Source organism: Sprattus sprattus (assembly GCF_963457725.1).
Source record: "Sprattus sprattus genome assembly, chromosome: 2".
NCBI classification, from domain to species: Eukaryota; Metazoa; Chordata; class Actinopteri; order Clupeiformes; family Clupeidae; genus Sprattus; species Sprattus sprattus.
Window position 1 is genome coordinate 62,142,767 of NC_137921.1, and position 144,179 is coordinate 62,286,945.

The window sequence follows — 144,179 nt, forward strand, 5'->3', positions numbered from 1 at the left end:
AAAATTAGGGTGGCCCTGCCTGTAACAACACACGCTCACTTCCAACAAAGGAGAGACGTGTGGACGGCGGAGGAGCTGGGGGACTCAGTGTCATGGTAATGCACCATCCATCACCAGGGGGTCCTGTGGCCTGGGAGACAGCTGGGGGGGGGGGGGGGGGGTGGGTGGGGGGGGTAGGGGGGCATGTGTATCTGGGGGAGGGAGGGGGAGGTTTAGGGTTTTAATGGCAGAACGAGCACAGTACCCATACCAATGTTTGTGTGTTTGTTTACTGACATGTGAAGGGAGACAGTGGGGAGGATATGGACTAGTTGTAAGATCAGTGCCACGTTGCAGACATGTTCTCCAGTCGACTGACAGACCGAGATCTGGAACAGAATTAGGAACTTCAAATGTTTATCAAAGGATCACCTTGATCTTTGAGTGAACGATTAATAATAAATGAATTATTCTGAAAAAGGATCAGGAAAGGAAAAAAACATTTGCTTCAGTATGCAATGGGCTACACATACAATCTTGGCCAAAGTGATTGTATTTGGGTATATGAAAGCCTGCGCAGTCCCAATGGCCCTGCTTGTCCTTGCCTTCTAAACCCTCCATTGTGAACTTCATTTCAACACCTCTTTTATCTGGCACTATTAGACCCGACGGAAAGCACAGCTCACAGAAAATGAACACAGTTTGTTATTGTACAAGTCAGAGCCACCTATGTACGCTCTACAGGAAAAAAAATGAGATACAAAAGAAAGAGAGGCAAGAAATAATACTTTTCCCACAGCATTTGACAATTTAAAAAACAGCAATGTGGAGGGAGAGGACACCAGATAAATGAAAATGTCCTGCTATACAAGGTTACGGAAGAGAACACAAATAAGGCAGGAGCTATTCACTATAAAACAACAATGAGGTGTATGGATATTAGTTGAATTTGGATTCAACACGCAACCCTGTGATGTGACATGGCTGGAATTTGGTGCTAGCTGCTATTAGTCCAGTCTCAGTTGTCACGTATTCATAGGGGCCCTCATGGACAGATGTGCTAAATCAGTTGGGCCTGTCTACTCACCATGTTTTCGCATGACTTAGCTGCCGACATGGGTAACTGAATGTGAATGTATGTTTGGCTGAGTCGACCCCTTCTCTCACACACACCGCTGTTGCTCTACCCCTACCCCTGCCCCCCCCCACCCCCCCCCCACCCCAACAAGCTCCTGGACAAACAGCTCCCCTTACACACCATGTGACCTTCCCCATCACAAAGGTAAGGAGAAAACCTCTTCCCACCACTGGTGTTGAGGGTGCACATCGGCCGGCACACTCACTGTGAGGGAATGATGGGGTTGTGCTGTGGAGTGGGGGGGGGGGGGAGGGGGTGTTAGGGTTAGGGTTAGGTGGGGGTGTGGAGTGGGTGGGGGTTATTATGGCACAGGATATCACTCCCCAGTGTTCCATTCCCACCCAGCCAATGACAGATAATGAGAGCTGCAGGGAAATGTGAAAAAAAATGACCGCCATCCTGTGACAGTGAAATCAGCTCAACAGAAAAGCAAGTGTGAGCGGCCAGCACACATACGCAGTGTTGGACCTCCTGGCCCCCTGCTACTCCCCGACCCGGTGGTGACTGAGGCAGCTGTCCTGTCTTTTTTGCCCTTCTCTGTCAGTCGTTAATTTCCCACAAAGGCCCCCAGTGACAGTTCCCTCATAGTAGCCATACTTGGACACAAGGTGCACAGCATATGCCGCAAGAATGAAATACAGAAGTTGGGGCGCACAATAACATGTCTTTGACAGCTCGCTCCAACAAGACAGTGTTTGACGACTAGACAGGGAATAAATTCAAAAACATTTTACTATTTCTATTGGGTTACGTCTACTGCATTTCCGTGTACACTGAACCTATCACGTCACAATTTGCTTATCTAAGAAGTTGCTTTTTTCAGAGTCGATCAACTGAATATATTTTCCTTTAGTTCCTTTCAGCGCAGGTAGCTTGACAGAGCTCTCATGTTAACTGGGAAGGTAACATTTCATATACAACCTACGCCAACAACATACATATCACTGAATAAATCCTTCAGGAGCACAAATACTATCATGCCACAGCAAAACCACACATCTGTAAAGACAGTATTTGATACGTTTTAGAGAAAATAATTCACATCAAAATAAAACAAGGCCATCCCCGAAACAGACCTTGATGATTAATACAGAGGCTAATCACTCTGACTTCTGCTATGATGCACACATTTTCTGAATAAGCAAAAGAGCTTTGGCCATTGTGCCCATTGGATTAATCACAGCCGGCCCTTTGGGATTCTGAATCTGTCTCTGAACTATTTAAATGAGATATGTTAATGAATAGTGTCTTTCATTACATGCAGTATGAGGCAACTATTCCACGCATGTCTACCTAGGCTTCTGTTTATGATCAGAGTGTGCCAAGCATTCAGACTAAATGAAAATATACACTAGAGAAACTATCCCAGGCATCTCCCATAACAAGCTGCAGAAACTCTCTAAAGCATTGCTGCTATGCTGCAGGGGAATCTTGAGAATCTTGAGCTTAAACCACTATGCCTTCCAGCCTTCAACAGGACCTGGGACGAGACGAAGGAGGCACAAGGGGGTGTGGGGAGAATTGGGTGGCAGAGCTTGGGGGTGCGTGTAAGGGTCGGGTGGGGTGGGGTGAGGTGGGGTGGGTGAAACGGTATTCATGGGGATTCAAACAGTCCGCTCTCACGATTATAACTTTTCCAGTGTTGTGCCGGCTGGCGCTTTCCACTTGACAAGTTGAGAGGTGATTTGCTGGTACCCTGCTGGCGTGCAACACCAGGCATTTCCTCACTTAATACCTATCTTCCACTGGTGTGGTCTTCTCGTCTTGGTGTCTGCCTCCACAGTTATGTTTAAGGTGGCCCATAGGTGATGGCCTGAGATCCCTAATGACAGAAAGCATGGGGGTGGTGTGTGTGTGTGTGTGTGTGTGTGTGTGTGTGTGTGTGTGTGTAGGAGCGTCTGCCTTCACAGATCTATGCTGATTGGCTGATTGGCCAATGTGTCTGTATTCCCTCTGAAACTTGTCAGAGGTAGCCATGCCTTGAGTGCTGAATAGTGTTGTGTGTGCATTCACAGGATCATATTCTGCATGACCGGAATTCTTGATTCTGGAATGACCGGAATTCTTGTGGCGTCTCAATAAACGTGGACACAGCTTGTAAAACAAGGAAATGCATATGGTGTGTATCCTCTCTGCTTTAAATGACTTGTATGTTAATGACATTGCTGCAGCATCAAGGTGTGACATTGGTCATTTTTGCCGTACTGAAGGATTTCTTAATTAAAACATAATCACAAGTCAGTCAGGCCTTTGAAGCCAGGATCATTACAGAATCTGTTGAAGTCTCCTGGAAATTCCCAATGGAAAAAATGTTGGAATGGAAGTGAAAACTCATTAGTTTACTATGACAGCGGCCTCTCCTTGTTCCCAATCAGTTATTCACTGATGATGACACCTCATAACTCTTGATGTGAACTCTGCTTTGACTTGATCAGGTTTCATCTCAGTACTTGGGAAAGACCTTTTATGTCAGTTGCAGGGTCCTGTGACTGGCATGGCCATCATCTTGCAGTATTTCAGGATGAGGTCAGAATCTTTTTTTTTTTGTTCAGGCGGTCTGCCAATTTCTCGACACCTGCCTTGAAAGTGACAGCTCTATGGGTACCCCCATGAATCAACAGTCATGTGGTCAGTCCTCAATGGTCCTGGACAGGCCCCAAGTTAGAAACAGCCCTGTAACCCTAGTAGGACAGCTGAAAAAGAAAACGAAGAAACGCGAAGGACCAAGTGCACAGACCATGGGGACATATGTTCATGCCTGTGTATATGTGTGTGAGGTGTGGGTATGTGAGGTGACTGTGAGTACTTTAGATAAAAGGTCAACAAAGGGTCTTGAGGTGGGTTATGAGATTGTGAGTATTTCATTAATGTCTTACGCAGTATGTGCCCAAACTTTGATGGTCCCACGATGATACTGTAGATATTTTAAAAAATACGGCTCAGTGTCAGTAATTGCCAGTGTGTGTTGTGCCATGAAAATTATATTAAAGTAAAAAATAATATCTAATATATATTCACAAGTATAGGCTATGAAAGTGATGCTGTTGTTGACATCAATAGTGATGGAACATTCTGGTTTCCTGGGCGCAGCAGACAGTGCTTTCTGATCCCTGCGCTGCAGTTGCTGAGGGACAGCCCAGGCATCCGTCAGTCAGAAGTCACACAGCTCTTTCATCCTGCTGCTTTCAAATGCATAATTATGCAGACCTAAACACAGCGTTTGAAAAACATTTCTCACATTTTAGCTTTGCTCCTTTTTTTTGGATAACTGGAGTGTTTGTTAACCAATGCGTCATTAGTAGAGTACCTCCCTAATTAAAACATCAAGACACATCTCCTAATTAAGAGTGATTTGATGTCCTTTCATTCTTCTTTCGGAAGAAAAGGTCTATTTTCCATCCCCCCTCTTTTTCCCCAACAACATTTTTTCGCCATCTCCAGAGACTTTAATTGAATACTCATATAATGCGATCACCTTTAGGTGACACAAGGGACACAAGAGGCAGACGCTGGGCTGAAAAGGAGTGCGCCAGCCCAGGGAAGCATTTAGAAAAAGGGTTCATTAAGCGCAGACAGATCAGGATGCGGCATACTTCTCATTCAAGATGAAACAGGTGCAAATCAAAAAATGATCGCATCTATGAGCTGTAGACTCCATTTTGTGTTTCTTAGGGCAACATGTAAGCCCCAGTGTTGATCCATCTCTGGGCGCTTCTTTGCCTAGAGACTGGGGTGTTACAATGGAAGGCCCTCGCTCTATGTCCAGAAGAAGGGCATTAAAAGTAAAAAAGCAGGTAATGACCAAAGGGACTGTTATAAAGGCAGGCAAAGCCTTTTATGGTGCATGTATGAAAACATTCAGAAGATTTGAAAAAAACTGAGGTCCTTACCTAATATCCTTTTAAAGAAGCATGTCATACACACACAAAGTGAAAAAGGTCATGCTTCATGGAAGTGAGGCAAGGCTATTACTACTGCTGGATAGGGCAGATCGGACCCAGCACAGCCACCACCACGTGAAGACAATACAAAGGGTTTGACGTCTCAGTTTTTTTCACTTGGTTTCCGGGAAACTTATTATAGAAGGTCAAGGTAAACGTATAAGTCAATACATTGATGGCTTTTGAGGTAAGATCACTGAAAAGCTGGTAGATGCAATGAAACAGTTATTTGTTTTGACACTGTTGAGTGTAATCTCAATCAACAACATAAAAAAAAATGAAGATTGTTCCATCAGAGTCTGAGGTCTCTGTTGTTCTGTTAGTTATGATGTCTCTCTCTAGTAAATGGATTTGAGCAGTCTTGCTTTCCACTTTAAAAATTAAATAAAAATGGAGAAAAATCATTGTACCTCAGGCAGCCACAGATCCGCCTCTTGTGTCATAGAACTTTTCTAACCATTCAAGGAGAGTGCACAAGTGAGTGGTGTTTTTTTTTTTTCTTCCCTTTTTGCAGTTATTCATTGAAGCTCAAAGAGGTTGTTCTTAAATGACAGGGGTACTAGTTCCCCCTCAGTGTGGATGCCACACAGACATGTGCATTGTTAGGCTAAGGACACATAGCAGCATTTCCAATGGATGAGTGTATGGTAAGTGCTGCAGACATGTGGAGTTTGGGGAGCCTCACTCCCGCAGATATAAATGCATTTCAAGTACCATGCCATGGTGATTCAGAAGGACACCATTAGAATGTGTTTTTCTAGTGAGCTATGTTGTAAGATTAAAGAAACTTCAGCAAATCTATTTGATTCTAATAAAAAAACCCACTTAAAAACATAAAGGTTCATCACATTTATAAGCTAAATATAATGTTTTATTTCATATTACTGGTAAAGATAAACGTCAATTATGATCTTGTAAAGTTTAATAGTGTGTGAAGATTAGCCACATATAAACTGAATACAAGTTCAGTCCTAGAGAGGCACATTTGACCACATCATCACAATGGATACAACAGGTCTTTTCCCTCATCTGCTCAACAAAGCCCCAATGCACCTGGCCATGTCTCCCGACATCACATGTCCTGCAGCCACTGAACCTCATCTGGGCTGCCATAGAGACCGGGAGGGGGCCTTACAAAAGCAGCACATTGAAATGGATCAGCCATGCTCAGGGTATGCAGCACAAAAAAGACATAAAGGAAAGCCACACGTTCATTTGCCTTTGCACACCGCCAAACCATGTGCAAGATGGAGATGACAGAAGAAGCACAGCGCTGGGATTGAAGTCTCTTATAGGGGTCATATTGATAAGATACATGAACAAGAATATGTGTACACAGTGAATGGTTATTAATGTTAATTACTGTTGATAATGTAAAGCAAAAAGATTTTACAGTGCAAAACATTTTGTTTTATTAATTTGTTTATTATTTTCACCTTGAAGAATAATGCGACTATAGTACAAGTACACACTGTGCGTTCACTACCATACTTATTGTAGGCTGGCAGAGAATGCCTTGCCATCGTATTTTTTTAGATAAAATAATAAAATAATGGTAAAAATTGAGATAAAATGACATTAGTTACATATATATATATAAATACATGAACGAAAATGAATGAATTTGAATGAACGAAATGGTGATTCCTAATGATCCTTGACCAGGAGATTGGGATTGGGACACTAAATCAAGGCCGACAGTAGACCTTCACGGAGAAAAGGGGGGGGGGGGGGGGGGGGGGAGAGGGAGTTTAAAACACTGTTCAGATTTAAAAGCTTATTGTTATAAAAGAAGAAAGGTCTGCTATAACCTTCCCCTTGTCCTTGACCTACAAATCTTTGATTTCAAATAAGGCATCTTTGTAATCTCTTCTCATCTGCATTCTGTGCAAGGAAGACTTATTCTTATTATCAGATTCTTATTATTAATCAGTCAAATTTAAGTCGTAATTTTTTATGTATTTAAATGAATTGCAAAAATAAATGGAAGGTAAATATATAATGTACTCATTAAGATATATATATATATAAATAACCAGCTCATTGTGTTCAGTTTAGGCAGGTTTTAATGTGGTTTCCATCAGACTGTAATAAAATATTATATCTAAATACATAAAACCATGTCTTAAATTTGAAGTTGTAGTTGTATAATTGACATGACATGCAGTTATCTTTGCATGTTTTTTGTTGTATATTATTTCTATCGTCATGTTAGAGTTAAACATAAAATTATTTTGATAGTGGACTGACCGCTGACAGAAACCTCCAAATGTATCCCAAATGTTCCCCTGAGCTGATAACACTCTCATAAGACTGCCATATTATAAACTATATACAGCCACGCTGTCACTGCAGGTTCACAGATCAGTCACACTCAACCGTAATTGCTGATGTCCCTGGAGTAAGAGTTTCCCCTCTTCTCTTGGCTGTTTAATTAAAACTGAGCAAATGAGTTAAACACAAAGCTTACCCAAGTAGAGTACTCCTTAAAGCTGTGTTCTACAACGATGAAAAAAAAAAAAACATATACAGTACATTGTCAGAATGCACATCTTTTCACTTAAGGCTATTCTCAAAAAAGACCCATGGCCTTGATGCTTTTCAAATCGGATGATAAAAGCATTTACACGTTTGCCCCCACCCTTAGACAAGGGGAGGCAAGCCAAGAGTAATGGTGCTATACTACTGAAGAGAGAGACACTGATTGACATCTGCAGTTCAGCCCAAACTAAAGACTTGTTTTCCCTGGATGTCATTCAAGCGCTCTTTGCTTTGAAACCTAGGAGAGAATGAGAGGATAAAAGCCGATTTAATCCAGAGAGATTTCCCACTATTATCTGGTTGTGCCTAAATTAAACAGTGTATTTTGAGTGTTAATTTGGATTCTCTCAGGGCCATAATAAGAATAGTTAATCAAGAGGAGCTGTTTAACTTCAAATGAACAAGCCATTAAACAATACAGCTGACAAAGAAAACAGAACTCAGATGTATTCTACATATTAGGACAAGCCTCCAAACGATTGATCAATTACATCTAATGGCAAAATGAATACTTCCATTTTTTAGCTCTTCAGTTTCATGGTTAACTTCTCAATTACCTCACCTGGACTTAATGCAGACTTGTGTATAGTTGTCATCCAATACACTGATATTTTGCTTTGTGTTCACTTTGTCTTTTTTTTCCAAGTTTCAGTTTTTTTAATTCTCCATGTCACACTCTCACAATCGGATCCCTCTGCTCAGTCCATAAAACCTCCCTGTGTTTGTGTGTGTGTGTGTGTGTGTGTGTGTGTGTGTGTGTGTGTGTGTGTGTGTGTGTGTGTGTGTGTGTGTGTGTGTGTGTGTGTGTGTGTGGTTGGGGATTTAAGCCTCATTCCCCTTGCTGCCAATGACTTCTGTGAGATTCTGTGCCAGACCAGAGAGTACAGCGAGATTACCCCAGACTTTTACCACCAACGAGAGAAATGCCTGCAATGTCTGCTACGGCCCTCAGCGAGCACCTACACCACCCCGCCACTTGCTTCAGGTTAGGGCGCACACCGATGTGGAATTCTTGGACTTCATGTTAGTCAAGACCTTTATACTGATAGACAGGGGCTTGCTACAGCACTGGTGGCATACTCACCACCAATAACTCAGACTGTGTTTACAGACTGCTCTCTGCCTTCTGGGGTTTGTACGCAGGTGATCGGATGTAAGAGTTGATTAAAGGAAGGATGAACAGTGAGTTGGTGTGCTTATGGTGCCCTGTAAGGGAGTATTCAGAGTTTCCAATCCATTTTTGGTCCACAGGCATGGCTGTATGTTATATGTCATTTTGAAACATAATGTATTAGGCTATAATTATTATTACTATATCATAGTATAGCATATCATTATTATAGGGCTGTAATATATTAATTTGTGTACATTGGTGGGACAGCTTCATGGGCCGTGCTTACATTGTTTTCTTAAGTTATCTCATTTCCTTGTGAGTTTTAGTTCAAGTAATCACACATTGTCTCACAAAATGAAACCCAACACTGACTTTATCCTTCAATTTGTTTTCATTTTGTATGAAACATTTTTCTATTATTATCAAACAGTATTTCCTCGATCCTTATTTTGCATTGAATGTCAGCCTCAAACATCTTTTTGAATCCAGCATTTATTAATATCCAATAAATGCAGGGTGATATTTGAAATGGGATGCAAGATGGCAATCTTTAGACACGAAACAAATATATCTTGGTGTAGTTCCGTGGAGACCTGTTCATCAGAGGTGAAGAGTTTGAATACAAACTCTAGTGATGTACTGCCATCTAGTGGACAAATCTGGTGAAGGCTGGGTCTCGGCAGGTGGCAGAATGCTTCTTTTTCATTTGTACCAAAGAAATGTTATTGACAGGTGCTCTAATAAAAAAAAATAATTTCCGACAAATAATCGTTTAAATATTGGATTGAGTGTAGGAGAACGAGACGTTTAGGTCTTAATCTGCCCAATACCTGATCAACACACCCCCACTGATACTGGGATTTACATCGCAGCGTTGCCAAAGGGGGCCTAGGGCTTCTCCTCACTACACAGACATCTCAAGTGGACAGGAAACATAAACACAGACAGCAGCATGGATATTGTGATAAATATCCAGGGCCTCGTATTACACACACACCTTCTGAGAGACCACTGACAACCTTTTATTGCTGATAATAATGTTTCCAATGTTTGGGCTCGTACAAAATATACACATATCACTGTGCTCTGAGTGTCAAGAATACTGAGTGCAGTTCTCATTTTTTCAACTCTCAGTTTAACATGAAGAATTATTAAAAATGCTCAACCTCACAAGATTTGTAATAAAAGGTTAAGGTTAATTTATGTAAAGTAGAAGCAATTCCAGACACTATGGTGCCCTTTTAATTAATATACCAGAAACAGCTTTGTCACATTAATTGAAATAAAACCACCAACAGCATAACAATGTGTGCATAGTATAGAATTCGTCATACATTTTTACTCAAGTGCAGTGGCACAAATGAAAAGATTAAGAGAGGACAGTACTGCAAGCCTGGGTATGAATTTAATATTTTTGTCATGTTAAAGAAGCATTATTCAACAATTGTACTTCAGGATTAGGGTTAGGATAAGCAGTTTTACCTTAAAATAACAGCTTGAAAAAAATTGGGGCGCTACAATGACTTTTAATATGGAGAATCACCACCATGCCATTGCCACACCAGAGTCCATATGCATATTACTGCTAAATGTAGGATTGCCTGAAGCGGCCCAGCTTTTTATTGTCTGCCGAACTAGTAAGTAGCTTATTTGCCGTCTTGCTTTGTCTTGTGTTGCATTGCTTGATGTTTGACTGTGTTAGGACAGTTGTTGACTAACTAGATTGTCATAATGTCAAAGTCAGCACATTTCAAGAGAATTCGTTAGTTTTAGCCGCTAGCATATCGTAAGAGATTAGCAATTGATTCGGAATGCTTCTCTAAGAGAAATAAAACCAATTATATGACAATTGTAAAGAAATGTATAAACCCACAAACATCTCGTGTATAAGTTATTTGCTTCCCATAAATGGAACACTGTGCAAGAGGACAGTTTTTGTCTGTGAACCAGTTTAAGAGCCTTCTAGAGGCGAAGGATGTGCCTCAGTGCTCTTGTTTGAACTAATTCTATGATTAAATTTTTTACTGTACGTTATTTTATACTTCATTTCTGAGTTGTTTAATGTGTTTTGTTTCTGTTTAGGCCTTAGTGTCATTCACTCTCATGCCCTGTACTCTGTACACTCAATCAGGGCATTGCTGTAAAAGAGCTCTGTGCTCATTCAACTTCCCTGAATAAACAATGAATAAAAAAAAAATGACCACAACTGAATGAATTAAGAGCAGACAGTATGTTTTTAATGTTAAGCACCTCTTAGACGCTCAGGTTGGATACCTACACCAAAACCTACATCCAGTACAAATATAATAGGCCTATAATTACATTTATTTAATTAAAATAGAATTAAATATATTTCCTCAAAATGTACTGAAATATATTTCCTCAAAATGTACTGAAATATATTTCCTCAAAATGTACTGAAATATATTTCATCAAAATATAATTAAATATATTTCTATAAAATATAATGAAATATAGCGGCAAGCAGCAATAAGGTGGCCAAGCAGCCCAGCAGACCAAAACTGCCACTGAATCTTGATGTTATTATGTCAAGGACGTGGCTGTTAGCACTCACAACAAGTTTCTTGTCAATTGACCAAAGACTGGCCGAGATATGAGCTCACGATAGGCTCTAACACAAAAATGTTTTTTCGAAAAACAGTCACCTGTAGCAAATTTGGAGAATATTTGGGTACATTTGTAGCCTGGTATAAGCAGATCAAAATTCACATTGTAGATAGGGTCTGGCCACGCTCCGTTGGGGATTAAATGTACACATTCATCTTGCTCCGGCTTCAATTCTTCGATGCATGCTCGCATTGTTACCACTGTCACTATCACTTCATCTAGCTCTAGCACTGCTGCTTCACTTCAACGTCATCGCACTTAGCCACCCCCACTGGTCGCTGATTGGTCTGCCCTTCAGAATTTCCGAGCGAATATTAATGTGGACAGGTTTCCAATCTATAATCTCAGCGAAAACTGACCTGAGAGAAATAGGCCGCAGAGCCAGGCTCATGATTTGCGGCCTGTGAATATTTTTTTTTACTTTTCAATCCAATCCAATATTGCGTCCCCATCAATTAGTTTGACATGACAAGTTGCCATGTCTTGGCCTTGCGACCTATAACAGTATCACGGGATACAATATTTTTTTTAAGGCAAACATAGCATTATAAATAGCCAAGACCCATACCTGCTAATTGCAACACCCCATGACATGACAGATATTGTTGTGTTTACTCACATCTAACAAATTTGGTTTTAATACATGAAAGTGTTGCTGAGCTATGACCTCACTTCCTGTTTGGTCGCTTCACCACTGATTCTGATTGGCAGTGAAGGATGAACGCTTTCGAAAATCAAAAATCCATAAAATAGCATTTGTGAGGCTTGGGGCCTGATTTACTAACAGGATTGCGCCCATTTCTGGCGTAAAATAGCGGTCGTAAACATAAAAATGTACTAAGGGGGCGCAGCGCATATTAACGCCTGTGGGTGTGAACAGGGCAGGGCCCGGAAACGTGGGTGGAAACCTGGGTGGAACGTGGGCATGGAGCGCAATTTAATGGGAGGAGAGAAGGTAAGTGCGCCTAATGATGTATTGCGTGGTGTTTACTAAAACTGCCTGTTGAGCGCACGTCGCAATTTGCGGGATAATTCTCCGCCTCCTAAAAGCACGTCTTAACCAGGAAGCGTATTTTCCATTGAGTCTGAAAACGTTGATATTGCACCAGTTATAAGAGCAAGGCGAAGATATATACAGAGACAGCGCACAGAAATATTTTTTTCAACTCGTGTAACACTTTTTTCAGTTAAGCGATCCACAAATCATTAGACGGTACAGGTTAATCAGCCACGCAATACTTCTGAACCAGATCAGAGACATCGAAGCCTCCAACCGGAGATCACATTCCATTCCATCAGTTGTTAAACTCAGGACAACATTACACATTTTGGCATCGGATCATTTCAAACAGTTATAGCATCAGCAGTTGTCATATCTCAGCCTTCACTCAGCCAAATATTCACCCAGGTACTCGACGCATTGCTACGGTGCGCTGGTCAATACATTTCCCCACTGCCATAGCTGAAATTAGAGACATCAAACAGGACTTTTTTTGAAATCGCAAACTTTCCGAACGTAATTGGAACCATTGCTTGCACCCACATGCAAACAGTCCCACCTTCAATCCACGAACACGTTAACCGAAACAGAAAGCACACATATTCAATGAATGTCCAGGTCATATGTGATGCCAACATGACCATTACCTACGTGGTAGTGGTCTGTCCATGACAGTTTTATCTTCCGGAATAGTGCCATCTATTGATGATTGAGCAACGGTGATTTTGGAGAGGCCTGACTACTTGGTAAATGTATTTGTTTCAGTGGGGATATATTGTAGTGAACCCATGTCCCAGAACGTATTAATCTCGCCATGTACACACCTATATTGTTATAATAGACAGTTTATGCATTAATGCCACCAATAGCATATTATTTATAATCGTGTTCTTTTAAACATCTCGCTGTAGGTGATGGCGGGCAAAACAACAATATAACCCATTGAATCAGGTTCAATGATTGAGCAAACGTGAACCAATATATCTATCTCCTCTCCGCTGAACCTTATTTTTTTCTTCCTCGTATCTCCATGGTGGGCAGTAACTTGCAGGCAATTTCTCTTGTCTTTTAACGGTGCGCTAAATAATGATTGCCCAGGATCTGGCATGATAAATATCACGGAAAATGCAGTGAAACACTGTGCGTTAATGTGCGCCTCGCAAAGGCGCAGATTAAGCTGCGTTCGCAAATAAATCTTAGTAAATCAGGCTCTTTAAAGGGCGGAGTGAGCACACAGTGCCCAGCGCAGATGTGGTTTGATAAATAGCACGGAAAATGCGCAAAAACACTGTGCGTTAATTTGCGAACGCAGATTAAGCAGCGCTCGCATATTAGTAAATCAGGCCCTTGGTCTGTAGCAAATAACAAAATATGTGGCTTGTGATTTTTTTTAAACTCTTTCATAAAATGCAATATATGGTGGACATCATATACGTTAAACTCTGCTTGATAAAACAAATTCAAGTGTGCCTCATTTTATAATTCAAAAATAATACATTCTTTTTTTTAAATCACACACATAACTCCCAGCAAAAATGAACTTCCAACTTCAAACTGTTGGTGATGCTGGAGCAGTCAAGGCACAAACATGAAACAGAAGAGAACCAAAGGATCGTCCCCAATCAGTGTGCCGAATTTACAAAGAAATTACCATACGGGTCTAGGGGCTGACGAATAAGGTGAGAAAAAAACAATGAAAGCCTCATCAAGATACAGGAAATACAAGCTGAGGCTGAAACAAATCTTAAACAAAGACGTAAAGGCATATTATTTTAGAATTCTTCAGAATGACAAAAATTTGTTTCTGAAAAATATCAGTTATAAATACATTTTTCTTAGTTCTGTGCCAAGACTGAACCAATTGAGGTACACTTGATGAGTTCATTTTAGAACCATTTCAAATCAAGAGAGATTGTATGTGTTTGTTGTATCTTTTACCAATAAAATATGTCTTTCATATTTGATATCTTCTGACAGAATGGCCATCATATCTCACCATATCAATAATAGTAGACTCTGGCTGTGGATCCATTAAGTGCCTGTGAGCCCAACAGAGCTGTTGATCTTTGGCCTGAGTGTGGTACATATGGAGCCTCTGTGGCCTAATGCAAAGTTCTGGTTAAACATTGGCCCAAAGTTTGCATTCGACCTTCTGTTGTTTTTACACTTAAGGCCTGGCAATTGTTGGAGGCATTATTGACTTTGTAATTAAACTATTTTAACGTCAGGATTTTGTAATCATTACATTTCAAGCCATCTGTTCCAGTCCAAGGGCTGAAATGGATTTTCCCCATGAGTAGATAAAGGATGGCATGATGTGGACTATTTTATCATTCAGTTTGTGCTGTTTGTACGTCTCACAGGACAAATGCTGAAATCCGCATGTCACCCACTGCAAGCAATTATCAAACCAAATGCATTCAAATGTTAGGTATTGCCTTGAAATTATATAATTTCTGCACACAAATGCCTTCTCCAATCTAATGGTACTGATTATGGTTTTATTAGCTTCCATCTGCTCAAAGACTAACAAACCTCAATTTAGACACAGGGAAGAATACAACGCCCCTTTCCTCCAATAGTCACAATGTATAAACAGCTTGCTAACGTGGTAGGAATAAACATCTCTTATTGGTTCTGGTTTTTGGTCAACACATTTATCTACCCATATCTTCACCCATTGTACAACAGAGAAATCAAATAATCTCTCTGTTGGCAGATAAAGCTCAACTTTGATATAGAGCTTCTTCAATGGTGCTTCCGGACTGTAATCTTTGGCTTGACCTCCATGGGACTGGGTTATCTATTAAAGACTTGTGTGGTCTGGGCTTCAGAGTGGACAGATAAGGAGGGTGAGCAGCTGATTGACCTCACCACAGATCTGTGTCCCTCACATTAAAACCATCATGTCTCTCTTTCTCTCCATTATAAACCACTGTGAGTCGGCTATGTCTCTCTTTCTCTTTATTAGAAACCATCATGTCTCTCTTTCTCTCCATTAGAAACCATCATGTCTCTCTTTCTCTTTATTAGAAACCACCATGTCTCTCTTTCTCTTTATTAGAAACCATCATGTCTCTCTTTCTCTCCATTAGAAACCACTGGGAGTCTGCCATGTCTCTCTTTCTCTCCATTAGAAACCATCATGTCTCTCTTTCTCTCCATTAGAAACCATCATGTCTCTCTTTCTCTCCATTAGAAACCATCATGTCTCTCTTTCTCTCCATTAGAAACCATCATGTCTCTCTTTCTCTCCATTAGAAACCGTCATGTCTCTCTTGCTCTTTATTAGAAACCACTGGGAGTCTGCCATGTCTCTCTTTCTTTCCATTTCAGTCTTTCCCACATCACATCGGTGCATTCTTCATTCATGATGCAGCACCTACTGGTAGCTACAAATCCACTTACACTACAAGAATGGATACAATTTTATATTTATTTAATTGGAACAATAACTTTACAACCTCGTATTTCAGAGTCGAAAAAACACATCCAGTCAAAAGCATTAAATAATATGACAAAAACAAGATTCTCAGCTTTACCAACCTATTTACATGATGCTACTGACACACCCCCCGAAATAATATAGTGATTAGATATCGAGCAGCCAGTTAATGTGCTACACTCCTCAAATATGCTTCCATTCTTGCATTTCAATGAAACTGTAACCTACAACAGTAGATAAGCTACTGTTTACACATTAACACCCAGTTGACTGCAGCCTCTCTGGAGAGCATGTGAGTCTCACCTGCAGTGACAGGGGGGTTTCAGTCGGGTGGTCTTGGAGGATCAATTATGCGGGGCCCCCCGTTGACCCCATGAACACGGTGTTGATGGGGGGAAGTGAGGACACCATTTCCCGTACCTCAGAAGAGCCCTGGTGTGGGAGCAATGCATCCTGGGAATGATAGTGGGAGGCCGATCCATACATGCAGGGAGTGGAGACAGAGGATGAGATGGGTGGGATGACAGATGAACCTTTGATGGAAGTGAGGGGGGAAAAGACAAAACAAAATATGGAATTGTTAAGTAATGACAGTGGATGCACAAGGAGCATCATGTTACTATAATTTCCTTTCAATTGTTCCGATCACTTAGCAAAGTATGTTCCAGCAACTTATGAAAAGATTGAGCGAATAAGATCAAAAATATATTATGGGGACCCTATACTGGATGTTTTTCCTCTATTGTTCGTGTAGTAAGTAACTAAGCTTTGACTAGCTATGAGACTTCATTTAAAGCATAGTCTGCTAATCTAAGGCAATACACTTTTGGCAAATTCAGTGAATTGCTCCTTATGATCCTCTAGCTGTTCATTCTATGTGTGCACTCGAACATTTGCGGAGTTCGTACACAGTCCAGGCGCTGTAAATGGGAAACAAACAAAGTGGCTCTGACCAAGCCACAAACAATTCCAGCTAATCAGTATGATGCTTCAAGAGCACGGAAGGGAGAGGTGTAATATGATTGGCTGTTGAGTTCAAACATCAACATCCCGTCGGCAGAATCGTGAGCTGTGCCTTTAATGTCATCTCAAATAGTCTTACCTCCAGAGGGTCGGCTGCCTAGTGAGGGCTGCTCGCTGTAATAGGAACCAGCAGGCTTTCTGATGGTGTCATCCAAGATGTTGAGAGGGTCATGAACGTCAGCATATGATGGGACGGAGCGTATGGTGCTGACACTGCTGATGACAGACACATGCTGATCGATCATGGAGCCCATCCTCTGAGCGTCAAGGTAACCGCTACCGCCATAGTACCCTGAAAGCGAAAGAGAAAGAGAGGATGTTGATGTTGGATGTTGAAAGAACATCTGGATTAAATCGTTTCTGTTAAACTTCTAATAAAACGGCAACTGGGTCTAAAACGACATTCCTCATCTAAGTAGCCTAGATGATAAACGTCCTGTAAGCTGTGCTTTACCTTCTAAAGGGGTTGCATTTTTTTTTTTTTTAAATAACAAAATATTTGAAACCTATAATGGTGCTAATGGACTGACAGACTCTGTAAGACTTAATATTCATGAGCCTCTCACCACTTGATCCTGTGCTTGTATAGGTGAGACCCTGGCACGCGCCTCCATTCAGGCCGCTGCCCACAAAGCTGTACCCTCCAGAATCTAACAGCTGTGCCCCTTGGGCCTCCACCCCTGTGTCTTGTGTTGCACTATAACCCACGGTCCCCTGTGGGTTATATGAAGACACCGCACAACTGGTGCTAAAACAGTCCTTAGTCACTGGCTGCTCGCCAAAGGGAGTGTATCGGCCACCGTCTGAACGAACCGAGTATGCTGCCATTTGGCTGTGGGCCGGGGGCCTGAACACCGGCTGGTAGGTGGAGGAGGGAGGGTAAAAGCCAGAGTTGGAGAGAGGCAGGCCTTGGTACATGGCGTCTGGGAAGGCCTGGCAGGGAATGTTGGGCTGGATGGGGCAGCTGCTCTGGGGCCGTGCTGCCATGGGGCCCTGGTTGATAACGCTGCCTCTGTTCACAAGGGCTGGGGAGATTGGGGGGGTCATGAGAGGACCACTGCTCTGAGAAAAGTCCAGCTGACCTGTGGAACAGAGGATATATGAGAAGAAAAAAAAACACTTTTTTATGCACTGCTTATTTTGCCTACAGAGTTAAGACCTCAAGCCATTTTAATGAAGGCAATTTGTAAGTATTCAGCTATGATATTTTGTGGAATTCTGATGATAGTGAAACCTGAGATTAAGTGCAAGGACCACAGTGGATCTTTAGTACCAGAGAGGGGAAATCCATCTGGGTCTGTGCCTTGGTACCCCACCACAATGGCTCCCAGGCCCTGCTGGCTTCCACTGAGAGACATGTATGGGTGTTCTGCATGGGTCTCGTTTTTAACAGATGAATCCCCAGGGAGAACACTAGATTTATTACGAGTGGCCAGGAAGCAGGAACTAGGAGATGCGGTGAAAGCTGCTTTGCTGGCATCTGAAATATTTTTGAAAGAGGAAGCTATTAATACATTCAGATCATATAACATAATGCTCTGGGCTCTGTTAAGCGCCTAGAGGCAATTGTATTGTTATGGCGCTATACAAATAAAATTGAATTGAATTGAATTGAATTGAATTGAATTGAATTGAATTGAATTGAATTGAATTGAATTGAATTGAATACAATACAGAACAATACAATACAATACAATACAAAACAATACAATACAATATAATTTACCTGCATTTTTCATGTATTTTTCTAAGAGGTTCTGAAGGTCTTGCTCCTTGTCATTATTGAATTGTGTCTCAATAGCCAAGAGAATATATTCATCTAAGAGCATTCGAATGAGGTGAAAAGACCCTGGAAAAAAGTCAGACAAAAGATACAAGACATTCAAAACAACATACCAGTGGTTTGATTCATCTTCAAATGCCAGTTAAATGTTTTACGGGTATGTTGTTATAATAGTAGTTATTGTATTTAACACATTGATGCCTTGTCTTTGGTGTGACCTCTGATAGGTCATGTGACAGGTCAAACTGGTCGGATGTGTCTAGCTTTGTGTGTGGTAGTCTTTGCCTGAGAATTCTCTGACTGTGAATCAGACAACACACATTGACCAGATAAACTGTGCTTATCTGGGAAAGGTCATACAATTCCATGACCATAAGTGTTTAGCGTACACCTGTTGACTAAGATAGCCAGTGTTTGTCTTTCTGTGTGGGGTCCTAAATGTGGATGTCATTGTCTACTATTGAGCCCCACAAGGTCTGGATAAGTGGGAAGTGATTTAAAAAAAAAAAAACCTAAGCTTTAAACAGAACACTTCAGAATCTTACCAAAACTTGTAGCATTATTCAGCGTGAGACTATGCATAATGCGAGCTCCAAAGAAGCTCCACTTGAGAAGAAAATCCTGTGCCCTCTTTTTTACTGACCGCCCATTTTGCTTGCTAGGCTGGAGAGGAAAGTCAATGTGCGTCAGAAAGACAGGTTTAGAACTGTGAAAAATGTTGTTTCAGAGATACTTGACGAGATACTTGATGACGAACCTTGATCACTTTTTGCTCAACCACAGTGTCCAGCCATTCAATGAAAGACTCAACTGTGGCATTTTTCTTCAGGAGGTCTTTCAAGTCTTGGAACACAGCAACAGAATCATCTGGAAAATGTGAAAAAATCTCGCAGCATGGATAAATGGTAACATGGACAAATGGCTCTCCAAGCCCATGTTGAAGAATTATTTATTATTATTTCATCTTTAACTGAAAAGTATTCTTATGTATGTAAGAATCCTCACATTCTGAGTATAGCTCAGAGTCTTTGTCACCAGTGAAAGTAAGAAAAGTCTGGGATCCGATGCTGTTCAAATCCACCTTGTCAATATCTGCAACCATGGAGTTAACCACGTTTTGGTCAAATAGTGCCGGTCTGGCAATCTGGTAGAAAACAAACAAAATGGCATTGATAAAAAAAGCACTTACAGCCAATGAGACATGCATATGGTCAGAAATGAGCTTAAATGTGTACCTGGGCAAGATGTAAGAATGACGTTTGCCGCTTTAAAGAGGACACAAACTGTCGTGCAATAGGTAGTTTTTTTTCTGATAGCAGCTCTGGCAGATTTTCCAAAGATGACACCATCCAGTGTTCCCAATGTTTGGCAAAATTGCGAATATCTGCCAAGAGACTAACAACATATTTCACTGATAAATAAATGATAAACAGAAAGGAAACTCCCCTTTAAACCAAAAGAAACCCCACATTTCATGAATTTAAAGTTAACATAACTCTGCCCTCACTGAGAGGTATATCTTCTGGTAAAGGAAACAAACAAACCTCTCAGGCATTTCCTGCATTGTGGCAGGGATGAGGACATCAGTGAGAACCTGAGGGAAGAGGGAAAGCAATACTACCTGTGTTATTCATACATTGGTGAGATGACAACGTGAGCTCTATTTTAACTTGTGTTTGTGCTGGGGAATAAGATAAGGACACCTTGTACAGGATGGAATCACACACACAGAAAATGTCAACTATTATGGGGTTTTCCAGGAGGGGCAGAAGATGATCGGGCATTCCCTGCCAGAAATGCAGCAGGAAGTTTTGGATCTGCAAAGAGGCAGGGAGCAATGGTGAACGCAGCATTCTTGTACTGGGTAAAACTACACAAAATGTTGAGGGGAAAAGACAACCATCTGTATCAGACTGAATTACCTCTTCAAAGTTCACATTGATGGCATTATCCAAGATGCACTGACAGTGGGTTTTGTACATCATAATTAAGGTGTCTACCTATAAAGTAGCAAAGGCACAGAAATGATCAATACAATTAAAAGATTTTAATCATTAAAATTATGAATGAAAAAAGCTGCAAGAACACACTGATGAACAACCAAATGACAAACAAACAAACCTTCTCTTTTGATATTGAACCGTGAAGCACTAAATGCAGTGCACTTGGAAATTCTGGCAGCAAAGTTCCAGTTTTTGAGTTCAGGGAGTATTTACGCGTGAATCCTCCCTTTAGATTAGATTAGATTAGATTCAACTTTATTGTCATTGCACAGAGTAGACGTACAGAGACAACGAAATGCAGTTTAGCATCTAACCAGAGGTGCAAAGAAATGCATATAAACATTTAAGAAATAAGTGTTTCACCAAAAGGATATTTTTACATTAATTTATGTTGTAAATGATGTAGATGGAGCATAACATTATATCGTTTCTAAATGACTGATAATGGAGAAACATCAGAAAATCGTAACATTACCTCATTTTTGAGTTTGCTTCCAGAAAATCTGAAAGTCGGTTAGACATAATTAATGTTTTAATCTTTAAGAGAAAACTGTATTTTGTATTGTAGAAAGACCTATTATCATAGTTCACCTGGTTAAGCCTTTTCCTGAGTATACTGAATGATAATAGGCACTGCTCTCTTTAATGCCAATACCATAATAATGATACCTGTGATAAATGATGAGAGATGGGATGCAATTTAGAAACAAAAGGCATGGCTAGAAAGGCTTTAAAAACATTCAAATTAGATAATTTAGAGACATTGCGAATTCATGTTTTAATTATGTGAATTGTCAACAATTTTGTTCTGTAAACAGAACTATTCATTATTCTCTGGAAATTGTATAAGAAGAGAATAATTATGAGAATACTAAATATGAGAGTAATTATGTGGCCTGTAGAGAACAATGTGTTTGCATGCTTACTTTGAGTGACCCCTTGTGCCAAGCCTTCTGGTTGTTAACAGTGGAAATTTCTGTCGTATTGTCTGCAAACAGTACAAACCCAGTCAATACTTATACACATTAAGCATATTTTTGTATATTTTTGTCTCTTCTGGGATGGAAGGCTGACACATTTTTTGGATGACATGTATTCATCTTAACCTTCCCAAAAGTGGCAGCACAGGCAGGGTCCAACTTCTCCTTGCGGCAGAAGTCTAAGTAATGGGCATATAAGATGCAGCGTGGCAAGCAGACACCTTCACATACAATGTAATTTTCCTCAAGCCTGGAAAAAACAGCAATATAATATTACTATCCATATTCATAATGAATTCAGTGAGCAGTACATTTTATAAAACTAAGAAATAAAAAGATACAGTATACTCAATAGAGTGTAATACAATCTGAGTATATCAATAAAACCTATAGGGTAAGTACAGCAAGACTTGATTCAAAGAGAAGAAAAAGCAAAACGTGAAAAAGTCTTTCAGAAACAGGTACTTTCATAACATTCCCAAAACACGCATGGGTTGAAAAAATGATAAAATTGAAATGGAGAAACCATTTCACACAGAATACAGATGCCAAAGGCACGTGAGTATAGAACCCGTACCATTGCAATGTCAGATGAGTCTGTTTCTTTTTGTCCTTGATTATCTGACTGATGCTTTTCTTGGGAACAGACTCTTTGAAAGCCAGAGTCTTGGCATACTCTAGGGTTTCCAGGTCCTCCTCAGATGATATAGACCCATTGCTATCATCAGCTTCTGCAAAGATTAAAGTGTCAGTCAGACACAGAATAGTATAGAAACCCTTTTGACTATTTGTGTGTGTGTGTGTGTGTGTGTGTGTGTGTGTGTGTGTGTGTGTGTGTGTGTGTGTGTGTGTGTGTGTGTGTGTGTGTGTGTGTGTGTGTGTGTGTGTGTGTGTGTGTGTGTATGTGTATGTGTGTGTGTGTGTGTGACAACTATACTAAGTCTTTTAGCCTTATAAACTACCCATGAGATTGACTGTGCCATGTATTTGAATTGTATCGACATATGGAAGAAACAGACAGAAAGGAGGAAAGAAAGGAAGAAGACTTGCTTGCCAATAACCTTTTCTTTCCATTCACTTGGATGGAATTATGTAAGCCTATTTCTGTGGGTGGCATTTTATAGACGAGCATGTCAACTTCACTATAGATAACAGACAATTTACAATTAGCCTATAGCCTAGGCCTAAGTAAAGCGCCGTCTATTCATTTGTAATGTTAAAAATAGCGTCACCTGATTTAATTCCTGAATCTTCCTCCTCATCAAATTTGGAAAACGAATTGCTGTGCAATTCACAGCCACGCACTGACTCATCACATGCAATAGTAATTGCGAGATCCTCGGCCGCAAAGCAGATCTTCTTGGAAGCAAGTGGTTGTAACAGATGGCAAGTGACATCTCTTGTTGGACTGCAACTTATTCTCTTCATTGGCATGGTAATCGTTTAATAGGCTACTGACGATGAATCCGATAAATTGTGCCTCTTCTTCACTTCACTCCATCACGATTTAGACCAAAGGAACTACCTGTGTTTAGGCTATTTAGTCCACAACATCCACACGCTGAATAACCTAAGTTACTGTTTTACTAAAAAAAAAAAATGAATGTAGGAGAACAACGTAAGTTGTCAATAGGCCTAATGTCGCCCAATTCTGTCATTCAAAAAGTGCAGGGTCATTCTGGATAGCAAAATTAAAGTTTATTTTTGCTCCCGAAAGTAGACTGTCCTTCTTAGCACTACCCTGTAAGCTCAAATAGCCATCCGCCAGTGTTAAACATCACCGGATACCCCACGTCACAGAGGTGAGTGCCTTAGGTTCATTTATCATATTTGCAGAAGACGGAGAGTAGATTCAGTTTATTAATGATTAACTCGAAAGGCCATCATCTCCCCACAGCTTCGCCGTTCTTCATCTCAAACCCGCTGAAACAGAGCCGGTCTGTTAATAAGACAAACAACCACAACTTAGGCTACATAGAAATGGAAATATATAATACGTAGTATAATTAAACAAAGATCTACATTTCCAGCGCAAATTGGCCCAATCTCATTCAACAGGCCAAGGCCACTGTTTCTGAAAATGGTATCTGAACCTTTTTTGAACATTAACACTTTCTAAGAAGGCAGGGAACGGGAAATGTCTCCCTCCAGTGTCCTGAGCAAAGCTGAAGCTATGAATGGGTTGAACGGTTAATTTCAGCAACACCGTGAAATATTCGCAGTGTGCGGGGCAGTAGCAGTGCTTCTGTGTGTATGTGTTATGTAGCTGGTTCCAGAATGCAGTACAATTAAGAGAGAATGTTAATGTAGGCCTATAATTTGTGTAGGGCTAATTCAATATTATAATGTAGGTCGTGTCTCCCTAGTTGTGTTAGTGTAGGTCGTGTCTCTATAGTTGTGTTAATATTAATATAGATGAGACGTTCCTCGTGTATTTCCACCTTAGTGTCTGGTAGTAGGCTCACCATTAGTGATAGAAACAATTAAACTCTTGGGGGTTCACATCACATACTGTATGTTGTACAAATGCTTTCCAAACTGCCATGAGCAAGTGTTGTATGTGTGACACTTCAGGAAAAAAATCCTTATTTTGTGCAAATTGTCATTTGGAACTTAAGATAAAACTTTAGGTAAGAAACACTGGAATCTGCTCCTTGCCTCATAAACCACGCCACTCATCTATCATACCACTCATCAAAAAACTCATCTACCAAAGGAATTTATTTATTATGTGACATGTAACACTGTAAGGCTTTGTCCATGAAAAACTCAAACGCGTTACTATTATGTCCAACAAATATTAAAGTGAACACATTCTTTTGTGCACAGAAATCAAAAAGGCTTATTCAGACTTTGATGCCTAATTTTACAGTCTTTGCTTCCCTGGACAGATCCACTGAATGTATCGAACCAAAGACTTTTGTGCACATCATACTTTCTGTAGCCTTTATAGAAATAAGTATGACCACTGCTATGTAAGGTCCTACTTTGATAGTGAAAATGGCTATAGCTGAAATGGCAGCACATGTCCACTGTTGCACAAGCAGTAAAGTGAGTGGTAAAGGTGTGAGCAAATGCACTAAGTGGCCAGAGCCAGGCCAAAGTTAATTAGTGAAAGGTTTTGTCAAAGCAGATCCGATAGAAATATTGACATTCTACTGACTGTTATATTATTAATCAGGGTAGCCTATGTGATTGAGCCTTTAAAAAAGTAGCCCACCTCACATAGGATAATTTATTTTTAGATAAGAATATACAAGGTGCGATCAGAAAGTTCAGAGACGGCACCTTTTAAAAAAAGCTAAATTGAACCTGATTCATATTTGTCTGCCATCTCCTTCTCCTGCCAATCTTGTAAGGCCCCTGGACGTCCAGCTATTTAAGCATATCCAACACCATGTGCTTGGAATCTACTCAACTGTGTCAAAACGGCGACCCTTCGGCTTGAACTTCATCCTGCGGAAGAGGAAGCAGTACTGTAGGACCTGGATACATTTACATATTTTGAATCTCACCTGTTGAAGCAGTTAAATCATTCAACCTTTTGCTACTTTGGGGCAGTTCACATAATTTGCTTGGACCCCGATGATTGCTGCTTGTGGCTACATTAAATATTATTATTATAATATAGCGTATACCCCTGTGGTGTTATAAATGTTGATACTTGTACGCCAATAGCCTTTACTCTATATTAAATATTGGATTCAAACATATTCTTGCATTTAACTACTTATCCTACATTATACATTTTATATTACATTTACAAATTTAATAAATAAATGCCACAAACAGTTCTACAGTGAAGTTCATATTGTTGCTTATACATATAATTTTCACAAAATACTGAAATGTACCACAATAATTTATAATATATCACTAAAATAGTCAGTTTGCCAATTTGTGAACTTTGACTTAAAAATATATAGACGCCTGCATCAACCATATTCCGTCTCACTTATGAAGTAAGTTAAAGTAACACCATGCAACAATTTTAGGTATGGTTTTATAGGAAACTAGTTTTGGTACCATCCTCAGATTCATTTTGATAGCATATGGTCATGTGCAGGACAGATAAACACCTGTGTCTTCCCCACTAGCCATCCAAGATTGGCCCTATGTAGTTCTGGGTAACGGGCTGGAACACCCTGCAACAATTGAAGAAATGCTTTCACAAGCATGACATTGCCAGCTATACTGCCAAAAGACACCAGTTAGTGTGTTGGCAAGCTCTGTTGGTGTTCGCAAGGTTTTTGCATGCCTTTTAGGTAGTAAGCTTACTAAACAGAACTCCGTATTGCTGCCTTAACTTTACATTAGTATTTTTATTATAAATCAAGCTCAATTTGACTAGTAGACTAATATCAATTAGTGCAAATGTCTCTGTAACTGTTATGCTGCCAACTACACTAATAGATTAAGAATGCAAACATTTAACATACAGTAAATGGCTTCATCACTATGCGTTTAAATCATTTTGGCGGAGCTTGTATTTTTCCAATATCGGAACGCCGAACTCAGCATTCGTCTCCATCCGGTAGGTGGCAGATGAATTCAGATACAATGCATTATTTAATTGTTCATCATAACTCCACCCCCAGCACGAAGTTCAACATTTTCATCTTAAATTAAACAGGAAAGGAATTAGTCTGCCACTTTCTCTGACTGGAACTCAGTTTAAATGGTAATTAGGTCTGACTTATAGAGCTGAAGTTAGTTTAGCCAGCATTTCCAGTGTCAGTTTGTTCTGCCTATTGCGACATATAGCTAGCCCGCATTCAAGTTTGCAACTCTAAACGAGCCCATGTGGCCTTGCATTAGCTAACAAGCTAGCAATTAAAAGTAGTTTCGTATGATTATTTATTAGAATTACGTGGGTACTTTGAAATTTGACTAATTTTACATTGTTAGTAGTAAACAGTGACCATGGTGTGTTTTAAACGATTCACTACTTGACTGTAGTCGACTTTATCTAACGTTAGCCATCATCATCTTTTGCAAGTTAGCGAAATGTAATTTGCATTGGCATAACGTGACCTCACGTGCTGCACATGGAAGGTTTGATGTTAGCATTGCAACTTAGCACTGTTTCATGGCTAGGAAGTGTTCGGTAATTCTTTGATGAGGTGTTATTTCCATTAATCTTGCTTTGAAAATAATTATTTCATTCTTTTTTCAGCCCCAGCTGGGAATGGAAATGGGAAGAGTCGATTTGCTATGTATCCAGCACTTGCACACCCCTATGTTATCAGACCGTCAGGTGACAGGTAAAGACATTTTAACATAACAGCCGGATCAGTATACCGGTTTTCACGAGTAAGTGTCTTCTTGGTGGACAGTAGCCCAGTACCCTTTTGGTTGAGTGAATCATTAACGTTACTAAATGCTTTATTCGCAGGACCTCTGCTATTCATTTACTAAAAGGGCATTATTTCTTAATCTTATATTCGATAAGCTAACAGTTAGCTGTCTAGGGGAAGTTTGTGTTAAGGGTAGCTATTGTCTTGCCTGGTCTGACACTGAAATTACGTCAAGCCACGTGTTTTAACATCAGAGATTGACATAAAATTGCATATTAGATGGCATGCATGCTAAATATAGATTTTTATTGAAATCACCAATTCGTAAGTCAAAAGCCAGTCAACCTTTTTTCAGCAAACGTGACATTTTGGCCAATGTGTGGAACTAAATGTTGAACTGACTGCTATTTTCAACCACACTTCTTTGCTAATTGTTAGTCAGTCAAACAGCATATTTGAGTGATCTTGCATTTCTTAAAGTGTTGATTGATCCAGCTAAGTGCATTATTGGAAATGCTTTTCCCCACCCAGATGACCAGTTGGCTGCATGTTACTGAATTTGGATGCATAAAAGGTAAAGGCAATTCAAAAGCTTCATGTAGTTAGCATGTAGGTTTAAGTTGGCCATTCTTTATTTTCCACAGAATACTGTTATACATCACTGACAATCATCTTAGTAATAACCATTTTACAGCACTGATTGGGCAGCTTGATGGTAATATGTCATAGCAGATATTGTAAGGCCTGCTATTTAAGTGATTGGCTCTGTGCTTACATGAGCGTTTTGGGCAGATTCAGTGTAACTCCACCTGGATGTAAGATTTTAAAAGACTTTCCAAATGTTGGGAATAGTTTGTCAAATGCAGTTTGCAGTATTATCATAACTAAGGGTACATTTCAACATTACCAATAACATGGGCTCACTAAGTATTTGTTACTTTCTCTAGAAACGTACAGCTCCTCTACAATGTGCTCTACACCATCTCCAGACCAAAGGTAAATAAAAAGTTTTATTTTTAGGTTGCAGTGGGATTTAGACTAATGTCAAATTAGGGTGTGGATTGTATGATGTGTTAAATCTATATAATTTTGTACATTTGTATTCTGTCTTAAATCTTGATTCCAGTATTTACGTCACATTTGTCATACAAACCTAAGAGCAAAATTCCCTGCAGGCAAAAAACCTGTTTGGAATGTGTGTAACTTCAGGTTTCAGGGATAGCTTTATTGTTTTGGGAGTAAATTAAGATTCCTTATGGATACAACCTAGTTTAAGTAAAATGGGTCAAAATTGCCCTGATTGACTAACAATGGGTAATTCATGATGTGACTCATTTTGATGGGTATTAAATGTGTTTTCCTACCCATATTTCAAGGTAGGGACCTAGAATTTGCACATTTGTCCACCTACTTATACTAAATGCATCCTTTGCACACTGATTCACTCATTACGTTTACATGATGGCATAAACCCGATTTCGGCTAAAGCCCGGCTTCTCTATCCATGGGGGGTTTACTGCTTTACCTCACTGTCCATGGCAGTGACAAATCCAGATCTTGGCCGAGTCGGTTCAAATCAAATGTGGAATGTTTACCGGCGGGCATCTGCTACCGTTGATTATACAGTAAATACGTTGTGAGATGAAACTAAAACACATCACAGCTAAAGTTGTATTATTGATTCACATCGATTGATTCACATCAATATGAATGGATGACATGACTAACAAGTGGTGGGAAAGTAATATGAAAATATTTGTTCAGTGAATTAGCGCGTTCTGTCCAAAACAGTCGCAGTCAACGGTTTTCTAACGTCAACACAATATCCCGGTATGTCGCAAAAACCTTTGATCTAAACAGAATATTCAGTATGGAAAGGGAATAGATCAGAGCAGTATCTTTTTATCGCGTTTGACACATACATTTACATTTCGTTTCAGTATTTGAAAGTGAATGAGATGTGGGAGCACAAGAACAGTGAGCGTCTAGCAGCGATTATCATATCATAGACATCAGTGGCGGCTGGTGGTTTTTAAAGTGAGGGAGGAAGAACTGTGCGCCTGGTTGCCATTGGCTTGCTTATTCCGTTGGTGGCATAAGTATGTGAGATACAAGTTGGTTCAGGGTGTTTTTGTGGCCTACAGTACTACACAATGGCAGGCAGGGATACAATTGATACAAAGCCACCAGTGTGGCACCATTGTACTTAAAAAGCTGGTCTTTGGACTAGACAAGGCCAGATGAAAGGATGCAAAGCCAGTAAGTCAAATCAGGCCTACTCTGATTTGAAAAACTAAATTCTAAATGTTGGGCCTACCATTTGACCTATCTTCCCCCTTAATTACTAAAGCTATTAAGGTTATTATTTGACTAATTTTATTTTCAGCTGAAATTGTTTAAAAAAAATTGAGACACAAGACCAAAAGTGATGCCATTTAAAATGCATCATGCTCTGAATCATTCACTAACATCCTTTCCACAATATTAAACAACAAGTAACAAAGGCAACAAGTAAGGGAACATTATTTCAGAACTATTAACATTAACATCAGATTATGCCAGATTATTACAGCTATCACTGAAAGTAGCCTAGTATGAGGCCAATGCCCAAATTACAAGTAGGCTAATTCATTAACAATTTCCATTCAGAATTTCAGCTGAACGTGAACAGTCAGACTAACAATAGGCGTATGAACGATTTAAACAGTACAGCCGATTGTTTTTTTTATGGTACCAGTGAGCTATAAGTATTTCGCCTACCAGTTAGCATTATACGGCAGCGGTTTTACGTTTAGTGACATGGATTTTTGGAACAGGTTTCCCTGTTGTTTTGCTACTAACCTTCTCTCTGTAGCTCAATGAATGAAACGGTTTGTTCAATAAAACATGAACAATATCTTCGTTCTCCATTGCACGTCCTCTTTATTTGCAATCTTTCTACAACAATCTTTAAGGGTGACATGTTATCGATAATATCCTTCTGCAGAATGGTTGAAGAGGGAAACTTCTTTCGGTATTAATGTTGAATCCCCTCCCTCCAACGCCAAATACGTTGTTTATTGGTTAAGCGATGTTGGCGCAGACTCAGACGCTAGGGAGGTCTTTCCTCCCCTGGGCAATGTAAGTCAATGAGCCCCAAGAACCGCCAGTATCAGAGACAGATTCCATTGATTTCAATGGGAGCCAAAGGGAGGACGTCCTCCGTGCAGTAATTTCTTGTTACGATAGGGGGTGCTAATGTTATTTTAACTCAGGGGAACAAATTATAATATGCATAGTATTAAATACTGATTTTGCATGCTCACATGCTAACTTGACTCTTGTTAGCTTTTTAGGTAGATGGCTCGCTACTTCTAGACTGGATTTGAGGAAGTGTATTGGGTTATAATCAAGAACTGCATTTTTAACCACCTGGGTCATGTGATGACGAGGAGTGTACGTATTTTGGAGCAACCTTTAACAAGCCCCTTTCCAAGGAAACGGTTAACTGAAAAGATTGATTTCATTGAGGGGCTGAGCAACTCTAGTCATGCCAGGTCTCAAAACCATTTCTAAGGCTACAGCAGACAGCAGAAGTTATACTAAGCGCGTTCAATGTTATATATTCTTTTTGTATAATGTTTATGTTGGTCACACTGCTACTGCTTTATTGAGGGTTATGTGTATTAGTCTACTTCATAGTGACAAAATGAAGTGAAGCAAAGTGTAGATTGTTTTTTCCACATTATCTGTTATTTACACTGAAAACACAAGATTTAAAGGTGCAGTCTAGACCACAATTCTCAGAGTTGGTATGGTCATGAAAAACCTTGACAAGTCATGGAATATAGTGATTTTACAGGCCTGGAGAAGTTTTGGAAAAATAAGTAAAGCCAGAACATTCTGGAAAAGTTCTGAAATTTGCTTCACAAATACCTATATATTTTTAAAGTTTAAGTGGTTCAGTTAAAGCTTGCCAGAGAAAAATCCATATTGGTCAAACAGTACTTTAGCAAGGTTTGACTGTAAAACTACTCACCGGCACCCATGTTGGATGGCTTTGAATTGCGACCTGTAGAAAAACAGTGGCAGTATGCGTTGTGTTAATAATTCATGTTTTTCTCACTGCATGCTTTTAATGTGGAGTTATGCAAAAACTTCTGTAAATACCTGAAGGTAATTTGTCAAGTTTTCCACTCCATTACTGTCCAAAAACGGTTGCATTTGACCAGGTGAGGCAAATTTATAAGGTTCAGGGTTTTATGTGACATTAGTTTGCAAGCTAGCAATATTTGATCAGTGCTTTACTGTGGTTGTTGGTGTAGTTACCTAAGTTAGTTAGCTTGCAAGTTTGAAACAAACTATAAGGGAGGTTAATTGACAATAAATAAAATATATTCTTCATTAACTAAAGTTTGCATTGTCACTTTACAAAAAAAATGAGATTGGTACATCAAAATGGATGGTAGTATTTTCCATATTTTTACAGTTTTATATTCTCAATTTTAGTAAAAGAAAGTCAGTTTTGTGTTGCGTGTATAAATGCCCTGAAATTTTCAGTTGGAAATATTGAGAAATTAGGTTTTTATCGATGGTAGTAAAGATGCATCCGAATGAGTTGCACTTGTTCCTATTCACATCCATTATAAAACAGGCCTGTAAATGACGATGGTTAACTAGCTGTAGTTTCTTTAATCATGGAGCTACACATTTCTTTTTTGTTTTTGTTAGTTTATCATTCCTCTTTCCAGAAACACTGACATGACATGTACAGTATTTTATGAAGTTCAAAGTTTTTACTGTTAAAATAATGGTCCAAGATATAAGCCCGTTGGATGCTATAAATTGATCCAATAATTTACTCTTGTTTGCATTTTGCTCATTTTGTTTGCTGATGGCCTATTGTACCACGACGGACTGCTACTGGGATTTTATACAAGCATCATTTTGTGATTTAACAAAAAAATTGAAATCTTTTGGAACTAATCATATTCTGATATGTTGTTGTTTGTTTTTCTAGGTCACAGCACAGTCCTGAGGTTACAGCTCCTTCTAATGAATGGTGTGTGGAAATCAAATTGACACATGTTGACTGCAATCCCGCAGACATTTTGGTGCACTTCCAGGGTCAGTATGTGTCAACCTGTGAGTTAGACTACAACATCCTGAGAGTAGAGATTCAAAATGCGGAGAAGGTCAGGGGGCCTGTGGATGTAGGGAACCTATGTTTGGTGGAGGATGACCTCACTGGTCGCTGGTACAGAGGAAGAGTTCAGAACAAGCAGAGGGATCTATTTGATGTCTTTCTTATTGATCATGGAAATGTTCTGTCAGTCTGTGACAACTATTTGGCCTGTGCCCCAGATGAGTTACTCACGCTGCCCCCTAAGATTGTCTGCGGGTTCTTTGCCAATGTGTTACCAGCGGGCGAATGTTGGACACCACAGACAGGAAAGTATTTCGCGTCCTTGATCGGCAGTTTCATCAATGGTTGCATCCATGCCCTACTGCCACACAAAGTCCTCATACTCGAAGCACCTGAAATCACCAAGGATTTATCAAGACTCCGCTTTGGGAGACCTACAGATACAGGTACTTTTCTGTTGCTTGTGGAAATGTTGACAGAAGTTTCAATTAGACCAGACTGCGAACAGGTCCCTGATCTATTGAGCGAAAATCAAATTGCAAAAGGACAGTCTTTCAAACCCCTGTGTATTCAGGGTGTTGAAAACATTCTCTCTTGTTGTGGTCCCCGGCAGACAGTGGGAGAGAAGGTGAAGGTTCGATTGAGTGCTGCAGTTAACCCCAGTGCTTTTTACTGCCAGAAGTTGTGTGTGGAAGAAGAACTTAAGGTGATGTCTGAGAAATTGGCATTCTTGTGTGAGTCAAAGAAAGAAAACATCAGGGATAGGCCAGAGGGAAACCTGGGTCTGCTGTGTGCGGTCAGAGGCAAAGATGAAAAATGGCACCGGGGTTATGTGCAGTTTCTGCCTGTAAATTCACAAGTTAGAGTTCTGTTTGTTGACTATGGATACTGTGAGTTGGTGAAAGTCGAAGACGTGTATCCACTTCCCTCAGATTTCCTTATGAAGCCAATCATGACTTTCCCATGTGCATTGTCAAGCCTCAATCAAGACACTGAGGCTTTGAAGAAAGAGCAGCATGATTTGCTTTTGAAGGGACTTCTTGGCAGTGCTTTGAGTGTCAAGATAAATGACTTTGACAAGGAACAGAATTTCTATCTTGTCACACTGTGCAATGCTGAAGATGACTCAGTGGTCAAAACAGATGTAACTCCTGACATTGTCGCCCAGACAGGTAAAGTGCATGATCACAACATGTCTTTGAACTATATCCCTTTACGATGCACAAATGAGACAAGGATTATCCCAAGCAGTATCTTGAAGGAAGACTTTGAAGTGGGTGCAGTTTTTGAAGGTTATGTGGAACATGTTCTCAGTCCTGTTAATTTCTGGATAAGAACTGCAAAGCGCAATCAAGACTTTGAACACTTGATGAACACGTTGGCTGATTACATCAGTACATTAATCCAGAAAGAGGACATTCTCGAAAATCCAGTGCCTGGCACACTTTGCTTAGCAATGTATGAGAAGGACCTGCACTATTATCGGGCCATAGTCACTGACACTCTGGAAAATGGGGCTGAAGTATTTTTCACAGACTTTGGCAATACTGAAAAGGTGCCAAATTGGCTAATTAAAAAACTGCCCGAGCGCTTCACTACTGAACCAGAATTTGTTGTGAACTGTTCTTTGGCTCATGTGCTTCCATTGGAAGACGTTTGGACTGACACTGCAACAGAACACTTCAGGCACACAGTGTCAAACAAAGCCCTTGAAATACATGTCATCCACAAGACAAATGAACGATTTATTGTGGAATTGTATGAGATTGGAACCCAAAAGAATGAGAGCATTGCACTCCACATGACAGCAGAAAAAATGGCACTGAATTGGAAATACAAGCCAACAGTTGTGTCCTCTGCTTCTGTAGTAAAAGACTTGAAGAAGTGCAAGACCAAAACCTTGAAGCCAAAATCCACAGTAAGAACACAGGGAATACTCACCAATGAGAAAGTAAGCACAGATGAGGAAAAGGGAGAACATGAAAACCTTTACGGAGGCATTAAAAACATGCCTGAAAAATTGAAAATTCAGAGGTTCAAGCCTGGAGAGGAGTTATCTGTACGTTGTTGTAATTTTGAATCCCCTTCTGATTTTTGGTGCCAGATTGAGAACCAGATCAGCAGTTTGAACAAACTCATGGAAGACATGCAGGTCTTTTACCAGACACATGAAGAACCATTGAGATCCAATGAAGTCTTTTGTGCTGTAAAGCTAGCAGAGGATGGCAGGTGGTACAGGGGCTGCCTTCTTTCAAGAAAACTGATTCAGTGCAAAGTAGCCTTGGTGGATTATGGGCTTGTCGTAATGGAGCAGGTGACTAACCTTCGGACACTTTCATCAGAATTCAATCAGTTGGAAGTGCAGTCCTTCAGATGTAGCCTGTATAATTTGATTGAACCTACAGATGGAAATTCCTGGAGCAATGGAGCAAATCTGGCACTTAAAGAGTTTGTTTCTGAGTCTGTGAGTTTGAAGTGTACTATTCATGCAGAGCTGTACGTGATGAATGTAGGCCTGTGCAATGTTGTTGACCTTCACACAACTTCTCAACAAGCAACTACATTCCTTGTGAAGAAAGGTCTTGTCGTGAAAATCCAACCCCCAAAGAAAATGATTCCAAAAGTTTACCCAGTTTCCTTTATGTACTCTTCCTTCAGCATCACATTTGGAGGCAAAGAACAAGTCTATGCCACTCATGTGGCTAGTCCATGGGAGATATATTGCCAGCTGGGCCAAAATGGGGGTGTTATTGAAGACCTGATGGAAAAAGTTGCAAAAGAGAGTGACAAAGCAATTCGTTCTGACTCCCCTGTCCATCTAGGAAGCCTTTGTCTCGCAAAATACCCTGAGGATGAGAAGTGGTACAGGGGGATCAGCAAGCCTGTCCTGTCTAATCAACTTCTGAGTGTGTTTTTTGTTGATTATGGAAACAGGCAAATTGTTGAAAAAAGCGATGTTAAGCCTTTAGAGCACAGTGAAACAGATTTGTTGATGACTCCTATGCAAGCCTTGAAGTGTAGCCTTAGGAATATCCCCAAAGGTGAACCCCTGGCAGAGGTCAATGACTGGCTAGAGAACAACATTTTAAATAAGCCAATTCAAGCTATATTTGTGGCCAAAGACAGTGATGGAACCTTCATTTGTGACATGTTTGATGGTGACACTGATATCACTGAGAAAATCAGAGAGGTCATTGCTGCCCATGAAGAAAAGGAGAAGGGTTTAATCACTGACCATATCAATGCTGACGGGAGGCTCCCTCAGAACAGCAGACGTGTTAAAGCAAAGCCAAGCAATGTTGACCACAACACAAGGTCACCAAGGAAGCCAGAAATCAAGAAGGTCATTAAAACTGTTGATGCTAAAGCCTACAACCGGCCCGGAAAGACAACTCCCAAAAAACTGGCAGAAAATAAGACATCTGTACATAAAAGACAAGACCCTAAACAATTTGTCCAACCTCAAAGTTGTGTCACAGTGTTACCAAAACTCGCCTCTCTCCCTGATGTCAAAGTGAAGCCTGGTTTCAAAGGCATTGGGTTTGTTTCCCATGTGGATTCCATCAACAGTTTCTACATCCAAATGCAAGAGAATGAATCAGACATACTTAAAATGGGTGAGGATCTCAATGGCTTGCCGTTCAAAGAGAAGGCAGAAAATATCACATCAGAAGTACACAATGGTGATCTTGTTGCTGCTGAATTTGAAGAAGATGGTGCTGTTTACCGTGCAGTTGTTGCGGATGACTCAAAGGAGGGACATTTGGCCATTGAGTTCATTGACTATGGAAATGTGGCTACTGTTGATCAGAGGAAAGTTCAGAGACTAACTAATGAGTTTATATCTCAGCCCAGGCTAAGCATACCATGCTCTCTTGTCAAGACACATACTCTTGTGAACAATTCCTCTTTTGAAGCTGTGGTGAAAGACAAACCTCTTGAAGTGGAATTCATCAGACACACTGGGACACATTGGGAAGTTAATATGGATGTGAAAGAATCCAAGCTACCAACTACATCAGAAAATATGGATGTGAAAGAATCCAAGCTACCAACTACATCAGAAAACGGTGCTGAAATGAGAAAAGAAGTGATCCCAGCCTTTAATCCTTGGAAGTTTGAAGGTGGAATTACACATAAGCAACACACTAAGACCAGAGGACCCAATGAGAGGAGGAGGATGCAAGAAAGGAGTCCGTTCATCAAGCAACCCTATTCGGGAAGGGCCACACTAAGAAAAAGAAAGAAACATGGCCAGAAATCACAAACCAAAGGGTACATCAATCCCACTGCATTGAATGTCAATCCTCCTGATTTGGTGAGTGAGACTTCGATGAGTCTTGGAACACATTTCACTGAGAGAGCCCCCACCCTCCTAGAATTTGTTCCCCTTAAAAATCCTTTCTGTGTTTCGAAAGAGCCATGTTGTATCCCACCTGTAGAGGAGAGAGCAGAAGTTCCACAGCAGATTGCCAGAGGGGGACTGACTGAGGAGGTAACTCTTCTGACAGTTTTGGAGAATGGAGAGCTTTACATCAGACTTAACGGTAGTGCTGCACAACTTACTGCCCTTGAAACGCTTATTGATGAAGTCGAGCCAGAATGCCAATTTGTCCCTGTGCAAGATGTGAAGGAGGGTCTAAAGTGCTTAACTAAATTTCACGGAAATGACCAATGGCGTCGAGCAGTTGTGCGTCGCACTTGGATTGAACAGAAGCAATGTAGCGTTCAATTCCTTGACTATGGGAGCACAGAGCTGATACCAATGGGAAGCATCAAAACTCTTCGTGATGATGTTGGCCAGATGCCAGAGCAAGCGATCCATTGTAGATGGAATGGTTGTGGTGAACCTATCACAGTGTTAAAAGAAATTCTCAGCCCTTTAGCTGGTCAAACTATCAAATTAATGTTTGTATCCTATGTAGAAGCTCTTCAGCTGTGGAGTGTTGAGATCTTCATGAATGAGCTTCTCATTTGGCAACAGAGAACACAGTCTGAATATCATGCTGAGGAGAAAGAATCACATGTCGTATCTGATGTATGTCTTTCACTTAGAAGAGAATCCACCAATGAACAAGAAAAGCAGCCTAGGAAACTGTTCATGGATCCTGTTACAATGGGACTAGAGTACTCTGGATTTGTGGCTGCTGTAACCAACCCAGGAGAATTTTACATTGCTCTTGATGATCAAGATCATAATGTGATTACAACTGCTGTGTCAGACACATTAGAGAGCTTACCAGATCTTCCAAGTCCACTTCCTGATTCACACCTGATTCCAGGGACTGGATGCTTGATCAGGCATAAAGACACAAGGAATTGGTGTCGAGCAGAGATACTTCACGTGGACAGTGCATCTGTGGTGATGAATCTTGTCGATTATGGAGTTTGTACGCACATTCTACCAGAAAATGGAAGCCAACTGAAAATTCTGCCTGCTGAGTTGGCCAGGCTGCCAAAAATAATCTATCCATGCTTACTGCGAGGAATCAAGCCAGCTGAAGATGAACAGTGGTCAGACCGTGCTGTTCTCTTTTTCCAGGAGGTTATATGCCATAAAAACCTTCAGATTTACTTCAGACAGTGTATTTTAGAGACACAATGGGAAGTAGATATTCTGACAGATGGAATCAGTCTTGCCAAAGCACTTGTTGACTCTGGTCATGCCTTGTACATTGACTGCATGCTTGGTCTTAGATTTGAACAAGAACACTCTCAGAATCTCAGAAGTTCTCCTGAAAAGTTTACAGGGGAGATAACTGAATTGATGTCTGAAGGAGCAGACCTGATGGTTGATCCCGAAGAGTCTGAAAAAGATGCAAGCATCACAAACAGCATGGATAAACCGCCTGAAACAAACACTGGTGTTAAACAATGTAAGTATAGCCAGTTCATATGTAAATATTTGCAATCTAGGGCCCCTGCAGGTAATACTATAGCCTGTGCTTGGTTATTGTTTACAATCCTTTGAATTAACAAAAGTGTGTGTGTTTGTGTGTCCTTTTTTTTGTCAGGTGTTCTGCAATGAAGAAAATACCATGGGTTTCAGACACCTGAAACTATACAACATTTAGGAAGGGGCTAAATCTGAGTAGCAGCACAATTCTGATAGGACATGTACACTAGTATTTCTGTTTTTTTTTTAGGCATGGACATGTGACTAATGATTAACATAACATTATCATTTTAGTTAACTTAAATGATGTTTTATCATCCATGATGAAGAATTTTTCAAAGTATAAAAATGTAGAGGTAAACCATAGTTTGGCATGGGTGTATAGTTTTGTTTTTATGGAAAGCTTGTGTTTGTTTTGCTGTTGTGACCTTTTTTATTATTTTTTTAAATGACGGGGCCAGCAGATCAAGATCACCTTTACTCCATATTTCATATGATGTATAGCATTGTCTTCTGCATGGTTTTACAAAAAGCACATCTCTCATTTTGTTCATCTGAAATGTGCCATTTTTGTTCATCTAATAATTGAAGTTGATATTGTTTACATATCATGGTTGGACAATTGCTATTAAATGTTCATTAAAATCAGGTCTGGAGAAATGATGGTGAACCTTTAAATATAAATTGCTCAGGTGATAATGTAGGTCATGACTTGACGGAACCACAATTCCAACGGTTGTGGAAGAAAGAGAAAAGGTTCTCAGAAGTGTGATTCGAACCCACGCCTCCAAGGGAAAATGAAGCGTCGCACATCTGACTGCGAGTAGAGGGGGAAATGAATAGCTTCCTCAATTGTAACGAAGCAATTCAAAGTGCGTTTGAGGTTGAAAGCAATGTTTTTTTCTATTGCCCTCATATATTCATAAAAAGTTATTCCAATATGAAAAGGTAGGTTGGTTTTCGAATATGTTTGCAAACAATAACATTTGTATCGTTTCATGTGAGAGGCAGCACAACTATGTTTAGATATTTACCTTAGTGGACAGAAACGAAGTGTTCAATACAGGATGACTCACGTAAGTCGCACTTGTACCACGTGACCAGCTTCTATCAAGTGTCATGCACATCATGTGATGCGACTAGTTCCTGCTACAGCTGCTGGAGGAGTTGCTGTATCATGTCGGATACGTTGTAATATTTTGTTCCGGGACGAAACATGGGGTCTCTATATAAAATATATGCGGAGGTATCTTGTAAATCAGTCACTGCTTTGTGCATTTTAACGGTATTCGCATATTTCTCTGTCACGGAAGGGTCCGATGACAGTCTCTGGTTCCAAGATCTGTGCAGGTGAGGACGGGTTAGCCCGCGCACTTTCTATTTCCAATAGCCATGTTTTATTCTAACCTACATTGTTCAAAAAGTCATAGAATCCCGATGATTACCTCAACTTGTGTGTAAGCTATGTGCCACTAGTTGGCCCCATGATCAGTTGGCTAATGTGAATTGCATGCCTTGTCATTTGATTCGATTAACGTTAGCTAGCTCTGAATGGTGAAGGGTCAACATTAAACAAACGAGCGTTTTCGTAATATCTAGTTGTATGAGTTTGTTGAAGACCTTTCAGTTAAATCTTGTCGTAAGCCGTTACATAACGACAAAACTACAATGTACGACCTTTACCTAACTAGCCTGTCATGTCAGCATGAAATATCTGTGCTGTCTTGTAATCAACAAACTGGGAACCAAGCTAAGCAAACTAATGTAGGTGGGTTCTGTTTCTTAAACGGCATAAAGTAAGTTTCTATAAGGATTTGTGTTAGCACAAGGGAGTTTTAAATACAATAAAACGTTATTGGCATGTTTAATTCTTTTGAAATTAGCAAAAAAAATCGATGACTCATGTCTGATCAGTTTCATTTCTAAAACAAGCAATCATCATGTGCATCTTTGCGTTCACCCATCTGCCAGTTATGTGTCTGAAAAGCCAATGTTGTTTCTCCCAAATCCAGTTACAAATGGGAGGCCATTGACCAGGACAGCCAAATTAAGTACACATTTAAACTGTGTGATGGATCTCCAGAGACTAAATGCGGGCCAGGGTCGTCTGTCTGTGCCCATAGTAATGCCACCAATACGGACACAACAGTGGGTAAGTTCAAGGCAGTAACAGACATCAGAGTGTTATGTTAAATACACTATCTTCAAAGGTCAGTTGCAGTCTCATAATTTGTTGAAAGGCCTGATGGGTGTTGTGAAAAATAGGGGATGTCATAAAACACTTACGTAATAACATCATAGTTTGATACAATGGGTATGAGTACTCCTAGACCAACATTTTTTTGTCAGACTTGTCCTATGTCGAGAGGTATCATAATCATCATATTGCTGAAAGGTGCCTTTGTGTTCTCAGTGTGAAGTGGCATTAAATCTCCAAGTATAAATCGACCCTACCATTGTTTAAGGCTTACCTGACGTGGACAGTTAACACAGTTGTAACTTGTTTTTGCTTATTTTTTGGGATCCACGTTATTGGATTTTTTTCATTTCACTGAAGAGAACATCAAGTCTCCTATACTAGAACAAACCTTTTATTCTAATTGTGATGGCCTGCTTGTTGTGGATACAGACAACACATTTCCCTTGATTATACCGTAAATGTAAACTTTGACAAATGTGGACATTCACTCATGAAACGTTACAAAATAATTTCAATTTAGTCTAAATGTAAATTATGTCACATTTCACATTACTGTTCAAATATAAATATAAATCTCACCCTACTTGAACAGGTTTGTATGCTGCTTCCCTGAGACTTTATCAGCCAAGTTTTTGTTGGTCAATATCGATGCCATGCCGATATTATTGTGCATGCCTAATTAGTTTAGCAGTATTAAGTACCTGACTGATCAAGGTCTTTACAACTCTATCTTCCATGAATAAGGCATTCAAATTATATATGGCTATACTATCAAACTGTAGCCATCATGCCGGTCAATGACTTCCCTCCCCCCAAAAATGTGAAGGATTTCTAGTACATGCTGGTATACAGTGTGATATTTGACAGCATGGTCATAAACATGGCCTTTGGCCCCTACAGAGGATCTGTTAAATGTCGGAACACTGTGCTTGGTGTTAGTCAGGTGACCACAGCTAAATTCAGCCCAATGAAAAATTATGGGAAGTTGGAAAACGTATGTGGGCTCTACTCATGCTGAGGACATATGTTTGTGTCCTGGTGTTGTGGTTAGAGAGGCTTAAGAAGACAGATAACTGTTTGGACACTTAATGACATTCATGTACAGTTTTCACAAATATTCTTTTGTTAAATGAATTGCTGGAGCATAGCTAACTGATCTAATAACATTCTAGTTGGAATGTTCCATACCATATCTATTCAGTACTTGCTGCTCAAATGAAAAGTAGTTTTTCAGCCCTAGCTAGCTTCCACATGATGTGTGAGACGGCTGTCATTTGTGGTTGTAGAAGGATATGCTAGTAATACAAGGTTGTTAGGTTTAACCCAGCACCTGGCCTCAAACCAGTCAACAGGCCAGAAACTAGGTCACTGCAAGCGACTGAATGTTTACTCATGTGAAATAACAATGCACAAACAACGGACATATTTGATCCCATAAAACCTGTTGTGGTTGTTGGATTGGTGATACGTGTCATGTAGGATGATGCACATAATGCTATGAACACTAATACAGGGATCTGGACACGAATGATTAAAACTCCTCCAGTATTGGTCTAATAACGGGGTCTTTCTGTACAGTTCAAAATTGAAAGGGGGAATTTTGTTGCCCTTTTCTGTGTTGTCCTTGCTTTCTTTTTCTAGATTAAGCCGTCTGGCTGTCTTGTTAGTTTTGAAGTTTTCTGGGGTCAAATTCTCAGGCTGTTTACTCCCTGGGGCATAAGTCTTAATGTTGGGACATTTTGTCAGGAAGGAAAAATATTACAACATTTTGACCTTTACTGTCTTAAAGCATATACTATACCAAAAGAGTAAACCAAACTGGAATGAAATATTTAGATGGATGGTGACAAGCTACGAAAGACCACAAAAGTTAATGTAGGCTGTGCCATGTCTATATGTGTACAGAACTTGTTTATTTGTTTTTCCTCACAGGCGATCTGAGTCTACGGGGAATATCGCCGACTGTGCTGGATTTCAATAGCACTCAGAGGTGTGAGGGGAGCAGCAATAACATGCAGACCAGCATCTCTTTCATTTGCGGGAAGACCATGGTAGGTCTTAAAAGGAGGGTCACAATGAAACTATGCAGATGAGCTATTTGGTGAATAGGAGAATGACACCCTGATATGTAAGACGGTTGAGTTAAAATTACCAGGGTTTAGGTAACGCTGAGTCACACTGTCGAGGGTCTTAAGCCAAGCATAGTTTCCATTCTTGTGGTGAAATGGTTTCTACAGGAAACTGATGACGCACAATGAATTAGGCGTCATGTACGGTGGTATAGTGCATTTAATACACAGAAAACAAAGCACAGCAACAGTTAAAACAGTTTTGCAACAATGATCTTGAGCAGATGCACACACAGTCCTGGTGCTATTTTCTGATAAGGAGAGTGGCAGAGTGGTGAAGTGTGGCACACGCACACATTTAAAAGATATCAGAACTTCTACAGCAGGCCCTGCAGCTGAGCAAACAGCTCTGTGTGTTTTGCCTATTTTGCCTGTAGTCTTAGCCTCAGAGTTAATCACTGATCATATGAAAGCTCCTTGAAAGGAGAAGAAGAAGCCTGGCTCCTTGGAGAGCATCATGGGTCATATCTCTTTCAGTTCCTCAGAAAGGGATGCTAATGATATTTCGTGTCATGTAGTGGTTCACATGTTATTGTTCACAAAATACTGTATGTAATATGAATGTCTATGGCCCGGTATGAGTCTTTATGTGAACCCATTCCCTCTGCTCAGTGATGTAATACATTAAAGAAGACATGTTTGTCTTCATCTGTTTTGCGGTTTTGTGCCTTTCTTACTGTAGGGAACTCCAGAATTGGTGACTGTGTCCGAGTGTGTTCATTACTTTGAATGGAGAACATACGTTGCTTGTAAAAAGGATAAGTTCAAGCCCCACAAAGAGGTGAGTTGAAGTGATGGTCTGAATTTTGAACTAAATGTTCCAGGCAAAATTATTTTTCTGCTGGCTACCAAGCTGCTGTGGCACACAGTATATTCTGCTGCCTTGACTATGTGGGGTTTTATATAGAACTGAAGAGTTATTTCTGTAGTGAATCAATATAGTCAGAAATGTTAGTGGTTAAGCCTATTGCTAATGAGATGTTTTTAGATGTATGTGAAAGAAGTTCTAAAATGTCCATCATATTGAAGATTGTATACCTGTTCACTAAACTAAGCAACCAAAAAACAAACAAATGCATGGCTTACTAATGACAAGCCAAGGTAGTGTTAAGTCCAGGTATGCTTAGATGTACAGTATTGTGCCCTGGTTTAAGAGCATGAATGACTGGTGAAACGAGTTGCACCACTAAGCAGTATCCTTGCTGAGCAATAGCATTGAGAAGATGGCCATATTGTTATGGGTTCTGGACAGGGTTTCGCCAGGAGCTTTTGCAAAAAGTATAACTAGTGCTTTTTCTCTTGTTCAAATCCGTTCGAGCCTCTAAAAAAAAAGAATGATAGTTTTGGTCACTCTCATGACAAGCTGTTTTGTAGAGATCAATACAGCCTATCTCAGAATTTATTTAGGCCTAGCATTTAGCCTAACATGTAAAACATTCATAGCATGTGATGGACTGCACATTCAATTACATTTTCTAATATTCTTAATGGAACACAGTTGCAACTAAGGACTGAAACTAAAAAGTATATCTTTGTCTGAATGTAAAAATTTTGAACAGCCATTCTGGCACTCTGCGGTGTGACTTGTTGGAGCAGGAGAGGTCAGGTCCAGTTTCTATGGAAATGAAACTTTTGAGGTTTTGTTTGTTTCACTTTATTGCACTTTAACTGCTGTGCACTGATGGTTTGTGATTGGTGCTTACAAATGTTCCCTATTTAGCATGCTTTCACTGCAGGTGCTGGCATTGCACACATGATCAAATAGAATAGATAGAATTGTCCATTATCAAGGCCTCCCAAACAGCTGGCTCTCACCACAGTAAAATGCCAGCCCGATTAAGCCTTCAGGGGATCGGCTGGGTGATGGCGATAGAGAGTGTGACTAATCTCATATGCTCCCTGGTGAGCCACATGTTCTATTCCAATCATCTTGCTATTACTCACTGTTTCCCAATGGTCTGAAATATTGTTGTGGTGCTTACCGGTGAAAAGGGCCGGGATTACCAGGCGGCACTAAATGGTCAACATATGTGTGACCTTTAACACATTATTTTTGATTAATTTATTATTTCTATTCATTTCACATAATATATTTCACAGGTCCATTCTTCCAACCCTCTCCTCCATACACCCACATAGGAATAGTAAACAAATTAAAATAATACAAAATGGAATTAAACGCTCTTTGGTGTGTACCAAAGAGTACTTCATATTTAATTTTTTTTAAAGAAGACTCCAAGACCTGTGCATATGGGAATGCCTCTGGTGCCAGTCCAGGCATGGATGTTCAGAGACATGCAGCCAGGTGCTCCCCTGTCAGCCTGTTTCTCAGGCCAGCTTTGACCTGATATACTGATGGAAAAACTTGACTTTAAACTCACCGTACAGAACTTACAAAACAGAATGAAAGTTCAATTTCAGTTAGCCTGTTCATTGTTTCACTGGCCAGCAGCTGAAGGATCCATGCTTGCATCTTGTCTTTCAGAGATTAGCCAAGGCAGGGCAAAAGAGCATACGGTGTCTGAAACATTTCAACAATTCAGTCTATTTCTCGCTAAATGCTAACGTTGGCTGAATTACCTGCAGAGTCTCTACAGAGCAGATGCGATTGTCAGTAAACTCTTCTCACAATAGCAGATTCGTAATCAATCATGGTTGGTGACACTCTCTGTGATGGATATACAAATGAAAATGCTAAAATAAAGTCTATTAAATTGAGAAATTGAAATGATCGACTGCAGTTTTTTTAATATACGTATTTGTGCGTTCAGAATACTGACTTAGTCATTTGTAAACATTACTATATGAAGACTTGCATTGATTCCATTCGCATGGTAAACTTTGAAGATCCTTTTTGCTAAGCCTTTCTCTGTGACTCATTGATGTGCTGTGTCACAAAATAAAAGGAGGTAACTTGAGATGGACCACTTCTGCTTGTTCTGTCTTTCTCAAGGTGCCCTGCTATGCATTTGACCCCAATGGGAAGAAGCACGACCTTAATCCCCTCATTAAGATCACTGACGGATACCTGGTTGATGACTCGGATGATGAAGTAGACTTCTACATTAATATTTGCCGCAGTTTGAGTGAGTTTCTTTTTCCTATCATTATCTTATGTGCTCAGTCAATAATAGCTGTGTTAGTATTCTCATGAGAAAAAGGGTTTACATTAATATTTGCCGCAGTTTGAGTGAGTTTCTTTTTCCTATCATTATTTTATGTGCTCAGTCAATAATAGCTGTGTTAGTATTCTCATGAGAAAAAGGGTTCTGCCCTTTAATGTATCCTAAGTAGTGTTATGTGTGGTTTGTGTCTACTATTTCCTGGTAGGCCAAATTAAGTTGAAGGCAGAAAGCTCACCGTACTTGTGTCCTTTATTGACCCATCCACATTTTTATCTATGAAGTTTTCCCGGGTCTGATGAGTATTGCAAGGTCGTCGGTCTTGTAATTTGGCTGAACTGAAATAAACCCATCAGTTTGTGAGGCAGAGCTCAGAGTCGAAGCAGTGATTCAGACATTGAAAGCACACTTATGGTCCTGTCAAGTTAATGATGATATTAGGAAGGAAGGTCTGTGGCCATAACCTTGGTGCTGGATTTAGGTGCCATCCACTACAGATGTCAGAATCAGAAAAAAATGTGTTTGCCAAGCAGGTTTACACCTACCAGGAATGATGTGCTCTACCAGAGTCTGAGGAAGTCTCATCGAGTCCCTTGAGACTACTATTTATGTATCTATGTTAAGCTTTTATTTTTCTGTATGCCTCACTCAAGATAATGTTCACTCCCATTTTGCGTGTGTATTTATCCTTTCTCCAGACGGTCCTCAGTCAGCGTGTCCAGAGGGCTCAGCTGCCTGTTTGACCACCAAAGGAGAGTCCTATAACATGGGCTTCCCCTCCAGCCAGCTGGTGCTTGAGTCCGATGACAGGTACCAACACTGCTGTAGCTGTTTCCTTGTATGAGCACGCATGCGCTTGAGGCAGCATTTCAAGCAACAAACGCAAGTACGGTGTTGTGTTTACTGCTGCTGAATGCTTTGCCCTTCACTATATGACATAGTTTTTTCACCAAAGTGCAGAATCCTCACTCATTTTGACATTAATCTAAGTTATATACAAGTAATAAGGATGCCGTATAAGATATCAATCAATAGTTTTCTAGCGTAACAATTCATTTGTGTCGTAATATGTACGGGTTAACAGGAAATATGGTTTACAGTATGTGTATAAATAAATTTCGACATGCATACATAATATGGAACGTTTTAACCATGATCCGCACAGTATATAAATCGCATTACAGTATTTGACCACACCTGTGTATTAAATCAATGGATAAACTGCGACTAAGGCAGGATGTTTCAGACTCTTAAAAAAAATGCAATGAATACATGTCCAGGGGTGTATGCATGTTCACCTAAGTCATATACTACATATATTATGTCCACTTAGTGGGGTTATGTTTGGCTCACTGTAAGAAATTATATTAACATTTCTTTATTTGTGCAATGGTTTTACGCTTTTTTGTTCTTCATAGTTGGAAGGTCTGTTGAGCCGTCTATATCTCAATTTGTCCGTTTAACTGTGTTGCCTTCAGATTAAAGCTGAGATATGAAGGCGCCACTGACAACATCCCAGCCTTCTGTAACAAGCACACGCCTGCTGTCACCATCACGTTCATCTGTCCATCACAAAGGCAGTCGGTAAGATCAGTGCTTCCTTCTCCTTATCTCCCTTCTCTTTATCTCTGGCCGCTGTACAAGCCCTGGGCACAGGAAACAAAAGAGCAGCACTGTCATCATTGTACATCAAAATACAGAGAAAAGAAAAACAGATGGTAAACAATGTGCAATCAAGTTGCATTATTTTATTCTGTATCTATCCATCTGGTTATCAATTGGTTTATTCCCATGGCTGTAAACAGCAATGAGGACACTGAGGTCGAACAGAATGTAATGCTCTCTAAAATACATGTTTTCCTGTTTTTCTTACCCCTGAAATACATGTTTTCCTGTTTTTCTTACCCCAGTGCATGGTTGAGTCATTTAACTGGGTTATTACTTCCTAGTTCCCCTGAGTATGTAAAAAAAGACTATTTTTCAAAATGTTCTTGCGGGAGAGCACAGCCTATATTTGTGGCAGATTTTCTTTGTCAACGCAATGATCTCTGGACCTCTGTATTTCAGTCACAGTCTCCATTTACTTCTTGTTATAAAACAATTGGGTTCTATCGCGTTATTTAGCTGTTTCTGATTGGACGAGAGACGTTCCATGCCATGGATTATCCAAGAACAACCCAACGGGGACTTTTCACAGCTAATAATAAATCACTCAGCGATGAAATATTCTATAGCACATTGATGATGACCGTTAATTCAAAATTCTTATAATTCCAAACCAAGACGTTGACAATGGAACTATTTTTTGTTGCGGAGAAACAATGGCGAAATAAACCATTTTTAATCAATAACTTCGTGTTGAAATGTTAATTTGTTGACTGCAGAATTGTTTTATAAAAGCACCCCTGTGGGATTATCCCTTACCTACCCCACTCCCACTCGTGCTATATTGCTTAAATGATTTTCACCGTTTTTTTCCCCTTTTTCATTTGATTGGCACTGCTTGCTCTCTCAGGGCAACCTTCCGAGGATGACGGCCAAATCCAACTGCCGCTATGAGATTGACTGGGTGACTGAGTATGCCTGCCACAGGGACTACCTGGAGAGCCACTCATGCAAACTGACCAGTGAACAGCACGACATCAACATCGACCTCACCCACCTCACCCGTGGCAGTGAGTCCCCCTGACCACCAGTCAGCTTCATTAATTAACCAACCACCACCATGCCAGCAAAGTTTACAAATCTGTCCCCAGAATGAGACCCCATTAGAGTTCAGATTAGCAGGTTCCAGTGACATGGTGTTGTAACCCAAATGTAGGATTGATGATGGTGACAGGTGAGGAGTAGCAATATGTGATTGCTAAAGGATTTGAAGATACTTTGTCTACTGAATTTAACAATGTCTTCTGACAGAGTCCTTGCCTATCCAAGGATTACTCATCCAGGTGTGCAGTTCCTCATGTGATGCAGTGATAGGTTAGGAGTACGGTGCTGAGCTTCCCATTCACATGTCCTCTTTCCTGCAGAGGGGGATAATCCCTACCACACTGTGAGCGGAGACGGCTACATCTACTACCTAAACGTGTGTGGGGAGATCAGTGCTGAGGTCTGTGGGGACTCCACAGGGTTTGTGTCTGCGTGCCAGGTGAAGAAGGATGCATCCATGAAGAAGATCGCAGGGAGATACAGAAACCAAACCCTAAGGTGGGCATCTCGCTCCTTTCATGTTGTTCCAGTTCAGGTACTAACAGAAGCCTTAAAGCAGCACAACGGATCAATAGCTATTCGCTAAAGGTATGCTAGCAGATAAAACTAACGAAATCTCTTGAATGTGCTGACTTTGACATTATGACCAACTAGTTACTTAACGATTGTCCTTACACAGTCAAGCATCAAGCAAATGCAACACAAGACCAAGCAAGACGGCAAATAAGCTACTTACTAGATCGGCAGAAAGTAAACAAGTCAGGGCGGCGGGCGGCGGGCTGCGGCAGGCAAAACTACAGAACGCAGTTATATGCCTATGGACCCTGGCAATGGCACGGAGGCAATTCTCTGTATTAAAAGTCGTTGTAGCGCCCCAATTTTTTTTAAGCTGTTATTTTAAGGTTAAACTGCTTATCCTAACCCTAATCCTGAAGTATAATTGTTGCATAATGGGGCTTTAACTTCAGTCTGTGGATGACTAGACTCACTGGAAGCTCTGGGTTTCCTACTTTTCCTAAGTCATTATCTACCTCCATATTTACTCTAGCATGTAAAAAATGGCTTGTTCAACCTCTCTGTATCTGATCATTGCATTTCCCAAGTCATCACTACATTAGGCATGGATGATGCTGCTGTCCACTGTAGTTTCTTAGCACTGAGTAAGGTACCTTTTGTAATTAATTTCGGAAGTGTTTGTGTGTGTGTGTGTGTGTGTGTGTGTGTGTGTGTGTGTGTGTGTGTGTGTGTGTGTGTGTGTGTGTGTGTGTGTGTGTGTGTGTGTGTGTGTGTGTGTGTGTGTGTGTGTGTGTGTGTGTGTGTGTGTGTGTGTGTGTGTGTGTGTGCGTTTGCATGTATGTGTGTGCGCGTCTCTGTGTGTGTGTGTGTGATGCACTGTAGATACTCGGATGGCGACCTCACGTTAACCTACCCAGGAGGGTCCAGGTGTAGCTCTGGCTTTCAGAGAATGACCATCATAAACTTTGAGTGCAACGAAACTGCCGGTGAGTTAAAGAGGAGACACCATTGGTTTGTGTTGTGTGTGTGTGTGTGCATGTGCACGCCTGTGTGTGCCCAGTGTGAAAGTGTTTCTTTCTACCATAGATTTCCTTTGCTAAATGCTAATATGTGAACTGCTTTCAGACAGAGAGCTTTTTTTGTGTATTTAGTCAGAATACATGGGTTAATGACATTGTTGCCCCTATGTAGAAGACGATGGCAAGGGCGCCCCGGTGTTTACTGGAGAGGCCGACTGCACATATTTCTTTGAGTGGCACACGGCTTATGCCTGTGTCAAGGAGAAAGAAGACCTTTTCTGCCGCGTGACAGCGGGCAAGAAGCGCTTTGACCTCTCCACCCTGACACGATTTCCTGGTAAGACCCAGACTTTTAGGAAGGACGAGAATGTTGTGTTTATTTTTTTTTATAATGCCCTGTGTCATTGACATTGTGTCAGTGCATAGGCTAGTTGAAGAATAGATTGCTTGGTTGCTCTGTCAGGTTTGTTAACGATGAGTGTCTTTATAGAGTCGGACTCTCTTCAGAACTGGGAGGCAGTAGATGTCAGTGCTACCGAGTCTGACAGGAAGCGCCTTTACCTCAACGTGTGTCACAAAGTCATCCAGCAGGGGGACACAACAGGCTGCCCAGAGGACGCTGCGGTCTGTGCCGTCGGTGAGTGCCCTAACATTGTAGACTCGCCTTGTGAGAGTCAATCAGACCCGAACACTTTGTCCGCAGTGGAATCACTCTGATGGAAGTCCTCATTTTTGTGCAATAAAAACCTATTTCCCACCCAAAACTGTCTCTGTGTGACGTGTCTTTCTCAGACAAGGACAAGAAACACATCAGTCTGGGCAGCTTCCTGTCTACGCCTCAGATGGATGGCGACAGGATTCGGCTCATCTACACCGAGGGAGATACCTGCAGGCCGAACGTCAAGATCAGGACCATCATCTCCCTGAAATGCAAGCCAGGTTCAAGTTCATTTCAAATTCACAGAATCATTTTATTTAAGATTTATTGTCATTCATTTAAAGATGTGTGAGCAATGATTTTATAAAACTGAAATCATGTTTTAGCAGTACCTGCTATTAAAAGTTATGATATACATTTGATCTTTGTTATGCTGTTGTGTGTACACAGGAGATTTGGAGAGTGCCCCAGTTGTGCTCAGTGTGTCCAGTGATGAGTGTATTTACGAGCTGGAGTGGTACACGGCTGCAGCCTGCGTCCTCTCCAAAACTGAGGGAGATGACTGCAAGGTGTCCAACCCACAAGCAGGTCGGTGACAGTACCTCCAACCCGCTTTGTCACACTTCTCTGCAGCTCTTGCCATGTGAAGTAAAAACCAGTTGTGAAAAAGTTTTTGAATAACTCAGGATATCTCAGTAAAAGTTGAAAGGTTTTGACAACGATTGGCCATTACAACTGGTTAGCTTCCCTTCACGTTCTTGTTCCCTTTCTCCTCCTCTCTCTTAGGCTTCTCCTTCGATTTATCTCCTTTGCGCAAGGCCAAAGAGGAAGGCTACACCCTGACTGGGGAGAAGTATAATTACCTCATTAACGTATGTGAGGGAGTCTCTGCTGAGGCTGCTGAGTGTCCTGCCAAGTCAGGGGCCTGTCAAGTGGAAAAAAGGTAAAGACTGTCACTTTTAAATGACACTTGATCCCATTTTCTTGAAGTTGTTGATTCTGCCTAAATGCTATGGTGCAATGTCTGCACAGATCTAATGGAGGTCACCAGCACTCATTAACAACACTAACTAAATTGAGATGGCCGTTCTGAGCCATCAGTGAAGTCTTCTAGGAACTTTGAAGTAGCCAGTTCCCAGTAGGGCTTGTAGAACCTGATAATGTAATAATTTCCCGATAATGTAATAACTCCCGATAATGTAATACAAATTCCTTCATAAGTCCCTAAAACATGTAATAAAACCTGATAATGTAATGTAATGGGGAAAGGGATATTCAGTGGTAATCAACTTATAGAGAAAAAATAAGAACATATTGGTATGTTATAGACCGGCAGCTCGTGTTGTGCCAGACCCTTGTACAGCTTCTTGCTGTACAGGTTTGGCTTGCGAGGCTAAAGGCCTATACCATTGGGATCAAAATATGAGCAAAACAATAGTGGGTGGTTGTCTACACAGCATCACTACTTGGTCTGAATAACTGGTGTCCCAACATTTCAGCACTGACCAAAGTTTTTACAATATCAGGAATTTATTACATTATCAGGTTCTGCAAAATTGAGGCTAACCTGATAATGTAATAACTTCCAATTAATGTAACATTTTATTACATTATTGGGATATTATTACATTATCAGGTTTTATTACATCTTTTAGGGACTTATGAGGGATTTTTTATTACATTATCAGGGTTATTACGTTATCAGGAAATTATTACATTATCAGGTTCTACAGGGCTGTCAAAATTGCTCAAAAATTACGTTCGAATATTCCATTAAAAAAAACACATATATTCGAACATATTCAAATATTTGGTTGCGCATTAGGCACGTCAATAACAGGACAATAATTAATACAGCGAGACATAACTAATTGTGTAGGTTATTTATTTAAGTTAAAACATATTTAACAACATATTACCTACACAAAAATAAGTAAACTAACTAATGGCCAAGACCTCAGACCTTGGCCTCTTGCTCGCACACACACACACACTCTTTCTTTCTTTCTCTCTCTCGCTCTCCCTCTCTCTCCTGCATCGTCCTTTCCCATCCACCACACTGATCGACCTCATGTCCTTGCATATGAACGAAATACATTTTTGCGTGCAGGCCTCCTGTCGTGCACAGACAACGAACTTAACAAAATATGTATCCAGACGTGGCTGTTTCGCTGAAGTTCAACCTATTATGCCATGTTCACTTGGGTGCACATTTTGGAGATGTAGCCTCAAGTTGCTAGTTGTTGAATGCTAAGCTAACTCTAAATTACATAGTTTAAACACTACTTTAGCTGTAGGCTCAACAAGTTTACCATCAACTGACCAAAATCAGAAATATTTCCAGACATCACTCTTTAGACTAGTTTTGGGGGTTACAATATCTTTCTCTGCTGCGGTCAAGCTGGGTTCTGCACTTTCTGGCATCTTCCAGGCAGGCAAGTTAACTGTCAGCAGTTACGCTGTGCCAGATTTTTTACATTCGAATATTAATTTTCACATTCGAAATTCTGTTTTTTAAAAACTATTCGAATTTAGAATATTCATTGACAGCCCTAGTTCCCGTGTGTGTGTGTGTGTGTGTGTGTGTGTGTGTGTGTGTGTGTGTGTGTGTGTGTGTGTGTGGTAAGTAGATTACTTGTAATCGTGTTCTCATGCCTCTGATGTTTGTTAACAGCGGAAAAAATAGCTGGAGCCTGGGTGAGTTCAATGCCAAGTTGTCCTACTACGATGGCATGATCCAGCTCATGTACAAGAACGGCTCATCCTACAACAACCCGCAACACACTCGCCGCTCCACAGTCATCTCCTTCCTCTGTGATCGCGAGGCAGGCATGGGCAAACCAGAGTTTCAGGTGCACCCTCCTACACATTCACTCACCTCCTTTCAAAAACCATTCCATGATCAGTTTAGGGTTAAAGGATCTTGCCCCGTATCTCGAAATATATTAAGAACCAATTGCTGGCAGGTTAGTTGTTTCTGTGTGCAGCTTTCTCATGGTCAGCATGTTGTGACCTCAACAGGCAGAGGACGAGTTCACCTACAACTTCCGGTGGGACACCTCCCTGGCGTGCCCAGAGAGGCCCCAGGAGTGTTTGGTGACCGACAACATTACTTTGAAACAGTATGACCTGTCTAGGTAAGCCTCTCCACCACTGCTCTTTACTGACAAAAGTTCAGATTGGGAAGGGAAACGAAGTTTTGTGAAATCCGCTTGTTATGGTTGTCGGTGCAGAGAGGGCTTGATCATTACTCTCACATTGTGACCTTAACGTGTGCTGCTGAATAGTTGAGTGTTTGCTGAGCACCCCATAAATCACGCTCGAGTGCATTTATTGGAATTTAGCTGAGCTAAGCAAGCTTCTGAAAATAATGTGCTTCTCACTGTATATATTGAATTACAGTTCCTATAACTCAACACACTTAAAATCTTTACATTTTTTTTAATAGGATTATTTTGTTTGCTGTAGCGCAGAGCCTGCTGCAGAGTTCTCTGTAGTTTGACCTCTGACCCCCGGCTTGTTCTCCTTTCCCACAGTCTATCCAAGTCTGGCAGGAATTGGGAGGCCATGGACTTGTCTCAGGTCACGAACCGCAGGAAGTACTACATCAATGTGTGCCGACCCCTACAAGCTGTGCCTGGCTGTGACCGCGACGCCTCTGTCTGTGAGATGACCTACCAGACGGTGAGTCAGCCTCCTCCCCGCCAGCCTAGAAAACCTTATTAGAGGGGTTTATAGAACTTAAATGGTTCTCTATGTACTTAGCGTTTGTACAACATCTCTGCCATTGCTCGTAGCACTTTAGATTTTTTTTTTTAGATTTTTCTATTTTTGTTCTTTACCATTTAGGCTGGAGCTGAGAAAGTATCTATCAGTAATATGGGTGTAGCGAAGAAAGGACCGATCATCCAAGAGACAGACCACCTTCTTTTGGAGTACACGGATGGGTCTGTGTGCGAATCAGACGGCGTGAAAACCACATACACCACCCGCATCCACCTAGCCTGCGCTAAGAGAGCTCTGGTGAGGAGAGACACACACACACTGAAATGGGCACGGTACAGAATGGTTTGGTTTGGTATTGCTGGGGCCTGACCGATTGGTTTCTCCTTTTTGTTTCGTTGCAGTCCTCAGGCCCCCGCTTCCTCTTCAACCAGAACTGCACCGCCAACTTCATCTGGTTCACCAAAGCAGCCTGTGCCATTGAGAATGCCAAAGACAGCCAGGTGATTCACCGTTTCCCCCCAGCCCAAATGTCACTGCTTTGCTGTCTTGTCCTGTAGTTTGTCTTCTCAGACGGTCTGTGCCACTGTGCTATGCTCACATCCTCTCTGTTCTGTGCCTGGCAGTCCTGCACCATAACAGACCCCAGCACAGGCTTCGAATACGACCTGAATCCCCTGGCCAGTACAACTGGATACAAAGCAGAATTCAAGGACAGACATTTCTTGGTAAGACAGATATTGTCTTGTTCTCAGTGTCTTTATGTTACAGCTACGTCTCTGTCTATATTTGCCTTCTCCCCCGTGAAATAATTGCAAGTGTCTGTGTGTGTCTGTGTGTGTCTGTGTGTGTCTGTGTGTGTCTGTGTGTGTCTGTGTGTGTCTGTGTGTGTCTGTGTGTGTCTGTGTGTGTGTCTGTGTGTGTGTCTGTGTGTGTCTGTGTGTGTCTGTGTGTGTGTCTGTGTGTGTGTGTGTGTCTGTGTGTGTCTGTGTGTGTCTGTGTGTGTGTGTGTCTGTGTGCGTGTGTGTCTGTGTCTGTCTGTCTGTGTGTCTCTGTGTGTGTGTCTGTGTGTGTCTGTGTGTGTGTGTGTGTGTGTGTGTGTGTGTGTGTGTGTGTCTGTGTGTGTGTGTGTGTGTGTGTGTGTCCTCAGCTGAATATCTGTGGTGCGGCCCATGACTGTGGGATTGAAGGAGGCGTGGCAGCTGCTGGTTGTGAGCTGGAGGCGGGGAAGGCAGTGGGACCAGTGGGCGTGGAGAGGTCGCTGGAGTTCTCCACGGAGGGCCAGCTCAAACTCACCTACAAAGGAGACCGGGATGTAGACACAGGTGAGCTAAGCAGAGGGCTTTGGTCAGCATGGCAGTACATCGTTTTTTAGATAGTGTTTTTTAAAAGCCGGCACTTTCAGCAACTCAAAACTCTGACATAGCTCTGATACTTCAGCGTTGCTCGGCCCCTGCTCTGAAGTAAATCAGTATGTCCTTTTTGTATCCCTGCTACTCCTCTGTCCCACAGGCATTAGGAATACCTTCACCATTAGTTTTGTGTGTGACACGGATTCTAACGGCTCCCTGAAGTTCGTGAAGGCTGAGATGGGCACAGGTGCTCATGAGGTGATCCATGACGTGTTCTTTGAGTTTGCCACCCCTCTGGCCTGCGTGCCCGCCACCGTGGACTGCCAGGTCATTGGTGAGATCTCCAAACTTGCCTGTTCCTTTTTTTCACTCAGATGACCGGTGTGCTCATGGCGAGACACAGTTCTCCTCTCTGAGCGCACTCTTTTTGATTTCTCCCTAGATTCCCATGGAAACGAGTATGACCTGAGTGACCTGAGCAGGGATGACGACGCCTACAGGCCCATCGACACCTCCGAACAGGCCAAATCACAGAAGTTCTTCCTCAATGTCTGCAAACCTCTCCCTCATGTTAAAGACTGCCCTGGTGAGAAGGACCTTAACCCAGGCCATACCACTAGATAGGTCAGGCCATACCACTAGATAGGTCAGGCCATACCACTAGATAGGTCAGGCCATACCACTAGTTTGCTTGCTGACTGTTTGCGGCAAGTACATTTATATCAATTTCTAACAAGGTGCAGTTCTTTCACACCTAGTCAGTTTCTTTGTGTAACATTGGTTATGATCTCTTGACTCGTCTATGGGTCTAGTCAGTCAAGTGAGTTTGTGTGGGTCATGTGTATTAGTGCATCTTAATTGGTGGTTTGTAAGGCTCCAAGCACATGATAAAAAGGTTCTGTCGCCAATCTCCTGTGATTCCTGACGTTTGATTGGCAGCTGGAGCGCTTGGTGCGTGTGCCGTCATTAACGGCCGAGGGCTGAACCTGGGCTATGTGCAGTCCAGCCCCCAGCCAGCGTCCGACGGGTCCATCAGCATCGTCTACCAGGGGGGAGACCGCTGTGGCACTGAGGGACGCCACTCCACCCGCATCATCTTCATGTGTGACAACACCCTTGTGAGTTCACACCTACACCATAAACAGCACAGTCTTATGGTCGCATACAACATGGAAGGATTTTTTTTATGTATCTTTTCAGAAATGCTGAATTTGTCCATTACGCGAAGACCCTAGCACACCAACCCAAGCTATTATTGTTTGTCCGGATTATCAGATTTAAAAAAAGAGCATGTTCTTAAAATGCAACAAATGCTAAATAATTGTTTCCCTCTGTTGGTAGATCAGTTAATAGTTCCTATGACTGCCAAGCTCTGCTGGCTTTAGCTACCTTTGCAACAAGGAGCCAGCAGGGGGCAGGATTCTCTAACTAACCTTGGATCGTTTTCATTTTCACTCCCTGCCTGTAGGGCTCCCCCATTTTTGACCGCAAGGACGGCTGTGAATATGTTTTCATCTGGAGGACATCTGAGGCTTGTCCTGTCCAGAGAGTTCAGGGTACAGAATCACTGCTTTGACAGGCTATCATTATCGTTATCTATTTAATTTCTCATGCTCATTATCTTTTTCGGAATATTAAGTCTTTTCGTGTGACCTATGACTTATGTCCAGGTGAGAATTGTAAAGTCCTAGACCCCAGAAGTGGCCATGAGTTTGACCTGAGCTCACTGTCGGGGCAAATCCACGAGGTGAAGAGTGGCCAGTATACGTACCAATTTGCAGTTTGCGGCGGTCTGTCCAGTGGGGTGTGCATGCACAAAGACTCATCAAAGGACGCGGTGGCTTCCTGTCAAATTGAGGGCAGCACCCACAGAATTGCCGGTGAGTAAAATCTGTCACCTAGACCTGCAACCCAATGGAGGCTCTGCTGATTGCCACATCCTGTGTGAGGGTGTTTTTCCCCTTTTACTGCTAGCTGTGATGTTTTTTGTGTTTTTTTTTAAAAGGTTTTTGGCAACAGTGCCTTTTCAGAAAGCTCTTTTCTAAAGCATTTTGACTTCGGTTTAACAAACCACAGCATCCAACCCCCTCCATGATTATCATGTTGAGATTATCTGTTGTGTTTGGGACCAGGGCTTGCCACACAAAACCTGACATATGAGGACGGACTCATCATGATCAACTACACACACGGGGAGAAGTGCCACAAGATTTACGAGCGATCCACCGCTGTCCTCTTCACTTGTGATGCCAGCAAGTCCTTGGTGAGTCACCCCTGATGCCCAGCCAACTCATTACAGACAAACTTTAGTCAGCCCCCCATTACCACTCCCAGCTTCAGTCAGCTTCTCATATCTGTCAGACGGTGACTCACCCCCCCACTCACACACACACAGCATTAGTAGGACAGTATGGTATGACTGGTGGGGTTAGAGTGATAAGAGGACACTTTGCAAAGGAGAGGACGTTGTGGTGTTGCTCCTCCAGCTGGCTATTGCCTTGGCTACTGCTCCAAATGTGTTCTGATTGGGATTCCCGCTGGCTTTCTCTCCGCAGGGCAAACCTGAGTTCGTAAAGGAGACGGCTGACTGCACGTATATGTTTGAGTGGCACACGTCTCGGGCCTGTCTGCCTTTCAAAACCATCACCTGCGCCTACAAGTAATCTTCCATACCATCATCTACCTCACGTAGTATCTATTGCTCTCTTTTGTCAAGTGCAGCATGTATTAGAAGACATGTATTCCGTACCACTCACTGACCTGCTGTCCCTGAGTGTTTTAAATATGCTCCATGTGCGTTTTCCACCTTATATGTGTGTCTCGTTAATGCCCCCCCCCTTCTCTCCAAAAGTGACGGCAATGGCAACTTCTACGACCTGTCCTCCCTGTCCCGCTCCTCGCTCAGCACGTCCAGTGGCAACTGGTTGGTCGTGCCTCACTCCAGCCCCGACCAGCGCTACTATCTCAACGTCTGCAAGTCCCTGGTACCGCAAGGCGGTAAGATTCAAACCAAGATCACACCAGGCCCACACAAATTTTTCCAAGCGTAACTGATATTATATTTAGTGTGTGTGTGTGTGTGTGTGTGTGTGTGTGCATGTTTGTGTATGTATGTAACTGATATCATATTTAAGCCAGTGCGAATTCTTCCATTGACATGCTGTGTGTGTGTGTGTGTGTGTGTGTGTGTGTGTGTGTGTGTGTGTGTGTGTGTGTGTGTGTGTGTGTGTGTGTGTGTGTGTGTGTGTGTGTGTGTGTGTGTGTGTGTGTGTGTGTGTGTGTGTGTGTGTGTGTGTGTGTGTGTGTGTGCGCATATGAAGGCACTGGAGGCTTTGTTGCAGCTTAAAGGCTTTAATAATTACAAACAGGAAACCCAATGCACGTCTCATGTCCTCCTTGCACTATCAAAACACAGTCGAAGGGTGCAGCAAGGCGAAGCATGGGTTTGTGTTGTAAGTTTGCAGAGAGGTAGAGTTGTGACACCGTGTCCCGTCTGTGTTGTGTCAGGGTCCTGGGGCTGTCCGTCATCGGCGGCAGCCTGCCTGAGGACCGCAGATGACAAGTACATCAGCCTGGGCGAGCCCAAGATGGAGATGCAGTGGGACAAGAGCGTGCTGGTCCTGACGTACACCGATGGGGAGCAGTGTCCAGACAAGGTGCGCAACAGGACCACCATCATCCGCTTCAAGTGTGACAAAACCAAAGAGGTACGTGACTCACACACACAAGCAACTGACACATGCGTCCATGCACACACACATTCTCTTCCTCTTTTTCTTTCTCTCTCACTCACTTACTCACTCACTCACTCACTCACACTCTCTTCCTCTTTCTCTCTCTCTCTCTCTCTCTCTCTCTCTCTCTCTCTGTGTGTGTTGGCCTCTCTGTCAGGCTGTCTGGTAGCTGTTTTTCCTCATTTACTCATGCTCGTATGCAGAAATGCCCTCACACTGCACACATACCGTCACCTCCTCCCTGTCCTCACTGTTCACCACACCATCTCTCTCTCTCTCTCTCCCCTGCTGAATGTTCCCTCTGGCTGCAGGACTCCGAGCCCACGCGCACCACCGTCATAGAGGATTGCGTGTACACCTTTGTCTGGCTCACCGCGGCCGCCTGCCCTCTCAACGCCAGCCATCACGGCGAGTGCCGCGTCACCAACCCAGCCACCGGTTAGTCACCCCGCCGCCGTGCCTCAGACGTCTCACCCTCACCCTCACCCTCCAGCCGTCCCCCATCTGCGCGGTGTCATCTCAATTCTCACACTGTTCAGTGGTGGCAAAGGCTATGCCCGGTAGATCTGTCAGGATCAGGATCACGATCAGGAGCCATTTATTGACACTGAAAACGAGACCACAAGCACAAATATAATTTTGGTTTGCCGTGACGTTCAACACAAGACCTCAAGCACAAATATCATTTCTGTTTGCCGTGACGTTAAACACAAGACCACAAGTTTGCCGTGTAGATGCTAGAAACACATTTACTCAAGGTAGGATTACGGAACACTAGCAGCATTTGTTGAAGGAGGTCAGTGAAAGAGGGCAAAACACTGTGTGTGCTGAACATTGTTTATTGTTTATTGTTTATTGGTTTATTTGATAGGGACCATGCATATTCATGAACATTGTATATAAAACACCATGTAAATATGCCAGAGTTAGTAAAAATAACTACTTTCCATCTGCAGTCCCTAGGCAGGTGACATAGGACAAACTTGGAGACAGCCAGCAGTCAGAAAGCACTCATACACTTTACACTTAAACACAAAATGGTGACGTACATATAAACAACAGATAAACAGAACAGAAATACATGATGACAAGGACATGATTAACAAAAAAACAGAACAGTAAAACATGATGACAAGGACATCATTCATCCGCCTCTATACTGTTTTGAATTTCGGGGATAGAATATGGGTGATGAATTGTGGCAGTTTAGAGGTGAGTGCATCTCTGATTGTCTAGGAGCCACTGTTTTAAGTGAGTTTTGAAGGTGTTAAATGAAGGGCACTCTCTTATTGGGAGGGGTAGACTATTCCAAATTTTACCTCCTATTACTGACAGTGCGTTTTGTCCAAAAGTGGTGCGTCTGAATGGTATCACACAGTCCCCTTTTACAGAGGCCCTTGTACTACCTTGTACTACTACATGATCTAATTACAAAGGCTTCAGGGACATGGCAGAATTTGAATAGACATTTACAGTACTGCTAAAAGTGTGTTCACTTGAGTCCGTGGAAGAAAAAAATGCAGTGGAAAGCATGCTGTGACAGATCAGCGGTGAAACTCGTTTAGGCACAGGTGACCAAACCCCTTCAGATCTAAATCACCTAAAGAATAGCAGATGTCAACTCAGGCAGAAGTCAGTGCTGGGCCTGTGGGTCTAGTAGAGTGCTCTAGGCTCTCTCTGTCTGCTGTCAAGGAGCAGGAACTATGGTGTTATATGAGCTTGCCTAGAGTAACCTTCTCCTTAAACATTAAGATCGATACCACAGTGCCTTTTGATCTGGCATTTGAACCAATTACACGTTTATATATTTTGGTGTGCTTGTATCTTTAAGTATAAAAACATGATTGCAAAACCCAGATAAGGTGCACAGTGACTGGGTTAAGCTTATGTTATCGTTCATTGTATCATTATGAAGTAATTATGTACAGTACCAGTCAAAGTTTGGACCCATTTCTCATTTTTTGAGAAGTTTTCCTTTACTTTTATTATTTTCTACATGGAAGATAACACTTTTTGTGTTTAGTACATCATTCCATAAGAGTTCTTTCGTAGTTTAAATGTATTCAGTATTAATCTACAATGTAGAAAATAATAAAAGTAAAGAAAACACTTGAGAAGGTGTGTCCAAACTTTTGACTGGTACTGTAACAAAGAAATAGATTATATTGAAATGGTAGTAGCTTGTTTAAAGACACTAATTCGTGTGTGTGTGTGTGTGTGTGTGTGTGTGTGTGTGTGTGTGTGTGTGTGTGTGTGTGTGTGCGCGCGTTTGTCTGTGTCTGTGTGTGTCTCCCCCCCCCCCCAGGTCACGTTTTCGATCTGAACACCCTGAACAAAGAAGGAGGATACACCGTGTACGACAATGAGGACCGTAACACGATGATCCGGCTCAGTGTGTGCGCCGAGATGAAGAATGCGGGCTGCGCAGATGGAGCAGGTAAGGGTGCCCTCACACGTGCCTGACTGTGCTTCGGGACACGTTCCTCTGTTGCTGAAACTCCCAGGATCCCTGGGTAAATCGGTGCAGACTTCCTCAGGAGTCTATACACAGCTGGGTGGAGTATGTAAAGAGGGGGGGAAGGCTCCATTGAGGTTATGGTTAAAAGATTAAACTCATTTGGCTTAATCCTTTTCAAGAACGCGTTACCATGTAACATCGTTCACGTCAGCACAGGGCCCTGATGGCCGTTGCGTGTTTGGGTGACGGGTCTCCTGGTTGCACCTTTATTATTAACTGCATTCCAGAGCCACTGGGCGATTAGCATGACACCCTTGACGTTGACTACGGCTGCATGACGCACAGCTCAGGCCCAAAGGCTTATATGACCTCTTGACCTTTCATGTAAATCATTTACAACTTTTTGCATTTTCACCAGATGTTGTATTTACAAAACATTTGAACAGCTCTGCTTCTGTAAAAAAGACTTGCTGCATGAGGATAGAAAGATTTTGTTGTTGATTTGTTTGCGTGTCTGTTTGTGTTCAGCTGTGTGCATTAAAGACCGCAAAACTGCAGTGAATGCGGGGAAGGTCAGCAGGAAGTTGTCCTACCTGGACCAGGTGGTGGAGCTGACCTATGAGGGCGGAGACGAGTGTGCAGCCAATCGCAGCCTCCGGCACAAGAGCATCATCAGCTTTGTGTGCAGAGACGGCGCAGACGCTGGCGAGCCTGTACTGGTGGCCACTGACAAGGACACATGCACCCACTACTTCTCCTGGCACACCTCACGCATCTGCGAAAAGCAGGTAAAAGCAAGAGACTATGGGTAATGTAGTTCTCTTGAGGTTATTGTCATGCATCGTGGCTGCCCAGACCTCAGCCAAGTTTGTAGTTCATAAGAGAATCACCCTTCAGAATTCTTCCTGAGCAACATGGGCTTCCTTCACAGGACATAAATAGAGCAGACAAGCACCTAAGTATTGGGCTTTAGTCTGGGGTCCTAGCATGAATGTGGAGGTAAAGTCCTGTCACTTTGTTGAAACTAGTTCTTCTCCAGACTGGTTTTGTGAAGGAAGAGAAATGCAATGAAATGTTTGTTTAATACACTATTTATTTATAAGTGGTTACATTGGATTTGCATTAGCCCCCTATGGTTTATATAAATAAAGATACATTTACATGTATTTATACCAGCACGTACAGTATATCTCATCTATGTGTGAACTCTCAGCGTATTGAACCCATGAAATGAATGGTGTTCTTCCTCTACAACAGACACGCATAAAATGAAGCTTCTCAGGCAGGGAAGACGTCCCTGAAGCACTGATGTCTGTTATTGATTATAGATGCTAACCAGGCGTGTGTGTGTTGGCTAACCAGTCTGCATAGCTCACGTAGCCTTACGTACACATGTATTATTTCTGATTTGGGACCTTTTGTCACTGAGTTTGCATACGCGTCAGGCTTACGTGTGAAGTTACTGTGTAATGTTCGGATTTCCTAAATGGAACATCTGTTAAGCAGGGGTGGTGTCTCATGTGCTCTTCAGGTTTGTTTGTTTACAGGGTGCTGAAGGATTCAGTATACAAAAATTATATAAAAATGTGTACGTGTATATATATTTTTAATTTTGAACTGAGAATTTGTAAACTTATCACTAATTATCTGCCTCTTTACCTCAATGTAGGCCTGCAAGCAAAAAAGTAGTTATATCAAATTATCACAAATCTCCTTGAGATAAAAAATACTTTCAGTTCTTCTTGGATGTGAAAATCTGCGTCTGCAAATCATAAGATATATATTGTTGTATATAAAATGCGTATGCCACCTTGAAACCATGCACAGAGGTATGCATGTTTTCCCATGAAGTATGTCTGCATGGAGTAGGTCTTCTTTTATGCATAGAAAAGTGGTCAGCAGGATTTTTGGTGTTTCCACACTGTTGACCCATGAGGCCCTTACTGTGATAATAAGTTATCCTCGTATTATTCCAAAGTGAAGTCAGAATGAAGTGTGTGCTGAGGTCTGATCTGGCTCTGTGTTCCCGTGCGGTGCAGGTGAGGTGCTCTGTGTGGAACAGCACAACCCTGATCGACCTGAGGCCTCTGATACACACCACTGGCTCCTACCTGGCCACCGATGAGGACCTGGACAAGGACCTGGACAAGGACATCTCCCCCGACAAGGACATCTCCCCCGACTTCTACATCAACATCTGCCAGCCCCTCAACCCTGTCCCTGGAGTCCTTTGCCCCCCAGGAGCTGCAGTGTGCATGGACCCCGACAAGGGCCAGCCCATTGTGAGTCGTCTGCCCTTATGTTGCTGATAAATCATTTAGACCTCTATAAATATTAAGACATAATTAGATACGGTCAGATTAAAGTTGAACTTTCAGACCTGAGTCAGAATAGTCTTTAATTAAGTAAGACATAATTAGATACGGTCAGATTAAAGTTGAACTTTCAGACCTGAGACAGAATAGTCTTTAAGTACATGAAGCACACAAGACTGTTACTGTTCATAGCAAAACTGGAAATGTAATACTGTTTCTTCAGTGGAAAACCGCTGTGGCTGTGTTGAGGTTTAAGGTTGCATACAGAATGGTTAGTTGCACGTGTCAAATGTCACAAGTCTGACCGGGTTGTTTGCACTTGTCTTGTATTTTGCCCTTTTTAGGATATAGGGCGAATCACTTCAAAATCCTCTCCAGAATACAACAGCAACACAGGTGATGTGGAGATCGTCTTCGAGAGCAACACACCCTGTAGCCAGAACACGTCCCTGAACTACACGTCCAAAATCATCTTCAGCTGTCAGGCAGGCACTGACCTGGTAAAACACCAACACACACCCACAACTCAAACATGACTGTCTCTGTAGTCTATGGTGACCCATACTATGTGTGATAGAAAGGTGTGAGTTATTGCCACTACGTGGACTTCAAATGTTGTGTGTGTGTGTGTGTGTGTCTGTCAGGGTGCTCCCAAGATGATCAGAAGGCAGCAGTGTATGTACTTGTTTGAGTGGGCCACACCCGTCGTGTGCCCAGAGATCTTGACCACCGATGGCTGCTCTCTCCACGTCTCCCAGCTGCAGTATACCTTCAACCTGACCTCTCTGTCAGGGGCTGTGCAGGTATGTGTGTTTCCCTGTGCCTACACACATGCTCATCATCACATGCTCCCAATGGATGTGTGTGGTTGGGAAAATCAAAATGGTCTCTTGCCGTCTTCCAGGTGCCCACTAACTCGAGCGTCTTCAAGATAAACGTATGCGGGACCATCACCGACTCTGCCTGTCAGAACAGTGCCGTGTGCCAGCTGAAGGGTGCCCAGGGCGTGTCCTTTGGCAACAGCAAAGCCATGAGCCTGGACTACAAGCGCCAGGACCAGACCGTCATCATGACCTACGCAGGCGGGGATCTGTGTGCTCCAGGTCAGACCCTCACCTCTGCCACTCTGCCAAATAGCAATCTGGCACTTGTTTCTGCACCATTGCCAAGACCACACCAATAACACATGTAGTAATATTATCTGCCGACTGACTTGGAAGTGACCTGTTCCCCTTTCCAGTGACAGATAAAGGGGAGCTGTGCGTCTTCCCCAATAAGTACATGGGAGAGACTCTTACCTCATGTACCACCATCGGCAGGACAGACGGACACCTATGGTGTCCCACCACCAGTGACTACCACAAGGACCAAAAATGGGGTTACTGCGCTCCTGGTAAGAACTAGGGGCCCTCACCCTGAATTAATAGATGTGTGGGTTCTTACGAGCGACAAAAAAAAGGGCATGACGTAAAGCTATTTGGATTCTTTTTTTATTTGGTTAGGTGCCTTCGAGGGCGGAGCGTTGCTCGTCTGATAGAGTCCTATCAAAGGCTCAGACGTTTGCCACTTCCTTCTTTGAAATGAAAACAGGATTGTGGTTTTTGAAGCCTGACAGGCAAATCTGATCTAACATCTGACACAGTCTGACAGCATAACATTGACTCCTCTGTTACTAAATTGGTCCATCCACTCTGTAGAATAGCCCATCAAATGGCTACGTAGGCTATGCAGCTATGCTCAGCACCGCACAGACAGTTAATAATATAATCCTGTAGCCCATCATTTATTGGGGCTTTAATGCGCAACCAGATGTGGGACAGAAACGTATTTTTTTTCCCCACAGCATAGTACTCCCTCAGTTTCGACCCCTACTCAAAGCGTCTGTAATTCTGTTTCTCAGTGACGGCGAAGCGCCAGAGCACCATCTTGTTGAAGTGTGACCGTGCGGCGGGGCGTGGCAGCCCCCAGCTGCTGAGCGAGACCCAGGGCTGCTCCAGCGAGTTCGAGTGGCTCACCAGCGCCGTCTGCACCCCCAAGAAGGTGGAGTGCCAGCTGGTGAGCCTCCACAAGACCTACGACCTGCGCACTCTCTCCTCCCTCACCGAGCCCTGGAAGTTCAGCAGCAACGGCGACCAGTGAGTCCCCCTCTCCCCGACACACATACACGCGCACACATACACATACACACACACACACACACACACACACACACATATACACACACACACACACGTATACACACACACACACACGTATACACACACACACACACACGTATACACACACACACACACACACACACACACACACACACAAACACACACAGACACACACACATACACACACACACCAGACACACACACACACACACACACACACACACAAAGTCTGTCTTTTTTTTAATTAGCCACCATGACTGCCGGTGTGGCGCCAGCACACACCGCATGGTGCTCATTACCTCTTCCTCAAACAACTTCACCTCAGCCAGCCAGCGCTGCGTTTGAGTGGCGGCTCAAATGCCTTTCAGCTACCGCAGCAGCATCATCACCTTGTTTTTTTCACGAGTCCTTTTTTCTCATCCCGAGTGAAAGGAGCACTGACTAAAGCACCTGACTCTTCATCTCTGGTGTCTCCTGTAGGTATTACATTAACCTGTGTCAGAGCATCCACGGGGGGCTCACAGGCTGCCCAGAGGGGGCCACAGTGTGTCGCAGGAGCAAGGGGAAGGACCAGACCCTCGGCCTGGTCCACACCCAGACCATGGAGTACCGCGGTGAGTGCAGATCTTACTCACCATGTCTAGCCACATCCTTAGTGTATACCAGCTGTTGGTTTGAACAAATCTAAGAAGAGCATGATCATGAAGAATAAGGGTTCCATGGCTTTGGAGAAATGCTATACAACTGTTTAACAGTTCCCAAATCAGCAGTGGAAGATATAAACCAGTTTTCTCTCTGTTTGCAATACCAGAGGGCAAGATCCAGATTAACTACACGATGGGGGATGCCGTATGTGGAAGTGACCTTCATGCCAAAACTATTATTCAGTTGACATGTAGCAACATAAATGGCCTTCCCAAACTCCAGAGGTGAGTCTCACCAAAGGACATCAGCCTTAGGGTGTGCTGCTTCAACATGTGTAGAGAATATCAGAGGGGCTCATGTCAAAAACATATGGTATGAGAGATGTAATACCGTGTGTGTGCGCGTGTGTGTGTGTGCGTGTGTGTGTGTGTGTGTGTGTGTGCGTGCGTGCGCAGAGTTGACCTGGCAGCCTGTGAGTTCTGGTTGGAGTGGGAGACGCGAGCAGCCTGCGCTGTTCAGCAGGAAGCGGTGGAGATGGTGAACGGCACAATTACCGTACCAGACACAGGGGCCCGATTCGACCTGGGGGCCCTTTACACCAGGTAACACACACACACACACACACACACACACACACACACACACACTCGCATAAAAGGATTGTAATTGTAATCTTGGTCACATTTCTATCCAACCTCGGCCTTGTGCATCACGCCTCAAAAGTTACAGATTACCATGATTTGCATTGCAGATCTCTGTCCCAGGTTGACCTGTAGCTACAGCATGCCTTTAGACGCAACTCGAAAGAGATGCAAGGGTTTATGAGACCGTCTTAGAATGATCTGTGTCCGATGTCCCTTCAGATTGCACCAGGCCGCAGGAGACATCAGGCCCAATGGTGACACCTACGTCTACGACATCCAACTGTCCGGCATCACGGACAGCTCGATTATCAACTGCAAGGGGGCCTACATTTGCCAGGTGAAGACTAACGGCAACTGGCACCGTAAGATCGGCTCCTCAAACAAGGCCCAGTACTACATCAAAGGTGAGCACTGTTTTCATTATCTTGTAACCATCTTGTAATGCTAGAAATGAAGGGCCTAAAAAACTCAAGCTACACCAAAGTCAGTTAAAGTCAGTTCAGTAGTTCAGATATGCTCTTTGATCCAGAACCAATATTATATCCTTGAACTTCTTGTCTTGGACGGTAGATTGTGGAGATGCTGATGGACCTCCCTGAGTCTCAGCAATGTAATAATGACATTCTCAGTAATGACTTTATTAAGTGGTTTCTCTGTGTGTATCTCCAGGTGGGAATCTGGACGTCCTTGTCCCGTCTGAGTCGACCTGTGGACGGGCCAAGACTCACATGGCCTCGTCGGCCATCCTCTTCCACTGCAACCCCGAGGCTGGCGAGGGCATCCCAGAGTTCCTGCTGGAGACCGACCTGTGCCAGTACCTGTTTGTGTGGCACACCTCCAGAGTGTGTGAGCTGTTGTGAGTTCCCCTCTTCACTCTACTGTTTGTGTTGTACACCTCCAGAGTGTGTGAGCTGTTGTGAGTTCCCCTCTTCACTCTACTGTTTGTGTTGTACACCTCCAGAGTGTGTGAGCTGTTGTGAGTTCCCCTCTTCACTCTACTGTTTGTGTTGTACACCTCCAGAGTGTGTGAGCTGTTGTGAGTTCCCCTCTTCACTCTACTGTTTGTGTTGTACACCTCCAGAGTGTGTGAGCTGTTGTGAGTTCCCCTCTTCACTCTACTGTTTGTGTTGTACACCTCCAGAGTGTGTGAGCTGTTGTGAGTTCCCCTCTTCACTCTACTGTTTGTGTTGTACACCTCCAGAGTGTGTGAGCTGTTGTGAGTTCCCCTCTTCACTCTACTGTTTGCAGTCAGTCAGTCAGTCAGTGAATAGCTCTGTTTCAAACTTGCAAATCTGTTTCAAATCTGCATTTTAATTGTTTCTGCCGCAGATGGTTAAGGAGATACATTGTCCTTTTGCCAGGATCTGGTCCAATAGTCACCCGATTGTTTGAATACAATGAGTTCTTCTCATTAACATCCGTATAGTGTGTGTGTGGGTGTGGGTGTGTGTCTCTGGAGGGTATTGAGGTGTGTGTCTCTGGAGGGTATTGAGGTGTGTGTCTCTGGAGGGTATTGAGGTGTGTGTCTCTGGAGGGTATTGAGGTGTGTGTCTCTGGAGGGTATTGAGGTGTGTCTCTCTGGAGGGTATTGAGGTGTGTGTCTCTGGAGGGTATTGAGGTGTGTGTGTCTGGAGGGTAATGAGGTGTTTTGTCCTGTGTCTGCAGCAGCTCAAAAGAGAACGTCATTGATGGCACAGGGACGGATCCCGAGTCTGGTTTGTCCGGGAGGAGCCAAGCTCTGGGAACAGTGCTAAGTTTGTTACTCATTGGGCTCACGTTGTGTCTGCTCGTCCTACTTCTGCATAAGCGAGAGAGGAGGTAAACACACACACACACACACACACACACACACACACACGCACACATAAGGGCTGTTATTACCTCAAAATGCAGAATGTGTGTGTCTGAACCCCAGGACCATTCAAAGCCTAATGCATTAATAGACCCACAGACTTGTAAGAAGGGAAACATGCATTTTTATTCTGGTTTTCACATTAGTGTATCCCATGACAATAGTTTGATTGTTTTCCATTAATAATTGCAATAAAACTGAAGAACATACACTTAAGCCCCACTATGGGATTCTTAAATATAATGTCATTGATTTCCACATGTTTAACACAGGTCTTTTAATACATTAATATATGTATTAATTAGTAATATAGGAATTGCCTTTGAATATAACTTAATTTGCACCATGGTATAAACAGAACAGTTTGATCTAACTCTTTACACACACACACACACACACACACACACACACACACACATCCTGAGTCTGAGATGTGGATCTGTGATGTTTTAGTTAACACCTGTGGTCATGCACGCACACACATGTAGAGAGATGGTAAGCTGTGATGGTGAAACGCCTGTCTGCTGAAATGCTCTTGTGGTCTGCGTGTTTGCAGGGAGCTTGTGATGAAGAAAGTCACTGGCTGCTGCAAGAGAGGAAACCCAGTGGCCTACAAGTACTCTAAGGTAGGCAGATGTCATGTCTGGACGAGCAAATTCCTCCTTTCCAAACTGAAATGGCTTTCTTGAACACACACACACACACACAATTCTCTCCATTTTCGACCCCTTGAGTTTTCCAGTGCTCACATCGTCTTGGTCCCACTGGGCAGAGTACAGGTACAAAGACAATGATAGAGACAATGATTCACAGTAATACCCTCTTGGTTTCTGTCTCCTCATCGTTCTGAACCAGTCAGTCACTGGTCTTGTCTTGTCTTGTCTTGTCTTGTCTTGTCTTGTCTTGTCTTGTCTTGCCAGGTGAACACTGAGGAGAACGGGGAGGAGGATGAGATGGAGTGGCTGATAGAGGAGCTGGAGTCCCCGGGGGGCAAGGAGGGTCGCCAGGGGAACGGCCACATCACTACCAAGCCAGTGAGCGCCGAGGCGCTGCGCTCCCTCCCACTGGACGAGGCGGACAGTGAGGACGAGGTGCTGACGGTGCCGGAAGTGCGCTTGCACATCGCCCGCAACAAGGCCCGCGCCCGGCCCATGCCTGCCCTGCTTCGGGCGGAGAGCGACGAGGACCTGGTGGGGCTCCTGGAGGAGCAGGACCGACGCAGCACCAGCAGCAGCACCAGCAGGCCCAAACCACGCAGCGGCGCCGGGCACAGGCCACACAGGAGCCGGCCCGAGCTGACGACAGACGACAGCGACGAGGACCTGCTCAGAGTGTGAAGGGCTGATCTCCTCCTCCTCCCCCATACACACACACACACACACAGACACACACACACACACACCGTACACACACACCAAATGTCTCCCCACACACTCAGAAGAAAGAATATGTACAGATAAAGATACAGAGACGTTTAGGATTCCCCTCACTGTTTTCTTTTGATTTTTTTTTTTCCTCTCAAAGGGAACTGTATTTATCACGATGCTGCTTCTTGCAGTGGCTACTTTTTGTATTGCTTTCGTCCTTTCCGAAGAAACGATGCCTTCCTGTTGAAAACTGCTTTCATCGAATGATAATTGTTTATAATGCTTGAAAATGAACATTAATGGACAGAATGTAATAGTTTGTTTCATTTGGCCACGTATATCCATCCAGTCCTCTCTTAATTTTATTTAACTTTATGGTAATTTATGTGTTTTTTTTTTTTTTTGTTTTTGTGTGAATTTGTTTATTTTTTTTGCAACGGATTTTCCTACAGCACAAACTCTTTTTGTGAGGCCTGTAGAGAGAGCATTGGCCTGTAGTTTGTACAGATGATGAACATAATGGAAACTTCTCAGTGTATGGATTGAATCCAGTGCTCTGTAGCAGTGTATTTTGCATATCCAGCGTCACTTTGGTACTCCATTTTGGTCGTGTGGTCAGTCTCTCTGAAAGCCCTCAGACTCCTATTTATCAGACGGCTGCTGGACGACCCTGTTGATTTTGCTTTTGTACCCCAATGTCTGTTAGCACATCACTTAGCTATTTCTACTCCATACATCACGCATTGTCGGGAGTCTCTTCACCATGAAATGTTTCCGGAGAAAGGGATTTGGCCTGGTGCTTCAGCTCCGCCTCTGATGCCAAAAACAGCATGTGAAAGCCAGAACAGCAGTGTCCACTTTAAGAGCTTTAGTGCCATGAAGGGCGCTTTGGGCTCCTTTAATGCTGCAGGAAATCATAGCCTTTAGTTGCCATAGACTTTTATTTTTTAGTTGTTGTGAATTTTGTTTACAATCACAGTGTGATGGAAATTATTCTATAATTATTTGCGTACTTTTATTTTTAACGTTTGTATTTATAAAGATTTAAATAAGTTCGAATACAAGCGAGCACATGCAATTTGGCTATGGAAGTTTGAAATCACAGTGCGTAGGAGTTAGTTGCTGTTCTTTTTTCTCCTACGTGTTTATAAGATTGATTGTGGGGAAAAAATATAACTGAAATGTGTTTGTTTAAGCAAAATAATCGTTCAATTGAGGTTTTTCACCTAACCAACCGTGCCTCATGATCTATAATGGCACCTGTGAAAAACATTAAGTTTGGCTGTTTCGCTACTGGTACCTAAGTAATGGTTTATGATTTTTTTTTTTTTACATTATTATTGGTTTTTATGTTGCTGTCACTAACTGCTCAATCACTCCAACAGTATTTTATTAGGGATTTTTTTTTTTAAACTACATTTTGTTCCACCTACTCAAAGACCTTCAATGGGACATCTGTAATTCCATTAATTTGCCAAAAGCAACATAAAAGATTGCATGTTTCAACATCAGTATATTTGATATAGTCGTCAAAGACCTGTGTTTGGGTATTTAAAGATTCCAGTGTATGAAATGGTTCTTTACAAAGAGGGTGATCAGGCCTCATCGCTCTCTGAAGCAGATCAAGGAAAAAGCCTCATCTTTCCTTCCTGATGGATCACCCCCATTCTTCCTGTTCAGCAAGATGAGTTAGTTTTTAGAAACGAAACTGAATGTCAGTCTCCTGTGAAGGAGAAGAGACTCCCAAACTGACTGGTTGTGTTAGTCAGGAGTTTTATGAGCTGAAGGCACTTTATGGTGTGAAAATTCCCCCTCAGAGCTGGCTCGTGGGTCTGCCAGCTCTCAGGTCGTCGAGCAGACTGGATATGGGGGTGGGGTGGGGTGGGGTGGGGTAGGGTGGGGTGGGGTGGGGTGGGGTGGGGTAGGGTAGGGCGGGGGTCTCTGCCACACTGAAGCTTCTCCGTAGTTCTCAAGTGAAATGTCTGTCACTGCTGTATTCTCAAGAGCGACGTGGCTCTGTACGTCCATCAGTCATTACTTTGTGACGGGAGCCACATTCCGGTGTATTTTTTTCTTGTCTTGCACGTGCGAGAGGCTCGGGTACTTCTTTGCTTTTTTTTTCTGTCCTGCATTTGTTTGTCTTTTTGTATTTATAAAATATTGGCGTGAAGACATTGCATTAAATCAACAATAAAAAAATAATAGCTGTTCAGATCATTCAATTCAAGCCTCACCCTTCTGTTTGGTAAATTGGAGGTCTATGTGCCTATTTTCATTGGTATATATATTCTTGCCCACATAGTCTAAAAACAAATCACTATCAAACATACAACCTCAAATCAGAAAAAGTTCAAACGGAAAACAGTGATTTGTAAATGAGCTTTCACCTCTTTTACATTGAAAACAATATAACAGCACATTATTGGATGTTTTACCTCATGAATTGTATTGTTTTTTCAAAATAAACACAATTTCGATTCTTGCAACATATTTCAAAAAAAGTTGGCACAGTAAAGCATTCATCACTTTCTAATGTTGCCATTCCTTTTCACAACATTTAAGAGATGTTTAGTGACTGAAGACTCCAAGTGAGGAAGCGTTTCAGGTATAAATTGGCCCCAGTCTTACGGTGTGCAACGGCACGGGGTCTTCGTTGTCGCATTTTTTTTCTATTCTCTATTAGGGGCAAGTCAGGACTGCAGGCAGGCCAGGCCAGTCCAGCACCTGCACACCCTTCTTCCTCAGCCATGCCTTTGAAATGTGTGCAGAATGTGGTTTTGCATCATCTTGTTGAAATATGCATGGGATTCGGTGGAAAGGATGTCGTCTTGAAAGCAGCGTAGGTTGTTCCAAAATGTCTATGTATTTTTCGGCAATATTGGTGCCATCATAGAAGTGTACGTTACCTTTGCCAAGGGCACTGAAACAACCCCATGCCATGACAGACCCTGGCTTTTGGACTTGTTGCTGGTAACAGTCTGGATGGTCCTTTTCTTCTTTAGTCTGGAGTACACGGCGTCCATTTCTTCCAAAAAAAATACCTGAAATACTGAATCGTCTGAAACCAATACATGTTTCCACTGTGTGATGGTCCATCCTAGATGCCTCCGAACACAGAGAAGTCGACGGCACTTCTGGCCATGGTGAACATAAGGCTTTCTTTTGGCACAGTTAAGTTTTAACTGGCATTTGTTGATGTAACTACATATTGTAGCGCTTGACTAAGGTTTTCCTTTTAAAGTATGTGGTAATATCAACTATAACTGAATGACGGTTCTTGATGCAGTGCAATCTGAGATCACATTAATTCAGTTTAGGCTTAGGCTTGCGCCCTGGCCCTTTACACACTGAAATTCCTCCAGATTCCTTGAACCTTTTAACCGTGGAGGGTGAAATATCCAAATCCCTTCCTATCTTTCTTTGAGAAACGTTTTTAAACATTTAAATTATTTGCTCGCGCATTTGTTGGCAACCTGGCGATCCTCGCCCCAACTTTGCTCCTAAACGACTAGGCCTTTCCTGGATGCTGCGTTTGCACTAAATCATGATAAGAATGACCTGTAGACATCACTTGTTGCAAATCACATCATTATTTAATGATTCTACCTCATTACTACCCCTAAATTGTCTCCGTCCCAGCTTTTTTGGGAATGTGTTGCACCCCAGAATGGCAGGAATGGATGTATATTTACAAATCAAATGAAGTTAGCCAGATAAAACATGAAATATCTTGTGTTCATATTGTCTGCAATAGTCAAGTGAAGGTAAACTGCTTTCTTTTTTTAATTTGCATTTTTCCATACGGTCGAAACCTTTTCTGATTTGGGGTTGTGCTTCAATTTAGATTTGACCCTTATGCCCCAGGTCATTGTGTCTTCAGTATCAAATGACATGGAGGAGGAAAGGCCTGCATGGTGTTACACACTGAGCTGTGCACTCTGCAGTGGAGGCGCTTGTTTGAATTGGCACCCGTTCAGATCAAGCGAGGGCTTCTGAAATTGCGTAATCTCAGTGACATCTGAAAGGACTCCTTCATTAAAGAGTAACCCATAGTTTTTGACGTGCTCTCAACGCTTGGCTGGTCTATCACAACATGCCCGGGGCCCAAGGTCAACCGCCCAGCTGGACTTTTGATCACATCTTCCCCGGTAAAAACCCCGTCTGCAGCCCACTCCAGACACACACCTGCCTCTGACCCCACCAGCTGCAGCCATGACCACGTTCGACGATGTCCTCGAGGAGGCCGGCAACTTTGGCCGCTGCCAGAAGCGTATCTTTGCCCTCTTCTGCCTGGTGTCCATGCCCTGGGCTGGTGTGTACGTGGGCATCGTCTTCCAGGGCTTCACCCCAGAGCACTGGTGCCGTAACCCCGCCGTGAGCCAGCTGAGGGGGAGCTGTGGCTGGGGCCTGCACGACACCCGCAACTATGTCCCCCTGGTCAACACGTCGGAGGGCATGACGCGTAGCCAGTGCCAGAGGTACGATCTGGACTGGAACGCCACAGGCCTCACCTGTGACTACCCCGCACCTCACCTGAGTGACGAGGAGCTGAGCGCAGTGCCGACCACCACCTGTAAGGACGGCTGGGAGTATGACTACGAGGGCAGAAATTCCTTCGTCACAGAGGTGAGGTCTTGCATGCACAGTGTAACACAGCACATAGATATTGGCACCACAAAAGCAGAACTCTGAAATGCATTCCAACTGTTTCGGTAGTGTTAATGTGATCATAATGAATTGCTCACCGTTTTTTTTCTTGTGTGAAAAAAAACAACTAGAAATGAAAATTGAAATAAAAAGGTAATAACTTTAGATCTGGTGCTATTGAATGCACTGAGGTGATGCAATTGCCTTGAAAACCCGCAGCTTATCTAAACCTTTCAGATGTTGTCTACTCTACCTGGTACTTTCACTCTGAGTGTGCTTAGTGTGCCCTTATCTGGATCTGCACAAAAGATACCTTCAGGGCAGTTGACTAGAATATGCTAGTTCTTTAGGGGTTAGCCCCACTTATCAAAAGGAAAGAATCATCAGAAAATATAATTTGGAAGTAACAGCAACTTAGCCTGTACTAAATGCCCTTGGCATCCAAACAAGATGGCCTCTTGATAAGAGTAGCTCTAGAAGCCTGATGGCTGATCTGGGGTTTTTCTGCTTGCAGTTTGATCTGGTGTGTGCAGATGCCTGGCTTGTGGACATGTACCAGGCCACTCTCAATATTGGCTTTTTGGTAGGCAGCATTGCCATTGGATACCTAGCAGACAGGTATGATCTCAGAAGGTATGGTGTATTTGTTCCATTGTATTTTTAAAAGAAATAGCTTCACAACATTTTGTTCTCTTATCATTTGGTCAGATTCGGACGGAAAATGAGCTTCTTGATGTCCAACCTCATGAATGGAATTGCTGGAATTCTAGTGGCAATTGCTCCAAACTATATTTCCCTGTTAGTGTTTCGAACACTATATGGCTTTGGAGTGAAGGGAGGCTGGGTGGCTGGATACGTGCTGAGTAAGAAATTATTCCTTTTACTCAATCAGTCGGAAGAAGTATAAAGTTCTACTTTATAGTATTTCGAAATGTGAATGCACTTGAGCATTGAGAAGTTAAATCAGCGATTAAACACACATGTTCAGCTGTGGTTAGCCCTATTCATATTTTTCATAATCAGTTGTGTTCAGTCAGATTGTTGTCTGCCCTCTGTCTGCATTAGTCACCGAGCTGGTGGGTGTAGAATACCGCAGGACTGTCGGGGTGATCTACCAGATGTTCTTCAGCGTTGGGATCCTGATCCTCCCACTCATCGCTTATTACATAACTGACTGGCGCTGGTTGCAAGTGGCCATCACAGTTCCCTACATCTGTTTCCTGTCTTACTACTGGTAAATTCTTACTGAAGTGACTTCTCTTCTGTTTGCGGTCACGGCATTCTTCACTCATCTACTCTCTGATATAACCATAGCTTGGAAAGCACCTTTATGACAACCTCATTTTACAAAGAGCTAAATTTCAGGAAAAACAAATAGTTTTATTCACTCATGGAGCAGACTATAGAGACTGATCATAAATTAATTATTGGCATGATTATATATGCCTTGGAATCCGCATTGAACATTGAAGATGCACAGTTTGTTTAGTTCAGTTAAAACGACATACTTACATTATTTCTTCCTTCAGGTTCATTCCTGAATCTCCAAGATGGCTGCTCTCACAGAACAAAACAAACGAAGCTGTGAAGATAACAGAGGCAATAGCCAAGGAGAACAAGAAAACTCTCTCCAAAAACATTGAGGTGTGAAATGAGAGCTATTATATTTCTTGTGAACTTTTTGAATGGAAAAAGTCTTAGCAGTAGTAAATGTTATGACCTCCTTTGGCTTGTGCTTTCTGTTACAGACCCTAAAGGACGAAGACAGCCTTGCAGAGCCTTTGACAGCCACCTTCATGGACCTAGTCAGGACTCCGAAAATGAGAAAACACACCTTTATCCTCTCCTTCAACTGGTGAGTTATACATTCCTTCAAGCTAATGTGCTAAGTGCTCTGTGCATTTGTTTCTGGAGTTGACAGTTATTCTGATCTCCATTCACTTAGGTTCGTAAGTGCTGTGGTGTACCAAGGTCTGATCATGCGCCTGGGCATTCTGGGAGGAGACGTGTACCTTGACTTCCTCATCTCTGGCATGGTGGAGTTCCCTGCTGCATTCCTGATCCTCTTCACCATTGAGCGCATTGGGCGACGGCTTCCATTCGCAACCGCCAATATCGTTGCAGGAGCTGCTTGTCTCATCACAGCGATGATTCCAGAGAGTGAGCTCCGACCGCCTGCTGGTGTACAATGACTGAACTCTACTATCTGTGTCATCCATGTTCTGTGTTCTTTTCTGGGCTCTCTCTCTCTCTCAGGCATGTTCTGTGTCATTCATGTTCTGTGTTCTCTTCTGGGCTCTCTCTCAGGCATGTTCTGGTTTAAGACCGCTGTCATTCATATTCTGTCTTCTCTTCTGGGCTCTCTCTCTCTATCAGGCATGTTCTGGTTTAAGACCGCTGTCATTCATGTTCTGTCTTCTCTTCTGGGCTCTCTCTCTCAGGCATGTTCTGGTTTAAGACCGCTTTCATTCATGTTCTGTCTTCTCTTCTGGGCTATCTCTCTATCAGGCATGTTCTGTGTCATTCATGTTCTGTCTTCTCTTCTGGGCTGTCTCTCAGGCATGTTCTGGTTTAAGACCGCTGTGGCTTGTGTGGGGCGACTGGGGATCACCATGGCCTTTGAGATGGTGGTCTTTGTGAACACTGAGTTGTATCCTACTTTTGTCAGGTAAGAGAGGTAGATTGTGACTTATCCATTAACACACAAGTGGTGAAGGGGCAGCTAATGAAACCCCTGTAAAGCTTTATATCCCTACATCTTCAAGCAGATGTTGAATATTGGAAATGCTCTTTATTCAAAAGTATCTTGTAGTCCATCAGACTGTACCTATCAGCCTTCCACTGAGTTAAACATTATAACATTATATTCTGTGGTATTTTATAAAACATCAGTGGTATGTTGTGTCTTCCTCGTAGGAACTTGGGGGTGTCTGTGTGCTCCACCCTGTGTGACATCGGTGGTATTGTTGCTCCCTTCCTGCTCTACAGACTGGCTGTTATCTGGATAGAACTCCCACTAATCATATTTGGTTGGTTTTTGTGATTATAACTCACAGTAAAGACACATTATTGTTATAAATCGGCAGTATTAGTTCAACAATCCAGGTTATTTGACCTGTGATCACTCTAAAAGTATGTGTGTACACCTAACTGGCACCTTGGCTTGCACTTAAGCAGTGACAGTCCCACACTTCTTTTTCCTTTTCTTTCTATGTCGTTTTCTATTTTTTGAAAAAAAAGCAGTATTTATTGTTACACCAGGTTCTATTGCTCTTAGCTTGATTGTTCTCTCCCTTGTACGTCGCTTTGGACAAAAGCGTCTGCTAAATGACTAAATGTAAATGTAAATGTGTACGGTGAACATTATTTTGACATAGCCTAGGATTATGTTTTTTCTTCTCCAAGCCTTTCTAACAAACTCCCGTCTTCTTGGCTGTGTTGTGTTGGTCACAGGGGTCCTTGCATTTGTTGCTGGAGGTCTGGTTCTGCTGCTGCCTGAGACAAGAGGTGTTCCACTTCCTGAAACTATTGATGACATCGAAAACCCCCAAAAGTAAGATTTTCAGCTCACCATTGTCCGTATTTGTAAATGTTATAAAGTATTCACACAGTCCATTCATTTCATAGAAACACGTAACCGCCGGAAAATCCCCCCCATATATAATTACTTACACATGCTCATATCTGCAATTTCACATGCACACATGCTAGAGAAGCGTTGGCCTTTCGTTGCTCTTTTGTGGCTGATGTTTGTGTTGTGTTCATGACACTTTCTTAATGTTGCAGAAATAAAGAAAACGCTCTGAAGAATCACCAGCTAGAGAATCTCCTCTCATCCGATGTGACCACCAAGAAAGAACAAGTGGATGTGTGAAGGCATGGTTCCAGTCTCCTGTGGACTGAATTGTTTTTCACATAGCCTCTATATCATAATTTATAACATATTTTTTGGCCGTTTTTGGTTGGAATTTTTGTAGACTTTGATTGTTGTTTAATGTATTTAAGGTAGTTTCTCTGGTTTACTGTTATGATGACAGTCTTATTCACTGATAACACTGAGATTTTGAAACATTTATTAAAATTGTTACATTCTATTCTAAAACATGAGTACCGAGTATTGCCTGCTAAAGTTCCATCTGCCCATTGAATATTACGTAATTTTCAGTCGTTTCAACATTATTCATTCTCTTAAAAATAAAGAGATGAATTTTAAAATGTTAGCCCCTTGTACAGACACAATGAAATAATGTAACAACCTTGGTTGTCGCTCCCTGCACAGTACAAGTTTAGAAAATGGTTACATCAGGGCATTTAAACAGAACAGTATTTCAAGATGGCAAGATTTTATCATATACAATTAAAGCTAAGCACTGTTCTTTTTCATCTCACTGCTAATCCAGTCAGTAAATTTGGACACTCTGGCATACACCCCTGGTTTCATTGCGTTTGCACAGCCCAGCCCCCATGATGTGACCCCTTGGAGGACAAAGGTGTTCTTAGAGTGGCACACGAGTGGGCCTCCACTGTCCCCCTAGAACAGACAACACGAGAAGGAACTATTAGTCGTTAGAATGCAGGGGAACAGCCACAGTGTCAGTGAAGTGGAGCCCCTTCAGAAAGCCTTCATCTCTACCCAAACCTACCTGGCAGCTGTCTGAGCCTCCCTCGATGTTCCCAGCACACATCTCATGGTCCTTCACCCGCCCATTCAGATACGCAGCTCTGTTACAAATTTTATTTTCTATGACTGGAAATCCTGTTTCCTTCAGGTACCCTTCTCCACCCGTTCCTGTCAGACAAAGCATTGCATGTAAAGCACGAGAGAGAGAGAGAACCTTAGGTTTGAGATCTCTTGATGAAAGTGAAAGTCCTCTCTATGGCAGAGGTGGTGTAGACACATACACTCTCTGAAATCCACCTCTGCATTTAACACATCCAGGGAAGTGACACACACACAGTAAAGTGAGGTTACACACTAACCCGGAGCAGTGAGCCGGTGCCCGGGGAGCAGTGATCGGAGTAAGTTGCCTTGCTCAAGGGCACTTCAGCCGTGGATGTGGGATTGGGAGAGCAGTGGTGTACCACTTCCCCCGCCCACATTTTTCCTACTGGTCGAACCGGCCACCCTATAGTTTCCAGCCTGAAACCCTAACCAGTAGGCCACGGCTCCCCGATATAAACCATTATCTCCAAAAGGCCACCAACGACCAATAGTTTACCTTGTGTCTCACCCCATCCGGTTACATAGCACTCTGTTTTGCCTGGAACAACGTAATCCTTCTCTGGTAAGCATGCTGGCAAAACTTTACCATCTAAGATAACAGGCCTGGAAGCAAAAGGGAACCTTGTTAAGCTGGAGTAAGCAATATTCAGACTAGCTGGCTTACACAGATGGAACACAAAAAACTGAGGCTCTGAAACTCTGGGTCTCTGTCACTCCACTGAGGTCTGTAACAGGATAACACCACCACACCACCACATTAACACCTTGAATTTCGAGCTCAAATTATTTAAACTTTAAATCAAATCTTAAATTAACAAACTCTCTTGTTTTGAATGATATTTGACAGACACATATTGGTCAACATTATAAAAGTTCACGTACGTTTCAAGTTTGAGAAGAGCAATATCTTTCCCTGTTGGTTCAAGAATCAGTTTCTCAACGTTCCTCACTTGCTTTGATGGTTCATTTCCTCTCTCTGAGTGGATTCCCATATACACCTTGTATGCGGATGGGCTTTTAGACCTGTAAAAAAAGGACCATGCATTGTTTAACAGTGATTTGATGACCACATTAAAAGCAAAGTCTATGGGCCAAAGTAAATGAGTGGACTAAACTTGGACTTTTACGGAGTACCTCTCTAGACAGTGGGCAGCCGTAAGAACCCACTGCGCATCAATCAGAGTTCCTCCACAGAAGTGAATACCAGTTCTGTAAGAGAGAATGTGACAGTGGGATATAGTGTCACCACAGCTCAGCAATCCTTCCAACCCATCCAAGACTCAACTTTTACATTGCAGTTAGGAAAAATGACTATAACAGGTAGTCTGTGTGCATACCTGGTCCGTAGGCTGATCTGCCACGGCCAAGAGTGAGGTCTGGACACACAGCCTCCAACAATACGCCCGAAGCATCGCCTGGGACCCACTTGAGGCTGTCCACATTTCTGTTCAGCTGGCAGCACATAATATAGTTATCACACTTTATCACACATACAGTTGTTTAATTTTTCACTTTTGAAGGGCCTATGACTTTCACATAGCCACAAATCTACAGGTTATCTGTTATCGGTTTTCTTGGTTACCAAAGGTGAACATTCAAAAAGATACACATACGACACTCTGAAATCTGGCAGTAGTCCCACTTCTTGGTAGTGTCTGTGGTGTAGCACCAAGGCCCATTCACATCGTTGTCTGGGTTCCTACATTGCTAAAAATGAAAAAGAAGGCAAGATCAAAACTTAGACCTAGATCAAAACCTAGAGACATCACTACAATCATTTTTAGTTACCACCTTCAGATGCAGTGTCTCCATGATATCCTCTATGCTCAAATACTGTGCAAGTTCTTTAGAAGATGTGTCCACACCCTCTTAATAATGACCTCGACATGACTAAATCTGACAAAACTCATGACAAAAACCTCACTTACATTCCCATCTAAGCCTTTATCAGGGTGTGATTCAGGGGTGAAGCTTGCATGCTGATGGGGGACCATAGACCTCCAGGCTTGGCAGGTGACACCCATCAGAGTCCTAGATGTAGGACCCCTGTAGGTCCCTCCATTTCCCAGCTTGCAGTCTGAACAAAAATCAGGTGTGGTGTCATCACAAAACCATTTCAGCAACATGGAAAAACCTACACAAAGTGCCAAAGGTTAGTAGAGGTAACCCTCCCACCTTTCACGGTTGGAGCAGAGGTGGCAGGTGGATTGGGGGGCTTGGGGCCAACTACTGGTTTTTGTGTTGCTGCCGGCCCGGTGGTGGGACACTTGTCCAGTTTACAGAACTCCCAGCGGACGCTGGGGTCAGTAGTGAAGCACCAGGGAGCACGGTCACTATCTGGGTTTCTGCACAGGTTCCTCCGCAGGTCACTGAAGAAGAAGGGGTGAGAAAATATACTAAGTGAACAAATTCATTTACAGTAAGCATACTTTGAGAAGGCACCCAAACGACCATGTGTAGTGCAATGGACATTCCTGTATTATGAAACTAACTTTTTTGGCACTCAGTCCTTGAAGCAGTTAGGTCTAACATGTTAGGGAGTGGAGCCATTTCTGACAGCACTGCAGCCTCTGAGCTATTCTCGAGAACTAGGCTGTGTCCCTAAAACGTGATTAAATCTAGAAAATGGCCGTGGCTATATCCTGAGTGACATTATCCCTAGGAGAAACAAGCCAACCAAAAGTATGGCAGGTATTTATCATAAAAGGTTGTAGGTATCCAGAAGAAATGACCCTAAGTCAGCCTACTTTCCAGGTAATACTAACTGCATCAACAGAGCAGGGACTAAGGCAGAGATCCTAAATTGAGTAGGTTTACCAAGACTGGGTCCTTTAATAAAATATGATATTTCAGCAAAACGCACACAGAGGAACACTAAGAAACCTTCACCCACTCCCAGTTCCATTGTTGGTCTGGAAAGGGGTTCCTTACACAAACAAACAAGTGTTATTATAATACCACTGAGAAAGTTAAATCTCAAGCGTATGATGTTTATTATGTAGTCAACTACAATGTAGCAAAGTTAATTTGCAGATTTTAAGGTCAAAGTTCAGTGTGCCAAATATCATCTGTTAGTATTAGCATTGCCACTGAATGGAAAGAGGTTCTCACCATCTGCACAATTAAGGTATATCCATCTCGCATATTAGTGCGGACATAAGGTTTATGCACTTATGTAAAAGGGTTGTTTTTGTTTGCTTGTTGTCTTACGCTAGAGGAAACTCCTGTGGTGTCTTTTTATGGCGATGAGGCGACATGGACGACCAGAACTGGCATTTCTTCCCACTAATAGTCTCTGACATGGCCCCTCTGTACGCGCTCCCATCACCAGTGTAGCAGTCCTCTACTTCAGGGATGACGGGATCTTCTGTGGGATACATACATGTGCAGTCATCACACATCAGACTGGACTTATAAGCCAACCCCATGCTACCCTCAAAGCCTTCGATATTTTCCTTTCCGTTCCAACTGTTTCTTACTAGAACCCCTCTGGCTTTCAAGAACCTTAAAACATTCTACACCAAAGCGTTTTTATACATCAACTAGCTTTACATGGAAACACTTCATATACCCAAGATGGTGGAGTTCACACTGATGCCATACCAAGTGGGAACAATGTGGCTTATTATGTAAGATGATTGATTTCACACTTTCATACTGTTTGACGTGGAGTGTTAGTGTGTAACACTGACCAGGAGCAGCCTCATTGCCACATGTGGGCACTTTGCAGTACTCCCAGCGAGTTTCACTGTCTGACGTGTAGCACCAGGGGCTTCTCTCACTGTCAGGATTTCTGCAGTAATTTACTTCAAGGCCTCTGAAATGACATAAGGATCACGCTCTGTGGGTTGTCAACTCAAATTGGAATGGATATTTCTAGACATTGCAAAGCCTCACCTCAAGTCAGAATCCTGGACAGTGAGTTTCTCATAAGTTTACAGTAACTCAAGTTTAGCTTCAAACAGATCCGCTTACTTGCATGGGTAGTTGTCTGGAGTTCGAGAGTGCTTGTGTGGAAACTGTGAAGACCACATCTGACAGATCTTCCCTGAGATTGTCACGGAAACTATTCCTCTATAATCGCTGCCATCGCCGGTTACACAGGTCAACTCTGGTACTATAGTTGGAGGCTCAGAGGCTGATATATAAAATATATAAAAAATATATAATATATAATTCCGTCAACACAACAGGTGTAAAACATGGAAGTGGAGACCAAATAGACATGACATAGAAAGGTGATTTACCACATCGGGGGATTTTACAATTGTCCCAGCGCTTTTTGGAGTTAGTAGTGAAACACCAAGGCTTTGGTTCCCCATCTGGGTTCCTGCAGTAGTTCTCCTCCAGATATTTTTCAGGAAGCCTGTCATGACCATGCACACACACACACACACACACACACACACAAACACACACAAACACACACAAGCACACACACACACACACACACACACACACACACACACACACACACACACACACAATAATCGTATCCACCTTGAGGTAAATTAAGTTGAGGGTGCATGTCTGTTGATGAAAGATGCCTACGCTGAGGGAAGGTAGCCATGATTGTGTGGAGTTTGAGAATCCCAGCGTTGACAGGTATAACCAGACTCTGTTTTTGAGATCTTGCCTCTGTAGTCCTCCCCGCTGCAGTGCATGCACTCTTCTGCAGACACAAACATACATGTAGTTTTGTAAACCAAAACAATCAGAGGTATGGATTCACTTATCAACAGGTTACTATAAACTATACCCTGAATGCAAAGTTGTTATTGGCATAACGTAATTGTGAACTAGTCAAACACATTGTTTTAAGATTCTACCCTGGAACCTATGCTGTACCAGTGCAGTCCTGAAGGTCACAGGACTCCCATCTCTTCTCTGGATCCGTAGTGTAGCACCAGGGTCCACCAGCATCATTGTCTGGGTTTCTGCAGAAGTTCGACTCCAGGTCAGCCTTGGGATATTTATCTGGAGTCATGCTTGGGAGAGAGAAGATTGAAGATTTCAGTCAAGACAAGGCACTGAGCTGAGAGCAAACTATTTAACATCATTTGTCATACTCTGTTGAGGGTCATGTAGTAAATTAGCATTGTGAGCAGGTGTTTGTTGAGGGATGTACTAACTTGGGTATGTGGGGGAATTTTGAAGCCCATCGCTGGCAAGTTTTTCCTGATTTTGTCCTTGATTTTGTTCCCCTGTATGTACTGCCATTGCCAGTGATGCATTCTTGTAAATACTCTGTATGGAAAATGAACAAATATGCATCCTGTCAAGACATTTTATGTAACTGGATCAGGCCTGTTAACTTATTGTGATGTGCCATCCAATTCTGGACACTGTACTGCTTAACACATTTCAATGTCATTTCTACACTGTACTGCTTTTAGAAGTGTAGAATTGAAACATTGACTCTAATGATTTTGCTTACTGCCACTGTAATCTTGAGATCATACAAATATTTCCAAATGTTTTGAAAAATAGCGTGTCAAGGCTAGTTAGATATCGCCACTGATTCAATCAGGGCTAGAAGTGGTTTGCTTATCTAACCCTTTCACCCTGTCACTTGTTTACTGATACAAGGGTACACATCAGACTTGAAACTGAGGGACTGAACATTAACCCCAAATAATCTAAACAAACAACCTTTAACAAAAAAGTCTATCCACTCAATTTTGACCCACAGCTTTTTGTTCAATGTCCAAAAATAAGTAAGTTACATTAAGCTACTGTATACAGATATATCAAACTCTTATGTATTATTATTTACTTTTATACAAATTGTAAAATAATAAGAATCTTTTCCTGCTGTACCTTTCTTCTCATAAAATACTGAACTCATCCTCCGTAGCAACATCTCAATTTTTGAGTTTGCTGGGACGGTCACACATTCTTGATCCTTTTCTATGTATACAAAGGCCCTGTGGAGAGGATCACATTATTAATGCAGGGTCATTGGTACAGAACTAGCTGCAGACCCACAGTGCAGGCTGGTTTGTACCTGCATAGGAAGGATAGCTCTGCATTGCATTTGGTTGCACACTCAGCTGCTGTGTTCACTGAATAGGATTTCTTCACCACAGTTATGACCCAGGCCCCATCAGTCTTAGTGTAAGCGTCGAGGACATCTGAAAGTGCTCCAGAGACTAAAAAGAGAAAACAACCATAGAATGGCTCCTTATCTGGTCATAAAATAAGTCTATTTGGGCAGTTTGAAGGTTTGTAAACATACTGTTCAGCTGGAAATGAGTAACATCATTACACTGCCAAACTACACATCTTATTACAACTGGTCATCTTACAAAGATGTCTGGATTGATGGAACACTGTTTCAAAGTCTTCCAGAGCTCAAAGCTCATCATTGACACGATTTGGTTATTTTGTGATATTTTTTGACAAAATATGAAACAGAATGTGCACAGTGCACACCCAGTTAGAGAGAGCCTGTACGTGACACATCTCATCTGATGATCCCAATTTGACATTAATGCTTTCATCTTTAACAAAAAAAAATTCGGTCTGAATTGCTATGGTTGTATAATATGCTTAGCTACGTTGAAAAAACATTTTCGATTAAACTGCAGAATTATTCCCAACTGTTGTGGAAATACTTGTGACCTCTAACAATTAGCATTGCTCATTCATTCCCTTATGATGTACCAATTATTTCCTGATGTAACTGAAGCTTGGATTTATTTATTAGTCTTACCTGTGCAGAGCAGCGTGCATGTTAAAAGAGCTTTGTATGCGTCCATGTTGTGGCAGAGAAAGCCACTGCAGACAGGCCCTTACATAGATTTGGAGTCTTTTAAACCATGTCAGTAAGACAAATAGATGGATCTCACTCATCAGTCAATCATTGTCCGAACGAGAACAGGGTGCAGAGGTCATTCGTTGTTTACCATAGGAGTTACAACCCAGATTTTTGTCTGTCTCAGCTATGAACTTATCATACATGAACATGAAGGTCCGTTATGGAGCCTAAAGTAGCTTTTCATCACTTACTTAATTTCTGACTCCTTCTCGTCCATTTACACACTCCAGTTTAGCATGGCATAAAGGAATGGCATTATTTTCTTAAACTCATTTTGGGAGTTTTGGAATAAATGACTAAGGAATACAAGAGTAAATACATCTCCTAAAAACACATGGACATGAATGAAGCTATGTATTTTCCTCATGTTTTTTCAGCGTCCTCCATTTTCTCAACTATTGTCATCAATCAGTATAAGTTAATATTTCACAGAAATAGACCAATGTCCTCTTAAGCAAACAGAATTCACCAAACAACCTTATTTGGTAATTGTGCACACTGTGTACATTACAGGCATATCACAATAACATGACAGGACCTCCACTAAGAGCACATTAAAAAAAAATCAGCTCTCACTTTCACAACGCAAGTCCATTACTGAGAAATAACAGAGATTTCTTTCAAAGGGCCAGAATTATTTTGTACAAATAAATGCGTGAATCATTTTGTAAATCCATGCTGCCATAAACTTTGTCATGTCATGTCATGAACTGTATTGCTATGATTGCAATGGAAGACAGAGGTTCCTTCTCATCCGTTAGCTCCAGACTTTTTGGCGGGGCTTCAACTATAAATAAGTCTTTGCCGGTTAATGATAGGGACAGTATCATTTATTTTGTGCATATTGTGCAAGTCTGGACACCACGCACGTACAAACAGTACTGGCAAATGGGACAAACCTGGGATTGGGGATTGCTGGCTGATGGCAAACACACACAAGACCAGAGAAAGGTGGAGAGAGGTGTTTTAGCTAGAGACTTTGTAGCTAAATCAACCACAACGTTGGATTTTGGTTTTCGAGAACTGTCACTCAAAAAGGAGCTGTCTGAATCTGGTTGCTGAAAAGCCAGTGGTTATGGCTGAGATGCTCACAGACTAATGGGGACACGTGAATTAACCTGGATTATTATACGGCTCTTTGAATGAGCCACCCCAATGTTCAGATGACCGCTGCAAAAAATGAATGACCAATGGGTTTCATGCTTCTTATTAACCTCTTAGAAGTCCATTCACTTTTTGTAAAGGAAATTCATTGTAACTTGCAGCAAGTAATACGTTGTTATGCAACACCTGAAAGTTTGGAGTAAAAAGAAAACTATCCTTTCTCAGTTCTGTTCATCCTGTCAGGATATTTTTTTTCCGATACTGACCAAGGGGCTTTACATTACCCTTTCCCGTACTTACTCCAAGAAGCTTGTTCTATTTGCTAGTGGCTCCAAGTCCTAAAAGGCCTAAACTGAAGAACATGGCACTTGACTGGCACTTGATTATGGTTGTTGTGGAGAAGTCTTTCAGGAATGTTGGAGGTGTATCTGTTGTCTTCTCTGGTATTAATATGAGTCCTAATCCATTGTGAGTGTGGAGAAAGGTGCCCACTTTTCAGCCAGGGCGAAATGATGAAAGAAGCATCTTTAAGTAAGAGGTTGTTAAGTATCTGAAAAATAGTTATAGTGCACCGTGTTGTGAAAAAATACTAGGGCAAGGTTGTTGGGTATCAGTACTTGCATATGACATCGAGAGGTTGGCTACTGTGGAAAGTCTCCAACCAATAGCACAAGGAACTTAACATCTTTTCCTGTGTATAACTACAAACAAGTTTCTTTATTGGGAGCATCAAGGAATTTGAGCAAACCGGCATGAATCATATTCAAAGGCGGAATTTATTTCATCATACTATGCTTTTTATTTGTTTTTTAACATTTCTTTTCTAATCCAGTCGACACATTTTGACACTCTGACATAAACCCCTGGAGACGAGACTCTAGCACAGCCTTCACCCCATGATGTCACCCCTTGAATTATGAAGACCTCGTCATGGACACATACAAGCGGCCCTCCACTGTCCCCCTGGAAGAGACGAAATAGAAATTAGATTGCCCCCGTTTCATCCCTTCACTACTAAATCAAGGAAAGGTCACAGTTTAATGATCTTATGAAAATGAATATTGCTCCACTCAACCCTGCAACTGTCTGTTCCTCCTTCAATGTTTCCACCACAGATTTCATGGTCCTTCAATTTCCGTTTCAGATAGTTGTTACACAATGTGTTTTCAATGATAGGGAATCCAGTTTCCTTCAGAAACCCATCTCCACCAGTCCCTATGAAACCAAATCACTACATTACAATTACATAAGGGACAACTTCAGGGTTGCGAATGATTACCTAGAAGCTAAAGACTTAACTTTACCTAGTGTGTCACCCCATCCAGTTACATAGCACGCTGTATTGGGTGGAACAATGTAATCCTCCTCTGGTAAGCATGCTGGCGAAACCTTATCATTTAAGATGGCTGGCCTGAAAACAACAGAGCACCATTTAAAGATACAGTATGACAGAAGTTTGGGGTAGCCTATAGTAAGACAAGCTGGATTTACATTTTAATCAGTGGTGTAGTGGTCCCTGGAGAAGTAGGTATACTGTTCATTGTGCAATTTTTTTAAGCAGCCCATACAGAACAGGATAAGGGCCCTGTTTTGAGCAGTGGGTATACGCAATGCTGACCAGAAAATAAGTGGGTATACTCCCTATAGCTGCGTATACTCTGGACTACACCACTGATTGTTATATCAAAAATCAGTAAAAACATCTCTGAAGCTCCCATCATTCTATAGCCAACAACTAAAATGTAAACACATTTCAGCTGTATTACGATCAGGAGACTTTCCAGATATATAGGTATAGGCCTTGTCGCTGCCAAATGTGAGTCCGCTGCCTGATGTGAGTCCGCCGCTGCCTGATGTGAGTCCGCATGCGCAAACACAAACGGTTTACTGCAGAAGGCTCAGGAGCAAACTATCCAAGACGTGCATGCTCATACATGGTTTAATACATGGTTTAATATCAACGTATCTGGCTTCTCTTAACGCATTAACGCATAATGCATAATGTAGGTTTATTTAACGTAGTGTTTTATAATTTTATAATTTTGTCAACGGTTTACAGCATAAGGCTCAGTGTCAACATATGGGGTTATGTTGTATTACTGTTACTAGTAGGCTAATGAATGCACTGCTTAACTAATAATTCAATAAACATGAAGCTTAACATCATAAACCTTGGTGGATTTCAAACGTAAACAAATGTCATTGTCATTCCACTTCATGCTGTAGCCTACACCACCAGCATTACCTGGCTCGTTGTACTACAATAGTGTCGCAAAGTTTGCGCATGCGGACTCACATCAGGCGGGTCCTCACATTTGGCAGCGACAGGCCTACTGTATACTGTGGTGAGCTAGCGTACTGCTATGATGCCTACATTTGGTGGATGTTAGCCAGAAATTCTAACAAGGCTAATATTTGCTTCAATTCAGAAGACATTTTTGAGGTTAGTGATTTAATATTACTTTGTTGATGCCTCACACATGTGAATACATCTAAGGAATGATGTGGACTGCTGGCTTTCTTTAGGAATACAAATGTACAAGCTAACATGTACAATTGCTAGCCATTACATTTTATTATAGCCAGTTGGAGTCCCAATGCTTGCAGGATGTCCATGGATCAACACATTAAGACCTTCAACCTCATTCTTACTAATCAAGCAACCAATAAATCAATCAATCAATTAATTAATCAAGCAATTAGTCAACAAACACCATACTAATATTGAAAACGAAAGACATTTTGGTCAAAAATAGAAATATTACCAATACCATACTTGTCAAGTTTAAGAAGTGCAATGTCTTTCCCTGTCGGTTCAAGAATCAGTTTCTCAATGTCCCTCATTTGCTTTGAAGGTTCAGTTGCTTTCTCTGAGTGGATTCCAAGGAATACACTGTAGGTGGATGGGTTTTTGCTGTGAAAAGAGTGAGAGTGAGTAAATCACCACATTAAAAGCAAAGTCTGAGGTAAAATGAGGTACATCAAATCTCTTACCTTTCTATACAGTGTGCAGCTGTTAGAACCCATTGAGCCGCTATCAGAGTTCCTCCACATTTATGAACAGATCTGTATAAAATGATGAGCTGTCAACAGAATCATCATGGTGCTGTATGTACTCAAAAATATCACAACTGCCACAAGGTCACATAAAAATAACAAGTAATCATACGCATACCTGGCCCGTAAACTGATTTGCCATGGCCAAGAGTGAGGTGTGGACACACACTCTCCAACAATACGGTTAAAGCATCGTCGTTGTGTCACTTGTGCATGTCCACATTTTTGCTCAGCTGGTGTAACACATCACATTTGCTCGTCACATTTTTAGAATTCTCATCATTTCTACACACATATTATTATCATTAAACCCTGAATAAATACTAGGCTAACACTTTTCTACTCAAAGGTGCACATACTGTCGGCTTTGGCATATTTTTTGTGTTTGACTTCAAATGAAAGGAAATGAAGTGTATATACTTACAGCAGTCTGGAATCTGACAGTAGTCCCACTTCTTCTTCTCGTCCATAGTGTAACACCAAGGTCCGTTAACATCATTGTCTGGGTTCCGACATTGCTATGATTAAATAAACATGATCTACATTTCATGAGGGTCTAAAAGAGGGACTATAAAATTCTCTGTGAACCCCACTTAAAACTTTAAACTTTATCCATTGGCCAATACCAGTACCATAATGATCTATCTTTATTTGAAGCTGCCCTGAAGCACAGAGGTTGCTAATGGGTGTAGATGTACACACACTGTTAATTGTGTAAGAAATAGAACTTGTGAACTGTAGTTGAAGAAGTAATATATGCCTCATTAACATCCATACGTTTTTCAAAGACTTACATTCCCCTCTAAGCCTTTATCAGGGTGTGATTCAGAGGTAAAGGCCGCGTGAGGATGGGGCTCCATGGAGCTCCAGGCCTGACAGGTAATGCCCATCAGAGTCATAGATGTCAGACCCCTGTAATCCACCCCGTTCCCAACCTTGCAGTCTGAAGGGAAAATGTGGTGTCACTAAAAACACTAAATGTGTGATCATTCAATAAGGTAGTATGAAAACCAATGGCTCTGTGAGAAATCTAAGAGGCTCTTGGATGACCTTCTCACCTTTGGTGGGGAGGGCGAGGGTGACAGCTGGATTGGTGGGCTTCTCAGCTCTCGATACTGGAGACGGTCTGGTGGTGGGACACCTGTCAAGTTTGCAGAACTCCCAGCGGACGCTGGGGTCAGTGGTGTAGCACCAGGGAGCACTGTCACCATCTGGGTTTCTGCACAGGTTCCTCCGCAGGTCACTGAGGAAGCATAGGTGAAAAATAAAAATCATTTAAATGTGGTGTTTCTTGTTGTTTCCAGAATTGGTTCTTCCTCTGACGGTATTCCACAGAGTTCCTATTTGCGACAATCCAATCCTAAAATAACTTTATACCTTAATCTGTCATTCTAGTGAGAAACACACTACACTATGCCAACCATGAAAATATGGACTGCTCTGCAAACCATTGTCATGGTAAAATATACGTTTTTTAAGAGTTACATATTCAAACGTGAAATAGGGTTGGTTATTTGTTCTCTTACGCGTGTGGAAATGCCTGAGGTGTTGTCTGAGATTGATGAGGAGCCATGGATGACCAGGCCTGGCATGTCCTCCCACTAATAGTCTCTGACATGTCACCTCTGTATGAGCTCCCATCCCCAGTGTAGCAGTCCACTGTTTCAGGGACTACAGGTTCTTCTGTGGGATGCAGACATTTGCAGTCATCAGTCCACATTGTACTGGCTTCAACATTTTGAGTTAGTTGGCTTTACACGACTGCAGTAATCCATCAAATCCATTCATTAATTCATCCATTCACTCATTCATCTTTTGTTGACACATTGTTACTGACCCTCTCCACATCTAGGCACCTTGCAGTACTCCCACCTAGTTCCAGGGTCTGACGTGTAGCACCACGGGCTTTTCTCACTGTTGGGGTTTCTGCAGTAGTTTGCCTCAAGGGCTCTGATAAGACAAACAGGTCCCACATTACACTTCAGGGTTTGAGTGCTGTTTAGATCTCAATTAGAAATATATGTTATGGGAAAAAGACATTTTTTCATATCCTGGATTGTGAAAATGTATAAAAGGAACAAGTAAGTCAGCAGCTCATCGAGTGTATTTTTTGGATGAAAAAAAATCACAAAACTAAGACCTTCTTACTTGCATGGGTAGTTTTCCGGTCTTTGAGAGTGTTTATGTGGAGTCTGAGATGACCACGTCTGACAGGCCCTCCCTGTCACTGTCACAGATACTGTTCCCCGGTAGGCAGTGCCATCACCCGTGAAGCAGGTGTACTCTTCCTCAGTGGCTGGAGGATCAGAGGCTTCATCAACAACAAAAGTCAGGTCAGTATTCCTGGACTTCAACAGTGTTCTATTGTGCAGAGTGGGTTACATGTGTGTAGTTAGAGTCACCCAGAACTCTCTCAGCGAAGCTACACCTGCTCTTCTTAAAAGGTGAGCAGTATGTGTAGTGTTTATGGGCGCACGTGCTCTTCTTCAAAGGTGAGCAGTATGTGTAGTGTTTATGGGCACACCTGCTCTTCTTAAAAGGTGAGCAGTATGTGTAGTGTTTATGGGCGCACGTGCTCTTCTTAAAAGGTGAGCAGTATGTATAGTGTTTATGGGCGCACGTGCTCTTCTTAAAAGGTGAGCAGTATGTGTAGTGTTTATGGGCACACCTGCTCTTCTTAAAAGGTGAGCAGTATGTGTAGTGTTTATGGGCGCACGTGCTCTTCTTAAAAGGTGAGCAGTATGTGTAGTGTTTATGGGCACACTTGCTAAGAAACCCCAGCAGTCCAAAGAGAAATGGCTTTTACTGGAAAGGTGGGCCTCACCACACTGAGGGATGTGACAGAAGTCCCAGCGCTTTTGAGGGGCAGTAGTGAAACACCAAGGCCTTGGTTCCCCATCTGGGTTCCTGCAGTAGTTCTCCTCCAGATGTTTATCTGGAAGCCTGTCATGCACAAACAAACAAACAAACAAACAAACAGACAGACAGACACACTCCTTATGTTTCTCAATACCCATCTATTATGTACTCAATAGAAATCTCAGTATGTCAAAAATGGCAGTAATGATGTTTGTGTGTGTGCTGCTGAGATGCTTACAGAGAGGAAATGTAGCCATGACTGTGAGGAGTTTGAGCATCCCAATGTTGACAGGTGTAACCAGACTCTGTTCTTGAGATGTTGCCTCTGTATTCCTCCCCACTGCAGTGCATGCAGTCCTCGGAGGAGTCTGACACACATATTAGGGCACATTTACAGTAAGGGGTTAGGTCATTAGCAGGCTGCTAGGCACAAATAAAACCTTAAATCATGGCTTTGAATCATGGTTAGCAAAAACATAACAGAGACGGAGAGAGAGAGAGAGAGAGAGCGAGAGAGAGAGAGAGAGAGAGAGAGAGAGAGAGAGAGAGAGAGAGAGAGAGAGAGAGAGAGAGAGAGAGAGAGAGAGAGAGAGAGCAAGACCTCTGTAGAAGTTTCTTAGTATGATGGTCATCACAACACCAGAATAATTCTGAAATTCTGTGGATAACTGTTTTGTTTTTGTTGACTGGAAACTGCAGGTATCTTCTTTTCAAGTCATGAACATTGTGTAAATCAAATCACGGTGCTGAAATGTCAAAAGAGCATGTGATCTTAGATATTGAAATCTACCTCACAAAGGTCAGCACAGGCCTGGAGTTCGGCATCACAATTCACTGAGAGGCTCTTTCAAAATATTGAAAGGACATCGTGTCACTGCCTACCTGTACTTGCACAGTCCTGTACATCACATGACTCCCATCTCTTGGTTGGATCCATAGTGTAGCACCAGGGTCCACCAGCATCATTGTCTGGGTTTCTGCAGAAGTTCGACTCCAAGTCAGCCTTGGGATATCTCTGAGGGCCCATGCTGTGAACAGAAGATCTTAGGTTTCACTCATCTCATCTAATAATAGTTTTTTTTTTTTTTTTACAAGCTAGATGTCTTACTTCTAGTGTGTTAGTGTGTTATTGACTAGTACCAGGCAATGTCAGATTGTCATAAGAAATATACCAACTTGGGTTTATGTGGAGATCTTGCGCTCCATTCCTGGCATGTTCTCCCTGATTTGGTTATGGATTTTGTCCCTCTGTAATCAGCTCCAATACCACTGGCACATTCCTTTAAATAATCTGAGAACAAAGGCAAAATTATTTCAGGCTAACCTTTTTTTAAGTTCAGTAAAGTACATAGACATACAGCATAAAGACAAATGCATCCAGTTGCATTGAAATTGAGGTATTTTATTTCAGTTGATATTAAAGGAAAAACTTTTATCCTGAGCCCTTTCTCTTTTACTTTTTGGGTGTTAACTTTTACTTAAGTAATACAGTGTAATACAATGCAATGTTATCCCATGGGACAAGCACCTGTGTCTAATTAAACTGGATGTTTACACCACTGACAGGCTCATAATGTTATTATACTGTATGTCCCACAACATGGACATGCCCCAAGGGATTACATTGTAAGGCCGTGTTACGGTTGCCTGTTATAGCGTTCTGACTCAATACTGGACTAATCGTTTACTGTACTAAGTAAAAGTTTGGACCCAAAATTATCTAAAAATAGGGCCCAGGTAAAAAAAATCCTGAAGTTTCCCTTGAATATCCGATATCCCACCTTTCTTTTCATAGAGTTTTGCACTTGCTCTCCTGTACAAAGACTGGACTTTGGAGTTTGCTGGGATCGTCAGACAGTCGCGATCCTCTTCTATATATACAAACGATCTGTGGAAAGTGTGAATTAATCAATAACCGAGCAGTCCTTGCTGAAAAACAGCGACCCAAACAGTGCAGACTGGGCTGTACCTGCAGAAGAAGGTTGTCTCTGCATCACATTTGGCAGCACACTCAGTGGCACTTCTCACAGAGTACATCCTCTTTACCAGCGAGAGAATCAAGAACCCATCAGTCTTAACATAGGCATGGAGACCTTGGGAGAACACTTCAGTAACTTCAGCGTAGCAAAAAAAGAAAATTTGAATGAATTAATAAATGAACCAGACATCAAATGAATATGTGCCCCCCTCCATATGTAGTACAATGAGTTACATTAACCAGTCATTGACACCTATCAACATTAGAATATCATCATTCGGTTATATCCAGCTCTATCCACAAACATATTCTGCTTTTTGCCATTCTTATGTTGTATAGAATATTTAAACAAAGTATGAAATATTTTCCAGATACCAACAAAATGTACGGATAACTGCTTTACAGGAAACAAGGCAGCACAAGCCTTCAGATTAATATGTCTGACAAAAATCTTTAGACATCTTTTAGGCATTATGTCTATATCTGTATGTTTTAATTTTTTCCTACCTGTACAGATGAGTGCACATATTAGGAGAGCTTTATGTGCTTCCATGTTGTGACCGAGGCAGCCACTGATAGTAGGCCTTGTAAACATTTTTATTTACCAAACCAATAGATCAGCTCAGTCAATCATTCTCCTAACAAGGACAGACCATAGGTCAGAAACGGTTTCCCGTTAAGGCTCATTTTTCTCTGCCAATATCAAAGTGACTATTTTCTTTTGAAATGCTACAAATACATACTACACTGAACCTCAGTTTCACCGTCAATGATCATACACTGAGGTTTCCAACAGATACAATGTCCCAGTATCTGTTGTGCTTTTACTATTTTCTCAGATCAGGTTAATGAAAATATTTGTCCAAATCTTCTGTAGGCTACATTATACTGGCGTGCACTACACGACCCAAATAATAAGACGAAATGTCCTAATTAACGCTTCTTGGGGCTACCATCTTTTGAAAGGAAAAAGGACAACGACCGAAAAGAAGACAACGATGGTGATGATGAAGAAGATGACGTGGCTATCAGAAACGGCGGTGTGGCCCCCGGCGACAAGGGGGTGGAGGAGGAGGGTAAAGCGAAACAAAAATAGACAGCTACATCAGGGATTAGGTTGAATACCTCTAAATTGCGCACACTGAGTTTTTTAAATACCAAACACAGTGAGCTTTGTTGACCTTTCCATTTATGCATACTATACGAGAAAAGCAAAAGCTGTTCATGTTGAGACATGTCATTGTGACAGGAACAAAAAGAAAAAGAAAGAAAGAAGTTTCCATTAGCATGGTTCAGTATAATAATGGCTAATGTTACAGGAGACTGATTACGGCAGGTGATCATTCTCTCCTCGCTTCGCGCCATCAGGACGCGTTTTTGAAGCAAAAATCAGTTTGTCAAATTTCAGAACAGCACATTCGAGAGGCGTGGCCGTGGCATAAACCTGGTCGCTTTCATACCGGCATAATGTTTACAGTAACTATAACTACTAGATTAAACACAGATTGTGCACATCAATGAGGAACACATGAAGACCCGTTGAATTTAGGTTCAATTTGGAAATGAGGTAAGATTATTTCAATATGATATAATATGATCTATTATGTTTTCACAAATCTGTTAAGGGATTTCTTCCAAAACAATATATTTGGCTTATTTCATTCACACAAGCAAAACATATCTTTAATTTATCGTTAGTTCAATTAAGCCGATCATTATATCCATTTCATAACCACGTTTTTCCAAAGGCTTTACTTAGGAATGTTTTTACGGGTCTTAATTAAATGCTGTTAAATGTTAGTTAATGAAGTGTGTAGAGTAGAGGATTGCTGTATACTTAAAAAAAAAAGCACAGGTGTAATCGTGTATTATACTGAAAAGCCTGTGTTCACATGGCTTAACTCACAAATATATTTAATTACTAACAACACATGTGTTCCGATGGAATGTCTCCTTTCAGGTAGGACATCTATGTCTGCAGAGATTAACAGAGACAATAACCCTGAGACCAATGGGTCTGCAGCTCAGGTGTTTAATGCACCATCAAGCTCAAGCAAGTGTCCTAGACAAACGACATCCCTACCCTCATCCTCAGACTGCACTAAAAACATCTTGCCTGGCATGAATGGCATTGGAATTGCACAGGAAGCAAACAGGGTCACCTGCAAGAATTCTCATAATGTGGAGACAAGCACCGTACTGTCCCCTGCCTCCCAACACCCTGAGCTGAAATGTGGAGATGGAACTGGAGATGGCCGACAGATTTCACCTCCTCTGGACATCCCAGAACTTTCACATAAGGTCAGTAACCCCCCTCCCCCCAATATATTAAGGCTTATGTGTAGACACCCTGACACCCAGAGTTATTGGGGTTTCACTGACCTTTTCACACTGCTGACTGGAGGCACGACACCCACACAGATAATTGTCATTGAAGTGAAGCTGGAAACCTCCAGTTTGGGCCTTCTCTGATCCTTATGTGCTCAACACAATGGGAATATGCAATATGTACTTGAATGGATTTGTCAATGTCATAGATTTTGACAAAAAATTGTGATCTCAATGGCAGAAAAACTCACTGTCAAATAATGGCTTATAAAATGTGTTGAAATGGGCTGTTGTGTTGAGATCTGTACTCCCAGCATGGTTTTGGTGGGTCCAGTGGTGTTGGTGTTGGTCTCGGTGTCGGTGTTGGTGTTGGTGTTGGTGTTGGCACTCAGGAAACTGAGATAGGCCAAAGCTTATCTCCACTGTATGTGTTCCGATTACTGTTGACACTCCATTCCTCATGTTTGAGATATATGTGCATTAGGCTGCGTTCCATTCTCTGAAAAGGCCTCTGTGTGCTGTGCTGTGTGTGAGCTGTCATCGTTTCTCCGCTAATGGCTTTTGCATGAGGAGTAAAGCTTCTACTCATTTAACAAACATAAACAAAGGCACAGAGAAACGTTTAGGAAAAAAATCAAATGTTTTGCTAACAAACAACAGTTCATTCTGAACTAAGAGTAGTTTTGTTTGTGTTGCCGGTGTTTATGTAATCAAAAATGAAATCAGTCAGTCTTCTTGAGAAGTGCAAAGTGTCTCTCTTCTGGTTGCACACAGCCCTAACCAACCACATTGTGACTGACTGGCTTCCCTTGCTAAGCGAACTTGACTTCCTTTTTTTACGTGAGGAAAGCAGCAAACCTGTGCTTAATGGATATTTGATGTATAGTACAGCTTATTTGTCACCACTCCTCTACCCTGGTGATTCTTACCATTAACATTTCTTGAGTATAAACACAAAACTGTCCGAAAGGAGCCTCTGTAAATATTCACAGCTGTGTAACATCACTGTGTTATCAGTGCATCTCTTATGCTGTTTTGGTTCATTTCATCAACCGCATTTTGGCACCTTAAGCTGTCTCTCGGGACTAAACAGATTAGTTCACACTTTAATAATCTATAATAATAATAAAATAATAGCACTCAAATAAATTCCTAATAAATGCCTTTAAGTAAATGCCTAAGTGCAGGTATTCTGATCTGTTACTGTAAAATGGACATCAGTACATCTGTACTCAACATTATTATGAAACTTGTAATGTACGAATTGACTGGTTTCTATGTGTTCATCATAACCACACAAAAAACAATCTCCACCAATCATGACCTGACATACCTTATCACATTTTTGGTTGGTAAGAAGTAGACATTACCAGTACATTCTTGGTTGATTGTCCAGCCCTACGTGCATGAAGTCAATCTTTTTGCCCTGGTATATTTTTTTAGCCAAAACAACACAATCATTTCTTGTTCCCGTAGATAAAGGTAACATGCGGTTGCTTGAATTCCAAATCTAAAGACGACGACCTGACACCTTCTGTGTGTGTGTGTGTGTGTGTGTGTGTCTCTCTCCTTAGAGCGGTGAAGAGAGGGAAGCCTTGCTCCAGCTGCACGTGGAGCAGCTGCAGAAGGTTCTGCAGGAGCAAGCCAGACTGCTCTCGCTCCTCAGCCCAGGTAGGGGGGTCAACACACACATACACACACACACACACACACACACACACACACACACACACACACACACACACACACACACACACATACACACACACACACACACACACACACACACACACACATGCCAGAATGCTTTCGTTCGTCAGTCCAGATATACTGTAGGTGAACGTTGACAAAACCGAGGTCAATACAAACACTCTGAGGATGAGTGGTCAACAGAGAGGAGGGCTGCAGCGCATTTTAACCAAATATGGAAGTGTTATGTTCTTCCGTTGCTGGACTGGATCGGATGAGCAGATGGTTCTTAGATTATGCCTGCATTTATCATGGGGAATACCCAAGAATGTCTTAAGAAATTCTAGAAATTCCAGAAAAGTCTGTCTTTATGTCAAGTGAAAAATCAAACACAATGTAAACTCTACTTTAAAATGTACAGTTTGAAACCTAACTTAATACGTTGTATCTTAAAACGACATACTTATTTACAGAAGTCATAGATCACACATCATTTCACTGTTCTTATTATCCACTGATATCAGAGAACAGCATGCAATAAACCCTCTCATCCAATATATGTCATCTTGATTCTTTATGGACAAATAATGTTTCATACCAATGCAGTTGCGGGAATGACAATTTACAGTTCCCTTTTTTGTTGCAGTTATTAAGCATTTTTTGTTTAACATCCAGTACATGCCCTATACTTAATAACATTCAATGCAGAATATTGAAAGCTTTTTCCAAATTCAGTACTAAAAATAAATCAGCGAATCCAATAGGGGAAAAAATGCCATACAAGTATGCATATATTTCCTTAATATTCCCTAAAAAACTTAAGTTACAGTATTTGCATCTCGATTGTATTTTTGTGTGAACTCAAAGGTAAAGATAAGTTCGCAAGGTCTCGGGAAGCAGTCCTTTCGGTGTCAAGTCGCTGCTTTAAGAGCCATGAAGGGCAAACAGTGGACATGTAAACTTCTTTGAATTTTGAACTGCAGAAACAATACACCAGTGGGTCCAGCAGGCAGTCACTGTAGGAGAGGCACATGAGGGTATCGTAGATCTTCACAACAATGTCCTCTGCCTCCTGCTTGTTATAGACTCTGACTATCAACAGGATTATCCTTGATAAAGTTAATGGCAGAAAGCAAACAGAGAACACTAGAACCACGGAGGCCACTAGGAACACAGCTCTGCGCAACTTGGTCTTGTCCCCAACTGTCTTTCTCTTGAGTCGGTTGGTAATCTGCACTGTGCAGAACACAAGCACGCCGAAAGGAATAAGAATCTGGGTGAAAAACACAGCCTCTCGTAAAGCGTCAGCAATGGTGGTGTTTCCCGTGTGGACCTCTGCACGACCAAAGCTATTGCAGCACTTAAAGGTTTCCAGCATGGTGGGGAGGGCCAATGGGAGCAGCAGTATCCAGATGAAAATGGAAATCTGGGGCGACTTTTTAAGGATCTTCAGAAAGTTCTTCCTGCCAGAGCGAACCACGTTAAAGTAGCGATCCATAGAGATGACGGTGAGGAAAGCAATGCTCGCTCCCCGGTTCAGAAAAAGCATGAAGAGCATGGCTTTGCAGACACTATCCTTTTCACTTTGTCGCTCCCCAATAAGAAAGTGATAGGCTTTGAATGGCAGGCATATCAGAAGCAGCAAGTCTGCCAGCACCAGGTTGAAGAGGAAAAGGCTGTTATTCTTCCAGAATTTAAATTTAAAAAGGAAGACATACAGAACAGAGAGGTTTAAAGGCAGTGCTAAGATAAATTCCACAGACATTACCAAAGAGAGGACTGTGTACAGCTCGTTATCCCCAGTCCGGCAGTGATCTGTGGTTGTGGTGTTGGTCATTGTCTCTGTGTGTCTCTGTGTGAAGTTGCGCTGCATCTAGGGATGCGCTGCATCTAGGGATGTTTAGGGTAATGTTTGTGCACTTGCAACAGAACCACAGGTTTTATCTGTGAACAGAGGAAGTGAGAAGTGGCAGGCGTGTCTAGCAGCAGTATCACTTTACGATCAGTAGGAGGGCTTGCATATATTTGAACGCAGGTTACTGAAAATGTTTAGTACATTTAATTATTGAAATACAACAAGAGTACATGCCAAAGTATGAATAAAACCGTAAAAGACTTGAAGGGGCTACAGTAAGAATTTAGGTTCATCCACATAACATGGCTGTTTAGATTTATTCACATAACATGGTTGTTCACAACAAGTCACTCAAACCTTATTTGAATTGGAATATTGTTTGAGTGACATTCTTAATCTTAATCATCCTCCTGTGTGAAAGTTCACAGTTCAATTCTGGAAGCAGACCTCTCCCATATTATGCTGCATTCCTTTCCTCCGCTGTTGAAAGAGTGAAGAGTTATGGCTCTGCAGAGTCTGCGTTCTTGATATATTTTAAACTCTGGAATCTCTCTCTTTTTGTCATATTTGTTTGACACAGAGGTGGATTTCATGTTCACTTGCAGGAATTATGTTGGCTCCTGTTCTACCAGCCCAGAGGCTAGGCTCAACACCTGCACTGATTTCTACTAATCACCCATGTATCAAAAGTGGTGCCCCCAGTGTTACACTTCCTGATGGAGTTAGACCACCTTCTGAATCAATGACATGCCGCTTGGTTCCAGCCAATCACAACTCGGGTAAGAAACATGAAATACAACTGCCTTACCAGTAACAAAATCTCATGATAATATAAATATGTTTACAAGCTCATTCATTTGAACTGATATCAATAGTAATATGAATTCAATATTAATTGACCAACTTATCTAAAACTAATCTGAAGACCATCAGGTTCAGATTCAGTAGAAGAAATTAAGCTGTACCAAGAGCAAAAGCAAGAGGGACCATGGTCACTGGCAGTTATAGCCTTAGAGAACCCAAACTTGCACCGACAGTGCAATGGTACATAAGGTTTTTTCCTCAATTCTAGAAGGCCAGGGTATCATAGTCAGAAATAATGTCTTCAAACATGACCTGAACAAACATCCCCTGCACCTGTCTCTGTACTGCTGTGCTACGATTGCGTAATATGACTCACAGCATGACTAACTTGTTTTCACCAGTTGGCATTACGAACAAAGCACTTAGTTGGAATACAACCTGTCGTACATGTTTACAACAGTGAAACCAGGTCGGGGGATTTCTGGGGAATGCTATGGGGAGATTGGGAAACTGAAGACCAACTGTAATAGCAAACACGCACAGTTTATAACATTTCACAACATATACGCAGAGCATTTATACAGTTTTTTATAAAATATGTCACATACAAAATTATGTATAAATCCTACAGTTTTTTTTATAATATATGTCATCTATAAAATAATGCTTTAATCCTACAGTTTAGCCATCATTTTCATGATGTACATGGATCCCCTTGGGTGGTTAAGGATTTCGTCAGTTCCAGGTTTCTCGCCCTCTGAGCATTTGAAAGTACTGGGTTGGAACTGCTTCCTGTTGAATGAGAGCTGTCATTTGGGTGTCCATCCTTCCCAATAAGAAACGGGAGGTAGTGGTCCAAATAAAGGCTTTTGAACTTTGCGCTGCTTAAACAATAGACTAATGGGTCCAACAGACAATCTAAGTAGGACAAACACATGAGGCCATCATACACCTGAACAGCATACTCCTCTGCTTTCTGGTTCTCATAGACACGCACCACTAAAAGAACCATTCTTGATATGGTGCACGGTAGGAAGCACAGGGAAAAGACCAACATAACAGAGGTGACCAAAAAAACTGCTCTCCGCAACTTTGTCCTGTCTCCAACGGTCTTCTTTTTGAGGCGGTTAACGATCCGTACTGTACAAAACACCAAGACTATGAAAGGGACAAGAATCTGGGTGAAAAACACAGTTTCCCTAAAAATGTCAGTCACAAGTTCACCCCTCTTATCATCATCACGGCCAAAGCTGTTGCAGCACTCAAAGGTCCGCAGCATAGTGGGAATAGTCAGAGGGAGTAGCAGTAGCCAGATGAGGATGGAAATGGTAGGTGACTTTTTCAGAATCTTCAGAAAGTTCTTCTTCCCAGGATGCACCACGTTCAGGTAGCGATCTATAGAGATAACGGAGAGGAAAGCAATGCTGGCGCCCCGGTTCAAAAATAGCATGAAGAGCATGGCTTTGCAGACCACATCATTCTGGCTCCTTCGCTCTCCAATCGCGAATTGGTAAGCCTTCATAGGCAAACAGATGAGCAGCAGAATGTCAGCCAAGACGAGGTTGAAGAGAAAAATGTTGTTGGTGTTTGTTTTCCAGAATTTCAGTTTGAAAACGAAAAGGTAGATCACAGTGAGGTTCAGAGGAAGAGCCAAAACAAACTCCACAATCATCACAACAGAGTAGAATACATACAGAGGCTTGGTTTCTGCAGTGCAGTTACCCACTTTACTCTCATTCAACTCCATTGTCGAAAAAGAGGAAAAAGCTCTACTCAGTAGACAACAATAGATGCCAGACAACCACAAACTGCCAAGCTCCGGTCGTTCTTCTCCCTCTCTCGTTGGTGAAATTCCAGTGTTTTGCTGAAACGTCTTGCCTCTGCGAGCTGCAGTTCAGTCTGGGAATGATTTAGCTCTCCTTAAAGCACAGCTCCCGTAAACTGCTCAGACTTGCTGGCTGAGTACCGCCCATGCCTGACAAAGCAAGTCACCACAGGCTGAGGAGATAAGCAGCTGAGCCACCCTGCCTCTCTGACAGGCTTGATGTAAAAAAAAAAATGTCATCATCTCAACACTCCCAGAGTCTCATGATTGTCATTTTGGAGGGACGTGATTCACTTATTTTTTAATAATTTTTTCCTTGTTGCTTTTCTGGGGATTCCAGAATGGTGTAACCTGAGCTGGGTAGGCCCATAAATGTTGCGCAACCTGGAGTAAACGCCTGCCGTCACACTTCAGAAGTTTTTGCGAACATATGATAGCTATTAAAACCCACTGGAATGCTATCTGGAGTGAGCATAACGTCATATCTCTGAGCAGGAGGAATGTACATTTAGGGATTTGAAAGCACAAGACAGCAAGGCATGTCCTTTTTTGAATACATAGTGTGTATGTCAGGCAAAACAAACAGCACAGGAATGTCATGTCCCATGGGAATTCTTCCTTGTCCGCAAGTTAAATCCCTTGTGTCCATAAGAGCTGCCAGTCCAGACATGTCAGAGCTGACTTCCTGGTCCTGGGAATGCCGCAGTGCCCCAAAGGAAGACCTGTCATTTTAACAGCCATTTAATTAAGTTTAAGTCTGACACTCCTCTTCTATGTAATGTAGTCCTCACCAAGACAACCAGCACTCTACCTGAAATTAATCATTACAGGAAGACGGAAGGAAATAATCCTGAATTTCCATAAAGTGACACAACCTGAACAAAAGTGTATTTGTGATTTTATGTTTATGACTTCCTTAAGGATATGAAGCAGATGAAATTACGCGGAAAGGTCGGGCAGAACAGAGTAATCTTTCTCCTATTGGAGAAGAACCAGTGGAGCAACCCTATTCAGTCAGTCCTTTCGGAATAAGAGGGACACTTCCAGTAAATCCTGAGGACAGGTATCGATCACTCAAATACTTAACCTTTCTTTCAATTGGGTATTTAAATTGAAGTGTTGCATGATAATATGTCCCTGTACTGATGAAAGCTGCACAATTCCAGACCAATAAGACCTGCAGTGGGAGAGAGACGGAAAACATTTGAAGATTTTCTTGAGGAGCAGGTCAGAGTGGATGAAACCTCTTTGTCTGAGGCAAATCAGGTTGGAGAAAATAACAACACCAATAACAACAACAACAACAACAATAGTATCCCTGTCTGCTCTGAATGTCTGTTTTAACATTATCTCTCTTTTGGACAGACCAATACAAATATCCATGTGCGTGACAAAAAGTTCTTCCTGAGAAAAGGGTTTGGCAAGACCCGCATTGGCAAGAGTAGATTCAGTATTCCAGACTCCCTCCGTCAAACTGAGGAGCCAAGGATTACCAAGAAACTGCAACGGCTAACCACTCCCTCCAACCAATTAAGCGGGAAGATAAGCATGCGTGAATACGCTCCAGTGACATGGAAATCCAGTGGGGGTGTAGAAGACTCACGGGAGAGTACTGATGCTCAAAATATGGGGCAAATATCAACAGATAAGAATGAAACAACTAAATGGGAAGGTGTTGAGAAATGTGTCATTGCTGCTACCGGACACATTGAGTCCACTTTAAAGAGCAGCAAATGTCCGGTATCCCAATGTCAGACTTCAATTAATCACGGCCCTGCATCGCATGCAGCTAAACATGAAAAGAAAGACACTCATGATCATGTCCTATACAACAACTCGAGGAGAAACAGCCTCCGTCAGACTTCCACAACCTCAGATGGAAAAGCCGCACCCAGGGTCACAGCACAGACCACAGGCGATGCTGTCTTTAAAAAGATAAATGATCATATTGTGCGAGTGTGCCAGAGAGCTCCACATTGCACAGACAGTGAATCTGACAGAAGCCAGTGCAGTGCCAAGCCAGATGGGTCAGACATGCTTAGCCTAGCCACAGAACTCATGCAGTCTCTGCACACCGGCCCCTCCAGCGAGAGCTGCAGCAGCAGCGAGGATGACCCTGAGTCACAATGTCACAGGTACCCCATGACGCCCATCCCGTCTGCTTATTGTCAGAAGGACAAGAACCTTGACCTATCAGATGGCGACTACGCCAGCGATGCCCCTAGTGAGACTGGGGCTTGTCCAACTCCACAACCCCGGACGCCCACCACCAACGACCGTCGACTCTCCAGCTCTAGTGAGGCCAGTGACTCAGAACTGAAGTGCTTGAGCTTCAACAGGACCAACATGCCAAAGAATCAGGCCGAGTTCAAATCGGCGTCTGCTTCACAACTGCTCGCCAGCATTTTCCCCAAGATTAAGCCTGCTGACAACAGAACATTCATTGACAAACAGAAGGAGAAATTCTCAAGCTCAAAGGACAATGGGTGTGGTAGGTAACACCAGTGTGCTTTTCTGCTTGAGTTGGCCATTAGCACAAACTGTACTGATGGGTGGTGACTATGTTAACTGATATTGTGTATTCAATTGAGCGTGCTATTGTATTCCTTGGCATGGCACTTACTCAAGGCCGGTGCTTTTAATAATTTTTTTTTTCACCTCTTGCAGGTGATCGGGCAGCAGTACGAACCCAGAGAGCTTTTAGGGTTGAAGTGAAGCATGACACATTGTTGGATGAATTGAAAAACAAACAGGACAAAGCCATGCAGTTTCTCAGGTTGTCTTTGCAGTCACAGGTTGAAATAGGTTCCATAAACTCTCATAAATGGGAACATGCATGACATTAGAGTGCCCACTGCGTACCTATTCTGTTCGAGAAGAAAGTGACCTGTAGTTTTTCTAAACATCGTGTTTCTGGATAGAATGATGGCTGAAGATATTTGTCTTTTTGAAGTGACTTTTTTAACATGTTCATACAAGAGAAAAGAATATCCTGAGAGAAAGATTCAAACTAAACTTACCAGTCAGGTTACAGGGGGAAACGTATTATTTTTAAATGGTTTATTATTTTGTTGTAGTATGACAAGACAAACATTAAGGAACAGACATCTCATTGGTGAAATGTGGGGACTCATCAGTACAAACGAAAAAAATACTTTAAGTGCAGTGAGATCTAGACCCAGGGTAGAGATTGTGACCAAATGAAATGATAAAGCTATGGAAGGTAAAAAACAAAGATTATATCATAGATGATGCATTTTTTCAGCCATCAGATAAGGCACATCGGGTTGAAACAAGTCTTATTGGCCACACTTTCACCATCCTTTTACCATCTCTGAAGGTGTGTTTTGTTGCTATGATGTTCATTTGATGTATTCATTTATTTGTGTTGACAGAGATGGCAGTACAAATCCAGAAAAGTCCACAAGGGGAGAAATGCATCATGGTGTTGCCCAGGTAAAGATGCTTGGTGTTTTTGTTATTCTAAGCATATCAAATATTTCCCATATTCTACAGAATTATTTTTTACCTTAGTAAAGACAAAATCCTTAAAACCTCCTTATTTTCTTACTCCACTGAATAGAAGTGCACCCTCCTTTTACAAATACAGCAGTTTTGTGTATGCAAATTATCACATTTGTTTTAGGTTTGTTTCTGATATGTTTTTTCTTTATCTCTCTCTCACACACTGTGTGTGTGTGTGTATGTGTGTGTGTGTGTGTGTGTGTTTGTGTGTGTGTGTGTGTGTGTGTTTGTGTGTGTGTGTGTGTGTGTTTGTGTGTGTGTGTGTGTGTGTGTGTGTGTGTGTGTGTGTGTGTGTGTGTGTGTGTGTGTGTCTGTCTGTCCGGCTGGGCAAGCTCCAACAGCAGGTCGTGGCTATGCAGGAGCAGCTCCAGCAGAAGGAGAGGGAGTGGTCAGAGGCTCACGGGCAGCTGCAGAGCAGTGTCAACTCCTTGATAAGGGAGAACCAGGAGCTGAGAGGCAAGCTCACCTTTACCGGTCCTGCCTCTCAAACGCCTCCTCACCTCAACCAACCTGTCGTAAATGTGAGAGTACATGACTGTTAATCAGAGTTTCAGTGTATGACATTGGTCCCTTTACAAGACTGTGACTGTTGGGTGGTTATGTAATGTTGAAGTTAATGAAACTAGTCCAGTCTCTCTTGGACAGTGAGTAATGCTCAAGTGGTCTGATGGTACAACCAGGGTGATTCAGAGTGGAAATTAGGTCCAGTTTCACTCACCGGCTTGGTGGGACTTGTCTGTTTCAGTATGTCATCATTACAACTCATTGAACAGGTGGTATGTTTACCTTCTCAAATCCAGGTTCTAATAGTGAGTTACAGATATCTCCTTCATAATAAATACAAGTGTACATACAGTGGTTTGCTACTGTTTGTGGCATGTTCACAAAAAAACTAAAGTTTGAAAAGCATGTCATTGCTCAAGATCAGCAGTATCTTATGTGAAGTTTAAAAAATACCAAATGCTTGGACTTTGAATGCTCAGATGTAAGTTTGAGTAGGACATTGGTAAGATAAGAGCTTGTACGAGCATGCAGCTAAGACAAGCTGAGACTTGCTTTAAAAAACAAACATCAACAAGGCCAGAGGGAGATTCGTGGTCAGTCAATCAGACCAGCGACACATATTCTTCACCTGAGTCTGTCCCTTTTTACTGGGTCTATGCACAAGGAAACTGCTTAGTTTTTTAGGTTATTGTAATTGTGCATTCCAACAAAAAAAAGGTTGGTTACCATGTGGTTTCCCTGCTTTAACCTTAAGTTGTGTAATCCTGCCACCTAGTGGTTAGCTGCTTAAACATATGTATTTTAACACATTTAAGCAAAACAGACCATATTTTTTTCTTCAAATCTCTTCACCCACCTACATTTAGGGGAACAGACAGCCAGCGTCCTCCAAGAAAATGAATGCGGCACTTCTTCCAAGAATTCCTACTCCTGTTTTTAATAAGCCACCTGACCATCCCAAAGCAGCTCCATCAAGGATGTTGGTGGTTAGTATGCGTCCTACTCCTGTCTAATAACACCTCCATTAAATAGTAACGTATGGCACAGAGTGTAGCATAGATAAATGTGCAGACCATTGATTTTCCCTTTTGAAGAGCTGCCCTCTTGTCATCACTCACCCTATTTCTATTTCTTAATCTTTAATCAGTAGATTTGTCATATGTTTACTTTAGAAAATGTGGTTGATTTGGAATGAGGCAATTAAGCCTGATCAAAGTATCTGCCCACCTCATTTATATAATATGTTGTTGTTAGTCTAATGTTATATTTCCTTTAATTGCAGTCAAATCAAACCTTTCATGCCCAGAGAAACAAAGGCCAAAGACCGAGCACACCCTTCAGTAAGTAGATGTCATACCATTCCCAGTTGTGACAGATGTTTTTCATATATTAATACTGAACATGTACTGCAAGTCATTGTTGACCTCATGCTAATGTATATTTCCCTGTTTGCCTCTCATTGTATTTCAAATCACTCAGGAATGTCCTCCTCTACGTCAAGAAGTCCTGAGGGCAAACAGAGCCCGGTCACACCCCACTCCAGGTCACAGAATAATGGCAGAAAGGTATTCAGTTCACATGGTAACAATCCAATTCCACTTTAGCCATAGGGGTAGACATTCCACAAGTCAAATCATACACAACACTGAACACTGAGCACTTACAAAAACGAATGTTGAAGTTGAAAACAGTGTCATCGTGTAAGCACAGCACACAATTGACAGGGACTGTAAGTAAAATAGTCTGGGTCTAAGCTGAATCCAAAAATGAGAGTCATATTTAATTTGCTCATGTAAACTCAGGTATCATGGATGTCTAAAGACAGCCACGGGAAGCTTTGGAATGGCCCAGATAGGAGCTGCACCCCCGTGAGCAGACAGACACCACTGGTCAGCCAGACATCCTCCTCTGATTCTGATCACATGGTAATGTGTGTGCATGAACATAGTGGTTCATAGTAGAAGCAGTAATACAACACCAACCCTTTATAAGGGCATGAATTACTCTCACAAATGTAATATCATCATCAATCAAACATGCCCCCACATAGCGAATTGTAAACGATCTTTCACCTCAACTGAATTAATATTGCAGTGTGCTGTGTAGGTTGTATTCACAGAATGACTTTCTGACTAAATGGCCATATTCTGAAACCAAACAGGACAATAGTAACCCATCAGCACCGGGGGACATGATGGACAAAATGAGACAGGAAGTACACTACCCAGATGGAAAGGTGACATTTACCTTACTTTAATCATTAATCACTATCATAATTGCCCTCAGGGAGGCGCTTTCGCACCATCAAAGCAAAAACAGACCAAGAGCCATCACAGCACTTAACATTGCACAAAACTAACCTGTATTTGTCTCTTTGATGTGTAATATGTCATGTGTTTTTTTTTTTTAAACTTGTTTTACTTAAGCTGAGTATTCAAAGCGTAAATTTGTATAGTTATATTGTATATATTTGTATTGTTTTTTTTTTTATTTTTCAATAGCACTGAAGTCTGAGAGCTGCCACCTCAATTTCGTTGCACTTGTGCAATGACAAATAAATATATTCTATTCTAATTAAATAGTTGCATCACTTGGACACATGCACAATGTATCCTGTAGAAATTAATAAAACATTTCTGTGCAGGTTGAACAAATTCTTTCCTCTGGTTGCCGTGTCGTTATATACCGGAATGGTACCAAAAAAGAAATATCCGCAGATGAGAAGTCAGTGACGATTACATTCTTCAACGGTGATGTCAAACAAATACTACCTGACGGTAAAGTGGTAGGTCAAAATGAGGGCCTTGCAAATAAGTTCGGGGTGATCTTGACTTGACCGAGAGTACACATTGTAATGGGAGGAAATGTATTGTCTCGCTCACAGGTGTACTACTATCATGAGGCTCAGGCAACACATACCATATTCCCCTCTGGCCTTGAAGTCCTGCACTTTGCAAATAACCAAACAGGTAGAGTGTGTACGAAATATACTGTAGGTATAGGTCTCATCCACTCAGGGGCGGAGTGGGACACAAAAATCCACCGGGACAATTCTGACTGCACCGGCCCACCACCGGCCCACAACGTGCCCAAAACTGGCCCAACCCGCATCCCCTCCACCTCCCATATCAACTACACAAACAAACGGGCGGCTTTTGATCATTATTGTTAGATTTAGTGTTGATGTGTGGGTGACAGACATGACAGTGACAGTGACAGTGTATTTGTATATGTACATTTATGGAAATACGGAACAAATCGCGTCCCGTATTGGCTCAAATGTTATGCTAATTCGCAACAATGTGTCCTGTCAACTCACTCGCATTTAGTTGACGGCTGGTTGAATAAATCCGTAATTCTTGTACATTTTGATGCACTTTCCTCCAGCATCCGCCTCTTTTTCAGTCTGGCCTTTTTGCCCCCTCCTTTCTCCTTTCTCTTATGTCCCTCAATCAGGTCCACTTCACCTGCTCTCTCTCGCTGATAGCCGCTAATTTATCTCCCTAGGTTCACTTGATAAAGGCACAACGATACGCATTTCCCATGAGGCAATTTGCTCCGACCATTCTACATTCAACAAAAAACGAATTCAATCGCTGGCCAATTTATATTTGTGGTCATGAAAGTAGCCTAATGAAGCGTCTGAATAAAAAAGAATTACATCAATATAGGAGGCTAAACAAAAATCAGAAGGTTGGATTAATGGGAGTGAGTTTGACACACACCATAGGTGTGATGTACAGAGACAAATAGAGCTATAAATAGTGGTTGGACTGCTAAATCACAGAACTCTCAGAGAATTTAGAGATTTTCACGGGACCATGATTTGACGTACATGTAATCTCGATGGGCCGCTCATGAATTTGACACGACGGCTGCGAAGGCCGGTCTGCAGGCTGGTTCTCGATAGATTATTGGCCGACCGGCCTACCGGGAAAAATCCCGGTCCTCCCGATGGCCACTCCGCCCCTGCATCCACTGAATATATGTCAAATGGTGTAGCACTGCCATATAGAAAACAAGAGATAGACATAAGAGATAACATTTTATTTTTCTGATGTTATACAAAAAAACACTTATTTTGGGGTACCAAAGCACTGACCTTAAAACTAAAACTGTAAACTATGGAAAAAGTCAAACAGTCCAACAGACTTTATCCTTTTCATTGTCTGAATGCTGTCACTGTAATGATGTTTCCTTATTTACTCATTATTGATTTATTGTAGAGGAACATCATCCTGATGGTAGCAGACAGATCATTTTCCCTGATGGCACTATCAAGCACATTTTCACTGATGGGCGAGAGGAAAGCACCTTTCCAGATGGCACTGTGGTTAAGTTAACAGAGTAAGAGAGCTTGTCTGTCTGTGAAGACCATCTATCCGTTAAATTCATTATTTGTCTGATAAAACCATGTGTTGGATCTGCAGGAGTGGGGAAAAGTCTGTGGACTTTACGAATGGACAGCGTGAGATTCATACTTCACTGTACAAGAGGAGGGAGTACCCAGAGGGAGCTGTGAAGACAGTGTATTGGAATGGAACACAAGAGACAACATACTCATCAGGGAAAGTCCGCATCAGGAACAATGGGATAAATAGGGTTTAAAATGAGCATTAACTGTTTGACTATTGTTTCATTTGTTTGATCAAACTGTTTGTGCCCTATTTGATGCCACCACTTCTGTATAAATGGACACAGCTAATTCACAGTGAAGTGTTTTACATTATGCTGCTGCCATTCAGACCTCTGAGGTGCAATGTTGAATCTACTTGGTTTGTTCCAAAGGAAACAAAACTGCATGTGATAACCTCCATAGAGTGGCTCCATCTACTGGAGGTATTATACAGAACTCTCACGACATAATCCACCCACTCACCTTGGTAGCGTACAGCTCATGCATTTAACCCAGAAAGAAAGCAAATTGACCACCGCGTTCTCTTGAACAAGTAACCTACTCAATCTTTCAAATCTGTCTACCGTACCAACAACCGGAGGACCCTTCGATAGCTCAGTTGGTAGAGCGGAGGACTGTAGAGAATACACTGATATCCTTAGGTCGCTGGTTCAAATCCGGCTCGAAGGAGGTTACGTTTTCTTGCATCATCTCGGCATTTGGCAACATAACAAACTCGACAATCATCTTGGCAACGCCTCCAAGATATTTCGCTTTAACCGGCTGGACACACATGTACGCGGTGGAATGCGTTGAGCCGTTAAGGTTGACGAATCCCTATTCACTTTGAATGGGGTGTTGTCATCCTTTGCCGAAGTGAATTCCGTTCAGTGTTTAAACATTCACTTTGAATGGGGTGACGTTATCATTTGCCGAAATGAACGGAACCGTGTGAGCGCTCTGTAACTACTAAAGGTTAGTCCCAGCGAACGTCATAGTTATTCACCCCCACCGTACCGCAACCCTTCGGTACCCGACAAGCGAAAGTCTGTACGGCTGATCCAATCACGTTCCTAGGTCCAAAATGTCAAAACCCAGCCACATTGCGAGTTCAGAATTTGCCCCCCCAATCAAATATCTAGGCCTAGGTTTTCGTCGTCCAATCACTGTACATGGTCAGAATTTCTCTCAAATGTCCAATCAAATATCTAGGCCTAGGTTTTCGTCGTCCAATCACTGTACATGGTCAGAATGCCTCTCAAATGTCTAATCTCAGTTGGTAGAGCGGAGGACTGTAGAGTGTATACTGATATCCTTAGGTCGCTGGTTCAAATCCGGCTCGAAGGAGGTTACGTTTTCTCTCATCACCTCGACATTAAGCTACCAACGGGCAAATATCGTTGTCGTGTGACAACATAGCCAAAGTGGTCAGGCAATGACTTAAAACAAGTGTTCTGCCGCTCGGTAGCAATCATGGCAACGCCTCCAAACTATTTCAGCTATTTAGGCTACTTGAATGGTAGATATCCATAACTCCACATCGGATGTTAAAAAAGACATAAAAAAAAATACATCACTTAAATCCGCGTTTAAATCTGACTTCAACAGCTTGAAAAAAAATCCCCAAACTGTTAAAATCAGGCTAAAAACTAGGCCTACTTTTCTTCGTGTTGACTTGCTCATTGTATATGCACCAAATGTAAATCTATGGAATTTAACCAAAATCCAAAAAGGGGACATGTGTTAATCTAAAATGGTCTATGTTTTGATTTCATGGCACAGGCTTGTTAAAGTGTAACCTTTTGAGAATAAAGGCTACTAGCATCCATGTCGAAAACCGTAGGGCTTAGGAGGACCACATTTTTTTTTGTATGTTGGTCTTAAGAGGCCTTGTCAACTATACCACTACCACTTATTTCATGTATAGCGCCACCTAGGTACAAATGAAAAAGCAAAAATGGAGTGTTACAACATTTTAATTGTAAGTTGACATGGTCAGAACTGCACGAAATCGGAGGTGTGGGATCATTATGACACCTTCTGACTGCTGATTAAGTTTCGTGGAATTCCGTTCAGGGGGGGGGGGGGGGGGCATAGACATATAGAATTAATTATATATATCTATGGGGGGTGGGGACATGCAATAAATTGATATGATTATACACCAACTGGCCTCTAGGTGACGCGACACAGTTTTCTTTGAATATCCCGAGAACCGTAGGGCCTTGGAGGGCCAAATTGTTCTTGTATGTTTGTGCCAAGGAGCCATGTCAACCCATACCATAACCAGTCATTACATGTATAGCGCCACCTAGTTAAAAATTAAAAAGCAAAAATGAGGTGTTTTAATCGAATATATGTCAAAGTGCTTGAAAAATTACCAAATTTGCCAGGGACATCAAGCCTGTTACCGTCCATCTTCGGTAGAGTTTTTGTCCATGGATGGAGCAAAATGGCTCTGTAGTGCCCCCTAGAACATTTGCGTAGCTTGACGGAATTCGGTACACGTCTTCATCATGCTTGGACGCACCAAAAAGTCTCTCGATGCCATGGTGGCAGGTCCACAGGAAGTCGGCCATTTTGAGTGGAAAATGCTTTTTGACAGCGTTTGCACACCTCGCATCTGATCAAACTCCTCCGACAGCTTTAATGGTAACGCCTTGAAATGTGGTCCGGCTACTCTTCAGCCATGGGCGACTAAAAGTTATATTGGATTTTCTCATTAGTTGGAAGGTGTGGGCGTGGCAGACCCTCAAACTTTGCCAACTTGTTAGTGCTTGCCACAAAACACAAATTGTCTTATAACTGTTGCGTACATTGTTTGATCCAGAGACAATGTCTTAGGGTGGACGCTGGATCCGGCCCGAACGCGTACATATGCCTGACTGATATCACCTATAGCGCCACCTTTTGGTGGTTGGAAACTTCACTTTTCCACACCTCGCATGTGATTGAAGTACTCCTACAGATTTTATGGTAATGCCTTCAAACGTGGTCAGGTTACTCTTCAGCAATGGGGAATTAAAAGTTATGAGAGTCTTTTACAAAGTTTGAAGGGTGTGGGCGTGGCAGACCCTCAAACTATGCACTCTTCACATCTCCAGTCACTTATAACTTATGCATATATTGTCGAAAGTGCACGAAATTGAAAGTGGTGGATCAATATGATCATTTTGTCCATGGGGGGCCATACAATAATTTTTTTTTTATGTGACTGTACACTAATTGGCCTGTAGGTGGGCTGACACAGTTTTCTACGAATATCCAGAGAACTGTAGGGCTTATGAGGGCCACATGTTTTTTGTATGTTTGTCTAAAGGGGCCATGTCAACCCATCCCATTACCAATCAATTTATGTATAGCGCCACCTTCTTAAAAATGAAAAAGGTATATAAGGTGATGTAATTGCAGGTATCTCTGGCTGACATGGTCAAAACTGTAGACATTCGTATGCACACATACAAACACAGTAGACATATGTACGCATGCACAAATAATTCCTTTAATACATACAAATGAAACACAAACCAATTTACACACACAAAACACATAAAAACACACAAACACACTGACAACCATGACTCATTCTGTGCCAAAACCTACTGAACAGTTCGGCGGTCATATTTTGTAACGCTTTGCGTTACGTTTAGTTAATTTCATCTTTATCTGAACCTCAGCCCGACAGAAGTGTTGCAAGACTATTGCCTCAGAGTGAAATTAAAAAACATAGGTTTATGTTTTGCAAACTGCGACAACTTTGTTGCATATTAGACACATTGGCTTTCCATTAGTGAAACCAGGTGATGAACGCAAAATTGTCTTTCCATTCCCTTTTTTAGGCTCTGTTTTGGCTGTCAACTTTCCTCTTCAGACTTTTTGACAGAGACATAGTTTTCAGCAAATGCTTACTTCTCTCTGCACACTATTTTCCCATTGTAAGGAGGTGCGTCAACCAACCTTTTTGAAATAAAAGTAGATAGACTCCAAGTAGAAGCCTAGGTCTAATTAGGAGGCTCAATGTTGAAAGAATTCATTGCTATTATTCACAATAAGCAAGGCTAGATTGACAGAGGGGGCTAAGATAGAGTTAATTAAAATAATGAAATTATTCAAACAGACCACCAATGGGCTCATTCACATGGTTTATTATCATTAGTCATTTTTAGTAGACCTATTCATTCTCCATGTAGGCCTAGTTGTTGCGAGGTCACGTAAGGGGCACCTATCGCAGCGTCCTCCCCCCAGTCGACAGGATCATGAATTAGGCAATCTGACAGTCCAACAGAAGTGTTGCAACAAGATTATTGTGTAAGAGCGAAATAAGAAAAACATAGGTTTATGTTTTGCAATCTGCGACAACTTCATTGCATATGAGACACATGGGCTTTCCATTAGTGAAACCGGCTAAGATGAAAGCAAAATTGTCTTTCCATGTCTTTCCATTCCCCTTAATAGGCTCTGTTTTGGTTGTCAACTTTCCTCTTCAGACCTTTGACAAAGACATCGTTACCAGCTACTTTTATGCTTTCCTCTTTCTGCACGCTATTTTCCCCAAACAATAAAAATTGTTTCATTGTAAGGAGGTGCGTCAACCGACTATTACGAAATAAAAGTAGCCTAAGATAGACTCCAAGTAGTAGCCTAGGTCTAATTAGGAGGCTTAATGTTGAAAGAAGTCCATCATTGCTATTATTCACAATAGGCGAGGCTATATTGACAGAGGGGGCTAAGATAGTTAATTAAAATAATTAAATTATTCCAACAGACCATAACCATTCACATGGTTTATTATCATTAGTTATTTTTAGTAGACCTATCCATTCTCCATGTTGGCCTAGTTGTTGCGAGGTCGCGTAAGGGGCACCTATTAAGGCTGATTCATGCTTCCTTACGTAAGCGTAAGCGCAAGCGCAAGAGGCCGCGCAAGCCCCTTGCGCGACTTCTTACGTCTTGCGTGCGTCGGCCCCTTTTTCTAGACTTGCGTCATTTTTTACGTAAGCCCTTACGCGAGCCTCGCAGCCTGCATTCTATCAACGAATGATACGAGATGAGGTTACTAAAATATTCTGCATGTCTACTCAGTTTTACAGTGCTTCCCAAGTAAAGGTTTGAAAAGAACTTCAAGCTTCAGACTTTCTGTTAGGGAACCTGTTATCTATCTGCAGAGCAAATGTCAGGCTCATACAAAAACATTAACGTGAATTACTTGATGCTAATACCTAGCGCGGTGTCTATAGGATTTTCCATATACGTTAGCATTAAGCTAACGTATTTTCTACCACAGTTAAACATGCAATACTATGTGATTGTTTTTAGAAAACGAATGTTACGTGATGAGATTACTCAAATGTAGTATGCATGTCTGCTCAGTTTAACAGTGCTACCCAAGCAAAGGTTTGAAAAGAACTTCAAGCTTCAGACTTTCTGTTAGGGAAACAGCTTTGTATCTGCCAGGCAAATGGCAGGCTCATGACAACACGCGCAACCTTTGGGAGCATGAACTGCACCGAGTAAATTTTGCGCAACCGTTAACCCCCAACGCTGTAGCATGCAGCCGCCTTTAGTTGATGTGAGGTCACGAAAGGCGCAGCGTCTAAATAGGCAGCAACCCAGTGGCACCTAGTGGCGAGGAAAAATACTGGCCCGCGGCCTAAAGGCTGATTTATGCTCGGGGACGTAAGCGTAAGCGCAAGCGCAAGAGGCCGCGCAAGCCCCTTGAGTGACCCTTGCGCGACTTTTCACGTCTTGCGTGCGTCGGCCCCTTTTTCTAGACTAGCGTCAATTTTTACGTAAGGTCTTACGCGAGCCTCGCAGCCTGCATTCTATCAACGAATGTTACGAGATGAGGTTACTAAAATATTATGCATGTCTACTCAGTTGTACAGTGCTTCCCAAGTAAAGAACTTCAAGTTTCAGACTTTCTGTTAGGGAACCTGTTATCTATCTGCAGAGCAAATGTCAGGCTCATACAAAAACATTAACGTGAATTAATTGATGCTAATACCTAGCGCGGTCTCTATAGGATTCCCCATATAAGTTAGCATTAAGCTAACGTATTTTCTACCACAGTAAAACATGCAATACTATGTGATTGTTTTTAGAAAACGAATGTTACGTGATGAGATTAGCCTACTAAAATGTAGTCTGCACGTCTGCTCAGTTTAACAGTGCTACCCAAGCAAAGGTTTGAAAAGAACTTCAAGCTTCAGACTTTCTGTTAGGGAAACAGCTTTCTATCTGCCAAGCAAATGGCAGGCTCTTGACAACACGCGCAACCTTTGGGAGCATGAACTGCACTGAGTACATTTTGCGCAACACTTAACCCCAACGCTGAACCAAGCAGCCGCCTTTAGAGGAAGTCAGACTGAAGCAGGCCACTTATCTCTATCAAACAGAAGTTAGCGGGTTTGAAAGCAATGCTGTAGCTTCCAAATAATCTCAGAGACTTTGCCCTTCCAAATGTCTGACAGTATTAATGGGCACGCAATATCCAAAAATTCCTTATCTGGAGATCTGGATTATCTTGCATTTGTAAAGGATTTCAGTTGAAACCATTGTGGGTTTTTTATACATGTTACTGTTGATTGGACCTCTGACACACCCACCGAATGAGAGAAGATTGACATCAAATGCCTGTTTCACACCGTTTCGAGGAAACCGTACCAGAAAGGTACTGCTGTCGGATTGAACGGGCCCCAGATTGCTGCTTTTAAAATAGCCCTAATAAATAGAGAAATTATGCTATACATATCCATTGGTTCTTATTTCTGACAATTCAAATTCAAATGACCAATGAAAATGCACAACAATATCTCAATATGCGGGATGTGGAACAAAGGGTAAAAATTCATCTCCATTTTTTTGTGGAATATCCTGCGTACAAACGCTAACAGATAACTGAATACATTTTTTAAAATAAAATAATAATAATACAAAGCACTAATCTACAACGTATACTGAATTTAAACTTTGTATGTTTAACATAAACAAAATTTTAGGATAAGATGAGGTGGACCAGTGTTACGACCCTGGCAGGTCTAGGCCACGCCATGTGAGATTGGCATGACTGTTCTCTCTCCCTGCTATTCTCTGTCACTGCAGCAGGTGATTGGGTACAGGTGTGTTCCTTGATTGGCTGGGCTACAAAAGCTCTGACAAGCCAGCAGTTGAGGAAGCTCTGGTCCTCCCGGCATTTGGTTCGCCGTTGGTTGTTGGTTCGCCGTTGGTTGTTGGTTCGCCGTTGGATGTTGGTTCGCCGTTGGATGTTGGTTTTTCCTTGGTCGTTGGATTTTGTAATACCCCTAGACTGACTTTGCATTACATTTTTGGTTACTATTCACAACACTGAATTTCACAACACTTTCAGCATCCTTTATTATATAAATGTATATCTTTATCGTTTAATAAATAACTAATGATAAATTCTGCGTGGCCTCCCCTTTATGTTACATTCATTGAGCCATGCACGTAACACAAAAAAAGATTATCCCAAGGAGCAGGTCAAACAGGGGTTTGGAGGCAATGTGTGCTTCCTGTCAGGCTGAGAGGCAATACTAACAAAAAAATGTACAATAAAGTTTAAGACTAAAAACAACCACACTTTTACAGAAATAACAACCCACTGCTTCAGCAAAGGGATTGGATCTGTGTGTACCTCAACACCGACAGCTGTCCTCTGCACTCACATTGACAAAATTGAACTCTCTCATGTAACAGCTGCCATCAGAAAAACCATTAATGACACCAAGAAAAGTGGGCTTGTGCCATGCCATGGGTGAAAAACAAACTAAAATTTCAAAATGTAGTGGATCTTTAGCATATCAGAGAGTTGCACAGTAATTATTTAATACTGAAAGGTCGAGTTGAAAGTGGCTGTACACAAGCGGGTTTGAAATGCACTGTTACACAGCATGAAGTTAGAAATGACTAAATGGGGAACCCAACAATATGGCAGAAACTGATACAAGGCAAAAAACTGAATGTCATAGAAATGTCTTGGTTGACCCTTACGGCGTTTCCCTGTTTGCAAAACAATAATGTGCTGTTGCCAAATGGATACCTTAAATGGTTTGATTCACAACTGCCACCAACTGAAGAAGAAATAAACTACGCTTATTGGCTGAGGTGTGATGAGGTCTGATGAAATCACACCCACTCAGAGTATAATTAGTTCACAGTTCAGACCTGTGGTAGGATTCATATCTCTCACGTCAGTTATTGGCAGCCTGCGTTAACATGATGAGGCTGTCTGTGGTGTTCTTGATGATGCACTTGTGTTGGCTTGCCACTGGCTCTAAGTCTAAGGAAGGGTGCAATAAACCTTGGTTTCTGGAAAAAGCAGAGGTGGCTCTAGATCTAGTCAATAAACATAGAAAAGAAGGCTACATACTGAAAATGGACCGACTTTATGACTTCAGCATGGAGCCGAAGGTGAGTGCACTCAGCCCCTCTCTCTCTCTCTCTCTCTCTGCCAGTTATGGTAGCTCTTTAGCATCTCTTCCATGAAAAACTGATGAATTGTGCTGATTTGTCATTAAAAGGGAAAAAAAGGGGACGATTACAACTTCTTCATGGATGTGGTGGAGACTAAGTGCCATGTTCTGAGCAGAAAACCATCTAAGTCATGTGAGGTCTATGGTGATTATGGTGTGGTAAGAGTAAGTGGAAGTCTATCTTACTACCTTAGTGTGTGGGTGTCTTTGAGTGTATACTGTACACGTCTACATAGTCAAAGTAAGAACTTTTTCTCCATTTTGGACTTATATCTGTTTTTTAATACCTATTTTCTGTAATAGGTTTCTGGACACTGTGAGATATCAATGGGTCCACATGAAATAATAGGTGAAAAGCTGACCAAATACCACTGTGTTCTTTTAAAAGGTATGCCTAGAGGTGATTAAAACCTCTTCTCCCAAACAAAAACAATTGCCAACATTTGCAACATGTCAACAATAACCCTTTTCTTTTATTTAAATTGTGGATTGCAGCGAAACCATCAGCCATCCTCAGGGTGTGTCCAGATTGCCCATTAGATGCAATGGATTCACACGATATAGATTCAAACGATATGGAGAAGGTGAAACTGACTCTCCAGCGGTTCAATTCAAATGGTGGATGGCTCAAATACTTTGCCTTGCTCAATGTTACGAAGGCAATAATGCAGGTATTCCTATTTTTTTGGTAGCTTGAACGTGCTATTGAACATCTCTTTTCAGCATAGATGTCTCATGACTTTAACATTCTCTCCAACAGTGGGTTGGCGGCCCTTCCTATTCTTTTGAATATACAATTCAAGAGACCGTCTGCACAAAATGCATGACTGATGTCAACGTTGCTCAATGCGAAATGGACAAGTCAGAGTCTGCTGTAAGTATTCCAAGAGCCAACAATTGGCAATAGCAAGTCACTCCATAACCATAGAGTTTATGCAGACTCGACATTATTATATGGTCTACACAATACTCATGACTGTAATGGTATTCTGTCTAGAATTATTATTAGATATTTTGCACCGAAGTGCACTTTAAACTAGGCAATTTTTAAACCAAATTCACTCCAATTGTCATCAAGAGAGTGGGATTCTGCAAGGCATCACACTGGAGTGGAGAAAACGTTGAACTCAAGTCGATCAGTGTAAATTGTGAAATTTATGAACCTGACCGCTGGGTAAGACTTTTTAAAACTTCTTAAAGATCTGTTCAAACGTAATCTTAATAACCTGATCAGAATACTAAGGGGGATTTCTTAATGTGATTGCAGGGTGACATACTTGGTCCCTTGCCAGGGTCTGTGGAAGTTCTTCCCTCTCGTTCCACTTTGGCTACACGACTACCACCTAAAAGCAAGAACTGTCCTGGAAATTCTAGAATTCTCAAGCAGATGTTGTTCTGAACATAACAGAGAGAGAAGGCTCCTCTGAACGTTCTAAGAAGATGTGGGACTGAACATTGCAGACCAAGACGACTTTTTCTCAAAAAAGCAGCACTACTGCTGAGAAATGTTGAATGTTCAAAATAAAAATAAGAAACATTTCAAATTGTTCTAAGTGTAAAAGTGTATCATATTTTAAGAAAAGGTATTGCTTTGTTGTGGTATGTATGGCTTACTTATGGTATGCCTGCAAATATATCATATACATCACATTGATGTATGAATTGCTTGATTGGATGTAAAAAGTGCAAATATAACACTTAGATATTGAGGCCAATACTCTCCATTTCATAGCCTCTGGCTTCATTTTGACGTCTTGGTGCAATGAGGCAGCAAGCAGCAGCCCACAGGGTAAAAGTGAGCCCCCAACTACAACTTGCTTTGAATTTAATTTAATAAAATCCTGGCCATACATTTTGCGCATTTGTGCACACAAAGCTCGCCTAAGATGACACAAGGCAAGTTATATATCTCTGCTGATTAGAACTGAGGCAATATCTTTCCATGCAATGCTCAGACTTGCATATGGTGTTGCAATGCATTCTGTTTAGACCTCTGGATGCTGGGTGATGAAGCTTACATGACAGTACTGCTAGTGACAGTACAGTACATGACAGCCTACTGTTAGGTTCTACAAGTGGTCCAAATGTGCAGTTGATGATAATGACAATAATAAGAATATCAACCATATTATTATTAATATTATGATACTCTACATGTTCTTTTGACACATCTCATTCTTTAATGCCGGTTGTGGGATTCCTTTGAAGTTGTAACACCAGTCATAACCTCATACATTTCCATTATCATCATTATCATCAATGACAAATAACAACAAGAAGAAGTGAGGCAATAATGTATCTAAGAATGAAATGCACCACACAAAATCTACCTAAACCAGAAAACCTCCATAGTTATGGACTCATATCCCAGCACATTCAGGAGTGCACCAATTAGTTATTAATCAGTCAATGAATAGACTTCCTGTGATTTACAGAATCACAGGCCAGTCTACCAATTAACATTCCCAGAATCAAACTATTGCGTAAGCCACTCCAACAGGAGGTCATGTTTGACCCTAAAGGCCGATTTTTGGTTCTGCGACTGCGGCTGCAGCCCTTTGCGCAGTTGTGTCGATGGACTCTTTTTAATTTATGGTTCTCCAAGGGTTGCGCGTGTTGCAAAGCAATTAACCACCAGAAGAATAGGTGGAGTAACGAGAACAGTAGGTGGAGTAACTGTTTGACGCTGACGCTGCTTTTCCTCTGCACAACAACTTCATGCGTCCATTTCCAGGTATGTCACAAACCATAATAATACAAATGAGTTTGCAAATATATTGTGAAAAACATTTTTTTCTCAAATTAACAAAATATTGGTAGGGACTTTTTTTGTCTTTCCCAAACTTTGGTCGTGACAAGTCCCTACCAACCCTATGCAAACCTACGCCCTTGGGTTCAAGTCAGGCGACTGTGACGGCCACTTTAGAATCTTCCATTAATTCTTCTGAAACCATGCCTTGGTGGACTTTAAGGTATGCTTGGGATCATTGTCCTATGCACACCAAAGAATACTACTGAACTGGAGGCCATTGCCCATGAGGAATGGGTTAAGATTCCTCAGGAACGCTGTCAGAAGCTGGTGTCTGGCTATGCATCTCGTTTGCAGCAGGTCATAACAGCAAAAGGGTGCTCTACTAAGTACTGAATATGCTTTTTGTATATTTTGCCAATGGGGGTTGAATCATTTTGATTACAACTGTATCACTTATGTCATCATCGTTGGTTGGCCTGCTTATCACCGCTGAAGTGATTACAGTACAGCGGTGGTTGTAATACTTTTCCCAAAACACACTTAAAATGGCATTACATGGGTTAAATTCCAGCATACACTATACTCTTAGTAACGCCATGCGAAGTAAGTATGGAGAGATGCGAGATGCTTCCGATATCATCAGACAGTGTTTGTTTGTCCTTGGTGAAAACATCATTCTGTGCAACAATATTTTGATTTACAGCTACTAAACTATTAGCCTAAGTACTTTAACCCGCTGTGGTGCAACCGAAAAGGAATGCAATGGTAGTTTAAACTAGCACGTTTCGACGTGAGGTTTAAGACAGACTTTACACTAATGATTTAACTCACTCAACTAGTGCCACCCATAGACATTAGATATGGTGCCACCCCATAGTGCCACCGACTGCAGTTTAGATCAGCGCCTCGTTCTGACCAAACCGGAAGAGGGCGTACGTTGCCTTGAGCGTCTTTGGTGTGTACAGCCAGGCTGAGTGGGTTTGTTTGGGTTTAAAGACCAGTGGTCGGGAGGAAAGGAAAGGAAAGGAAAAGAGGTAAACCTTTCAGATTTCACAGACAATCTTCTGTTTATTTGGTTTTCTTGATTATTGTGAAGTTGTATACATATACAAATCTCGACATGTATCTGATACTATCATGCATGTCATATATTTTGACAGTATTGTTTTTTGACATTAACGTTAGCTAATGTTAACCTTAGCACTCTTATTTTGAGCTTAGCTATAGCGAGCAAAATACATAAAAACAGTTTGTTGTTTCGCAGTTTCAGACTAGTTAGTCATCCAAGGCTGTTTTTTATCATCAGGACGACTGGATATTTAATAAGGAACGTGCAATCGTTTTGTTTCAAATTGGCATAGCCATTGCTTATTTATCTGGCAACTATGTTGGTGAGAATGTTTTGTACTGTAGTCATTAGCAACGTAGCCAGCTGTACACTGCTCCGATGTTAAACATAAGCTAGCTAGCTAGCCAGCTTCCTGGGACTAATTGATGATTATTGACCATCTGATCAGACGATTCTTTTCCAAATGTTTTTGCATAGATCAGGTTTGCGAAATTGTCAAGGACTCCCGTCAATCGTTAAATCACAGAAAGCATAGACGTAGCCTGAAGCTATAGCTAGCAGGACCCTTGCATAGGAAGCCCGTTATCTGTTAGCTAGGGCTGTGTGAAGAGGAACCTATAATGCAATCTGTCATTTTTAGTCATCTCGCCCCTAAATACACCCAGTCAACCTCAAAACGAACAGTCGTAGAACGTTGCGTCGTTACTCTCGACTAAACGTAAACCTCACATGCTTGGGTCGCAGTGTGACCCAGTCTGTTTTTCCTAAGCACAAGTCGCTCCCTCCCAGTTGATGTATTAGGTCCTATCTGGTGTGCTACTAGTGACAGCCACCATTTGTCAGGGTTGTAATTGTGTTGGAATAAGCATATGATTGCTTTTATCGATTTGAATTACTGAGATATTCACTCTTGGTTTATTTTATGTTCAGGCTGATATTGCGCAGAGCTTCATGCCAACAACACATCATGGGTACATGAGGACAACTATTGGTAGGCTGTCTAACCACTCCTTGATTTGTTTTTGCTAAACATATGTATCCCTGCAGCTGTGTACGAGCTATGCTTTTGTTACAGAATTGCAGTATTTTAAAGTACTGTGAACCATAAAATGAAGTGACAACCACTCTGTAGTTCCTCTATAGTGTTAGGAGATCGATGATGTGAACTCTGAACGGACGCTGGTGGACCCTGAGCTCAGTCATGGAGGCCCGGTTCGGCCCTGTGGTGTTCAGCTCTCGGTTTGATTCTGGGAACCTGGCCAAGGTGGAGAGAGTAGAACCGGCCGGATCAGAAGGGGAGCCCGCTGGCAACGGCAACAATGGCTCTGTCTCTTCCCCAGACTACGAGTTCAACATCTGGACCAAACCTGATTGTGCAGACACAGAGTTTGAGAATGGCAACCGGTGAGTGGTCAGGGTCTACAAATGGAGAATGTCGGATAGAGAATTTTTTTGTTGATATTCGGACATTTCTGATTCGTATCTGAATTTGTCGTAAAGTCAGTTCCTCTCCATTAGTTTTAGGAGGACCAGCCACATCTGCTACACAGTATAACTTCGCTGTCTGATCATTTCAGGTCATGGTTCTACTTCAGTGTACGGGGTGCCGCCCCAGGAAAGCTCCTGAAGATTAACGTGATGAACATGAACAAGCAGAGCAAGCTCTACTCTCAGGGCATGGCCCCGTTTGTGCGCACGCTGCCCATTAAGACGCGTTGGGAAAGGGTACGAGAACGGCCCACATTTGAGGTAAACCTGCAAAGCCCCCCCTCCCCTTCTGCGTGTGTCATGGTGCGATATCATCTGCCTCACTGTCTTTGTTTCAGCTGCTTTGTTAGGCTCAGTGAAACTGTTACTGCCCTTCAGCCTGAAGGATGGTGACTGAGAGCTGATGTATGGATGCCTTTCTGTGATCTTCCCCCCCCAGCTGTCAGAGAATCAGTTCACCCTGTCGTTTGTCCACCGGCTGCCGGAGGTGCGTGGCGTCACCACCTACTTTTCCTTCTGCTACCCTTTCTCTTACTCTGAGTGCCAGGACATGATGCAGCAGATGGACCAGAGGCTGCTCAGCACCACACACTCTCTGGGGCCATGCAGGTACACACACACACCCACACACACCCACACACACACACCCACACACACACCCACACACACATACACACACACATACACACACACACACCCACACACACACCTACACACACCCACACACACCCACACACACTAAAACATGTAGCTTCTGGGGGAAGTGTTCCCAGGTTATGATATTGTAGATGTTTGAGGATGGTGTGTCGTGTCTTTCTCCCCAGTCCTGTTGACTCTGTGTACTACCACCGTGAGCTTCTGTGCCACTCTCTGGACGGGCACCGTGTGGACTTGCTGACTGTGTCCTCCTGCCACGGCATACAGGAGGAGAGAGAGCCCAGGCTGGACAAACTCTTCCCTGACCACAGCACTCTCAGAGCACACCGCTTCATTGGGAAACGGGTACATCACATGCTCCCTCATTTTTTTGGGTGAAATTTATTATAAATAGTGTCTTAAAGAAGAATTATGCAACAATTGTACTTCAGGATTAGGGTTAGGATAAGCAGTTTTACCTTAAAATAACAGCTTAAAAAGAATTGGGGTGCTTCGATGACTTTTAATATAGAGAATCGCCACCGTGCCATACCAGGGTCCATAGGCATATTACTGCTAAATGTAGGGTTGCCTGAAGCCACCCGGCTTTTTACTGTCTGCAGAACTAGCAAGTAGCTTATTTGCCGTCTTGCTTTGTCTTGTGTTGCACTTGCTTGATGTTTGACTGTGTTAGGACAGTTGTTGACTAACTAGTTTGTCATTATGTCAAAGTCAGCACATTTCATGAGATTTCGTTAGTTTTAGCCGCTAGCATATCGTAAGCGATTAGCAATTGATCCGGAATGCTACTTTAAATTGACATATAGCCAATTCTTAATCGTATATATTTGATTTGATTTGATGCTTGTGCTTGCATTTGATTCATGTCAGAACCTTCTGTCTTGACTGAAGTTTGCCTTATTGATAGTTAAAAGTAAGCTTGCATTAGAAATGACTCCATTAACTGTCAATATCTTCACTGGCTTTGATAGGGGCTTAGTCTCATAATATTATTACTCTGTTCATTATCTGAGTTTAATTGAGGTAGATGGTGACATTTAGTTTGTCGTCTGATGAATGCATTTGTTGGTTTAGTCCTCCACTTCTATCAGACGTAGTGAGCGTCTCTGTATAAGCTCTCCATGAATTTGTGACTTTTCGGCCTGTTTGTGTTGCACCTGAACATCCCTATGTTCTTGATCATACTGATAGATACCAGCTGGGGTCTTGATCATACTGATAGATTCCAGCTGGCGTCTTGATTACTGTGTCTCTGTGGTGTTTGCTAGGTGTTTTTCCTGAGTAGTCGAGTGCATCCAGGAGAGACGCCGGCCAGTTTTGTCTTCAACGGCTTCCTGAAGTTTATCCTCAATCTTGATGACCCACGGGCCCAAATACTGCGCAGGATGTTTGTGTTCAAACTCATTCCCATGCTCAACCCTGATGGGGTCGTCAGGGGTCACTACAGGTCAGCCAGGGGTCAAAGGGCATGGGGAAGCTCTCTTTCATGAATGTTGGTTGGTTTCTTGGACAGGGTTTAACTCCCAGGAGGAACCGATTAATTAGATTAATGTGAGTTTGTACATGAAGTCAACACCTTTGACCTGAAAGTTCGTTAGTGATCTGTTTATTTATTTACATGTGCAACACAGTTCATAGCCTATAAAACTTATACAAGACCAGATCAGGTCACAACATTTGATGTGTTATTTACTTCTAAGGATAGTCATCTACCCCTTTAGCGTAAAGGCAAGGCTGACGTTTAATGTTAATCTTGTCTTGACCTTGACCTTGTCACACCTTCAACAGGACTGACTCACGAGGGGTCAACCTGAACCGGCAGTACATGAGCCCCAGTCCTGAGCTGCACCCCTCTATATACGGAGCCAAAGCCCTACTACTCTACCACCACCAGCACAACCGCCTGGGCCCCAACTCTCACTGCTGGAAGTCCTCCACCACCCAGAGCCCCCTGAGCACAAAGATCTCCAACCTGGCCAACACCCACCCTAGCCCCATCCCAGGCCCAAACCAGCCCAGCGAGCTAGAGCGGCTCAACCGGAGGAATGAGGCAGAGCGCAGCGGGGACGGCCTGGCCATCACCGCGCCCAGCCTGCCCATGCAGCTGGAGGAGGGCGAGGCGGGCAATTGGGAGAAGGATGCCGTGGAGCGGGAGGAGGGGCCCTGTGATGAGAACGAGGTGGCAGCCAATCACGGAGCTCCAGCTCCGCAGGTGTCCGCCCCCATGGAGCAGATCCCACCTCAAGAGAGCGGCGTGGCCTATTATGTGGACCTGCATGGCCACGCCTCCAAGCGTGGGTGTTTCATGTATGGAAACAGCCTGACTGATGACAATGATCAGGTGCGTGTGTGTGTGTGTGTGTGTGTGTGTCGTATGAAAATGATGAGGCGTGTGTGTGTGTGCGCCTGTGTGTTCGGTGGCTGGCTAATGTGTCCCACATTCCATTATCAGAAGGTCTATTTTTACTCAGTACTTTCTGAATCGATGTTGAGCAGCTGCAATCTCTCTTACTTCTTTTTCATCTGTCCTGCTCTGAAGGTGGAGAATCTGCTCTATCCAAAGCTGATAGCCGTTAATTCTGCCCACTTTGACTTTGTGGGCTGTAACTTTTCCGAGAAGAACATGTATGCACGGGACAAGCGTGACGGCCAGTCTAAAGAGGGCAGCGGGAGAGTGGCCATTCACAAAGCGATCGGCCTTATCCATAGGTATGACTGAGCAAAGGCTGTCTCTAGAGCTCTAGAAAGGACACATGCATTTGTAAACCCACTTATGGGCTTTCTGTAATTATACATTATTATATTGTAATTAAGTCATGTTGATCCATTTAGAGTGAAAAATCTGATCGGCATCCTTTGTTTTTTTTATATATGCAGTTACACTCTGGAGTGTAACTACAACACTGGCCGTACAGTCAACACCATTCCCCCTGCGTGTCATGACAATGGTCGTGCCACACCGCCACCGCCTCCCACCTTTCCACCCAAATATACACCAGATATATATGAGCAGGTAAATACGCACTTCAGAAACGCCATATCACTCCAATATGAAATGTGTGAAAAGTATGTGTGACAAATGTGCCCCATACTCTGATGACTGTGTTCCAAGAGGCATTCTCAGGTGTGCTTGACAGACTGTGTGTTTGTGTGTGTGTGTGTGTAAGGTTGGGCGTGCCGTTGCAGTGGCAGCTCTGGACATGGCCGAGTGTAACCCTTGGCCTCGGCTCGTTCTGTCGGAACACAGCTGCCTGCCAAACCTGCGTGCCTCTTTGCTGAAGAACGTGCGCAACAGCAAAGGAGTCTACACCAGTGTCAAGAGGAATGGCTCCAAAACTGGCAGCCCCCCGAAGAACACGTAAGACTCCAACAAGCGAAACCACTTCCCACCCCAGCCTAAAGCCCACAATATAATTTGCATTGCTGTCTTTGTGAATGACAATATCACAATGGTCTTCATTAAGGCACATTTTAGCACTTTTGAGCTAGCTGACAGTCTAACATTATTGTTAACTGATGGACTTCTTAACTGATGGCTACTAACTACAGGATGCATTCGTCTTTGGGCAGCATAGCTGTTTTTGCTACAGTGACATACTTCCACCTATTGCAGTACACAGTGGTATTATGAGAGGCCGGAAAGATGCTATAAGGTTAGCATGCTAATATTAGAAGATATCTGGGCAAGATAATACATAGGTGGTTTGAAATTAGAACGGTTATTTCTTCGCATTCAGTTACTATTTCATTTTCGAATGATTTAAACTATAAAGTCTTACATGTAGCACCTTTCTTTGTTGCCTAGTGGCCTGAGCAGCTCTGCCTCGGAGAACTCCCTGAGCCGGATGCGCAGCAACAGCACCAGCATCAGCGTGCCTCACGGCGGCCAGCAGGCGTCCCCACTGCTCAAGAGCTCCCCCAGCTTCACCTTCGGCTGTGGCCCCTCAGGCCATGCCCCTGCCCCCTCCTCTTCCTCCACGCCACACAGGCCCATCCACAGAGCCCTGGGACCAGTCAGAGGTAAGAACACAGAAGACACACCCCTGTATCCGCCTAGGGGAGAAGCTTACCCTATGTGGGTGTGCTTGGGACTGTGTGTGAAAAAGGTGTAAGCAAGTGACTGTGGCTGCTGGGTTTCCTTTTGTGATGGATCGCTTGGAATAACTGGGTTCTGAAAAAGCTTGGCTGTTGAGAACCTGTTTTGAATATAAATGCATATTCTGTGACCTTACTCGTATGCTTTAGTTTAGGTCATTTGAAGTTGCAATTGAAAACTGATTTGGCATGAATCCAGATGCTCATTGATTGATTATGTGTCTTAGCTATCAAGTGAAGTGATTTAAGGGCTTCTTTTTCTCTAGAGTTGTATACAGGGTGCGATCAAAAAGTTCAGAAACTATGCCTATAAACCCCAAAAACCGTACCGGATTAAAACGTTGTCGTGTGTCACAAACGGAGAGTGTTCCAAGTGTGGCAGGAGAGCTGGGAGCCGTGTGTCAGTGCACAAGGTGACTACTTGGAAGGGGAGGGCGGCAACGTTTTAAATCAGATTTTTTGTTGCTTTTTATAGGTGCAGTCTCTGAACTTTTTTGATCGCATCTCTGGTTTTGTGTGTTGATACAGTTTGCAGTAAGATTTTAATTAACTGTCTACATAGCCATGCAAATCAAAGCCATCAGAATTAGTGGAATGTCATCTTGTTTTCCTGCTAGTCAGATGTAAACAATGCACTTTTCAAAATTTTGTGAAAAGTGACTTGAGGAACCCTTTGTCAGGTAGATAGTCGTCAGCATGTTCAGTGCCATCAAAGAGACCCATAGCTTGAGCACATGAATGCAAACAAAGCTTTGTTTATTTTTGTATCAGTTTTACATAGTGGACCTTTAAGAGCTGTATAAACCCAAGCCTTGTAGTTGCTCTACTTGTGCATATGTGTCCCCTGTTTTCTTTCCTTGCCTCTCCGTTTTATATTGCTGTATAGCCCTCAACCCAAGTGTTCACAGTGACGGAGAGTGTTTTCTCCAAAGACATGCAGACTTCCCCAGATGCCTCTTTTAGAGATCTCTGACTGGTCGAGCATGTCTATGGAGATGTTTTTTTTTACCCAGCATGCCACTGTGTTCCTTTGTGGAAGAGGGACGTGTTTACGTGTGTGCTTGTGAGCGAATGAGTGAGTGTGGGTGAGTGACTGAGTCGTGTGTCTTTGTCTCTGTAGAGTCTAAAGCTCAGGAGAAGAGGCGATCCCACCACCACCGTCCCATGTTACGGTCTCCTAACACCAGCCAGCCTGCCCTCTCCCGCCCCTCCCTCTCTAATTCCTCATCGTCGTCCTCCTCGCCCTCCTCCTCCTCCTCCTGCTCCTCCACCTCTGGCCCCAACCCAAGCCCCTGCGCCATCAGCATGGCAGGTCTGTACTCCCTCCAGCCGCCCAGCCTGGCTCAGCTGTTGCCCTCCCTGCAGGCCATGCCCCGTACTGGGCTCCTCACCAAATTGAGTCCCCTGCTCCACCAGGGCCTACCCCCGCTTGCTTTCCTCAGTGATGGCAGCACCCCGGCAGGGCAGGGCCAGGCCATGCGACCTACCCAGGATTGAGAGCTATGATAACACACTGTGTGTGTGTGTGTGTGTGTGTGTGTGTGTGTGTGTGTGTGTGTGTGTGTGTGTGTGTGTGTGTGTGTGTGTGTGTGTGTGTGTGTGTGTGTGTGTGTGTGTGTGTGTGTGTGTGTGTGTGTGTGTGTGTGAGAGAGAGTGAGAGTGAAAGTACATTTGTATGTGTGGAGTGCATAAGTGTGGTGCTAAACCCATAACAATGTCTCCAATTTCAGATTTTTTTATCATTATTATTTGAGGTGACATGAAATGCACCTGTCTAAGCAACACATTTAATTAACAGCCTGGTCTGTAGCACCTTAACACTTTTCCACCTTGTTTTTTTATGATGAATGTCCCTGTAGCAGCTATTTAATAAGATTATTAACTTGAAATGTTCTGAAGTAGGCAAACAAGTGTGTCTTTTTGTAATCAAAACAAGAAAGCAAGTAATTAGTGATCTCAGAGGTCAGAGGTCAGAGAGTGGTGAGGCATTTCTATTCCTGATGCAGTCTCCTAAATATTACAGATGAAATCACGCTTTACACTACAAGTACTCTTTATTTGAAAGCATTACAGTATAAGCATCATGGTAGGCAATATATCTCACTATATTACCCTCTTGTAGCACAATAGGATTATCATGCTGAAGTTACATCAAAGCCAAAAGGAGGCTTTTGGAGGACATGCAAAAACAGTTCCATGACCTGTGACCAGTCTCTTTTTTGTATTCAGTCACTGAAAGATGTATGCCAACCTTTAATAATTCCAGTGTTATTATGTGTGTGAGTTTCTTTATAACATGCCAATTGACTTAATTTTGCTGTGTTGCACTCAAACTGTAAATGTCAAAATGTATTTTATTTAGGCAGAATGCAGTGGTAACCATGGGAACATAGCTGAAATGGCATTAATGTGTGTATGCGTACGTGTGACCGTACTGTGTGAATGTGTGGTTTGTGTTGTGCGGATGGACATTCACAGCTTTTGTATGTTCTGTTACTGGCGCTTTTTTAAATCGCTCAGTCGAGATTTATATGATTTCTGTACAAACAAATCCTGTTTGCTGGAGACCTGCACTGACACACATATGCTTAATCATGTGCAGCAGACACACAATTAGTTTCCCTTTTTTTTACGACCTGATCACATTTCAATGCTTTTTTCTCTTAAAGGCATTCAAATGAACACTAATCAGAAAAGCAGCTGTCTAAATGACAGGATATGGTAACTGTTGTGTATGTATCTGTGGGCCAACTGTAAACCGTGTCTTCATTTGTTAACCGTGTGCCAACTTTGCCAGTATCTTTGCAGTCACAGCTATTGGCTTCTAGAATAGGACCACAATGGTTGAACAGTCACCCTCAGAGAGTTTGTTTTTTAGAATCAAGGGAGCCTGAAACCATTGTGACACTGCAAGTGGAACCCTTCTGCAAACCTCTACCCTCCTTCCTCTCACAAACCATTTCCAGTGCAAACATTTGACATTAGATACTCCAACATGTCTCCATGAATAATTCTGTGGGCGCGCACTTAGAACCCCATACAGGTGCTTTTTGTAACATGTATGGCTGACAGTTTTTCACCCTGTTGGAACAAAAATAGCTCAGACGGATAGTCAGTAGCTGGTGTTGATGGTTTTGTGGTAGCTGATGGAAGTCATAGTCATGTTTTGAGTAATAATCATCTTACCTTGTGAATATGAGGTCGGAAGGGCAAGATATTGAGTAAGTGAGGCAACACTCGTTTAAAGTTGATTCTTTTTTTATGCAGTTGGGCCTCTGGCTCAGTTTTGTGTAGGTGGCCTGTGATTTGTGCTAGATCAGGTGTACTGAAACATGTTTGTAGTGTTGTGGTTATGGTCCTCTCCCACACAACATTGTTTTTGGGGAGAGATAGTATATATCCGTGCTCCATAGCTATGATGAAGGATGTAAGTCCATGCTGTGCCTATTTGCTGTTTGTCATTGTGTTATCTTTTCCATTTGTATTTTATAAAACACATTCTACTCTGCCTTTAAAAAAAACACTTTCTTGAAAAGTGCTTAGTCGTGTAGGGATTCAAGCTTTCAGGAAGAAGACGACATGCATTTCGTTTCAAGTGTAACTTGCACACTTTCTCATTCGCCTCGACTTCACAACTGTGCTTTTAAATGTTGTTGATATCTTTATTACTACACACATACAAATGGATTTATCTCATAGATACTCTGATATGTAGAGTGGGGTAACATTTCAGATGTCTGACCTTTTAATAAATATCCCCCCTGTGGTTGAACTGAAGTGGTTTGTGACTTTCACTCTTTTTCTGCATTTTAAACCTTCCTCAATGTCCTTCCTGTGTGTGGTGAGTTTCTCTGACCTCATTTCCTGTGTGTGCCAGCTGTAGTCCTAATAGTTCATTTGCAAAGGAAGGCATGCTGCCATGCAACAGCACCATTTGTGATTGGGCAAGACCATAAGAGTCTTAAAACATTGGGAGTCCTTTGTCCATCATGGATGATGCTGCATGGTGATGCCTGACTAGGCAAGGATCCCCTTCCTGGAGTCTTCACCTGGTGGATGTTTCCTGTACTTTAAATCCTGACCCTTTATACCCCGAAATGAGAGCGTATTAATGCTTGAGTCTGATATCATATCATTGCATGTTTGCCTTGTGTTTTTGTTTTTCATTTCTGCATCAACAACATTCATTTCACAACTCGGCCATCACATACCATCTGATATCGGTGGGCAATTGAGACACAACCAATAAACTCCTTTTATGAATCCATTAAAACACATGTTGTTGATATGCATTTGAGAGTCAAAACCACAGCAAGGTCAACATAATGGTGGCTGAAAGACTTAAGAGGATTCTCTCATTTTAAGAGTAATCCACAGCCCATGTCAAATCAGAAAGCCTGCTTGTCCAATTGCTTTCATTGCAATAGTGTCCGTGTAAATCTGATCAGATCAGATAACATGAAATCAGATTTCCGTACACGTGTCTATATCAAAGAGTGACATCACAGCATATCAGGATAGAAATTATGCTTGTATACATTAAGGTTGTTGGATCGTGATCAGTCATGATTCATGTTATTGTGATTTGTATAAAAGGTAGAGTCCGTATTTCTTAATCAAATCATTGTCATTGTCAAATTCAGCAAATTGCTCCTCACGGTCCTAGCTTTCCATTCTGTGTGTGTGCTCCAAAAAACACTGGCCATGGTCACAGCCCTGGCCTGACAAACAAGCATAGTGGCCTGGAGAGAGCAAAAAACAATTACAGCCAGTCAACATATTGCTTCAGGAATCTTGATGGGAGGGGTGTTATTTGATTGGCTGAAATAGCTCAAATACAACCTTTTGCTAGAATCACAGCCTCAACAGAAATGCTAGTTACATTTTTGACATTTCAAACATTAAATGTGCTATAACATCACCCATTGACACCTTTTTGATCCCTCCAATACCATATGTGAAAAGTTCATATATTTCCAAAGTTAGCTTTAGCAGTTAGCAGTGATTATATTCACTATTCATGGATGGAGGGTAAGCGAGTGTTACCATTTTAGACATAAGTGGGTGGAATGATGTAATTATCTATTTGAGTTTTCTTCTGTAATTTGTCAAATGTTTTATGGTATGGATTTGTGCTTGTCCCTTAGATATAGCCTTGGTAAGAACATTAGTACCCTCCCAGTGATGAACTAAACCCACATGAATGCATGTTTTATAAGTACCATTCATGTATCAAGCCACATCACGATGTGAGTGATAATCTAGGACTGGGAACTAAATGAATAGAATAGAATAGAAATGTGATGCTCCTGTCTGTCTCTGTTGGTGTGGAAGGACAAGAACAATAGAAGACGTAGTCCCATAGTCTCCTGTTTCTGTGTGCATACGGCAGAGAGCAGATAGGCTTGGAACATTTTGACTGTATTATAGCTGGAGTTCATTTGCCAAGAAATATACCTGTGAGGCTGTGGACTAAAGCAGGGAATAAGTGTGACTACTGGTCAGACAGTTATGCGGCTGAAATCTGTCTGTCCGGTGCCCTTTGATCAATGTGTCTCGATGGTGAACATTTGAAAGGTTACCACAGTCCCATATTGTGTCAACTTTGAACCATTGCACCCAATAGCATGCCACTTAACAGGCATACATCATTTATCATATGCTACTGTGCTATGAATGTCCTGGAAGCCATTTTTCCATATAACATCTGTGTAGTGCCTTGCCCATTCCAAGCCTGTGGCAACACCTGTGTCTCATTCCATTTTTTGACATTACCCAGGCAACAGTTGTCCTGACTTCCGCCCGTCGTCACAAGGCAAAGACTTCCCGACGCGGATTGGGAGGTGGGGCAGAGGGGCCAAGGCGTGCACGGGCTACCATCACGCCACACCTCCGAAGGGGAGCGCGCTCACCAAACAGGTTAAAAGTCAATACTGTCTGAGACATGTGAACAGCATAAACATACATATCACCCACAGCGGGATAAGTGTGACATGTCAAGTGGCTTAAGTTTCCTTTTTCTCCCTCTAGCCCTCTGTAAAAGAACAGCCCATCGGCTTCCTCTCCTCCATCGAATACTCTAAGTAATTATATTCTTTACCTACAGCACATAATTATACCATTCCCTTGCTTTGGTCTGTGTTTCTGCATGGTGTTCTACATATGTGTTCCCGTGGTCATGATTTCAGGTGTGAGCTGCAGCCCAGGGCAAGCCGAATCCCTGTGCGAAGGATGGGGTCAGACGATACACTGGCCTCACCAACACCCTCATCCTTACCCCAGAACGCCGAGCACATAGACCACAGCACTGACAACACCAGCACCTCTATGAAGGTGTGGAAACTGATCAAGCCTGGTATCCGGAAGCACCTGTCCTTTTCAGGTAAACTGACACCAACGCACTCACATTTCACATCTTGGGAGTACAGGAAAGACTTGTCGACCTCTTAAGGATCTTCTTATAGAAACAGCCCTTGGCCTTTATGATTAAACTTCAGATGTTCTCGTATGTAGTCTGAAACTGAATGTATTTTGTGTCAATATGGGTAGGAGTGTCTGGGAAGGAGAGTCCCACCCTGCGTCTGGCCTCCAAAGCTTTGCTCAGGAACTCTGCTCGGAGTTACCTTTATTCAGATGACGACACAACAGAGACGCCAGTGTCAGATTCAAGCATGAAGGTAAATAACACCCACTGATGTACAGAGTTACTCATGTTACACTCGCTGTGGTTCACCCAGTGCATTTTCACACACATACGTGAATAAACACATAGCCGTGGAAACAGTATTTTGCACAGTACACTTAGGGATAGGCATTGCAGGGTCCCTCAGGGAATGATACAAACACAATATGTTACCCACATAAGTAAAGGCTACACGTTGTAGGCAATTCTGAGCAATATACTGGGCAGAAAAATCTCTTAGTTAATCTATAACCAGTAGTGCTGTCAGTTTAACGTGCTATTAACGCGTTCATATTTAAAGTTTAATTTTTTTTATTTTATATTACCATTCTTTTTGGCCTCGTAAACCGTGTAGTAGGCTAACGTTACGGTTTGAGTGAATGGTGAGCGCTATACGGCGAAATGGATGATAAAAAGCTTCTAAATAGAAAGTTTACCTTTAAAAGTTGTGTTGTGCAAAAGAAGCGGGCTTCACTGTTGTCTGATTATGTCAACAGGCAGCTGGCTGAAAGCACAGAAGTAGTAGGCTTACCTTTTATTGGTAACCTAACTGTTACGGTTCATTGTTTTTTAAATAAGTGGCCTGACTTCTATGTTCACAGCAAACTTGAAAAAAAAATATTTTAAGCCATGGTTTAACTGCACTATAGGAGTCCTTGTTTATCTGAAATGTGCACTTTATAATTGTATTTTGTACCGCCCTGTTTGGCAATGTTGTTTTTCAATAAAATAAAACATTGCATAAAGCTAGCCAATCCACTTTTCCATGTTTGTAAGAGCATTGAAATAAAAAAAAAATGATGGAACGAAATAATTGAAGGGACATTTAGAATAGATACAAAAATGCGATAAATCGCGATTAAATATTTTAATTGTTTGACAGCACTAATATCCAGTATTAATTTTCACAATAATTTCGACACTAAGATGAAACAACATAAAACAAATTTAAGTCTCAGAGTTTCCACATGAGTTCACCTCATTCCCTTCAATGGGAATAGCACCACCATGAGGAATCTTAACATAGTTACATGGTGCCAGGATCAGGAAATTGCTTTAGTGCCTGTGCTTGCAATTAAAAATTAGATATTTGCCAAGTCTGTTGACATAATGAAAACAAACCGGAAAAAAGCCCCAAGAACAAGAAGTTTTTAATGTCTACATACATACAGTGTGGGCCCTGATAATTTTTGATGCATCATAGTTATGCTTGCCTACAGCCTATGATAAATTATGTTGTATATACTTACTATGAATTACTATATACAATGCCCTCCACAAATATTGGCACCCCTAGTGAATATGAGCTAAACGGGCTATAAAGAAATATGTCTGCTGTTAATCCTCTTGGTTTTTCACTCAAAATATTCACAAATATCTTACCTTTTCATTGAAGTAAAATTATTGAAAGAAAAAAAAACTGATGACATTAAATAAATATTTTTCCCCAAAACATATTTTTTCATAGCCTGTTTTGCATATATTCACTAGGGGTGCCAATAATTGTAGAGGGCACTGTATATATATATTACTATATTATATACCTCAAATGTCCTTTGGGACTGTTGTTAGGTTATTAGAAATATAATTTGTTCTCAAAGGATAAAGCACATCACAGTATATTGTATTGTGAATTGTTCCAATTGTACTGTCTTATTGTATTACTTCACAAATAGCATTTGAGTGTGTGGTCTCTTTAGTGATTTCTACTGACAGAAATGTTAGCCCTCATACAGCACTCAAGTTTATTAAGAATGACTGTGACCAGGTTCCCTCACCGGTTTTCTCTCTGATCAGTCTTTGCAGATCACTCCAGAAGAAGTGGCTTCGGAACCATCAGCAGTATGTGGGACGGTGTCTTTGCTGTCTGAGGCTTAAGACTTCAACGCAAGGCTATCTCAGAACTTCAGAATGCAAACAGATGGGCTCACGATGACTGTATCATCAGGACATAATAACCTTTTCACTTTTACTCATGCCGTTTTATACAGGTCAAAACACTTTTGACCTTGCACTCTGAATTTGCAGCAGTGATATATGATGACTGATACTTGACGTCATGAAAAGAGAGGCTGACTTTTGAGATTTGCAGACTTGCACACGCTGATCACTGAGGACCCAAAAGCACCTTCCACATATCAAGACTACTCTAACTACAACTACACGGAGCACTTTCCAGACAAAATATTTTCATTTATAGTAATATGTGACTCAGAGATATGTTTGTTGTGATGACTGAAATGTATTCTAATTATTATCCACACATTTGCATGATACTATTGTATCACTGGTGCTTTTTTCTTGTTTGAGAAATTACAAAACAAATCCCTTTGTGTTTATGCAGTTTTGCATCTGAAATCTGACAGCAGATCAGAATACTGTATCAATACTACACAGTTTTGTGTATGACGGCTACCTGTGATCATCATTCAGTGTTCAGAGCAATGACTGTAAAAACGTTGTTGACTGATTCATAATCCCCAGTGCTTGAGACCAAAAGCCTTTGGATATGCTCATTTTCCAACCTGTGTAATAAATGTTTAACTATATACCAGGTCGTAGACAGTATTGCGTCAGAACCATAACAGAATCTCAAGAAAAACAAGTTTATTCACACCATTTTCTTAGAAAACATTTACACAACGATTTCGTCCATCTGTCGTGTGTAGTGATGGATGTTACTTTAGTGATGGTCCCATGATCAATCTGGAAGGAAAACAAAGAAATATTGCTTACACACACACCTTCCTGGATAAAGGAAAACGTCACATGAAACATACGGAAGAAGCCATACCTTAACATTTTGACGTGGAGGGGGTTACTCAAATTTCTTGGGGTTGTTGACAGCCACATAATGGTACAGCACGACAAGGAGGAACAACGACACCCCAAGCATATTGGCAAATATTGCCAGTTGTACGTCAGTGACCATCCTAAATGTAAAGTGAACAAAATCAAGTTTTAGATAGTTACACGGACTTGCATATGTAACATACGTACACATTGAAAACAATGTAACATTGCCGTTTTTGTCGATTTATCGATAATTTACGTTAACCGGATTTGATGGTGTTAGCTAGCTCCTAGCTAAATTGAATGAATAGCCAAGTGATGCTAGCTAACGTTCGTCGCAACCCAGTTGCAACTTGAAAGAGCATCATGGTAAAATACACCATTGCATAACCAAAAGTTGTAGAGTTAAGGGAATATAATGAGCCAATACGTTTACTCTATTCTAGAGAGACAGCAAGCGTTAACGTCAGATGAATGTTTTACCTATCCTACAACGGTGACGTTAGATAGCAATCATAGCTATCGTTAACCATGCAGTTGTGTATGTATCAAAGTAGCTAACAATACTAAAGTGCAGAAAACACATTCCAGTGTTACAAATCTATACATTTCGGAGATACATACGTTAATGTAGATGAGTGATTTTCTTGCCGTGTGAGGACCTGGTTGATGTAGGGGGTGTTGACGATCGTCTTCCGCTTCCAGCGTTCTGCTTTAGCCACGTCATTACTATAGTTTCATTCGAATTAAAAGTCCCTCAGGCCGAGAAAGTTGCAAAGAAAAGCCATCCGTGTATTTATTCATAAATTATCTGATTGATTTACACTTGAAACATCAGTTCATGGTTAACTGTTAATCGAGCAAATCATATCGTAACATGACAACGGTGTCTATTCATCTATAGCGAACTTCCTTTTGAATGCTGAATCAAATAGGCTAATTCATAATAAAAGATAATTGACGATACCAAACTGACATAATTAGCCTACATAGAAATGCGCTTCAAGTTGGCTCCACTTTTATCTTTACTACATTTTGAAGACATACATACTTTCAAGGTAGCCTGTGTCTGGTGTTTTTGTTATTGCTGGAGGGGCAAGCCAAACCTAAATTAACTGGCCAAATTACCTTGACTACATGTCTAGGAAATGGTGAATAAGAATGAATAAGTTGTACATTATGCCTAATTACTTTGTGTGCTCCTTGGTGTTTTCCATCCTGATTAACCAGTTGAGAAGACTACTAGTTTGAGCAGTTTGAATCTTTCTTCACCTTGCCAGGGGCAGAACAAGCCCATTCATTAATGCATCATTCAACATCAAAACAAACAAGTTAAGTGACAAATGTGTAGCAGTTGGAGTCTCCACCAATTGGCCAGTTATTTCCTTTATTACATAATTGGCTTATTTACTTTAGTTCATATTCCATGACTTCCTTCTCAGTACAATAAAAAAGGTCTAGTTGACACAAAAGTCATCTGACCTAAAAGCACTAAGTAAAGGAGAGAGCATTCTGCACACTAACAGTGATAAGGCTATGGTGGAGCATAATGGTTCCAATAATAAAGTTTTAATAACATTTGGTTTCTCTCTGTTTTACAGAAAATGTTAATTTAGGCTAGTTCTTCTTAGTTGTTGGTGAGGACATGGCTGTGCAGATAATTAGTAGCTGGTCATTTCTGTAAAATGTATTTTCATGTAGTGTTCTTAAACTTGTCATCTTATCATATGTTGGTATCATTTCAGTATAATGCTATTACAGCAGAAACGGTTACACTGAAAACTCACTTTAATCACAATACATTGCAACCAAAATGAAAGTGAATGATTGAATTCCCTGTATGTTCTCCATGTCTTACGGATGTTTAGACTGGTCTTAAGGGACTACGATCCAGGTTAATTTAGTTATGTAGGATATACCCTTTAGATTCCTTCTGGATTATATAAAGATGGTTTATCTTGCAGCTGTTGTCCCAGTGTTCAAATTCATGGTTTTGTGCATACTGAAATGTTGTGCCTATAATTATATTAATATTAATATAATATAATTAATATATTAATATAGTCATTTAACAAAGCCCAGAACATGATATTAGGTGTTACTAAGAAGAGCTTCTGTGCTGGTATAATTAAAGTCCTGTTATTTCAGCTATGAATGGTGAAGAAGTAAGCTGGTTCTGTTATCCTTAATCCAAGGTTCGGTTGCAGAGAGTCAGGAAACTCGGGAAAGATGTATAGCTTATAATACTTTATTCCAACGCATCACACAATCAACTCGCAAGTCGCGGTAAACGATAGAATTCTTTCAATGACATTACGGAGGGTTGTGGCCCTTATAGTACATAATTAACATGCAAACAATAAAGGTGTGTCCATAAATGAAAGTAGGAAGTTACCTTATTTGGTCTTACCCAATTAAGTCTAAGTTAATTAAATGTCTGTCTGGGGTCCTGGCAACCATTGATCTCCTGCTGTCTTTCCTTCCTGACCCTGGACAATAGCTATTTGATGTCTCAGGGTCCAAATGGTTGGGGAACAGGCCTGATGCCCGTCTGTGAGGCCTTAGATGCATATTGACAGAATGGACCTTGCTGTGATTGCATATGACTAAAAACCATGTATTTAAACTAAATCTAACAACCAATGGGTAAAACATGGGGTAAAGGGGGTCACTTTTGCCTTTGAAAATGTTGCCAGCAGATCCAGCTATGAGAAATTGGGCACTTCAACATCTCAGCTGAATCTCCAAGATGCCAAACATTTGGTTATCACTGTCCAATAAATACTTCACATCTTCTAAACAAAGCCCTATGGAGTTAGACTAGTTTACAAATTGCATATTTGGGAACATCTCTGCATTTATTTGTGGATTTTTCAAACTCCTCTGATGCAGCTTGCTTCACAAATGCATTTTTTTTTAAAAGACATTCTCAGATGTTTCTTAAAATTACAGCCAGTCACATTAACATAAATGTCGAGGGTATGACTGATTGTGATCATATTGAATTACATCGACGCTGTGTCCAGTTGTATGGACTATTTATATTATAATTTATACTGGCAGATTGAGGCTCATTTGGCAATACTTGGTTTGAGCTGGTGTGATGTCATAACTGATACTGAGGAGGACATATCAGTTGAAAGAGTCTGAAAAGTCAGAATAACAGACATGAATGATATTTAACATAACACATAACACACAACAAAAGTATCAATTCAAAACACACATCTAAATTTCAAACAGCCAATAGTGATAATAAAGATAATTCCAAATATCAAACTAGTATGCCTCAAACAAAATAATCAATTAGACAGATGATGTTTAAAAGGTGAGGTTTTAAACACTTTTTAAATGTACCAAGGCTGTCCCTGGAATGGACAGCACTAAGTAGATGATTTCATCACGAGGCACCACGTGCGAAAAAAGTCTTGACTGCGATCTCCTGCTGCTGAGAGACGGCAAAGACAACAGACACTCTTTAGAGGAGCAGAGTGGTCGAGAGTTTGAATAGTGCTGAGTTATGGCATTTAAATAAGATGGTG

General features: G+C 42.0%; 9 protein-coding genes across 9 annotated transcripts; 5 read left to right on the forward strand and 4 right to left on the reverse strand.

Annotated features, from left to right (window-relative positions):
• Positions 1-16,134: 16,134 nt before the first annotated feature.
• Positions 16,135-23,009, reverse strand: rfx6 (regulatory factor X, 6; the record flags this gene model as incomplete). Its single annotated transcript, XM_080860342.1, has 19 exons — positions 16,135-16,319; positions 16,889-17,101; positions 17,376-17,891; positions 18,083-18,289; positions 18,536-18,658; positions 19,138-19,255; positions 19,350-19,459; positions 19,598-19,736; positions 19,828-19,987; positions 20,137-20,186; positions 20,296-20,409; positions 20,515-20,592; positions 20,714-20,821; positions 21,071-21,098; positions 21,187-21,264; positions 21,522-21,583; positions 21,702-21,825; positions 22,153-22,306; positions 22,808-23,009. The coding sequence occupies 19 exons, from the start codon at positions 23,007-23,009 to the stop codon at positions 16,135-16,137; spliced, it is 2,769 nt and encodes a 922-aa protein (XP_080716468.1).
• A 4,830-nt stretch (positions 23,010-27,839) lies between these two features.
• On the forward strand, positions 27,840-38,157 carry tdrd15 (tudor domain containing 15; the record flags this gene model as incomplete). Its single annotated transcript, XM_080860343.1, has 3 exons — positions 27,840-27,868; positions 31,872-37,873; positions 38,144-38,157. 3 exons carry the CDS (start codon positions 27,840-27,842, stop codon positions 38,155-38,157), a joined length of 6,045 nt encoding a protein of 2,014 aa, XP_080716469.1.
• A 1,754-nt stretch (positions 38,158-39,911) lies between these two features.
• On the forward strand, positions 39,912-72,344 carry igf2r (insulin-like growth factor 2 receptor). The gene is made up of 47 exons (XM_080857422.1): positions 39,912-40,045; positions 42,026-42,144; positions 42,905-43,003; positions 45,176-45,308; positions 46,043-46,154; positions 46,823-46,928; positions 47,860-48,019; positions 48,374-48,551; positions 49,452-49,555; positions 49,761-49,925; positions 50,079-50,225; positions 50,381-50,527; positions 50,697-50,834; positions 51,033-51,189; positions 52,921-53,098; positions 53,268-53,383; positions 53,783-53,930; positions 54,096-54,269; positions 54,374-54,472; positions 54,596-54,697; positions 55,120-55,294; positions 55,482-55,655; positions 55,764-55,907; positions 56,261-56,439; positions 56,790-56,877; positions 56,992-57,201; positions 57,454-57,584; positions 57,877-57,980; positions 58,173-58,318; positions 58,829-59,028; positions 59,367-59,493; positions 61,361-61,492; positions 62,042-62,301; positions 63,553-63,795; positions 64,173-64,328; positions 64,473-64,631; positions 64,733-64,931; positions 65,069-65,221; positions 65,729-65,963; positions 66,468-66,601; positions 66,799-66,916; positions 67,088-67,234; positions 67,496-67,680; positions 67,946-68,132; positions 68,942-69,094; positions 69,685-69,754; positions 70,049-72,344. The coding sequence occupies exons 2-47, from the start codon at positions 42,106-42,108 to the stop codon at positions 70,463-70,465; spliced, it is 7,128 nt and encodes a 2,375-aa protein (XP_080713548.1). The 5' UTR covers positions 39,912-40,045; positions 42,026-42,105; the 3' UTR covers positions 70,466-72,344.
• A 2,363-nt stretch (positions 72,345-74,707) lies between these two features.
• slc22a2 (solute carrier family 22 member 2) lies at positions 74,708-79,016 on the forward strand (the record flags this gene model as incomplete). The annotated part of the gene is made up of 11 exons (XM_080831827.1): positions 74,708-75,121; positions 75,657-75,760; positions 75,851-76,005; positions 76,208-76,376; positions 76,672-76,786; positions 76,891-76,997; positions 77,088-77,302; positions 77,702-77,810; positions 78,059-78,171; positions 78,596-78,695; positions 78,929-79,016. 11 exons carry the CDS (start codon positions 74,708-74,710, stop codon positions 79,014-79,016), a joined length of 1,689 nt encoding a protein of 562 aa, XP_080687953.1.
• A 489-nt stretch (positions 79,017-79,505) lies between these two features.
• On the reverse strand, positions 79,506-95,742 carry plg (plasminogen; the record flags this gene model as incomplete). The annotated part of the gene is given in 37 exon segments (XM_080860345.1): positions 79,506-79,673; positions 79,786-79,931; positions 80,362-80,468; positions 80,748-80,888; positions 81,000-81,074; positions 81,203-81,317; positions 81,479-81,572; positions 81,794-82,002; positions 82,005-82,234; positions 83,076-83,232; positions 83,558-83,682; positions 83,841-84,003; positions 84,113-84,231; positions 84,417-84,537; positions 84,714-84,853; positions 84,998-85,112; positions 85,686-85,792; positions 85,873-86,017; positions 86,581-86,645; positions 88,604-88,752; positions 88,865-89,004; positions 89,094-89,200; positions 90,566-90,703; positions 90,784-90,855; positions 90,959-91,079; positions 91,271-91,364; positions 91,641-91,789; positions 91,905-92,089; positions 92,373-92,570; positions 92,680-92,796; positions 92,995-93,157; positions 93,671-93,789; positions 93,944-94,073; positions 94,600-94,733; positions 94,882-94,996; positions 95,487-95,593; positions 95,675-95,742. Coding segments are annotated over 37 exon segments (4,848 nt in total).
• Positions 95,743-100,523: 4,781 nt separating this feature from the next.
• Positions 100,524-104,105, reverse strand: gpr31 (G protein-coupled receptor 31; the record flags this gene model as incomplete). The annotated part of the gene is made up of 2 exons (XM_080860346.1): positions 103,135-104,105; positions 100,524-101,573 (listed from the first exon to the last, which is right to left on the reverse strand). The coding sequence occupies exons 1-2, from the start codon at positions 104,029-104,031 to the stop codon at positions 100,524-100,526; spliced, it is 1,947 nt and encodes a 648-aa protein (XP_080716472.1). The 5' UTR covers positions 104,032-104,105.
• A 3,957-nt stretch (positions 104,106-108,062) lies between these two features.
• On the forward strand, positions 108,063-112,821 carry LOC308382825 (centrosomal P4.1-associated protein; the record flags this gene model as incomplete). Its single annotated transcript, XM_080860347.1, has 6 exons — positions 108,063-108,230; positions 110,016-110,138; positions 110,858-110,998; positions 111,098-111,182; positions 112,440-112,560; positions 112,644-112,821. The coding sequence occupies 6 exons, from the start codon at positions 108,063-108,065 to the stop codon at positions 112,819-112,821; spliced, it is 816 nt and encodes a 271-aa protein (XP_080716473.1).
• A 12,035-nt stretch (positions 112,822-124,856) lies between these two features.
• agbl5 (AGBL carboxypeptidase 5) lies at positions 124,857-139,722 on the forward strand (the record flags this gene model as incomplete). The annotated part of the gene is made up of 17 exons (XM_080860645.1): positions 124,857-124,887; positions 125,853-125,913; positions 126,055-126,326; positions 126,500-126,671; positions 126,850-127,019; positions 127,235-127,412; positions 128,336-128,514; positions 128,856-129,408; positions 129,607-129,776; positions 129,945-130,080; positions 130,235-130,425; positions 130,873-131,087; positions 136,942-137,081; positions 137,193-137,245; positions 137,351-137,544; positions 137,712-137,839; positions 139,642-139,722. Exons 3-17 carry the CDS (start codon positions 126,124-126,126, stop codon positions 139,720-139,722), a joined length of 2,763 nt encoding a protein of 920 aa, XP_080716771.1. The 5' UTR covers positions 124,857-124,887; positions 125,853-125,913; positions 126,055-126,123.
• A 712-nt stretch (positions 139,723-140,434) lies between these two features.
• Positions 140,435-141,347, reverse strand: ost4 (oligosaccharyltransferase complex subunit 4 (non-catalytic)). Its single transcript, XM_080860716.1, has 3 exons — positions 141,262-141,347; positions 140,639-140,777; positions 140,435-140,550 (listed from the first exon to the last, which is right to left on the reverse strand). The coding sequence occupies exon 2, from the start codon at positions 140,774-140,776 to the stop codon at positions 140,663-140,665; it is 114 nt and encodes a 37-aa protein (XP_080716842.1). The 5' UTR covers position 140,777; positions 141,262-141,347; the 3' UTR covers positions 140,435-140,550; positions 140,639-140,662.
• Between the last annotated feature and the right edge of the window lie 2,832 nt (positions 141,348-144,179).

Excerpts from the sequence above, each read along its gene's own strand:
- igf2r (XM_080857422.1), top strand. The coding sequence starts at position 42,106 with ATGCAGACCAGCATCTCTTTCATTTGCGGGAAGACCATG. Across the intron at positions 65,222-65,728 it reads ATGGGGTTACTGCGCTCCTG|TGACGGCGAAGCGCCAGAGC; the intron begins GTAAGAACTAGG and ends TCTGTTTCTCAG. Across the intron at positions 69,755-70,048 it reads TGGCCTACAAGTACTCTAAG|GTGAACACTGAGGAGAACGG; the intron begins GTAGGCAGATGT and ends TTGTCTTGCCAG.
- ost4 (XM_080860716.1), bottom strand. The coding sequence starts at position 140,776 with ATGGTCACTGACGTACAACTGGCAATATTTGCCAATATGCTTGGGGTG.